This window comes from Phaseolus vulgaris, chromosome 3, assembly GCF_000499845.2.
Source record: "Phaseolus vulgaris cultivar G19833 chromosome 3, P. vulgaris v2.0, whole genome shotgun sequence".
NCBI classification, from domain to species: domain Eukaryota; kingdom Viridiplantae; phylum Streptophyta; class Magnoliopsida; order Fabales; family Fabaceae; genus Phaseolus; species Phaseolus vulgaris.
Window position 1 is genome coordinate 947,250 of NC_023757.2, and position 143,156 is coordinate 1,090,405.

Here is a 143,156-nt window from a genome sequence, read left to right on the forward strand (position 1 = left end):
TGGCAACTGCAATGTTGCTCATTTAGTACTCCTTTTCCTGTCTATAGTTCATGCCAGAATAGAACAAGGGAGAATGCTAAACCACTGTGCTTTTACCATCTTATAATGGCATTCTTATGAAATCCACAACTTTTCTGCTTTCAACATTTAATATGCCTTCATTAATTAATCACCTCTGTGCAAATCCCATTGCTGCTTCAATTTCACCCATTAATTTAAACTTTTCATTCTTCTATACAATCATTTTATTACTGTAACTATTCATCCACTTTCTGCATAATCCATTGCCAATCTTAATGGAAAAATTAAAGAGAAACACATAAAAGAAATAAAATATTTTTTAATTATGAAAAATTGGTTATTTGAATAATGTAATACCCATTATTCAACATGGTCTAAACACATTGGGAAAAAATAGTAAAAATGGTAATATGTTGACAAGTATAAGTACAACTGAAAAAAACATTTTTTTTACTAAAATATGGATATTAAAGTAATTTTGGAATTATATTATATTACATCATATTTATAAAAGTAATGGGTTTGATTAAAAATAATATTTTTTTCAAATAATAATTTTATTTTTTAAATATTTTTACCCATATCTCCACAAAGAACCAAAAACAATTATCTTTCCTCCATCTTCATCCCATCTCTCCACCAATCAAAGGGTAGTGGTACTTCTTTTACAATTATATTACAATTTCTAATATTATTATTTTAATATTTTTATATAGTTTAATATAAATCCATCACATCAAGATACAATTTCAAGAGTTATCAAATTATATTCTTCTTTGTTTTCATGCAAAGAATTGAAATCCCAAAATCATAAAAAAAGAAAAAGCAATGCATTGAAAAGAAACTTTTCCTTGATTTAAAGTGTTGAATGTTTTCACTAAATGTTATTCTGCTTTTGATTTACTCCTTACTCTTTGTCTGATGGTTATCAGTGACAGACAAGACTTCCACCCAACATAGAAAACAATCTTTTCAGGAGCATGATGATGAAGAGGGTGATGTTGGTTTTCACTCTTGCTTAAAATCCATTGGAAAAGAATCTGATTCCCAGTCCAGTTGCAGTAATTTCTCCCTAAAAAGGTCAGCTTAACTTTTACTTTTCAAATAAACAATACAATAACTTTGTACCATTTTTCAATCACAGATCAACAAGTATACAATAAATCTCATTATTTTATACTTATTGTTTAGAAAGTATGCCAAAAATGATGAATGATTAGTCAAGAACACATAACTTTTACCCTACATTAAAACTTTGGCTTCTTTTGCATGTTGAAATAATTTCAAACTTTTGAAAGGACTAAAAAGTGGTACATTATGTAAAGTAACAAAACAAAAAGTGATTGGTCTTTGCTTCTCTCTGACTTTTCTGAGGCAACTTTTACTTTTGAGCAAGAAAAGAAAAGAAAAAATTCTCAATTAACTTTTGGATTCTCTCCTCAGAGCTAGAATCGAGAAGACAAGTTTATTCTCAGGATTCCCACATTGCAGCCAAAGAATATGTGAAGCAGTCCCAAATCCATACACTACTTTTTATGATTACCTGCAGAGCATGGCTGAGCAGAAGGGAATAAAGAAGATTTGTGCTGGTTCAATATTGCAGACTCAACCTCTTTCCACAACCTTTCTTCCCATGCTACCAAGCCAAGAATCAGATTTGCTCCAGGTACTCTTCTTATAGAGACAATCTATCTTTCTTTTTGTACTTCATTTCTTCCTCCTGCAACATTTATTATTGGGGTTCAAGTGGAGTGTGACATTGGTTATGGGCTTTATATTTCACTGTCATGTGATATGGCCCATGAAAAATTCTCAGTAATAGGACCCCCTTACTCTACAAACAAAAAATGAAAATGACAGCCACAGTTCAAATGTGAGTTTCCTCTTTCCCTTGTGGAAAATATAAATTCAAATCATCTTAGGTAATTTCTTTATTTTCTACATATTTAAACATGTTCAACCATCTAAATACTGTAGAGAATTAGTCTTTTATATTTTACTATATGGTCAGAATCGGACTATCCAGTAACATCTTGAAGTTATGTTTCTGTACCGGTCAGAACCGAACAATCCAGTAACATTCTGTATTGGAGTTATCCTTCTGTACCGGTCAGAATCGAATGATCCAGTAACACCCTGTATTGGTGTATTGGAGTTATCCTTCTGTATCGATTGAAGTCGGACGAGACAGTAACACTTGTATTGGAAGTGTCATTACAACTTTGTTAAAGGCCTCATAATTTAGAGAAATTTACTTTTTTTTATCAGCATGACAAAATCTAGTTGCTTGGCTCCTTTAACACTTACTCCAATGTGTTTTTTTCCCTTATCAATGCCCCCTTTGTGCAAAGTATGTGTATATAACCATAAAATGCTGAATCCCTTTTGTTATAAAGTCCATGTGAATAACTTTTTGCAAAATGAAAAAAAAATGGCCTTGTGACTTTCTGATGGGTGCTGCATTCCTTTTTCACAGGTTGCACACTTAAATGATAAACAGCCTTTGAATGAAGCTGAGAACAGTTGCAGGGTACAATCAGAGGATGAAAACATGGGAGGTTGTGAGTTGTCACTGTCCATCTCATTGCCACAACCACATCCTTCTTCACAGAAAAGTAATGCTTCTTCAGTCAGCAGCATCAGTGAGGCCTTTTCATTATGTCCTAAGTTTAACACCACCAACAACAACAACTACATGGGCTGTTCTAGTTCTTCTAATGTTCCAAACACAGTTAATGTGGACCTATCTTTGGCCATTTGAATGTCACAAATGAATAGTGGTTTTAAGGAACATAATTACCTTGCTTTTAGTTTTTCTAGAGGAGTTAAATCCAGTGTTAACATACCAAGAAAATTGCTTCTATCTGTTGGAAGGGTGGTGTCATTCACATTTTCATGAATTAATTCATTTTATTACCCTTAACATCACCTCCTCCTCAATTATTCAGTGACACACAGATTTCTCATATACTCTCTCTTTCCCTGTGCACTATATGTTTTCAATTGATATGTTCTAACATTTTAAATATCAAAACTTAATAGAACAGAGAGATTCTGAAAAAAAAAAACACAGAGGAAGAGGAGAATTTGAGAAGGAATACAAATATTCAGAAGCAACAAGAAAATCAACCCACCTCCATTGGTAACTCTCTTTGCATTCTAGGCAAAATAAAGAGAGACCCTTTTAGGATTTATTGGGTGCGTTTAGAGAAACATGTGACAACTTGCCTTAACTTGCATTAAAAATAATAATAAAAGTATTGGATTTGATTCGTTTTCCTTTTGCCCCCATTTTTTACTATTTAACACCAATGTGAACTTTTCTTTTACTCATTTTTAGAGTTAGATTGGGTTCAAAACTGACACACCTTGTTATAATTTTGGGATTTTCTTAATGCACCCCTACATTTTTCTTCCTGCACCCCACATTTTATAAAATACCAAAATTGCCCTTTAACAGTTTTATGTGATTCATAATAGGGATTCTGTATAAAAAAGTGTTTCTAGAATAGGTGTTACGTAAGTAAAAAGTGTTTTTGGAATAGAAAATCTGAAAGACAAAAATCATTCCAAAATATCTTTTCTGTAATAATATTTTTGGATTTTCAGATTGATAAATCCATAATAAAATGTATTTTGAAAAAAATGTTATGGAAATATTTTGGAAAGAAAAATCTAGAAATATTTTTAAAAGGGATAAAACAGTTTTCTTTCAAAATAATGAGGGATGGAGAAACAAACAACCTATAATTTTTTATTACTTTTTCTTTCTTTGACATTGTCACTAAATACAAATATGGACCTAACACTTTTTAGCCTTCCTAAAATTTATAACAATTGTAAATTAGACAAATTCTTTCTTCACCTTTTGTATCTTCTTCCACTTTTATATTAATTATAAAAAGTAGATTTTAACTTTTTTATACACTGTATTTGATATACATATTTTGTTGTATAATTTTACTTTTATTGTTTTGGTAACTACTTTTATAGATAATGCTTTTCTATTTCTATACTAATATAATTTGGATTTTAGTGTAGACATTTTGTTATACAACTTTACTCTTACTATTTGTAACTTTTTTTTTAATGTTATGATAGTTATTTTCTATTATTTCATAGAAATATAGACACATAAGCGCACTCTAGTGCTTCTATTAACAACCATTCCAATCAATTGAGAAAAAAAAAACATTGTGAATTAGAGTAACTTACCAAACCAAAGAATTCAGAAAAAAAACTAAACACATGAAAGTTTTATCTATAAAAATCAACTTCTCCTCCTACTGAATGCACCTCTCATGCACCTGACACCTCTCATGCACCTAGCATGATTCACATCTACTTAAACTCCACTCATCCACTCACTTACTCACCCACTCACAATAGAAAAAATGAATTCCGATATTAACAAGTTGAAAGAGGAGAGGAGAATCGTAGTTGAGGAGATCAAGCTGGGAAAGCAGAGGGTTCAACAAGCACTGCATGAGTACAATCTTGCAGTGGAGAATGGCTCTCGCAATGTGTCTCTTGCAAAGCAGAATTACTCTCGCGATGAGGTGATTTCCACTCTACTTTCACTTATTTTTTTCATCTGATTATTAATATATGATGGACTTTTTTTTGGCAGAGTAACTCTCAAAACTGTGAAGCATCAGTAAGGAATACAAACGAAGAAAACGCAAGGCTAATGAATATATACAACGAACATCTGGTAAGGCAAGAGATGGAGAAAAAAGCTAGTCAAGAACGTGTGGACATGCTTATAGAAAGGAAGGAAAATCTTGAGCAACAAATCAAACATCTTGAGGACAATAGGAGGTCTTAGTTCATGTTTTCTATTTTATAAAGCCGGAGAGATAGGAGCCTCAGATTATGTTTTCTGTTTGCTTTATGTTTTCTGTCTGCACTTTATTTCTAGATGTGAGATTTGTCAAATGAGAATGAGATGTGAAAGAATATTTTCTGTTTTATTCCATCTGTCTTTCATCTATAGCAATGATACATATATATAACCATAGCATTAGAACCGTACAGAACCGTACAGATTCTTTTTCTAACATAACATCTGTAATTAAGACTAATTATAGACCCATTAATAGTGATTATATTTCTATAATTAAGTCTAATTAAGTCTAATAATGATTTTGTCCGGTAATATCCCTCAAGTTGGAGCATGTAAGTCTTGAATGCCCAACTTGACCAAGATGGCTCCAAACTTTTTAGCACCGAGAGCTTTGGTGAAAAGGTCAGCTAGTTGTGTATGTGTGGGCACATAGGATGGAAGAAGGCGCTTGTGAATGATTTCATCTCGAACAAGGTGGCAGTCAACTTCAATGTGTTTGGTGCGTTCGTGGAAGACCGGGTTTTTAGCAATGTGAAGTGCTGCTATACTAATATAATTTGGATTTTAGTGTAGACATTTTGTTATACAACTTTACTCTTACTATTTGGTAACTTTTTTTTTAATGTTATGATAGTTATTTTCTATTATTTCATAGAAATATAGACACATAAGCGCACTCTAGTGCTTCTATTAACAACCATTCCAATCAATTGAGAAAAAAAAAACATTGTGAATTAGAGTAACTTACCAAACCAAAGAATTCAGAAAAAAAACTAAACACATGAAAGTTTTATCTATAAAAATCAACTTCTCCTCCTACTGAATGCACCTCTCATGCACCTGACACCTCTCATGCACCTAGCATGATTCACATCTACTTAAACTCCACTCATCCACTCACTTACTCACCCACTCACAATAGAAAAAATGAATTCCGATATTAACAAGTTGAAAGAGGAGAGGAGAATCGTAGTTGAGGAGATCAAGCTGGGAAAGCAGAGGGTTCAACAAGCACTGCATGAGTACAATCTTGCAGTGGAGAATGGCTCTCGCAATGTGTCTCTTGCAAAGCAGAATTACTCTCGCGATGAGGTGATTTCCACTCTACTTTCACTTATTTTTTTCATCTGATTATTAATATATGATGGACTTTTTTTTGGCAGAGTAACTCTCAAAACTGTGAAGCATCAGTAAGGAATACAAACGAAGAAAACGCAAGGCTAATGAATATATACAACGAACATCTGGTAAGGCAAGAGATGGAGAAAAAAGCTAGTCAAGAACGTGTGGACATGCTTATAGAAAGGAAGGAAAATCTTGAGCAACAAATCAAACATCTTGAGGACAATAGGAGGTCTTAGTTCATGTTTTCTATTTTATAAAGCCGGAGAGATAGGAGCCTCAGATTATGTTTTCTGTTTGCTTTATGTTTTCTGTCTGCACTTTATTTCTAGATGTGAGATTTGTCAAATGAGAATGAGATGTGAAAGAATATTTTCTGTTTTATTCCATCTGTCTTTCATCTATAGCAATGATACATATATATAACCATAGCATTAGAACCGTACAGAACCGTACAGATTCTTTTTCTAACATAACATCTGTAATTAAGACTAATTATAGACCCATTAATAGTGATTATATTTCTATAATTAAGTCTAATTAAGTCTAATAATGATTTTGTCCGGTAATATCCCTCAAGTTGGAGCATGTAAGTCTTGAATGCCCAACTTGACCAAGATGGCTCCAAACTTTTTAGCACCGAGAGCTTTGGTGAAAAGGTCAGCTAGTTGTGTATGTGTGGGCACATAGGATGGAAGAAGGCGCTTGTGAATGATTTCATCTCGAACAAGGTGGCAGTCAACTTCAATGTGTTTGGTGCGTTCGTGGAAGACCGGGTTTTTAGCAATGTGAAGTGCTGCTATACTAATATAATTTGGATTTTAGTGTAGACATTTTGTTATACAACTTTACTCTTACTATTTGGTAACTTTTTTTTTAATGTTATGATAGTTATTTTCTATTATTTCATAGAAATATAGACACATAAGCGCACTCTAGTGCTTCTATTAACAACCATTCCAATCAATTGAGAAAAAAAAAACATTGTGAATTAGAGTAACTTACCAAACCAAAGAATTCAGAAAAAAAACTAAACACATGAAAGTTTTATCTATAAAAATCAACTTCTCCTCCTACTGAATGCACCTCTCATGCACCTGACACCTCTCATGCACCTAGCATGATTCACATCTACTTAAACTCCACTCATCCACTCACTTACTCACCCACTCACAATAGAAAAAATGAATTCCGATATTAACAAGTTGAAAGAGGAGAGGAGAATCGTAGTTGAGGAGATCAAGCTGGGAAAGCAGAGGGTTCAACAAGCACTGCATGAGTACAATCTTGCAGTGGAGAATGGCTCTCGTTGCAGTGGAGAATGGCTCTCGCAATGTGTCTCTTGCAAAGCAGAATTACTCTCGCGATGAGGTGATTTCCACTCTACTTTCACTTATTTTTTTCATCTGATTATTAATATATGATGGACTTTTTTTTGGCAGAGTAACTCTCAAAACTGTGAAGCATCAGTAAGGAATACAAACGAAGAAAACGCAAGGCTAATGAATATATACAACGAACATCTGGTAAGGCAAGAGATGGAGAAAAAAGCTAGTCAAGAACGTGTGGACATGCTTATAGAAAGGAAGGAAAATCTTGAGCAACAAATCAAACATCTTGAGGACAATAGGAGGTCTTAGTTCATGTTTTCTATTTTATAAAGCCGGAGAGATAGGAGCCTCAGATTATGTTTTCTGTTTGCTTTATGTTTTCTGTCTGCACTTTATTTCTAGATGTGAGATTTGTCAAATGAGAATGAGATGTGAAAGAATATTTTCTGTTTTATTCCATCTGTCTTTCATCTATAGCAATGATACATATATATAACCATAGCATTAGAACCGTACAGAACCGTACAGATTCTTTTTCTAACATAACATCTGTAATTAAGACTAATTATAGACCCATTAATAGTGATTATATTTCTATAATTAAGTCTAATTAAGTCTAATAATGATTTTGTCCGGTAATATCCCTCAAGTTGGAGCATGTAAGTCTTGAATGCCCAACTTGACCAAGATGGCTCCAAACTTTTTAGCACCGAGAGCTTTGGTGAAAAGGTCAGCTAGTTGTGTATGTGTGGGCACATAGGATGGAAGAAGGCGCTTGTGAATGATTTCATCTCGAACAAGGTGGCAGTCAACTTCAATGTGTTTGGTGCGTTCGTGGAAGACCGGGTTTTTAGCAATGTGAAGTGCTGCTATACTAATATAATTTGGATTTTAGTGTAGACATTTTGTTATACAACTTTACTCTTACTATTTGGTAACTTTTTTTTTAATGTTATGATAGTTATTTTCTATTATTTCATAGAAATATAGACACATAAGCGCACTCTAGTGCTTCTATTAACAACCATTCCAATCAATTGAGAAAAAAAAAACATTGTGAATTAGAGTAACTTACCAAACCAAAGAATTCAGAAAAAAAACTAAACACATGAAAGTTTTATCTATAAAAATCAACTTCTCCTCCTACTGAATGCACCTCTCATGCACCTGACACCTCTCATGCACCTAGCATGATTCACATCTACTTAAACTCCACTCATCCACTCACTTACTCACCCACTCACAATAGAAAAAATGAATTCCGATATTAACAAGTTGAAAGAGGAGAGGAGAATCGTAGTTGAGGAGATCAAGCTGGGAAAGCAGAGGGTTCAACAAGCACTGCATGAGTACAATCTTGCAGTGGAGAATGGCTCTCGCAATGTGTCTCTTGCAAAGCAGAATTACTCTCGCGATGAGGTGATTTCCACTCTACTTTCACTTATTTTTTTCATCTGATTATTAATATATGATGGACTTTTTTTTGGCAGAGTAACTCTCAAAACTGTGAAGCATCAGTAAGGAATACAAACGAAGAAAACGCAAGGCTAATGAATATATACAACGAACATCTGGTAAGGCAAGAGATGGAGAAAAAAGCTAGTCAAGAACGTGTGGACATGCTTATAGAAAGGAAGGAAAATCTTGAGCAACAAATCAAACATCTTGAGGACAATAGGAGGTCTTAGTTCATGTTTTCTATTTTATAAAGCCGGAGAGATAGGAGCCTCAGATTATGTTTTCTGTTTGCTTTATGTTTTCTGTCTGCACTTTATTTCTAGATGTGAGATTTGTCAAATGAGAATGAGATGTGAAAGAATATTTTCTGTTTTATTCCATCTGTCTTTCATCTATAGCAATGATACATATATATAACCATAGCATTAGAACCGTACAGAACCGTACAGATTCTTTTTCTAACATAACATCTGTAATTAAGACTAATTATAGACCCATTAATAGTGATTATATTTCTATAATTAAGTCTAATTAAGTCTAATAATGATTTTGTCCGGTAATATCCCTCAAGTTGGAGCATGTAAGTCTTGAATGCCCAACTTGACCAAGATGGCTCCAAACTTTTTAGCACCGAGAGCTTTGGTGAAAAGGTCAGCTAGTTGTGTATGTGTGGGCACATAGGATGGAAGAAGGCGCTTGTGAATGATTTCATCTCGAACAAGGTGGCAGTCAACTTCAATGTGTTTGGTGCGTTCGTGGAAGACCGGGTTTTTAGCAATGTGAAGTGCTGCTATACTAATATAATTTGGATTTTAGTGTAGACATTTTGTTATACAACTTTACTCTTACTATTTGGTAACTTTTTTTTTAATGTTATGATAGTTATTTTCTATTATTTCATAGAAATATAGACACATAAGCGCACTCTAGTGCTTCTATTAACAACCATTCCAATCAATTGAGAAAAAAAAAACATTGTGAATTAGAGTAACTTACCAAACCAAAGAATTCAGAAAAAAAACTAAACACATGAAAGTTTTATCTATAAAAATCAACTTCTCCTCCTACTGAATGCACCTCTCATGCACCTGACACCTCTCATGCACCTAGCATGATTCACATCTACTTAAACTCCACTCATCCACTCACTTACTCACCCACTCACAATAGAAAAAATGAATTCCGATATTAACAAGTTGAAAGAGGAGAGGAGAATCGTAGTTGAGGAGATCAAGCTGGGAAAGCAGAGGGTTCAACAAGCACTGCATGAGTACAATCTTGCAGTGGAGAATGGCTCTCGCAATGTGTCTCTTGCAAAGCAGAATTACTCTCGCGATGAGGTGATTTCCACTCTACTTTCACTTATTTTTTTCATCTGATTATTAATATATGATGGACTTTTTTTTGGCAGAGTAACTCTCAAAACTGTGAAGCATCAGTAAGGAATACAAACGAAGAAAACGCAAGGCTAATGAATATATACAACGAACATCTGGTAAGGCAAGAGATGGAGAAAAAAGCTAGTCAAGAACGTGTGGACATGCTTATAGAAAGGAAGGAAAATCTTGAGCAACAAATCAAACATCTTGAGGACAATAGGAGGTCTTAGTTCATGTTTTCTATTTTATAAAGCCGGAGAGATAGGAGCCTCAGATTATGTTTTCTGTTTGCTTTATGTTTTCTGTCTGCACTTTATTTCTAGATGTGAGATTTGTCAAATGAGAATGAGATGTGAAAGAATATTTTCTGTTTTATTCCATCTGTCTTTCATCTATAGCAATGATACATATATATAACCATAGCATTAGAACCGTACAGAACCGTACAGATTCTTTTTCTAACATAACATCTGTAATTAAGACTAATTATAGACCCATTAATAGTGATTATATTTCTATAATTAAGTCTAATTAAGTCTAATAATGATTTTGTCCGGTAATATCCCTCAAGTTGGAGCATGTAAGTCTTGAATGCCCAACTTGACCAAGATGGCTCCAAACTTTTTAGCACCGAGAGCTTTGGTGAAAAGGTCAGCTAGTTGTGTATGTGTGGGCACATAGGATGGAAGAAGGCGCTTGTGAATGATTTCATCTCGAACAAGGTGGCAGTCAACTTCAATGTGTTTGGTGCGTTCGTGGAAGACCGGGTTTTTAGCAATGTGAAGTGCTGCTATACTAATATAATTTGGATTTTAGTGTAGACATTTTGTTATACAACTTTACTCTTACTATTTGGTAACTTTTTTTTTAATGTTATGATAGTTATTTTCTATTATTTCATAGAAATATAGACACATAAGCGCACTCTAGTGCTTCTATTAACAACCATTCCAATCAATTGAGAAAAAAAAAACATTGTGAATTAGAGTAACTTACCAAACCAAAGAATTCAGAAAAAAAACTAAACACATGAAAGTTTTATCTATAAAAATCAACTTCTCCTCCTACTGAATGCACCTCTCATGCACCTGACACCTCTCATGCACCTAGCATGATTCACATCTACTTAAACTCCACTCATCCACTCACTTACTCACCCACTCACAATAGAAAAAATGAATTCCGATATTAACAAGTTGAAAGAGGAGAGGAGAATCGTAGTTGAGGAGATCAAGCTGGGAAAGCAGAGGGTTCAACAAGCACTGCATGAGTACAATCTTGCAGTGGAGAATGGCTCTCGCAATGTGTCTCTTGCAAAGCAGAATTACTCTCGCGATGAGGTGATTTCCACTCTACTTTCACTTATTTTTTTCATCTGATTATTAATATATGATGGACTTTTTTTTGGCAGAGTAACTCTCAAAACTGTGAAGCATCAGTAAGGAATACAAACGAAGAAAACGCAAGGCTAATGAATATATACAACGAACATCTGGTAAGGCAAGAGATGGAGAAAAAAGCTAGTCAAGAACGTGTGGACATGCTTATAGAAAGGAAGGAAAATCTTGAGCAACAAATCAAACATCTTGAGGACAATAGGAGGTCTTAGTTCATGTTTTCTATTTTATAAAGCCGGAGAGATAGGAGCCTCAGATTATGTTTTCTGTTTGCTTTATGTTTTCTGTCTGCACTTTATTTCTAGATGTGAGATTTGTCAAATGAGAATGAGATGTGAAAGAATATTTTCTGTTTTATTCCATCTGTCTTTCATCTATAGCAATGATACATATATATAACCATAGCATTAGAACCGTACAGAACCGTACAGATTCTTTTTCTAACATAACATCTGTAATTAAGACTAATTATAGACCCATTAATAGTGATTATATTTCTATAATTAAGTCTAATTAAGTCTAATAATGATTTTGTCCGGTAATATCCCTCAAGTTGGAGCATGTAAGTCTTGAATGCCCAACTTGACCAAGATGGCTCCAAACTTTTTAGCACCGAGAGCTTTGGTGAAAAGGTCAGCTAGTTGTGTATGTGTGGGCACATAGGATGGAAGAAGGCGCTTGTGAATGATTTCATCTCGAACAAGGTGGCAGTCAACTTCAATGTGTTTGGTGCGTTCGTGGAAGACCGGGTTTTTAGCAATGTGAAGTGCTGCTATACTAATATAATTTGGATTTTAGTGTAGACATTTTGTTATACAACTTTACTCTTACTATTTGGTAACTTTTTTTTTAATGTTATGATAGTTATTTTCTATTATTTCATAGAAATATAGACACATAAGCGCACTCTAGTGCTTCTATTAACAACCATTCCAATCAATTGAGAAAAAAAAAACATTGTGAATTAGAGTAACTTACCAAACCAAAGAATTCAGAAAAAAAACTAAACACATGAAAGTTTTATCTATAAAAATCAACTTCTCCTCCTACTGAATGCACCTCTCATGCACCTGACACCTCTCATGCACCTAGCATGATTCACATCTACTTAAACTCCACTCATCCACTCACTTACTCACCCACTCACAATAGAAAAAATGAATTCCGATATTAACAAGTTGAAAGAGGAGAGGAGAATCGTAGTTGAGGAGATCAAGCTGGGAAAGCAGAGGGTTCAACAAGCACTGCATGAGTACAATCTTGCAGTGGAGAATGGCTCTCGCAATGTGTCTCTTGCAAAGCAGAATTACTCTCGCGATGAGGTGATTTCCACTCTACTTTCACTTATTTTTTTCATCTGATTATTAATATATGATGGACTTTTTTTTGGCAGAGTAACTCTCAAAACTGTGAAGCATCAGTAAGGAATACAAACGAAGAAAACGCAAGGCTAATGAATATATACAACGAACATCTGGTAAGGCAAGAGATGGAGAAAAAAGCTAGTCAAGAACGTGTGGACATGCTTATAGAAAGGAAGGAAAATCTTGAGCAACAAATCAAACATCTTGAGGACAATAGGAGGTCTTAGTTCATGTTTTCTATTTTATAAAGCCGGAGAGATAGGAGCCTCAGATTATGTTTTCTGTTTGCTTTATGTTTTCTGTCTGCACTTTATTTCTAGATGTGAGATTTGTCAAATGAGAATGAGATGTGAAAGAATATTTTCTGTTTTATTCCATCTGTCTTTCATCTATAGCAATGATACATATATATAACCATAGCATTAGAACCGTACAGAACCGTACAGATTCTTTTTCTAACATAACATCTGTAATTAAGACTAATTATAGACCCATTAATAGTGATTATATTTCTATAATTAAGTCTAATTAAGTCTAATAATGATTTTGTCCGGTAATATCCCTCAAGTTGGAGCATGTAAGTCTTGAATGCCCAACTTGACCAAGATGGCTCCAAACTTTTTAGCACCGAGAGCTTTGGTGAAAAGGTCAGCTAGTTGTGTATGTGTGGGCACATAGGATGGAAGAAGGCGCTTGTGAATGATTTCATCTCGAACAAGGTGGCAGTCAACTTCAATGTGTTTGGTGCGTTCGTGGAAGACCGGGTTTTTAGCAATGTGAAGTGCTGCTTGACTATCACAATAAAGACGAATTGGGTCAGGATGAGGAACATGTAGAGAAGCGAGAAGGTCTTTAATCCACTTTAATTCTCGGGTGGTCTTAGCCATTGATCGATATTCAGCCTCAGCAGAGGAGGCAGAAACCGTTTGTTGTTTCTGGGTTTTCCAAGAGATTGGGGAAGTGCCGAGTTGAATAAACCATCCGGTGAGAGAGTTCCGTGTCAGTGGACAACTTGCCCAATCAGAATCACACCACCCAAAGAGTTGTAAGTTGTTCTCTCGGGGTAGGAGTATTCCTTGTCCAGGATGCCCCTTTAAATATCGAACAACACGAAAAGCAGCTTGCCAATGCTCGGAGCGTGGATTTTGCATAAATTGAGATAAAGCTTGGACACTGTAGGCAAGGTCAGGTCGAGTGAAACACAGATAAATTAACCTCCCAACAAGTCTACGATAAGTAGCCGGGTCAGAAAGAAAAGAACCAGTAGCGGAGCTCAATTTGTGATTTTCTTCACATGGTGTAGTGGCGGGCTTCGCACCCAACAATCCGACTTCAGTAATGATATCTAAGGCATATTTCCTCTGACAAAGGAAGATTCCGTTGGGGAGCGAGCAACTTCAACCCCCAGGAAGTACTTGAGGCGGCCTAAATCTTTCATATGAAAGCATTGATTTAAGTAGCCTTTAAAACATTGGATGACAGTACCATTATTCCCTGCAATCACAAGATCATCAACGTAGACTAGCACAACCAACTGTATGTCATTATTATTGAGAGTAAACAGGGAATGATCCTTCGGGGATTGTTGGAAGCCGTAACGAGTGAGAGAAGAAGATAGTTTAGCAAACCAACACCTGGGGGCCTGTCGGAGGCCATATAGAGACTTTTGAAGCTTGCACACTGCCCCTGGTTGAGATTCTTGGAAGCCAGGAGGGAGTTTCATATAAACCTCATCATCAAGATCACCATGGAGAAACGCATTGTGAACGTCCATCTGATGAAGCTCCCAATCTTTTGCGGCTGCTAATGCTAGAGTTGTGCGAATGGTTACCGTCTTTACGACAGGAGAAAACGTCTCGTTGTAATCCAAACCCTCCACTTGATGATTGCCAAGAATTACCAATCGAGCCTTGAATCTTTCAATTGTTCCATCCGAGTTGTATTTGATTTTGTAGATCCATTTACACCCAAGTGCCTTCTTTCCAGGAGGGAGAGCGGTGAGTTTCCAGGTGTCATTGAGTTCGAGAGCATGAATCTCCTGTGCCATAGCATCACGCCACGGGGGTTCTCGGACCGCTTGAGAAAAGAACAAGGGTTCCTGCTCGGTGTGTAAAGAGGCAAGAAAACTTTGATGATGTTTAGAAAAGGAATCACAATTCACAAAATCATGTATAGGATACGAAACACCTGAGGATTCTGTTGAAGGAGGTGACGGAACAGAGGGGCTTGACGGTATCGTGGTGGCTGCGACAAAATCGCGTAACCGTACGGAAGGCAGCTTCGCGCGATGCCCTCGCCCAAGGGGAACCGCGGCCGTCAGCGGTGGTGAAGAAACCGACGGCGCCGTCTCCGTCGGACGCGGCGGTGGATCCGCGGGTAGCGTCGAGGCTTCTATAAACGGATCGGAGTCGTTGATAGTGTGGTCGAAGTCATCTGTGAGGGTAGCATCCTCCTTGGCTGGGATGGGAGATGCAATGGGTTGGTTGACGATACATTCATCTAGGTTTGAGGAGGCAACTTCATGAAGAAAATGTGGGTCCGTTCCAGTTTCTAAAGAGGTGGCAATAATTGGGTTTTGCAATGGTGGTGCAGTGTCCATCTTTTTGGCTTCAAAATATGGAAATTTATTTTCGAAAAAATGTACATCACGAGAGACAAAGAAAGTTTCTGTTTCCAAATCAAATAATTTCCATCCTTTTTGGCCATATGGATACCCGACAAACACACATTTTCGGCTACGACTATCAAATTTATCCCGCTGTCTATTTTGATTATGAGCATAACATAATGAACCAAATACTCGTAAGTGCGCGTAACTGGGTACACATCCATGGATCACTTCATAAGGGGTTTTTCCTTTTAGAATGGAGGATGGTGTGAGATTGATTAAGTAGCCTGCAGTCAAAACGCATTCCCCCCAAAATTTAATGGGAAGATTGCCTTGAAACCGTAATGACCAAGCAACATTCAGAATATGCCGATGCTTGCGTTCGACGCGTCCATTTTGTTGCGGGGTCCCGACACAGGAAGTTTGGTGAAGGATACCTTGTTGAATGAAATATTGTTTTAGACACATGAATTCGGTTCCATTGTCAGAGCGAACCATTTTAACACATTTGTTGTATTGCCTCTCAACGAGTGTGAAATTTTTTTTCAAAGTCACTGATACCTCTGTTTTTTCTTTTAACAAATAGATCCAAACTGCCCGTGAACAATCATCCACAATTGTCAAAAAATATGAAGCACCACAGGATGAAGGAGTTTTATAAGGACCCCATAAGTCACAATGAATTAAATCAAAAATATTCAAAGCTTGATGCGCACTTAAGAAAAACTTATCTATCGTTTGTTTCGATTTTTCACAAACTTCACAAACTTTATTCAACTCATCACGAGTACATTTCCCACTTATATCAGGAAGCATTTGCACAATCTTAAATGACGGATGTCCTAATCTTTGGTGCCAAAGTGCTAGTTGATTTTCCATCTTGACATGACATGCTTGAGTCTTTCGTACCCCACGATACCAATAAAGCCCATCTTTCCGTTCACTTGCTCCAATCAGCGTCCTCGAAGTGCGGTCCTGTATAATACACAATTTATCAGTGAATGTTACAACACAATTTTCTTCATCCGTCAATTGAGGTACTGAAAGTAAATTGCATTTTAATTTGGGAACATAAAGGACATTTTTCAATTCAAGTCCTTCTTCAAGAGTCACTGTTCCCTGTTCGCAAGCTAGAACACGTTCACCATCGGGTAACCCTACGGGGCACCCTTGTATAGTTTCCTTTTCACTCAAATTTTCCAGTGACCCGGTCATATGGTTTGATGCCCCACTGTCAATAATCCACAAATCCCAAATGCTCTTACCAGTCATTTTCTCTTATTCATTTGATTTTTGTTTGCTGATCATATCAACCAGTACCTTCCATTGTTCATTGGTCAGACCTGCCATCTCAAGTTTCTTGTCGTCATTGTTGGCTTGACTGTTGCTTCCACTAGCGTGTGCCACATTTGCACGTGTCGGGTTACCTTTGTTTCGCATCCCTTGGCGTCCCCTGCCGTTCCATTTGCCTTCACTTTTTGGTATGTCACCCCACCATTCGGGATATCCGATCAATTGGAAGCATCCCTTCATGTCGTGACCATTTTTACCGCAATGACTGCACGTCATTAATTTTTCTACCATATCTCCACGCCCTTTTTCTTTGTAGTTGGCCTGCATCGCGAGACCCACGACCAACCCCCTTTCTTCCGTTGATTTGGCCATCATTCTCACTCTTTCTTCTTGTACCAACATAGCATATACGCGGTTCAGAGACGGCAATGGGTCTGAGGCCAGAATGTTTGATCTTACTGTCCCGTAGCTTGCGTCATCCAACCCCATAAGGAGTTGATGAACCTTCTCTTCCTCCCTTCGTTTTTCCAACTGAGCACCAATCCCACACTTGCATCCACCACACGTACAAGATGAAATTTTGTCACTGTTAGCAAGCTCATCCCAAAGGACCTTCAATTTTCCAAAGTAAGTTGCCACCACCATTCCCTCCTGCTTGCATCTTGACAAGTCTGACCTTAGTTGTTGAATTCTATGTCCATTCACGACCGAGAATCTTTCTTTAATGTCTTCCCACAAGTTATGTGCAGTCTCAGCATATGCTATTGTGGATCGTAAGCTTGGTTCAATGGTGTTTAGAATCTAAGAGACAATCATGGACTGCACGGTCCACCAATCTTCAAGGTCGGGTGCCTCATCCTCTGGTTGGATATGTGTTCCATCAATGAAGCCCCATTTTCTCCGGGCACGAAGCGAGATCTTTACTGCTCTTGTCCATTCGTCGTAATTTTCTCCGCGCAATTGGACTTGCGTGATTATGTTTCCGGGATTGTCACTCGCGTTGAGATCATATGGCGAGTAGGTCTTCTTAGCACCTCCTCCTTCGTGCTCTGCTTTGTTGGCATTATTCTTTTCTGGTGCATCTGCCATGGTTGTGCACCGTTGCCTTTGCTTTGTGTTTGTCGGGTATCAGAGTTTTGTGCTCTGATACCATGAAAGAATATTTTCTGCTTTATTCAATCTGTCTTTCATCTATAGCAATGATACATATATATATATATATATAACCATAGCATTAGAACCGTACAAATTCTTTTTCTAACATAACATCTGTAATTAAGACTAATTATAGACCCATTAATAGTGATTATATTCCTATAATTAAGTCTAATTATAGACTCATTAATAGTGATTATATTCCTGTAATTAAGTCTAATAATGATTTTGTCCGGTAACAATCTGATATTGATTAATTTATGTTTGTTAACTATTTGGTGACTGAAAAAATATTTATAATATGAAGTTGAAGATTCCATAGGAAAATCCTATGGCCTCAACAAATATTTATACTTTTTATTTTAATATTTATAAAAATAAAAATAACTTTGAAGGAAGATAATATTTCATGTTATGCATAAGCAGATAGATTTATTAATTTATCCTCACTTGATTTTAGTGGGAGTAAGTAACAAGTTATAACTACAATTATCTTAAGATAATTATCTAAATTTAGTGGAGGATTTAAAGGTAATCAATCATACATGTAGTTACAAGATGCTTAAGCATACCTAACAATCGCATATTCAAAGTTTCAAATTGTTGAATGCAACAAGTACATCCGTTTTCACTCTACCTGTTTCCACTGATGGCTTCACTCATAACCAGTTCACCAGTTTGGTAGTGAACTAGATAAAAAGTCAAAGAAATAAGGACAACAACATTTGAGTAAAATAAAAATTTATTCTAAATCAAGTTCTAGTCAATTATAATTCATCTTTATTCAATTATCCTCTAACTAAAAGAATATATTTGTGAACAAAAAATAAGAAAAATAATTTAGAAATTAAAACAAGATGATAAAGAAAAGGAAGCTAGAAACCATGAGAAAAAAAAAGTGAGAGAAAGAGAAAAGGAAAAAATAAGAGAGAAATAGCCTATTTTTAGAATTTAATGACCTTTTCTTAAACTTTTTATATTTTTAAGAATTTAAGCATCAACAATTTTTATAGAGTGACTATTTATTCTAGTTTTATAAATATTCTTCAATTTAAATAAATTAAAAAAATTTAACATTGTCAAATAAAGATTGTTCAAATAAACTATTCAAATATGAAAATATTTATCAATCGAAGTATTTGTGATTATATTTTCTGGAGTATTATATTTGGAAAGAAAGTATAGTTTGTATTTAACAAATTTAGAAAGAAAGTTAAAAGGTTTGTTTCAAATAAACATTTAAAATAAATAGAAAATAGAAAATATAGTAAAACTAAATAGTTATTACAAACCATAACTTCTATTTGTATAAAACTTAATTTTTCTGATATTTTCATAACTATCTAACTTAATAAATAATTAAGAGTCAAAGTAGGTAAAGTATGAAAATTAGAAAGTGAATAAAATTCCATAAGACTCACTCTTTATTTATAATAAATATTTGTAGAGTTACGTTACATGCATGTTCATTGAATTCAGCACCAGTTCTCATCTCTCACACTAATCACAAACACTAACCTCACTGCTCACACAACTCAAATCAGATTAATATTTTAAATAAGTTTCGTTTTAAGTAAATTCGGTTTGCTCAGACGACGTCGTTCACCGAAATGACCTCTCTACCGCCACCCAATGCCTCGTGTCACGCTCCCTTCCTACCGGCGACGACTTCCGGCGACGTCTTACCGCCACGCAGGTAACTTCACCGTCCTCATGTTGCCGGAATCCGCCCTCGTTCTCCGCCGGAGCATCGGTGCGGCGCTCTTCTTCCTCCTCGTCTCTTTCTCGTGCCTACTCCTCTTTGGAAATGCCGATTACTCTCGCTTCGCCTCTTCCAATCCCTTGGTTCACGTATCCACTGTTTTTCCGTCCAACGATTCGGTGAGTACCGTTTCGCCACTCTCTCTCGTTGTAATTTCTGTTAGCGTTGATAATTCCGAATTTAGCGTGATTTGGAAAGTGTTTGTGTGTTAGCTATGATCAAGGTTTTGAACTGCGGTGGCGGTTTCATCGCGCTTTTATGCGGACAAAAGAAACATTTGCTTTGGTGACAGAAATTGTTGTTAAAATCTTCGACATGATATTCCTAACTGTGGAAGGTATACTGATTACGATAGTTCTGAGTAAGATTTGAAAGAACGTAAACGGTTGCCATGATTTCGCAATCGCATTTGTCTGTAATTTCCTGTGTTAATGATCTCGACCAAACTGTGAGATCACAACTTAAACCTTGGTTCTGAGCGGAAAATTGTGTTGTTGAATTGTCTGTTTGATTATGTGTATGCCGAGTGTGATGAGAAGTTGAATTAGATTAACGGACTCTGTTAATTGGAACAATACTTTGTATATAGTGAATGAAATTCAGTTCTCGAAAAATGCTGTGTCGATCCTTCTGTGTGTTTGGTTTATTATTCACTTGAGAAAGATTGAAGTGATGACGGAAGAGTAATGGAAGAGGTTGAAATCTTGTTGAATTTCATTTATTATTGTTATGTTTTCTAGGAGTAGTTGAAGGTGGAGGATGGAAACAAAATTTGGAACACTGTCTAATGTGCATAATTAGGTGAACGAAAATACCAGCTCCTGTTAGAATTTGTTATCCTCTTCTTTTTGGACCAGAGGAAATCCTAAATTTTGCCTTCCAAAGCTAAATGTGTTACCACATTGTTCCCCTACAAATTTTGATCGTCAAATTAATTATTCAATGATTTGTTGTCTTTATTTTAGTTCGTCCAAGATTTTGTTACTTCCTTTGTTGGCACATTATTCAAAGATTTAGTAACTGGTTAAATCTCTCAGGGACAATTTTGGCAACAAAATTAAACACAGACTGCTGCTTAGAAAAATATTAAAATCTTCATTGGAATTAAGGAAAACTGGATATTTTTAACTACTTTTAGATACATTAATTTCAAATGGTGAATTCCAATAATGGTTCTAGAAGCATACATGCATTGTTTGTTTAACTATTCTCCTTAATACTTTTACATCCTAGTTGCATCTACACCACTCTAGTAGTTCTGTCAAGTACGATCCAATTGATGCCTTTTCATTTCTTAAATTATGACTGAATATTACTATTTTGGCTGGATCTTTAAAAATATGATAGGCATAGCCTAAATTGGAAGAATTTAATATAATTGTGATCTTGTTTGTGTAATTTATTAATGGAAGGGGCATTCACATTCTTTTTTTTTCTTTCTGAAATGATTCTTTTGCAGGTAAGCAATGAGTATTCACTTGAAAATATTCTGAATGAGGCTTCTATGAAAGACAAAACTGTTATCTTGACCACATTAAATGAAGCCTGGGCAGCACCAAATTCAATCATTGATCTATTCCTTGAGAGTTTTAGAATTGGAGATCGTACTCGCAGGCTTTTGAATCATTTAGTAATTGTTGCATTAGACCCGAAAGCTTTTATACGTTGTCAGGCAATACACCCATTTTGCTATTTGCTTGCTAGTGAAGCTGTTGATTTTCGTGAGGAGGCATTCTTCATGACTCCTCATTATTTGAAGATGATGTGGAGACGAATTGATTTCCTGCGCTCCGTTCTAGAGTTGGGGTACAATTTTGTGTTCACAGTAAGTATCTAATCACTAACTTTCTCATGTTTACTTGGACTAACTTGTGTAATCCTTGAGACCATGGAAATACTTTCACGAATTCTGATGTTAGCAAATCATTTAAATTGCCTTATTTTATATCCAGCAGGTTAGGATAATCTGTATCAGCAAACCGTATCATTCCAGCTATGCATTTTTTTTCTTATTTTGCTTTTATTGATTTCCTTTCAGAGGAGATTTAAATATAACATATCTAAATTTGATACTTATGTCCTCAACCAGGATGCTGATATCATGTGGTTTAGAGACCCGTTTCCTCGGTTTCACAGGGATGCAGATTTCCAGATAGCATGTGATCATTTCACAGGCAGCTTTGATGATGTAGAGAACAGACCCAATGGAGGGTTCAACTTTGTAAAGTCCAATAATAGGTCAATTGAGTTTTACAAGTTCTGGTATTCTTCACAAGAAACCTACCCTGGCTACCATGATCAGGATGTCCTCAATTTTATCAAGGTTGACCCTTTCATTACTGATTTAGGACTGAAGATGAAATTCTTGGATACAGCTAATTTTGGTGGGCTTTGTGAACCAAGTAAAGATTTAAATAAAGTTTGCACGATGCATGCAAATTGTTGCTATGGTATGGATAGTAAACTTCATGATCTTAGAATCATGCTTCAAGATTGGAAATATTATTTGACCTTAGCTCCAAGTTTGAAGAGGTTATCAATTATTTCCTGGAGGGTACCTCAGAAATGCAGGTTGACCACACACTCATGCTTTCTCATTCAATATTTTGATTCTGTTCTTTATTAAACGTTTTTTTTTTCTTTTTTATCCATTTTAGTTGCCATTATTATCTTCTGCTTCTTTCTTTTCAGCCTTGACTCTCTGAATACCGGTTCACCAGAAAAGAGTGCTCAGGAGAATTGAAATTCTCAATCTTAGACATTGAGGTGGAAGTTCAGCTGAAATGCTGCTGGACAAAAGGTTTTGTTTTCATTTTAGTTAGGTCTGCTACTGTAATCAGCCAGAATGGTGCTCTGGCATATACAAATTTGGAGAGAAATTAATTTTGCTTAACCAAGTAAGTACTGAAAAGAATTATCTTGACACTCAATCAAAAGATCAATGTAAAAGATATAGCATTCTGCTCTATTTATTGAATTTTGTTACTCAATTTTGTGCAACACTGTATCGTATTTATTCTTGGTTTCTTTTTGCAGTGCTCAACTCTACTACATCTTGTTTTTCCTCAAGCAACACAGAACACAGTAAATTTCAAATCCAAGTTTCTTTGCTTTGTGTTTGAATCTTCAAAAACACATTTTCAATATCTTCCACAATTTCAATTCAGAAAGCGATTTACAAAACATTTTGAAAATAACTTTCTTAACACATTCTTGTATTTTCTTTCTAGAACATATTCAAAACATTTTTTCTATGAATACAAAATTTAATTCTGGAAAAATATATTCAATGACCTTTTGGAAAATTAATTTTGAAATACATTTTAGGCACTCTTTGGAAATTTACCTTTAGAAAATAATTCACAGATTAAAAGTTTTTTACGTTTGAATCAATGATATATTTCACTTACGATAAGATTCTTGATTTTTTGTGTGTAATTATATACAGGTCATATTAAGAGTTAATTTTAAGAGTTTAATGACAAAACATTATTTATACCTATATTATTAGAAACCGTACTTATATTATTATAAATATTAATACTATCTAATATTTTTTGTTGAATTAGGTTGAGTATCAAATTCAAAATATTATTAACTTATAATATTATTGAGATTATTATTTTGATAGTTGAAATATTTTTATTTTTTTTAGTGAGATTAAAAATTCAATCGGATCAGAATTATTAAACCTGGATAATTAGTTCTTTTTGGAACTCTTATATATTAGTTTTAATAATAAAAAAAACATAGATAACGTATAATGATTATGCATTGTATTAAAGTGTTTTTCATTAAATTATATATCTTTATCCAAAACATGTGCAATATAAATAATACATGATTTCATGTTTTAAATATATGATTAAAGAGTTGATTCTTAATATATATTATTACATATAAAAAAATATTCCACGAGGTTATATTATAAAGACTATTCTCTTGTAAACTTTTTTATTATAAAAATGTAAAAATATAATTTTCAACTTAAAGATACAATTATGGGTTGAAGTATTACGAGAAGGAGGGTGGTAAAGACGAAAACATGCATTAAAATCTGTATATTATAGAAAAAAAAAAGTTATTGTATTATTTTTTTCAGATTAAAAATTCAAACAAAGTATATATACTAATAGAAAAGATTAGATAAGATATAATGAAATCTAAATAATTAATTTTTTTATTATATATATTAAAGGTGTCATTTTAATTATATTTTTACTCTACAATTATTTTCTACCTTCATCTACTAATAAACACAATAACATAATTAGTTCACCAAACACTCTTTAATATTGTGTCTATCTTATTTATGTGATTTCACATATGTTTATGTTGATGATAATGTTAAAGGAATATTCATAATTAAAAACTAAGAAAAAAAATCATTCATATTATGTGTAAGTGTTTTGTGAAGATTTTTTTCAACATTTATGTCTAAATTTGAATACTGATTTAGTCTTTCTTTTCAAAACGAACATTTAACTAGATAGTGTCTAAGTAGTGAATGCTATATATCATACATTTCTAGGGTTGTAATTATTGAAAATACAAGTCTATTTTATACTTTATATTGAATCTTAAATAATCCAGGCCTAAAATAAGTTAATTTAATTAAAGTTTATTCTTTTAGTCACAAAATTCCAGTCCTTGAAAATAAATATATTAGGAATACACCTTTTAGACACCCTTTTTATTACATTCTTTCTTTTTAGTTATTTTTCTAAAAAAATTACATAATAAATAGGGATTCATTAAACAAGAGATATCTCCCACATCCTTTTTATGATTTTTTTAAAATTCAATTAAGAATGTTGCTACTAAAAAAATCCATAAAGTGTATTTCTATTAAGAAAAACAATTAACACTTTTTTGGGTACTCAATTGAAAGAGAAAAAACAAATCACGTATGATATAAAATTTATTTAAGGGTTAACATATTATTAAATATTTAACCATAAAGACATAACTATCTATAATTTATTTTTATCAAATATAATTACAAATTATACTTATATGAACAATAACTCTTAGAGATCGATATTTGAAGTATTGTCCGTTTTAGAGATCGATATTTCATTACGATTTTATTTTTAAAATGTGTATTTAAGTTACTTTTAACTTTAACTCATAAACGATATAACTTTAACTAATAAACGATATGAGACTATATTAACCGAGAGAATACTTACTATACTATAACAATTACATGAGTGCAAATACTCTCACAAATTCGTTTACTGATCCTCGAAGTCTCATCTTCAAATCAATATTTTGTTGTTGAAAATCTGGGAAATTTTGCAGAAAGAAGGCGAATTAAAAACAAGAGTTTATGGAAGATAAAAGAATTTGTGTTATTTTGAAATTGAAAGCAACAGATAAAGAAAAGAAACACGGTTTCTTACTAAGATGATTACTCAATTAAACAATTGGTAAACTAAATTACTGAAATCATTAGATATAAGTCAAGTAAGCATCAGATTCGTTGCTAACACATATTCTATCAATCCTTCATGCTCACTCTACACTCCTTCTCATTGCTATCATATTTTCTCTAAATAGAAATCACAAATGATTCCATTTTCTCGGATATTATTTAAATTTATCTTAATTTTAATATGAAATTTCTACATTTATTGGATATGGATATGAATATGGATAATATTTAATTTTTTAAATTGAGTATGGAAATGAATATGTACATATCCGTCTCATTAAGTCTCTATATTCATTTACGTCCTTCTATTGGTTTTAAATTACTAAAATATTTTTAATTTATTAGATAATCTAAAACAATTATATTCGGATTTTTTGGTTTCATAACTTATTTCTAAGTCACCATTTAATATTTTTATTCTTTTTTACAATTATTCGACTTTTATCCAACATTTATTTTATACTCTCATTTAGTATTTATACGATTATTTTTTTTTTTACATTTGACATTAGAAAAAAAAATGTGTATAATTTTAATCTTAAATACTTGATAATATTATTTTTTTCTTTATTATGATTTTAAATTTTTATAAAAAAATTATTTAATTAATATTTAGAATAGTTCGGAACAATCATGACTTGCCCCAGGTCCAGCATTTGGATCTGAAATAGTACATTGGACCAATTCTAAGCTTATTTTAAATTGTACCCTTTAAATTATTCCAAGGTACATATTATATAGTCATCCTTCCAATATACTTCCCCTGCATTGCACAAGCATACTACCACCAAGCATACTACCACCCTGACCATTGTAATTAGAAGTCAAGTTAGTATTGTCAACAACTACAATAAATAAGACCCTCTTGTGAAAAATCATTGTTTTATCAAATATTTCAGACAAGCCATAGGATCAATACACCAGTCAAAATATGTAAAATATGTTAAATGTTTTATCAATATAATCCATGACCATACCTTTAATTGAGTCATCGTATATATCTCTAAGTGATTTATTCTAGCACTCTTAAATATAACATTGTTCTTTGTTTTCAAATCTCTCCTATTATAGCAACCCACATACATCTCCAAACTTTTTGCATATAGTGATAACTTGGACAACCTAAACTGCAAAAAAATGTGATTTTGAGCAGCAATGATTAACCAAAACCTCATCAATCTTTAAATAGCACATACTCCACATTAACTAGGCTATCCTACAAGTAAAGAACAAATGGCTAGATGTTTCCTTTTCCTTGCCATACATGACACATAATGCATTATCCATGACTACCCTTGCCTAAGTAAATTATCTTTTGTTGCTACTTTATTTTGTAGCATCCCCCAAACTACTAAATGTGTTGAAGGTAAAGCTTTGATCTTCTGAAAATATTCATACATTATCCTGTTCATCACTAAGCATGTTCCTTAATATGATATATGTTGATTTTACTCTGTAGGTAAAAAACTTTCCTTCCTTCCACAACCATGTATCCTCTCCTTGCTTGATTAATCCCTTGTCCTCTAATGGTTGCAATAGCTTAATTACTCGATTCATATCCTAATCAAACAAATTTCTCCTCCACTTCAACTTCCATTTCCACACATTATTGCTCCATCTCCGAGTTTGATTTGGCTTAGCTTCTTTGCAAGTAGATAAAGAATATAATCTTGGAAATTTAACTTTAAGTTCTTCATTGTCTACTCACTTGTCTTTCCAAAATCTTATATTTTTCCCTTCTCCAATCTCTCAAATGATATCATCTTCGAATGTATTCCTCCACTCCTCTAACTCCTAAATCATTTTCAAATCTCTCCACCAAAGAGATTCCTTGTTTATTCTTTGATTCTTTAATTCCCTTTACCCCTCATACTTATACTTTATTATTTCTTTCAATAAACCATCATTTACAGTTTCTAGACACCAAACCCATTTTTCTAATAATGTTATGTTGAATAGTCTTATGTCTATTACCCCTAATCATCTTTCCCCCTTAGATTTACATACATTTTCCCAAGGTATCCATGCTATTTTCCTCACATACGTCTCCCATCCCCATAAAAATTGTCTTTGGATTTTCTTGATTGTTTTCATCACCAAAACAGATATCTTGAAGAAAGATAAATAAAATAATGAGAATGATGTAATCACCGATCTTAGTAAGCAAATCTTGTCTATCATTGATAAATATTTACCTTTCTATCCATCCAATTTTTTCCTAATCTTTCCTATCATCCCTTCCCAGAACATATTCCTTGTATGGTTGTCCCCCATGGCCATTCCCAAATATATGAAAGGGGTTTTTGTAGTGCCACAATTGAGAATGGAAGCATATCAATGTATCATAGTGTTATCTACTCATACCCCTCAAATCTTACTCTTCATATAATTCACTTTTAAACTAGAGGCTAATTCGAAACAACTCATAATAGATTTCAGGAGTAATAAATTTTGAGTATTATCTTTGCAAAAAAATAAAGTTTCATCAGCATATTGGAGAATATTTACCTTAATCTCTCTATCTTCTACTTCAATGTTGTCCAAAAATTTCTTTTCCTCTGCCTATCTTACAACACCCATCATTATAAAATTTAGGAAGGGAACAATGGGTTCATCTTACCTCAACCCCTTCTCTGATTTGAATTCAATGATGAGTTATTATAATTTTTTTATATGGGTCCACGTATTATTGAAGGTGATTAATCTCTCTAGTTTATTCTAGTTAAAAAATTATAACATGTGAGAACTTTAACCACCTTATATTTAGGACTAAATATATAATATAAAATTCAGAAATAGTTGAGTTAGATAATGATCCAATAAGGTAACTTAGTGATATGTATAATAATGATCCAATAGGTAACTTAATATGCACATAATGATGTGGCGAATCTAATACAAGTGTTGCATGAGCAATATAAAAGAATGCTCTAAATTAATCTAATAAAAAAAAATCAATCTACTATATACAATTGACATGTTTGTAACCTGTGAGATAAAGAGAGAAGAATCTAGGTTGAAGTAGAGAAATGAGGTATCTAGACTACTATTGCTCTTTCAAGCTGCATCTTCTTCCCTTTATTAAACAATTAATCTATTGTTCTTCAGCTTTTGAATTTTCTTAATCAGCATAGTAGAAAGCATTTTGTTTCCACAATTCAAACGTTTAAAAAGATTTATCTGGAAGAAACATAATAGGGTTGAGTTAGGTAACAATTTTGGTTCTTATTATTCTTAGGGTGAAGTGTTAATAACTAAATAGAACAAAAAGTGACAGCAAATAGCAAAATGGTGGAAAGGTTTTGGTGCTGAAAGTCTTAAAGATGAAAGATAGGAATACGAATACGTATCTCAATTTTGGGCACTTTTGTTGTTTGGCTTGTGGATTTTGGAAGCCAAAATGGGATAAAGCAAAATTAATGTAGGAATAATGTAAATGGGAATCACTTGCAACACTCAAACAAATAATAATTGGGAATCACTTTCAATGACACATAGTCAAGTGATTGAAAGGGGCATCTAATAATTCTTCAAATATTTATGGAATACAACTCACAAAATTAACTATATTAAACCGTGTTATAGGATGCAAATTAATCACATTGTTTAATTACATTATTAAGCATTAAGAACTATATCTTAAAGTGAACTCAATCTCATAAAATTTGTTTAATAAAATAAAATTTATAGTCATATATATATATATATATATAATATTAGAAAGTGAATTTGAAGTTTAATTCAATTTTATAAAAACTCAATAACGGTCTGATTAACAAGATGTTTTAATACCATGTTAAAGAATGAACTTTAAGTCTAACTCAACCTTATAAAATCAACTTATAAGATGAGATTTACACTTATATACTATGAGATGTCTTTATCTCTTGAAATAATTTTCAATGTATAATTTAAAACATATTTCTAAATAGTTAGAATCTTCAACACATCTTCTCACACCATCAAATATAAAAATAAGAAAGATCGAATAGCAAATAACATGAGAAATCCAAATAATTGTTGGGTATGAAGTTAAGACCAATTGGGTTGGACTGACTAGGCACCATGTTTAGTGAGTGGGCTTAATCATTGTGTCCCTTTTATAATATCTATTTAAAGAGATAATTGTACTTGTAATTGGTATGCAAAAGGATAGAATAAAAACTTAATAGTTGTCCGTGTGGATGTAGATTGCAGTTGGCGACCAAACCACGTTAAATCATGTGAGGTTTATTTTCTGCAGTTGATTCGTAATTATGTGTGTGCGTTTTCCCCATCAATAATTTAATTAAGATAGGTTATTAATAATTTTGATATCATCTTAAGATAATGAAATTTCAATCTAACTTAAACTCTCATAATTAACTTATAAAAGTAAACTTATAAAGTAAAATTCTCACTTTAGCAAAATGCCTAATTTTATCTCAAAATCAAACTACCCCTTGAATTGCTTGAAAGAAAACCTTGACTTTGGAGAAAGGGTATCAATTTTTTTCCTTACATTTCACCAACTTCGTAGAAATCTCAATTTATTGGCCCCACATCGAACAAAAACCCTATGTTCTAATGCTGGCTTCCCAAGAAACACATATATATGAGTTTATTTGCGTAAAATAATTTTACAAAAGCAATTAATCAAAAATCATTATCGATATGATTTATAATTGTTAAAACTATAAAAAAAATTACTTTGTGTGATGGTTTGTGATTAAATTTACATTATCAGTGTAAAGATTATTTTATGTTAAAAACATATTATTAGTTCAAAATTAATTAACAAACTGTGCTTGTTTAGAGAGACACTTAAACTGAACTTCCTCAAAACAGTTATTATTTTATTACGTATGGTGCATTGAAAAGGTGTTTATCATGTTTTAAAGATAATTAGTGTTATTGTTTAAGGATAATTCACAAAATAATAGAGATAGATATGATTCTCAAAATATTTTATAAAAAAAATGGCTTTAAATGAGGAAAGATGTACAATTTATTTATTTTATTTTTTGAATCGATCCAATGTCAGAAAATATACTATGAAAACCTAGTGCTTATTAAATAATAATGATGAATCTTTTATTTTTAATATCATATTTCAATTAAAAAAATCTTTAACGTGATTATTTAATTACACGATGTTAATTAACATTCTTAATAAATATAAACATTAGATAACACTTTTTTATATTTGAATTGAAATGGAATATAAAATAAATTATATAAGTATTTTTTTTTCTTAATTAAGAGTTGAATTCATTCTATCATAGACAAATTCATTTTTATTTTTTTAAAAAAAAAACTAAAAAAAAGACACATACATTACAAGAAAATTATTAAATAGAAATCAATCTTAAAGACCAACAATAATTAGTTATTATATTAAAAAAATTAGATATTATTTTAGAGATTAAAAACTTTATTGATATATAAATTAGTTTCTATTATTAATAAATGATTTCCAAATTAGTATTTAATTAGATACCTAGGTTTTGAATACCAACTTTAGGATCTAAATAATTGGTAGCTAAAACTTAGATAACTAATAGATATCAATTTAAAAATTATTTATCAATAATAAAAATTAATAATTTTTTAATAACTAAAATAATATTTAATTTAATCAATATAAAAGTAAATATTTTTTTTATCTAAGTAATTAATCATTTTATAGTAGTAGTGATAATATTACCAGAGATAAGCATTGGAAATAGAGAGAAGAAAGAGTACAAGTTACAGAGTAGCACAAGGTGGCACAAGCATCATGCACAAACAAAAAGGTTAATAGTGCTTCTTCATATGTCTCACACACATGCAAGATGCTTTGATGCATGGCATCTTCTTAATTTCAACAATTAGCTCTTTAGTTTTCCAAAGACATGAACAGTGCAACCACCTTTTTGCAGACAAATTTATATATATATATATATATATTCTGCAGAAGGTGTGGCCATTTGTTCTACACTAAATTGAAGAGAAGAGGGTTACTATATATTAATCCATAGATAGATGATGATGATGAAGAGTCTAAGGCAAGTGAAGAAAAGCAAAAGCTATAGGTTTGAAAAGTGTTCACCAACAATGGAACACCACCAATTCAAAGCCCCCAGTGAGCAATATTCCACAGGGTTTGTGAGCAAAAGGTCTCCTCCTCCACCTGTGGAGTTTCCAACCTCTCCACAGCTGATATTTGGGGAGGAGATTGTTCACTTCAGCCACCCTCAGCACCCTCTGTCAGTGGTGGATCTCCCTGATCTCTTCAACTGTGTAGGGTGCAAGGAGTATGGGTCTGGGAAGAGGTTTGTTTGCCAACAATGTGACTTTCAGATGCATGATTTCTGTGCCTTGGCTCCTACTGCTCTCAAGGCACATCCCTTTCACTCACAACACTCTCTCTTGTTCCACTCCAAACCAGGTTATCATCTTCTTCATCTCTCTCTCACTCTTCAATCATCATAACCTTGTTCAATCAAATATTATCAACCATGTATATGTATCAGAGATAATGTTACAGAAAGAACTGTGCTGAATATTATATGATTTTAATCTCTAGATATTTCTTTCTTACAATCCATTTAGTAATTGCTTCAAAAAACTGTTTCTTTTGATATATATGGATATTGATAAAGATTCCATTTGAAAACAGAATTTATAAAGTTTGGATAAATTTTTTCATAAAATTTGACATATATGATCACATTAGCAGGTAATAAAGACATCTCAAACAATTGGATGCCTCAAAAGTCCACTCATCATTTAAAAAAATCAAATAAATTTTTCACAACTTAAAATAAATTAACACATATTAAAAATAGACTTTTAATCTAACTCAACCTTATAACACTTTGTGAAATTTGCATCTACTTATAATATACTTATATATTATAAAAAGTTATAATCTATAATCGATATGAGATCCCCAACACACTTTCTTCATGTCGAGGTTACCAACTGGGTGTGACACTATATATTATACATAGTCCGATAACGAGTTGTCTGATAAGGTCAACAAACAATCGTTAGGATAGACTATACATATTAATAAGTAAACTTTAAACTTAACTTAACTTCATAAAATCACCAGCTTAAAAAATAAGATTTATATTTATTTATATACTTATATTTATTTATATACTATGAAATGTTCTAATTATAATTTATAATTTATTGAGATGTTGTAAATTGAATTAAAAATAAGATTTATTTGGAGAAAGTAAGAAAAATAAAATATTTTTATGAATTTGATAATAATTGGTGGAAAAATTGATTGCATGGGTAACGTGTTTCAGTAAAAAGTGGAATGGGAGGGAAAGTGAAGTGCGATGTGTGTGTGAAGCCGACGAAGGGCTTCGCCTTCCTCTGCACCGCCTGCGCCTTCCAGATGCATCCCTGCTGCGCCATGCTCAACACCGAGATCGACTTCCCTTCGCATCCCCACACTCTCAAGATCCTCCCAACAACCTCCTCCGCCGCCGTCGACCCCGCCTCCTTCGTCTGCGCCGAGTGCAAGAAGCGCAAGTCCGGCAAGGTCTACCGCTGCACCGTCTGCGACTACCACCTCCACGCCGCCTGCGCCAAGACCAAGATCAACGGCCTCCTCGCGAACGGCATCAAGCCGCCGCAGAAGCCGAGCGTGCTCGCCGCCGCCGCCCGCGTGGCCTCTCAGGTGGTGATCGAGTTCATCGGAGGACTGGTGGAGGGCATCGGAGAAAGCGTGGGGGACGTGCTTGTGCAGAACATTACGAAGGGAAACGCTGTTTCGCCCGCTAACGCTAGTCCCAAACCACGTTACAAATAATCACTTATTTCCCCTTCAAAAAGTTAGTACATATCATTCCCCTTCAACAACATTTTTCATTTCTTTTCTTATAATTATTTATCTACAAATTTGTTTAAATATCTTTTAAATTTCATCATACAAAACTTTTTTTGTTTAAGAATAACACTTTCGTAACATTCTATCTAAATTTTGCTTCTAGTATATAAGCATGAGTAAAATATACAAATATTTGAAATAGGAATTAATTCGACTTTTTAATCCATTTTATAGCAAAAAGAAATAGCATTAACGTCTTTAAAGAATATGGATAGGTTAACAACTATGTATCAAATTATAATTGAAAAAATATTTTTTTTCAAAATTAATTTTAAAATTGTATTGATCAAATTACAAATGTATTTGTTGAAATAGATATATTTGGTGTATTTTAAATATTTTTCTTATAAAAATGAGTTATATAGGAAAAATGTTATTTTAACATCTTTAAATTAAAATAAATTAGTTTACAACTGTGATTTCATCAATACAATTTTAAAATTATTCTAAATCAATACAATTTTAAAATTATTCTATTTACCGTTAATCTGATGCATAATTATCAATATATCATCACTTTTTCCATATACAGTAGGTTTCACTAACATTAACATCATTTGACATTTCTCTTACATACTGTTTCAGGGATGAATCTTTTTCAAGTTTCCTCTGACACGTTTGGGAAAGAAATAGGCACACAAGAAAATATTTATGCTACAATATTTGTTCTTCTAGAATGTGTCTCCCTCTTAAATGTAAGTGTGGAAAAAAGAGGATATATTCCTAATTTTCTAGATACATTCAATATGTAATAGGAAAAGAAGAATTGTATAGTATTGATTGTTGCAACTAGTGTTTTATATTGTTGATTCTGTGTATATTTTGTGGTTGGTTTGAGGAGGGGAGTTCTAAAAGGTGGCAGGCTAGTGTTTCATATGTAATAGGTTTTTTTTTCTGTAAATTTTGAAGTGATTGTTATATGTGTGTAAATTGTAATATTTCATATATAAATATTGCATTATTTGTCTTTTTTTATTGTATATTTATTATTCATTCTATAACATTAGTGACACTTTTTTTATAAAGGAAAAATCCTTTAAAGAGGTAGTCCTACCTTTACACAGATGATGCTTCACCTACTTAATAGCTTTTCTTAACCCCATCACCAAAATACTTTAATCAATACATAAGAACACAACTCATCACCACTCATTTGAAGAATACATGCTCACATGTCCTTGGACCATTCAGTGGTAGGATTCCCCTTTTGTGCAAATTGACCTTTCATGGAACTCTATATCTTCAAATACCTTCCATGCAAGAGTTGTCACTTTCATTGCAATCAGTTGCATATGACCAACATTCCTACTTCTATATCCACTATCCCTGTGAAGATTTAGATACTAAACTAACTCTATGTGTTATCCATTGTCACTTATTTTGTTGATCTTTTCTATGAACTAGGTCTAGCTAGTTGGTAAACAATTAAGTATTTTAAGCATGTAGATGGATGTTTTGTTTCTTGATTGTGTATAGGAAGAAGATTGGTTATTAAAAGAGGTAAAGCTCACTTTAATGTATTATAAGCATAATAATTAAAAAAACTTCAAAAAAATAATAATTATTATTTCCTATAAGTAAAAAAAAAATACTATAAAAAATATATATCATAGCAATTATAAACTCAAACTTGGATTTGGATTTGGACCCCAAAACAAACCAAACTAACTGTGTAAATGGTTTGAATCGGGTAATCAAATTTATTATTAAAATAAAAAGTTGATAGTAAAGTTTGAAGTGAACCAAATTGACTGTGAAAAAATAAACAGGTTTACGTGATCAGATGAATTAGATTAAGTCATGTTTTCAATTCATTATAATGTTATGCATTCACTCAAAGTTGTATATATTGTACTGAATTGCTTGCTTGAACTTGCACTAGTTTCATAATGAGAGACGCTACAAAAAAAATATCCTACTACAAGTTAAATGTAATAATTCTGCATAATGCAGAGAAGACAACAGCATGAAATCTAATTCAGCTCATTTGGTTACATCAAGTGTACCCATATATCTATATACAAATAGAATGTTACCTAAAAGATAAAACTATTATAAGAGATTTAAACTAATCTTGTCTAAGAAAAAAGATAAAATGAATCTTACTCAGAGATAAATGATGTATCTAATCACTACCAGTAGTCACCACAGGAGCAAATGCCATGCTGAAAATGATGGAACCGGTTTATGTCTCTGATAACAATTTCTCTCTGCACAATTTTTGATATAAACTTTATAACAGTGTGACAATCTACACAAATCCGAAGATTTTTAATGATACGAATAGAAGATGCAGGTGGAGTATGTATCAGTCCAAAAGCCAGTGCCAGTCTTTCACTGTGTGCCCACAAGAGACTTTGCTTTTCATCATCCTCCACATTAAGCAGAACAACACTGCAATCAGGAACATACCCTGCTTCCCTGCTTTTTTTGTTTAACCATTCAAGCATTGCATGTATTAGTTTAATGTCGGGATGAGAGGTGTCTCCTACAGTGAAATAGTGAACTACACCTTGGTTCTCAACCCAGCTTAATCCTGGTTCCTTTTTCACTTTTATCTTTTTCATGTTTTTTCTAACAGAAGCAACTCTGTCCCATCTCCTTTCTGTGGCATACATGTTTGACAGAAGTACATGAGTTGCATCATCATGGGGCTCCATCTCAAGTACGTGCTGTGCACAAACTTTACCTAGGTCAAGATTCTTATGGATAACACAAGCACCAAGTAGTGCACGCCACACCATAACACTAGGCTGAAATGGAATTTCTCCAATGAGGTTAATTGCTTCATCAAATTGGCCTAATCTTCCAAGAAGCCAAACCATGCAAGTATAATGTTCTATGCATGGTTCAATGCCATAGTCCTGTAACATTGACCTAAAATGAGTTCGTCCTTTGTCTAACAACCCTGCATTGCTACATGCAGAAAGAACACCAACAAAAGTGAGTTTATTTGGTTTACAATTGGTCTTTTGCATCATGTCAAATAAGTCTAGAGCCTCCATACTCAAGCCATGCATAGAATATCCACATATTATAGCATTCCATGAAACTTCATTTCGTTTATTCATCTTATCAAATGTTAGCCGAGCATCATCAATTCTACCACATTTAGCATACATGTCTATCAAAGAATTTGCAACTACATTATCATTGTTATACATGGTTTTGATGGTTAAGGAATGAATTTGACGCCCTGGCTCTAATGAAACTAAACTGGCAGAGGCACGCAGAACACTTGAGTAAGTCACTTCTGTTGGCTGTATATCATATCCAAGCATGTTTGAAAATAAATTTAATGCTTTCTCCCCATCCCCTAACTGAACATAACCAACAATTATAGTATTCCAAGTAACCTCGTTTTTCTCTACCGATCCAATGAATAACTTCACCGAGTTTTCAATTTCACCACACTTGGCGTAAACATCCATGAGGGCATTGGACACAAACACATTTGAGTCAATACCAACTTTCAGTACAGAAGAATGAATTTGCCTTCCCAAATTCAATGAAACCAGAGATGCACAAGCTTGCAGCACACTAGCAAAAGTAAAATTATTAGGGACAACAGATGATTGCCTCATTCTACAAAACAACTCCAAAGCCTCTCTACTCTTTTCACTTTGAGCATACCGCGCTATCATGAGACTCCATGGAATAAGATCATCTTTCGGCATTTCTTCGAAAAGTTGCTGTGCCTCGGCAATCTCTCCAGACTTGGCATACAGTTCAAGCAGTGCAGTGCCAACATAAAGATCCCTATCATAACACGCTTTCAAAGCACATCCATGAACGCTTTTCCCAACCTCAAAGGCTTCTAGACCAAGACAGGACTTGAGCGCAGCAGAAATGGAAAAATTGTTTGGTGGGTACCCCATAGTCCTCATCTGGCAGAAAAGTAGCAAGGCATCCTCATTGCAATAGTTCTCAGCATAGCAAGCTACCATTCCAGTCCAAGACACCATGTCCTTACAACAAATGCCATCAAAAACAGCACGTGCAGCATCAACATTTCCACAGACAGAATAGGCACTAAGTAGTGCAGTCCCAACATACGCATCAGAGTGATGACCAAGCTTATAAACATATGCATGCACACTCCAAGATGTATCAGTCAACTCCATTCTCACCAGCAACTTGAGTAGTGTCGTGAAAACAAACTGGTTCACCTCGTATCCTTCTCTGAACAACCTGTGTTCACCAATTGGATTGGATCAACTTCGAGGTGAAAAACCATCACATTCAATCACTTCAGTTTTCTTAATATCTAATTGGTTTAGTTTAAATTTAAATTTGATCCAATTCAATCCATAAAGCCATTTGGATTGCAAATATCAGGGTTTTTTGGGTGAACTAGGGTATCCCTCTGTCCAGAGCCAAGGACTGATACTTGAGATATTAAGACTCATTTAAGGGGTTAACCTCTCCCGACAAATGTTTTTCAATACACACATACCAGAGATCAAACCTGACTATAACTCTTTAAATGTATACTATTAAAATAAACTTATCCAGATTGATAATGATATTTATAGTCACACTCAAATAATTACTAAAAATTATCTATAATTAGATATACATTCATAAATAAATATAAATTGCGACGAAAATTTAAAAATGAAAACATGAATGATATAAACTCAGTAGTGATCCTGTTAGGCAACACAAATAACATAGATGAAAAAACATTTGAAACCCAATGCAGTACAAAAGAAAAGTTTCGGCTCTCGAACACAACACGGAAATACATATAATCTTTAAAATGTGAGACACGAGGACACGTATATATTATATAAATTATTAATTATATAAATTGACAATAAAGATTTATGTACACAAGTATGTTTCAGTTTTTTTTATAGCACAAAGATATTTTTCATGACTGGTTGACAAGAATTTGTTTCTTATCTTTATAATCATAATAAAAATTTATACAATAAATTTGATTTTTAAAAAAAATTAATGTATTTCTTCTTTTTAAAATTGTGTTAGAACCGTGTTAGAATTCTCAAAAATCTTATAAATATTTTTTGAATTGGACACTTACGTGTCTTATTGTGTCTTACAAGTGTTGGTGTCTGATAAGTGTGTCCAACACGGACACGTTATTTAATAGACGTGTCCAAGCCTTATGTCCTTTTTGTTTTATTGGATTGGTTCATGAAGAACCCAACCCAACTAGCAAGTAGCAAACTTCCTAACTTAACTTGTGACTGACTAAATAGGTGGTGGAATTGTGAAGAGGCATACCTGAGAAGCAAGTGAAGGGCGTGATGAAATTGGCCGGAACAGGAGAAGCCATGAGCCAAGGTGACGAAAGAGGCGGTGTTAATGAGGGGCATTTCGTCGAACAGTTTGGAGGCGTCATCGAAGGAGTGGAAGTGGACGTAGGTGTTGAGAAGAACGTTTTGGGCGAAGAGGTCCAAAGGGGCGCCTCGCTTGAGAATGTGGCAGTGGAGGCTCTTCCCTGAGTTGGGGTGGCGATTTCGGATAGCTTGTTGGAGCATGGTGGCGTAGGAATAGGAATCCAACGCATCTTGGTGATGGAAATGAGTGGAACAGAAGCGTCTTACAACCCTCAATAGCTTTGCATCATACACTGATCTGATCATCACAACTCTGTAACTTCTATGCTACCTCACTCCTCACCCTCCATTTCTCTTCTTCTTCACTTCTCGCGCCCAAAACAACCTTTCAATTTAAACCTTTTCATTTTTTACATAATAATGTGATGCTCAAAATAGAAAAATTGTCGTCATAGGTAATGAAATGTATGAAAATGTGAACATAAATAAATAAATAAAATTCTTCTAATAGTAAATAAATTATTATGGTTAAACAAAATATATATATATATATATATATATATATATTTTATTATACCATGAAAATTTGGAGTTCAAATGCCTAGACTATCTAGTGACTTTAAAAAAAAAAAATGTTAAGGTGGGTTAAAAATATTAATTTCGATTAGAAGTTATAAAACGTGAATTAACGCATCTTAATCATTCTGACAGGATAAGGCTCACTACAATAGTATAAATAAGAGAAAATCATCATAGTGAAAGATAATGTTATTTTGAATTCTGAACTTAATCACCAAAATTGACCTCACCTAACTTGAGCGTCGGAGTATCTTTGCAGGTACTCCACCCTCTCGGGCATTCAAAGTGAACAGTCGAAATTAGAAAAAAGATAAGAACAATTCGATAGGGGACATTCAATATTTGATAAGTTGTAAGAGTATATATAGAGAGAAAGAGAAATAGTTTATTTTGTCTTATTATTTTTAAGTTGATTTCTATATATGTTTAAAATTTTCAATTTTATTATTTTTTTAAATGTAACAATTTAATCTCTTATGTTAAATTGATAAAATTATCTTGTAAGAGAATAATGACGTGATAGGTGTATTGTTGAAATGTTATCTAAAATCATATAACACATTATTAATTTATTTGGTATATCCTTTATTTTTGAAGGATGTTTTGCAAATTTGACAAAAAGAACTAAATTTATATATTTTAAAAAAGTATCTAATTGAGAATTTTTAAAATGAACTTTTTTTTTTAATATTTCAACTTAAATTTTATGCAAGTTATCTTTAATACATTTTAATAGATCATATATCATCTAACATATTACAAAGATAGAATAAAAGGTTCTAATACACGATAACAACTTTACTAAATAGAACATATATTCTTGAAAATTGCTCCTTTATTTCTTCATATTCTTTGCATAATCAAAGTTTGCAACTTCATGCAAGTTATGTCTTACTACTGTCATAAGGCTATATATTTTTATTCATTTAAAGTTTAGGTTATTTCTTTCAATTTTTGTGGAGTTTGCAAAATGGTATTTAAAATTACTTTTTTATGTTCCACCATGAAAAAGAAAACTCACAATAATAAGGTTTGATTATTGGAGTATAAGAAAGAGAAGTTGTATATTTAAAAATGTGGACGAGTAGCTATGAAACCCACGTCTCTTAAATGGTGTTTTGTATTCAACATATGTATCGGATATCGACACTCGTCCGATACTTATAGAATACTTATCAGTTTTGTTGAATTTCTAACAATTCTAGCACAGTTATAACACAATTTAAAAAAAATATTTCTAAAAATTCAAATTTATTATACAAAATTTTATTATGATTATAAAAATAAGGAACAAATCATTTGAAACCAACCATAAAAAATATCTTTCTACTATAAAAAAACTGAAACATACTTGTATACATAAATTTTTATTATCAATTTATATAATTCATAGTTATATAATATATAAATCTATATTCCCATATATAATACATTCTAAAGATTATTCTAATACATTCTAAATAAAGATTCTATGTATCTTAATATTCGTGTTATATAAGTGTGTATTCTACATTGACTATTAGTTACAAATACTTAAGTGCTAAAAGACTTTGTTGGTCTGTAAAAAGTATGATTGAAATCATTTCCAAGGCCATTAATAGTTTTGTTCACTGTTTTTGGGTGTAAGACACAGTGCAACTGTGTTGAGAAAAAGCTGTTCACTAATGAACATGCCTGGTTCCACTGTCCAAATTGAAATCAGTTCCCTCTTATGGCATGTTTGGATGTGCATATATCTGCTATCCATGTCTTGACGTGAAATAATGTGAAACATGTGTAGCCTTAACACAACTCAGAAGCAATTCTCTGTTTTTCCCAACGCAGTGTTAGACGACTTTGAATAAATAAGGTCTAAAGTTACTGCGATCCATTCAATTACAACAGAACAAGTCTAAAGTCACCCATGACTCAAATATATAGCACCAAATTAAATGTTCATAACAACCTACTTTAACTAGTAAAACCTATGTATGAAAGTACAACACTGATACAATATACGGTGACTAATATTACACGAACACAAAATACATTTAATCTTAAAAATATAAATAAATATATTATATAATTATAAATTATATAAATTAATACATACACAAATATAATACGATATTACACGAACATAAAATACATATAATCTTTACACGAACATAAAATACATATAATCTTTAAAATGTCTTATTACACGAACATAAAATACATATAATCTTTAAAATATAAAATATGAAAATCTAAATATATATATTATATAATTAAATAAGTTAATAATAAAGATGTATATATATATACTATGTTTTAATTTTTTTTATAGTAAAAATATATTTTTGATGAGGATTTATTTTTTATTTTTGTAATTATAATAAAAATTTATATAATAAATTTAAATTTTAAAAAAATTAATGTATTTTTAAAAAAAAATCGTGTTATAACTATTTTAAAATTATTAGAATTTATCGTACAAATGTCGATTCCAATACGACACATTTAAGAACATTTCAAGAATTCATTATTACGTTAATGAAATCGAACATATTTGATTTCATTGACTTGAATTCATAATTTAAAGTGTATATTGAAACTATTTTAAATAGGTTCCATTTTTCATATTTTATATGTCCAAAAAACGATTCTCTTGCTACAAACTTCCAAAACAGGTTTTCAAGCTCCAAAAATAGCGAAACTAAATGTTATTGTTTGTTTGTTTTAGATTTTACAAAATAATTTATATTAAAATTAATCTTAATAATAAAATTTACAATAAATCACATCCACTTTCCAAAAAATTGGTCAAACAATATGAACACATCACATGGATAGTATAAGGGTTTCACGCGTTTCTCACTTTCCAAGACACGTTACGTAGTACACCGATCCCACTCATGTGGTTGGCCTAAATTCTGCTTGAAACAGTTCCTGAAATCTAATGGACAATTTCATCATCTGTTATGCATAAATCTATGCTTTAGTTAATCTAATCTCACCCAGAACAGAAGTAACGAGTCAGAAAATAAACACTACATGAAAAAAAAACACTCTTCTTGAATGTCTAGAATCCAGGAACAAATAGAAAACGAATCTGAAACGTGAATTAAATTAGATACAAATTGAAATATGTTACACTTTTTAATCATATATGGTCAGCCCTATGATCAGTAACCTTAAATCAAACTTTACAGTATCGAAACTTAGGCATAAGAATAACTTGGACTTGTAATTTTTAAAATAACAGAACAAGTAAAAGGAAAAATAAAAACATGAAACTTTTCGTGGATTACCCTTGGGAAAGAGGTAATGAAGCCCCAAGTATTGACCTCAAACAATAACCAACGTTTACTTACTCACCACAGTTCTCTTTATTCCGAATGCTTAGAGCTTTCATAATTGTGTGTGCTTGTGGCTATATTCACCGTTCCATTCCAACTTTAAATTGGGGTGTCAAGTTTTATCTGGTCAAAAAAGCTGAAGACTTCTCTAACTCTGAATTTCCAACGCCAATGGATGAAACATTCAGGTATAGCTTGTCATATTCTTAAAACTCAGCAGCATTCAAGTCAGAATCTATACACAAGGCAGTCCTAATTTGTTGGTTGATCTGCCAAACACCTTCACAACTCTACATCACCACACGATATGTTTACATTGGGCTCTGGTCACAAAATCCCGCATTTTCCCACAGAAGCAGTTATGTCATGCGAGGGGAAAAAAGTAACAATTGGGTTTCCCACTTGGTTTATTATGCCTTCCATTTCCTTTCTATCCGAATCTCCAAAACCTATAGCATTACATTGTGCCATAATCCAGGGTTTCCCAACTGAAGCGAGCAACTGAGCCTACATATGGGCGTCCACGGAAGAAAACACAAACACATACACAAACTGCAGCAACGGCTAGCATTGAATAAATAAAGGGGCGGTGAAGCATAGCCTGTGAACCTGAAATTCTCCTGTTGTAGCGAATTTCTGCAGTCATACACTTGGCACAAGAACTCTGACCTCGTTTGACTAGGTTACTTTGCTCTTGCTGAAGCTCCAGTCTTAGAGAGGATTGCGCTATCTCCTTCTCAATTGTTACTGAAATTTCTGGCCTTCGTCTAGCAGCACGTTTACGGTCAGCCAGCGCATTATAAGAGTTATTATTCCTCATCATAGCATAGGCATGTGGAGTCTGCCCATTAGCATCCACAAGGATGTCCCAGCATAGCAAGCCAATCTGTAGCAGCATAAGAACACAAGCTAAAAATAATATACAACGAATGGAGTACAGTTGAGTTAAGGGTGAAAATAATGCTGGCGTACAAACAACACGGTAATTCAACTATTCTATTTTATATTTTAATTTTCAATCTGCCATTTGCCCCTGCCCCCTTTCCAAAAAGCAAGAAAAACAACAAACAAATGACCAGGAGAGACACATCAAAGCAAGAGAAATAAGCATTTACTTGAGGTTCAAAATAGAAAATGCCCAGTACCACCTACCATCCAGGAAGAGAGCAGATGATATTTACCCAAAATAACTACTGCAGGAACCTGGGTATCTGTATTACCCAATTATCTTTTTCCCCTTTCAGTCACTTTAGCGAAAACAGATGACGGGTGTCATTTTTTAACAAGGCATAGCAATGGAGTAGGGAGAAAAAATTTACCTCCTGTGGGTCACTTATTAAAGAGTCAACTACACTCTCAGAACCAGACGTGCATGCTGCCAAGTGCAAGGGTGTGATACCAGCAGGACCCTCAAGATTAGGAGGAAATACATATTTTCTGGATGTACTATTTTTGTTCGGTATAGAATAGTGGATGAGCAAATCAACCATGCCTGTGTACTTTCTTTTCACTGCTCTATTTAAGAGTTGGGATGCATTCAACATCTCCACTGGTCCTGTTGACAACCATTCCCCTTGCATGTGTTTATCAACCAGCACATCGAGAAGGGTTTTGACTAACATGCAACAGTTTCTTTCCACAGCAAATGTGAGTATAAATTTGAACCTGTCAAGAGAATAAGATGGAACCTCATGCACATATGAGAATCTTTCTCTTTGGAACAGCCAGCCAAGCTCATTCAAAAAATGCAAAGCCTCCTCCCTTGATCTTGGCCTTCCAAAATGATGTTCATGATCCTCTGAAATAGCATCACACATTTTTTCCTCCTCGTCAAATTCAGACTCAAGTGATCTCAGTTCCTTGCAAATGGTCTCATCAGCTATTATCACTGGAAAACTGTTACCCTTGAAACCATTTTCAATCTGATCATAAAGATAGGTCACACTTCTTATTAGCATACACCACATTCACACATGAAAAATGCTATAGACATGCATGTGTCTGCAAGTGCAGAGTTTGCTAGGGTAATAAAATTCAAGTGCAGAGAACGTAGAAAAATACCTCAATAAAAAAGCGACCTACAACACCAGGTGAAACATCCTGAACTTTAAAACCACTTAACTTTATCTTATCATACATCACACCAGGATATGAAGATCTGATGACTTCTGCTGATGAGTAAGACCCAGTACCCGTACAGTGGATCCTGCAAAAATTAGGGACAAACATTAGGCAAAAAGACCAGAAAGAAGCGTATTACAACATCCAAAAAAAAGGGGGATTTTTTACTGACTTTGTGCCTGGAGTTGACAGGTTTCTACCCTTCAATGAAATAGAGGTTTCCTGTCCACTAACAATTGCCAGAGGGGACACAGATATCAACTCTGGCGACTTCCATGTTCTCCATGGTTTGCATATGCGTACCTTCCCTGGAATTTCAAGATAAAAATGGATCTAATTCAACTCCTTGATAAGAAAATTCCAGCTATATCCAATTTACGGAAGAAAACAACAGTCCCAAGAGCACAGCTCTGAACATAATAATATTCAATATAAAAAAAAAAAGAGCTAAACCATTAGGACTCGTTGTGTTGTGATGCTTACCATCTTTGTGTGAAGCTAATTGACTGCCAGAATGTACTAGAAACCTTCCATTTCTCCAAAAGTCAGAATCTGAGTTTTGAATTAAAGAATGAACATGTTGGAGGAAGTTTTCCTCTAGCTACAAAAACACCCAAGATGCAAGCAATCAGCAAGATAGAATTATAAAAGCAGCAAATGTACATCACAGCAATTCACTTACTTTCTCCCAGGCAGCAGAAGACATTGAAGCATAAAGTGATAGGACCACACAACCAGGCCGTATGTAGCTCTCCATGTCTGATGGCCTATTAGAAAGCCAACTGTAAATCTAGAAAGAGAAAAAAATAGTTATTTACATTATCATATATGCAAATTTGACAGGTAATTCGTTAATAAAAATAACTTTTCCCCATGTCAAATTTTAAAGGAAAGTCCAAACACCTGTGCTCGCAATGTTGCTGGGAAATGGCTAGGATGCCTGTCAAATAGTTTAAACATTATTCTACCAGTGTGATCCTGTCGCAAAACCACAAAATAGATCCAATTCAAGAGTATTATTTACCTAAGCCATCTTAAAGACAATACAGGTAAAACAAAGTACAAATTATGTAAAAGGTTGTAAAATCCCAAACTTACCTGAGCATCTGAATTCAAACTGGGAGGTGAATGATCAGAGCCTGAAGATGTATAGCCAGCTTGAAATGGAACGCTTTGAAGCCAACTAGGTTGTTGGATCCTGTTATTTGACCCTTTAAATAGATCGAGAGAGATATTACAACTATGACTTTGGCTAGTTTCCTTGTTTGAATTAACTCCTCTTCCAGAGGAGATGCTCTCCGGCTTTAGACCTCTAGCACCACCCTGCAAATCAAACTGCATCTCCACAACAGGAGGAGAAGGAGGAGAAGATGATGGTGACCTCTCTTCTGCAGGGTTACTACTGTCAGACGAGAAATACTTTCTTGAAGATGCTAGTTTAGGCAAGCTGTCCTCTTCTGGGGAGGAGCTAAAGAGTTGCAGCGGTAAATTAACTCTAACATCCTCCTGGCAGTCTGAATCTTCAACTGGAGACTGGGAACTGCTACTGCTTCTTTCTCCGCCAACTGAAAAGAAGTGCTGTTGTCTCGTCTGATCAGCACAGCTCCTAGACTTAACACTACCGCCATCACTGCTGCAGCTTCTATTTTGAGAGGGGGACGCATTGGCATCAGGGCCAGACCCAGACAGGGTGGTGGAAAGAACAGCAAGTAAGTCCATAGTTAATGGGGCTGCCGGGGTGTGGTTCAGTTGGTCATGATGATGATAGGAGGATGGTGTCTGCGATTGTACATGATCTTTTTTCCCGTTGACATTACCAGCATCCAGCAACTTGGTTGCAAGATCCGCAGGCAAAGGTATCCTATTGAGAATCTGAACAAGCTGCTCTCTATCCGGAACTTGTGATCTTCTTTCTTCAAATTTTCCTACACGTAACGTGACAATAATCATCACAACCCAAACAAACTTGGTGCAAGCTTATTTTACACTAGACACAAAAGGTTATTTTCCTAAGGGTATGCTGGTTTTTTATTATTTTCCTGATAAACAAGCAATTATTTTCTCAAATTAGTTATTTTTATTTTTTCCATAACTTCTCTCAAAAATTTAAAAATAACTATTATTTTAAAACTATTTTCGCATCAGCTTACTGTAAAAAGAAAGTGGTTGTTTTCTTAACTGATAGAGCCGTGGGGCTTTAAAAATAAAAAAATAATCATAATTTATCTCTGCGAAACTCAAATAAAAACTATTGAACACTTTTTAGATTATCTGCTTTCATTTCGAAAATATAGTTCTTTATTTAGATAATATAAAACTTGTTAGATCCCTCAATTTCCAATCAAATTTGACCTTAGTCCATATGCTTGATGGCCTTTAGACCAAAACAAATAAATTTAGTTTACGTAATCCTAAAAATTACTGAATTAGTTCCTCTTTATGAAACTTAGATCCTAGGGTGAGGACCGAAATCCACCAATTATAGAAAGAAAAAAACCTAAATCACGTTTTTAATGCTTTATAGGATTAACTTTGACTGAACACAAAGCAAATCACACATGATTTCCCATATATTCTAGATAAATCTAAATATTTATGAAATAAATAAATACTCCTTGAACATGTACTTATTATTATTATTATTCGACTTGAGTTGAACTAGAAATAACTTGTTTAAAACAAGAAAAAGTATAAATTAATTAATTAACCAATTAAACAAAAGTTGAATTGAACGATTCTCACCCTGGGAAGCTCCGGCTATTGCAGTCAACAAGTTGAAGATTTCCAAATTCGCTGCAGCGGCGGCGGGGGCCGGCGTGGCGGAAGTAACATCCTCCGGCTGCGTTTTCCTCCGGCGGCGGTTGTGTCCGGCAAGTCTCCGGCGGCAGCTCCGCTTCCCCTCGTCAAACTCGGACAGCGGATGAAACCTACTGCACTGCTGGCAAAACCTTTGCATTTGGTTGGCGAGAAGCGCCTTGGAGGCTTTGCTATGCGCCTCGCACACCTTGTGCCGCCGGTGATAGTCCTTCGCCTTCGACAGATCCTCCCTGCAGTTATCCACCTGACACATCGGATACGTCGCGGCCCCGGGCGACCCCGAGCGCACTCTCTTGTTCCCGCCGACTCTCCCGGCGAGGTTGAGCTGCAGAGGAGCCGCCGCCGCCGCCACGCTCTCCTCCTCGAACACGACGTCATCGGCGGGAGGCTTCCCGGCGAAGCGCACGCTGTCCCAGTCCCACTTCCAACTCTCGCCGGGACTCCCCGCGACGACGCCGTACGGCAGATCGCGCTTCCGCGGCATGAGAATCGGAGGCGCAGCCACCTTCTCCATTTTCCCCGAAAGACAGAGCCAAAAATAGGAAAAGGATCTTCGAATTGGAATTCCACAAAATCAAAGGCTGTTTCCACGGAAGCGATTAACGAAAACGAAAAGCGAGAAAATCCATGAGCGTGGAATTGGAGAAACTCAGATCTGAGAGAGATCGTGTGAATTAATTAATTTATTTAATTTAATTTTGTGGTTTTAGGTTTGTTTGTTGGAAGGATTGTGTTGTGGTTGTTGTTGTTGTGGTGTGAAGGGTGTGTGTTAAAGTGTTTGTTGGGGTGGGAGTGGCAGGGATGGTAAATAGAGAGAGTTTGGAGGGGGGTTTGGGAGAGGAATGAGGTGTAGAAGAATCCAAGAGGTTTCGTTTCCGTACGATTGGAGTGGGTTTGGTTTTACTTTGTTTTTTATTTTTGGTAACAGTGGCACCACTTTTATGAGTGAGGGATATTATGGGAATTCCACTGCTTTTTCTTTCTTTCTTTCCCTTATCCCTATCCCATCATCATCATCCTTCTTATTCTTACGTAATATTATTCAACTATTATTACCTCAATACTCAGTCATTGCCTCCAACATTATTCATCTATAATATAAGCTCCAAACTTTAGGTTAAATTTTTACTTTTTTTTTATAATGATATCAGTATTTATTGGAATATAGGTACTGTTCTTACACAAAGACTCAAATGGATTCGTTTTCGATCCTATAAGTCTTCTATCAATCTTGTTATCGATATCTATTTCGGTGTACAATTTTAAAGAAAGAAGAAGAGATGCGTACAAAAGGTATTTCGATGTTTAAAATAGAGTTTAGTATACATCTATGAGGTTCAGACATGTTTCTTGAATGGTATATTTGTGTCGAACACAAGTATTTTGTAGATAAATTTTTGACAATTCTAACACGATTATAACATGATTTTAAGAAAAAATATAGTAATTTTTTAAAAACTCTAACTTATTGTATAAATTTTTAATATGATTATAAAAATAAGGAACAAATATTTTTGAATCAGTTATGAGAAACATCTTTCTACTACGAGAAAAAAAAACTGAAACATACTTGTGTACATAAATCTGTGTCCTACATTTTAAAGATTATACATATCTCCAAATCGTGTTAGTGTCTATGCTACATAATAAATACATATATTTAATATGATGGTAATTAACATATTTATGGATATAAATTAGAATGATTTTTGTTATTAATGTTATCCTATGTCTTATTGTAAGGAAACATTTAAGCAGTTTAGTTCTATATGTGTTTCAGATCTAACATAGACAAAATATAAAAACATATAATATATAAATGAGTGCAAGCTTTATTATATAATCTAGTTTTATAATATTAAATTAATTTAAAATTCATTTTTAATATGATATCTGAGTAATTTCACAATATATAACTGGATTTATAAGATTTCAATCGAAATATTATAAAATGTAATTTCTTCACAAAATAATATAAGTGCATGGATGAGCACATGATTGATCTTGGAGCATGATGAATCTTCCATCACAACATCAAAAGTGTGTGACAACTATTTGTAACAGTCCCCACCTATAATATTGAAAACATTTTTATTTCGTTTCACATTCATCACATTGCTTTCGGGAGTGAAAGTCAGGGTTACCTTAATTGTGATTAATTTTCATTAAGCTGCTAAACAATGATTAACCTTTAATTGCTCTTTATGTTTGAAATTGAATATGATTCTAAGAAATTTCTTCTGCAGTTAAACTATGAAGAAAAAGCAATGTTTTTTCTCATGAAATGTCACTTATAACAGAAATTGATGTAACAGTACTCAAAAAGATAAATAAAATTATATAAAACTGAAGTTAAAGTATTTCACAAAGTGAAAACTAAAAAGCATAATCAAATTATTGTTGTAAATACATTTTTTTTAGATATAATAAACTAGATAACATTATGTTATCGTATCATAAGTTTAACATGGAGATAATAATATGATAGGATACATATTATGTTTAAATAATATAATATTATTTTTTTGTTAAAATTATGTAATTAAATTTTTTTATCATAAAAACTATAAATACTAAAATTATTTTAAATAATTATCAAATTTAATACTTTTTTTTAGATAAAGTGATTCACAATCATTGAAATAATTCCAAAACATAACATTATATTGAGAACTATAAATTAATATATGAATTTCTTAAAAATCTTCAATCATTGGCACAAGTAAAATGTCTTAAGATAGTTTATCAAACTACCTAAAAATCTTGTAATAAAAACACTTTAAAATGCTTGTAACAAAAAAAAAACCTACAAAATATAAAAAAAATCCATTAAACTATATCTATTTAAAGCAAAATAGTTTATATTTATGTAATTGTTATATTAATGATTTCACAAATTCAACATAATAAACTCCATTTATATAGTATCGTTTGGATCAATTACGCATTTAAGGTATCGTTTTTTTTGAAGTTTTCGAGTTTCGTCACAGTTTGGTCTTCGATGGATTAAAAGAATGTGTATTTAAACTGTTATTGAACTCAACTTCTAAGTGATGTGAGATTATATATTGACCATATCAGAAAAATTTTCATATCTAAAATGATAAAGGATATAATATTCTGAAACCTATATTCTATGAACAGAATATTATTGAATTAAATTCTTGGGGGAAAATCATTTGACAGACAAAAGAAAGTGGAGAATTATAAGATGAATGACCTCTTATATAGTTAGAGGGGTTTATGAGGTGGAAAGTTTTGAAATACTTGAACGAGAGCCATCAAAAGTGTACACGTATTTTTATAGTGTGGCTATGGGGGTGACATTTTCAACCAGTGAAAGTAGAAGCCAAACAGAGGGTGTTTTGATTTGATACGAATCCAATTCTCTGAGACATTTAAGCAAACATGTATTGGGTGTTCTCTCTGTTGCATTTTTGAAACTCATTGTTCAAATTTTTACCTTTATTTTGGGCATCATGATTAACCCAGCATTGATGTGTTTGAAAGATTCCATGGGTGAGATGGAAGTTGGAGTGAAAGCACTATGAGGAAGAGTTTTGGAAAACATAGATGTTTGAAAGTGATGTGGTAGGGTTCTTCTCATGGTGGGTGTCTTGGACTTGGTTACCCACTTCATCAACAAGAACCTTCAAGATGTACTCTAATTGTACCATGTATCCCTTCAAAAGATTTTCTGTTGGAAACTCATTTTCTTATACTATCATTTCATTTACAATGCATACCAATAATTCTTCTAAACAAACCCTATATACTTTCACTATTCAACAACAAATCTATATTTTGTATGACAAATTTCAGACTGAACAAAGATAAAAGAATATTTTATAATATATAAATTAATGTAAATTTAATTTATGAAACCCCGTTTTATAAAATTGAGTTATATTTAAATTAACTTTTTAAAATAGTTTTAGATATTTTATAATATATAAATAAGTGTAAACTTATCTTATGAACCGATTTTATAAGATTGAGTTAAATTTGAATTATCGTCTTAATATTGGTTTTTGGGTCCTTTAAAATCTTTCATAATAAAATTTAATTTTGTATTAATTTTGTAAAGTTGAATAAAATTGAAAGTACTTCTTAATACTACAAATTTTTATCAGAATAAAGTTCCAAAAAAAAACAAACAAATAGATCCATGATGAATCCAAGATCTAATCATTTAGATATTGTTTCACTTTGATAATATTTAAAAAAATTACTTATATTTTGATAAAATTAGATTAATTTTTATCAAATTTTTAGAATATTAGTCTTGATTAAAAAGAGCTTTAAATTATAAATACTCATTAAAACATGAATTTACTTGTTATTGAAATTTTAAAAAGTAAAGAAACCTCGTGTGTGGAAGGCTTTTTTTTACATAAATAATGCAATTTTTCGTTGATTTTACTAAAATTAATAAATTTTAAATTTTTTATGTATACCGATAAATATGTTTAAAAACAGATTTAAAAAAAAGTGGTACTTTAAAATGTATTTTTATTTTTTTTAAGAAAAATAAGGGTTAAATACAAGATTTTAATTTTTATAATTTTTATATTGAAATCGTGTTTTTATATTATTTTAAAAATGGTACCTTGAAGCACGTTTTTTATTTTTTTCATGCTTGCAAAGTTTTTGTTTCTTTTTTCAAAATCATGTTACGAAATAATTTTTCATATTTTTTTTCAAAATGTTTCTTTCAAGTACGTTTTTCCTTTTCAGTATTTTTAAAAAAATATTTTTAATTCAAATAATTTCTTTTTTTGTTTTTAATATCTTGAATGAATATTTTTGTTTTTAAATAAATCTTTTTGGTTTTTCATTGATTTAAAAATATTTTATTCTCTTTTTAAAAAAATATTTTTTGATATATTAGTCTCTATTAAAAAAGGTTTAAATTGAAAACAAAATACTCATTAAAATATGAATTTACTTGTCAATGAAATTTTGAACATTGAAAGACAACACACGTGTAGAGGGCTCAATTAATACAAGGTCTCGTGACTGTTTTGAAAATTCAGGAAAAACAAATCAAACACAGTATAATAAAAAACAAGTTTATTAATTTAGTTTTTATTTATTTTGATTTATCAATATGAAAAAAACTACATCTTATTATTAAATTTTGTGGAATTATTTTATTTTATTGGAATTTTTGCAGGGATTTTGAAGACCATGCACGATCCTCCAAACACGGACAAATGATCACAATATCATCCATTTTTTTCACACCTCTTATGTTCTTTCCAGACTGTAATGTTAGTTTTCTTTCAAATTTTTATTCAAAACCTAAGTTTAAAGAAATTATATTATCTGTTATTATGTGATATTTAGGTAAAATTATCTACAAATCAATAAGGTGGATTAACTTAAAAATTGATTTTATTACAAAAGACTAAATAACGTAATATTTAATAAGGATTAGTATTTAGACATTAATCTAGTTTCAAAAACTTATCAATGTTGTTTTATTTTTTTAAAGAGGACTTATTCAATTTCATTTTTACTTTCTAAATATTTTTTATATATTTCTCTAGCTTTACTAATTTAAGTATTGGATAATACTATGTAAGTGGATCTTTCATTGGTTCTTGATGATCAACAAAGCTTGACAACCATTATGAACAACTTGACCAAAGTTCACTTTTCTCAAAGTCTTTCCAATCCATCTTGGACGGTTTCAATCCAACTTCAATAAAAACATTTAGCACCCACCTGTTAAAATCATTCATAGATTGTAACTCTTATGGTATTCATAAGAAGTTAGACTATTGTGTTAGCTTCATCATATCGTGAGATAATCATATCTTTCCTTGATGCTATCAGAACTCATACAGAAACTATGTTGCAAAGGAATGAAGAAAAGTCTATAATATCATCGTTGATGGAGTATGCCTCGACGGTTTCCATCAATCGTTGGCATGTAGGCCAAGGTCAACAAGATATGGAATTTCTACAGAATCAACCCACCATGATAAAATTCAGGTTCTCCAAGAACAACTTGTCACACTACATCAAGAACAGTCGTTGTTTTAGATCAAACGCTTTGGTCTAAAATAACGCTTTAATTTATAATTGTCGTCACCGTATTTCGATGGATAACATTTGACAGAAAAACGCTGTGAATTTATTGTCGTAAATAGACATTTTTAAACTAGTGTTAGCTATAATTTTTTTTACTATTTATGATTATAACCGTTGTACATTTACCAATTCTAAATATTTTATGTAATGCACACCATCAGTAATTTTATTTACGTTGTAAGTAAAATATTTTGTATTCTAAATATTTTATGTAATGTACACCATTAATAATTTTATTTACGTTGTAAGTAAAATATTTTGTATTATAAGTGTGCATAGCCAAGCCTTTTTTTCAACCTGTGTTTAAGAAATTTTAAATTTTATAACATGTAATTTTCCTAGTCTAGAAAAATCTTACGATGACACGTGTAAGATAACTTGTTAGAAGTTGCAAAAAACTTGTTAGATAACTTCTATAGAGTGATTCTAAGTCAACAAATAAAAGTATGTTTAAATTTATGGCACCTAGAATAACAGGATTCAAAGATGTGAAATTGTTTGGTGAACAAATAAAAAAATTCCTTAAAGTCTTCACAAAGTCCTTTTCAACATGCAGTCACAAAAAAACACTTTTCGATAACTTGTACAAAATTTAATTTATAAATTCACTTAACATCCCAACACTTGTATATGGTTTAGGTCTATATAGTTGTGACAGAAACGAAGGTGTCCATGCCTCAAATATGTTTTGTTTTATAAGTAGGAATTAATCATGTGAATTGAGAATCTCCCTCTGAATATGTTAAGAATATGCTTCTTGAGAATATTCTTCAGACTATGTTTCTTTAGATACAAAGGAGATATTGTAGGTAATCTCATGTCGGTAACTTAGTGGGAAAGAACTGAATGATAAGACCCACTATTTAACCATTATATATATAGACACACAGAGAGAGGGGTTTATAGCAGAGACGTAATAATGGTTGGGTTGATTATAGTTTCTAGAAGAGGTGTCAAGTGGTGATACAATATCACTACATACTCCATATATCAATAGCAGCAATAGCAAAAAACAATAAAAAAACATATAATTTAAATATGTTTTTTGATGTTGTGCAACTAAAAATTGAAATAAATATTTATTAGTATTTTTTTACGTAATAAATAAATTTTCACTATAAATTTGATTATAATATTATAATATATAGTAATGAACTAATCCAAAATATTTTAACATCTTAAATGTATAATGAAAATTTGTTTGATATTTAAAAAAAATAAATTGCAAAAAACTATTCCAACAGTTTTCTACAAATATTTAAAGGATCTAAAATTAGAATTAGAGACAAAAATCAACTTAACATGAAAGATAAAAAAAAAATATTTAATATAACTTAAGGTTAAAGAGGAAATGCTAGAAGTAAGGATATTTGGAGAAAGATCATAACAAGAAAAAGATTTCAGCCTTCAAATCATAATTAAAAAATCTAACCAGTTAAAGAAAACTTTCCTCCTCTCACCCTAATTTTTATATAACTTATTACAAATAATTCTCAAACTACAAGACAGTGCATTATGTGTAAGAATTTCTAAAAGTTTATTCAACTTAATGTAATGCTTTGGCATGCTCCTAAATAGCCCAATTAGAAACATGATGAACTACAACCAATGATTCCCACGCGGGCCAATTTTATTGCAAGCTATGTTGAAGGTACTAAGAATAACCTAGAGTTTTGTCGTACTAAAATACTAGTTGACCCTAAATTTCCCACTTTATATTTTTCAAAACAATAATAGGAGGATGAGTAAGAATGCAGAATGCAGTATACTGTATGGTATTCAAACAAAAAGCACATTCAAGAAAATAGGCACCATGGAGAGAAAGCTAGAAGAATATATTAAAAATAGCATCGAATATATTATATAAATAAAGGGCACAATCACAATAATTTATTATTCTCATAATTGGTGGCAGAAGCTTTCGGCAATCACAACACATCCCAAAGTAAAAAATAAAAATCTCAATAGGAAGAAAATAATGACTATAGGCCAAAACTAGCAGGAAAAAATTGCAAGGGCAAGAAAGAATTGCATCTATATATATATATATGTATGTAATAAAAATGTAAGGGTAACATCCCTGACGCGCACCTAGTGATTGCTTTGGAGTGTCTTCAGAAACCAAAGCCTTGAAGGGAAGATCTCAGAGAGCTGCTATTGCCCACATAAAACAAGGCAACAGCAACCATAACTGCAATTAGAACCCACATCCATGGTTGAATTCGTCTCTTTCCCCGGTTGCGGAGAGCCAGGGGTACAGATTTTGCCTTGGCCTGCTTCGTGAACTGAGATGGTTTCTGCGGCTTTTTTGTTAGCTCAGCTGCTTTCTCACTCTGATCATATTCTTCCACGCTTCTTGTTAGAATTTCCGAGGTAGGAGCAGATTCTTGTTCTATATCCTCTGCAGTGACAGCAGAAGCTGCCTTTCTTCTTTCCTTCTTCCTTGCCCTCTTCTCCCTTTCCTGCTCCAAACACGCATATGGTTATTTAGACGAAGAATTAGAAGAACATGTAAATTGTTAAGGTTGATTTTGGATAATGGAAAGAATTGCAATGAATTAAAATGAATGAGGAGGAATGGAACATAATGGAATAAAACTTTCATCCCACTGTTCAGATATGCAACAAAATTCTGATTCCATCTATATTCCTTTTAAACAGGGTGAAAAACAAAATATGAAAGAAAACAATAGAATAAGGTTCTACTGGTTTCCCTTAGTATTGCATCCAACGTAATACCATCATATTCCGTACTTTTCGAATCTAAATCACAAATGCTATGTTATAAACTTATAGTTACCTTCTCTTTCAGTTCAGCTTCTTTTTGTGCCTTTAAGGCAGCCCTTTGTTGAGCCTTCTCCGCATTACGCTTTTTCCTCTGCTGGGCCTCCTTAGCTTTCTCAATTTCCTCTAGCCTCCGCTTTTCCTTCAAAATTGCCTCCTCTTCTTCCTTCCTTGCCTTTTCAGCCTTCAGTAACAGTTCCTCTTCCTCCTTTGTTCTCACAGGTTCTTCTTTTTTAACTTCTTCATCAGACTCATCACCCCAACGAGCCACAGGCTTCTCTAAGGGAGAAGGTTTGGTAGGATTTTTAGCTTTAGTTGTCTGAATTGTTTCAGTTTTTTGCACCACAACCTTCGAAACAGGTTCATCCTTTGTATTAACAGATTCTGTTGAGGGGGATTTCTTTTCTTGTTCCAGAGTTGATTGGGAGACCACGGAGATATTTTTGGAAGTTCTTACAGTTATGACATTGGGAATTACAGGGGGTTCTTCATCAGGACCAAGTGCTCTGCCATCTAGGGTTTGCAGTCTCCTAAGTGTACTCCTAGTGTTGCATCGGACATAGTCTCTTCTGAAATCGTCACTTTTGTTCCATAGCGCCATAATTCTCTCAACCTAAAGTTCTCAGTGGTGAGCGTTGAATTCAATCTATTTGCCTAATAGAGTACAGAAATGAAAATGATAATCTCTCTATTTGTTTAATGTCTAAAAGGATCACCTGATCAACACAGAAGCATTGTAGCTCCTCTTTTTTCCCTCCTGCTGCTAGTTCCTGGGCTTTATTTGCAGCCTTTCTGTAATCCCAGAAATATTTGCCCTGCAGTACAAGTAAAAAAATAGCGTCAATATTTCTGCTTGGCCTTTGAATTGTTTTTTTTTTTATCTAAGAGAAAAAAACAAAAGGAAAAGGAATGAAGTGGAAGAATAGAAAAACGAAACCTTCTCATGCAATTGTTTTTTCAAAGTCACTGACTTAGCATATGCCTCTTGACGAACTTCATCAGCTGCCTTAAACTGAGCTATCAACTCATTCAGCTTATCATATTCATTGTTATATTTCTTCTTTGCGTCTTTAGTTGCTGCATCTGACTTCAGAACATTATTTCTAAGCACTTCCATTTCCTTCTTCAAAAGCTGTAAATGCTGAAAATAGTGAAATATCTATCACACATTAGAAATATAACAAAGATATTATAAATCTCCAAAAACCATATTTGATACCGATTGTACTCGGCAAATGCAATCAGGTACTAATTCAGGAAATATAACAAAGAGAAGCTTGAATATAGTACCTTAGAGTGCTCTTCGATATTTCCTTCCTTGTGGTCTAGAGATTGTTGTGATTGATCCTGCTTTCTGATATTAGAAGACAGCTCCTCTCGATTCTGCTTCAATTGTTTGATCTGGCGTATCAATTGCTTTTCTTCATTTAAAGGCAAAGTTTCATGCTGGATCATGTGTTCCATGTTTCTTATCTGTCAATAAATTAGAAAAGTAAACACAACAAAACAGGCAGAAGAATCAAATCCTTATAAATATCTCCAGAAGAAAATTAAAAGCATACCTTGCCATCTATATCCCCAACAGAAATTGCATTGTTTAATCTGTTCATTGTGGATTGAACCGAATCCATTTCCTGGCGTTTGGATTTGAGCAAGTCCCGAGCAGCTCTGCTGGCTGCTATTGCAGCCTTAACTTCTTGGTCGCAATCCTTACAACGGGCCTGCTCATAGCAGCATTTAAAAAAATTACAAAGATTGGTCTCAAACTTGTACAAAACATAAGTTTCTTTTATGCTGCCTTCAAAATAATATTTACCTTTATAGTCTGGCTTTCAGCTCGAATAGAATCTCGAATTTTAGTCTTCTCTTCTACTTGGTGAAGAGTTTTTGCTATCTGCTCTTTAATGTTTTCATCGTCATCATATCTGGGAACCCTGATCAAATAGTAGAATGGCTTTTTCACTATCTCTGCACCCACATTCTGTACATCCACAGCATCCAAGGCAGGTCTTGTGTCTTCATCTTCTTGATTGCTACCTTCACCTTCAACTGCAGGTTGAGCTTCACTCTCCACTGCCCCCTTTGAATGTTCATCTTCACTCTTTAACGGGTATCTTTTAATCTCAGATACAACAGAAGATTCAGTTTCACTCTTCAATGCACCAGTTGAAGGTTCAGCTTCACTATTCACTGCATTGTTTTTCATCTCACGCAAATCAATAGAAGATTCACTTTCACTGTCGACTACACCATTTGAAGGTTTAGCTTCACTCTCAACTACACCATTTGACGCTTTAGCTTGACTCTCAACTACACCATTTGAAGGTTCAGCATCACTCCTTACTTCACCATTTGAAGGTTCAGCTTCACTCCCTACTTCACCATTTGAAGGTTCAGCTTCACTCTCAACTACACCATTTGAAGGTTCAGCTTCACTCCCTACTTCACCATTTGAAGGTTCCGCTTCACTCTCAACTACACCATTTGAAGGTTCCGCTTCGCTCTCAACTACATCATTGAAAGGTTTAGCTTCATCCTCCACTTCACCATTTGAAGGATCAGCTTCACTCTCAACTACACCTTCTGAAGGTTTAGTTTCTCTCTCCACTGACCCATTTGAAGGTTCAGCTTCTCTATGAACTGTACCGTTTGAAGGTTCAGCTTCAGTCTCAACTACACCATCCGAAGGTTCAGCTTTAGTCTCCACTGTACCGTTTGAAGGTTCAGCTTCATTCCCAACTACTCCATCTGAAGGTTCAGCTCCTCTCTCCACTGCACCGTTTGAGGGTTCAACTTCTCTCTCTACTGCACCATTTGAAGGTTCAGCTTCTCTCTCCTCTGCACCCTTTGAAGGTTCAGCTTCTCTCTCAACTACACCATCTGAAGGTTCAGCTTCTCTCTCCACTGCACCATTTGAAGGTTCTGCTTCACTCTCCATTGCACCATCTGAAGGTTCAGCTTCCCTCTCCACTTCCCTATCTGAAGGTTCAGCTTCACTCTCAACTAAACCATTTGATGTTTCAGCTTCACTTTCCATTGCATCATTTGAAGGTTCAGCTTCCCTCTCAACTGCACCATTTGAAGGTTCAGTTTCACTCTCAAATGCGCCACTTGAAGGTTCAACTTCACCATTTGAAGGTTCAACTACAGTCTCAACTGCACCATTTGATGGCTCAGCTTCATTCACAGCTGAAGGTTCAACTGCACCATTTGATTCAGCTTCACTCACAACTTCGCCATTTGAAGGTTCAGCTTCAACCTCAACTGCTCCATTCGAAGGTTCATCTACAACCTCAACTGTACCATTCGATGGTCCAGCTACAATCTCAACTGCACCATTTAATTGCTTGACTTCACTCACAACTGCACCATCTGAAGATTCAACTACATTCTGAAGTGCAGCATTTGATGGCTCAGCTTCACTTTCAACTGCACCAAGTTTGGTTCCACTCTCCACCACACCATTTGAAGATTCAACTTCCCTATCAACTGCACTATTTGAAGGTTCAGCCTCAATCTCCTCTGTACTGTTTTCCATCTCAGACACAGCTGAGGGTTTACTTTCACTCTGCACTGCACCATTTGAAATTCCAGCTTCACTATCTACTGCAGCATTTTTCATCTCTTGTACATGAACATTAAGTTCACCATCACAATCAACCGCATTGCTTTTAGTCTCACAAACATTAACAGAAGGTTCAGCTGTGCTCTCCACTGCAACATCAGATACAACATCACCATCTCCATTCACATCTGTTCTGTTTAAGGCTGTCGTACTTTCTCCTTTATGAACTAGTTCACTTCCTTCTTCCTGCTCAGACCTCTCCGACTTGTTGCCTGATTCACCTTCAACAACAATCTCTTTCTCCTCAGTGCATTCACTGGGCTCCTGCTCTGACTCTGCCAAACCAGAAGCAGACTCCACCTGCCCAGTCTCTGAACTATTTTGAGCATATTCAGGTTCACATTCCTTCACATCTGTAGTACCTGAGACGCCACTAACATCAACTGGAACCCCATTTCTCTCAGTGACTTCTTCCACATCATGATTTTCATTAGGTACAATGTCCTTCTCATATGAGACATCTGCACTGACGACATTTTCGATTTCCCCACTTTTATCCACATCTTTATCAGAGATAGACTCACTTCTACTCTGCACATTAGAAGACAACAGATTAAGAAAACAAACAGACTAAAATTAACCATACTATCGCCTGAATCATTTACTTTAGAAAATTGGTCCTTGAAATTAAAAAAAAAATAATACATGCATTGTTTCAATCTCAAAATTGACAAAAAAACATGGGTAATTTTAATCCTTATTTACAAAATTTTAACAACTAAAATGACTTCGACTGGTCAACTTAAGGACTTCAACAATCTCCCACACTACTTTAAGACTAGGGACTGAAACTAATTCAAGCACAAAAAATATATTTTTGTAATTTAAGATAATAATTTCAATGACTATAAACACAATTAAGCTAGAAAAAAAATACTTCAATTTAAAAAATTCAGAGAACTATTGCACTGTTGATCGCTTCGTACCTGCACGTCATCTCCACCGTTCTCAGCAGTAGCAGTCACTTCTTCTTCAGCTCCGTCCACCACCGTCACATAATTGTGAACCTCAACACATTCGAAGTCACGATCACTTTGACTCACGTCAGTATCTCCTTCCACAGCATTCACAACGACACCGTTTTCATCTCCAGAAACCTCACCACGATCCAAAAGTTCGCATTCCTCAACTCCATTCACGTTCACATTCGCATCACCGCAAATCTCGCCCTCTGCAGGGACACTGTTTTGAACATCCGATGCACCGACAACAACATACTCCTCGTGATCCGCAACCAGCTCATAAGCAGCAGCAGCAGCAGCACGAGCCTCGTTCTCCACGACACCGTTCCGAACGGATCCCGCGCCGCCTTCACTGTCCACGCATTTTAATTCACCGTCCGTTTCAGAACCTTCCTCCGCCGTACCGTTAGCCTCTGCATCCGTACAATTTTTCACCGCCACTTCCTCATGACCGGCGGCGGCGGCGAGATCCAAATCGCCATCGGCAGTGTGCACAACTACATTGGCTTTGACTCCGCCGTGATCGTCACCGGAATTGCCTTCTTCGCCGCGCACATTCACCACCTGCTCCTCCGTCATTGTGCTCCCTGCAACATTAACATCAAAATCAAAATTCAAATCATCAGAAACAGTCACACCCTCGAAATTGCGCAGAAACAGACAGATCCAATGCGGATCAAATCGCAATGGCGGAATCAAATTGACTCACGGAGATGCAGAGACGGATCAGGCGTGAGCGAACAGATCGAAAGTGCAGATCAGAGAATCGAAGCGAATGAGTAACGTAACGGAACGAAACACTAACGCTTCGCTTTCTGTGGTAATAGGAACAGATGCAGATGCAGATACAAACGCCGATACGATATATAGCCGACACAGAAGAGAAAATAAAAAAAAAAGTGAGAGAAAGGTACTGTGAGTCTTCCACTTGGTTTTTAAATGATTTAGTTCATGGATTTGTCTTTACCCACCAAATTTGAATTTATTTTGGATTTTCGGAATTTAGATTACATGCATCTTTGCTTTTATCAAATCAAAACTAATTATGATACCATAGCTATCTACTCTATCTTCTACTTATACTTATACTGTCTTTTACTACAATTTAATATCAGTATAAATACAACATTCTATCAGTATAAATACAGTTAATGTGTATAATCACTATCATTAAGCAAATCTTATTCTTACTTTTTAAATAAGTCCATAATCAAAATTATTAAATATATATTATTAACGCGTTTCTTTATCTTATCTTCTTTAATATACTTTTAATACATCATTTTATTGCATTAGATGAATGTATATTTTTACATAAATAAAATATAAATTATGCAATAAATAGTAAATAAATATCTTTAAGTGTGTGAAGTAAATTTTAGTTTTACATTCATTAATTGAATTCTGATTCAGAATTATTCTTACAACCTTTTAACTTCGTAATTAATTAAAAAACAATTTTGGAAGATCTTATAATTATTATATCATTATTATAAATTCATTAAATATACTGTTTATAACTATTTATATACTATATATAAATAATGCTGATTATGGACATTGTTGGATACAATGTAAAATTTAGGTTTCAATTTATAAAAAAGTTGTAAGATAGTTATAAAATCAAGAAAAGCTTACCACATGTACTATTTTTTTATTATTTGTATTTTCAAAGTATTTAAATTTAATTTAAACAGAAAAGTAAATTGCAAAGGGTAAAGTACTTAAAAAATCAAATATATAAATAAAATAATCAAATTTGTTGCTTGTTATCGTTGTTTTCTCGTTTTCCTACAAAATTATAACCGTTTTCTTTTTTTAATTATTTCTCTTTATTTTCTAACAATTGGTTTTAGTCTTCTATTTTTTTTAATAATTTTAGTTTTAAATTTTCAAAAATTTGATTCAATTTTCAAGTTTGCATGATTTATTCTTATTTTGATTAATTAAATTAATTTTTATAATATTTTGAATGAACATTATTAGACCAACATAAAATAAATAGCATATATAAGCAAATAAATATTTAGTCAAAATCATAATTCATCATAACAAAAAATCAACACCAACTTTAGATAAGGAAATAATGAAAGATTAAAATTATAATTTTTTTTTCTTTCTGAAACATACAACGATAATTGAATTATACGTCATATAAAAAATGCAGAAAAAATAACTGTACTGTATTAATATGATAACTGTATTTATAATAAGTAAATATTAATTAGTACTCTTAAAAAATACAAAAAAAATGTTTATTAATATTTATTTATTATAATAATTTTGACATCATGGCATCACGTCTACTTTTTTTTCCTATTTTTCTATCACATTATTTTTGAACCACAAAAATTATTTCTACTTTTAAAAAAAAGTGTATATAAGTTGACTTTCTCATACCCATGTGACGACTAAAAATAGAATATGCTAATTAACTTTAACTTCTCTAGAAGAATTTCAGAAACTGAGTTATTTATGAGCATTAATAATTTATGTGCAAAAATAAACTTTTGCATTAATTCTTCTCTCTCTTTTTCTACCTACAGTTAAAGTCAAACCATTTCCTTCTATAACTAATTTTTTTTAACTAATCAAATATTAATTTCATTTGTAACATTGTAATTATTGTTAACTCAAAGCTTTCACATAATATAAAAATACAAAAATGTCTAGTTATTAAGTGAATTCACCAAAGTCAAAAGTTAAGTATTTTTCATAATATAAAATAAACAACTTCAACTAATAAAAACCTAAAATTTATTAACCAAAATATACATTTAAATATATTAAATGATAAATATAATTTCATATGAATATTTTAGTTTTTCAGACATAATATCAGTTGTGACTATTAGGTTATAATTTATTTTGCTTTTTTTCTAAAAATAAAACGATAATTTCCAGCAAAAAGGTGAGAATTCAGTTTTTTAATTAAAATAAAACATATTTAAAATATCATATTATTCTTATTAATCTATTAAATGTGTAACAAATTAAAAACCTTGGTAAATTTAACATGTTATTCTGTAAGAAACAATACAATGTTGTTAAATTACTTTCATTATATAATTTTAAAGAGTTTTTACTAGTAAGTTGTGTAATTAAAATATATTCGTTCACTACATCAATAAACATTCCTGTTAGAAAATCATTAATAATATTAATAATAAAAATTACTTTAAATAATAATAATTTTTAATCTCTAAAATAATATCTAATTTAATTAATTTAGTGATTAATTATTTTTTATCTCTAAAATTAGTTTTTATTTAATAATTTTTTTATATATACTCAATACAAATATTAAGCATCAAAACATTGGTGACATAAGTAATAGTCATTTGTGTCTTTTAACTAAGTAGTTTATGACATTCATATTTTTAGAAAATTATTCAATCATGTAATCAATTAAAAACATATTAATCTATCCTAAAAATTCTCATACTAGAAGAATAAAAGTCTTTGGCTCAGATTCGATTATTTTATTAATTTTATAATCAATTATCATAAGCAGATTAATAAATTATGTTAAAGAAATATAATTCATCATAGGAAGGTTTTCCTAGTATCATTTGTACAAAAAAATGATTAATTTATTTTTGATGAACTTTAAAATCCTATAAAAAAAGTATAATTAAGTATTATAATTCACTAAATTTTCAAAGAATATATAGATAAATATATTTTAAAAATAAAAAAGTAAGAATTACATATTACAAGAAATCAAAGTTACTCAAGATTCTCTCTTTCATTAAGACCTTTTGAGTATTTGATAAAAAAACTTGACTTTTTGGAATAAGTTGCACCAACCACTTTAATGGGAGAAAATTTTCTTTCTTGTACAAAACAATTACACTCAAGTGCTATCTTTCTAACTTATCTCATCATTCATTGACTTGTTTTTCACACCTAGTTTTGGTAAGTTGGTGTAATAAGTTTCTACACATAATAAAGTTTCAAGAAAATTCTTATTCTAATGTGTCATATTGTTTTATAGTAGAGTTGATGTAATTATATTAAATTATCAAGAATATTAAAACAATTCATCACAAGTTAATTGGATTGAATTAGATGTAGATTAAAGAGTCATCAAAACTTACTCTTTTTTTTTTATTGCTCCTATATCTTATCTTCCATTTCTTTATCTTTCTAGATATACTACATCTTAAAAACATAATATTAAGTGATTCAAAATATAATTCTTTTATTTTGTTTTTAGAGTTTTTTTTTTTACCAATTCATCCTTCTTGTTCAAGACCTTTATTTTTCCATTATGTGCATTGAAGCTTCCAAGACACACATAATTCATATAAATATCATAATTAAAAAGAAAAATATTAAAAACAACTTATAAAGAAGACTTATATGTGTTTTCAATTTAAAATCAACATATGACACAAAAAATAATATTTTATTAATAAAAACAACCTCACCCTCATTTTCTATCTATTATGTATAAATGACACAATATAAAAAAAAAATGTTACACATACATTTTTCTTGTAGTTCATTAAATAAAAATTAATTTTAGAGAAAAAATAATTAATTACTATTTTAACTAAATTATATATTTTTTAGTGATCACAAAAATTATTAGTATCTAAAGTAGTTTTTTTTATTGAAAAATAGTTTCTAATCAATATCTAATTAACTACTAAAATTTTAGCTACTAATGATTTAGATTCTAAAGTTGGAAACTAATTAGATATTAATTTAGAAACTATTTATCGATAATAGAAAATAATTTATATATCAATAATTTTTTTAATCTCTAAAATAATATCTAATTTAGTATTTAACTGTTTTTTTTTCTCTAATATTAATTTTTATTTAATTGTTTTTTTTGTGTTGAGATATATTTTGTATAAAGAAACTTTAGATATAAATATTAGAAGGAAATGTCATCACAAGGCTACTTTTTCCTATCCATATTTCTTGAAATTGAATGTCCCATTTTTTTGGTGAAAGAGCAAAAGGGGCAATGGGAGAGAAGCTAAAGGTGGTTGAAAAAGAACATACCATTTTACTTGTATTTCCTTACAAGCACATTCTCTTTACTAATATATCACTCTTTTTTATCCTCACTCCACCTTGGCCCATAACTCTTTCAACACACATTTAGCTTGCTTACTAATGCTAATCAATTCATGTTGTTCCTCTCTTCTCTTCTTTCTACCGACAAGCTCAAGCCTCGTGCCTTGTTTTAATAATACCAAAATCAAAACCTAATATCCAAAACTCACATATATATACCATGCATGTGCTTGGATCCCACTATGCACCTTAGACGTGTGCAACTTTTGAAGAATTATTAGTTGCTTTTTTATATGCATTTTAATGTGATGATTTCTTAGATGTGAAATGATCATGATCCCAAATACCATTTTGACTAAAAACTGGCTCTAAGAACTTTGATAGGGTAGATGATGATTTCTTTTGATGTGTCTTAGGATTCCTTTCAATTAAGGATTAGTTTGATGGTTTGTAGAGTTTGAAGAATGTTTATAGGTCAGGTGTTGAACAGGTTCACATTAATCACTTTCTGTATAAAGATTGAGATACCCTAGAGTGTTTGTATAAGAGTTGTGACACCCTTGAAACATCTCGTTTTATTTTATTTATTCTTTACTGATAAAAAAATATCCCAAATACTAATTTAGTTTAAAATAAATGGAAACATATATAAGAGAACAAAATGTCAATAAACCTATACAAAATATTAAAACACCACCTTCAATTCAAAATCAATAAATAAATTTGTAACATTTATTGTTGATTTTATTTATTTTTGTTCAATATTAAACTTCCCATTCGAAGTTAGATTGAGTGTTCCAATGTGCATGTGTAGAGTGCGATATGATGAACACATTGATGTCACCAAAGTGAATTTGGTTGACAAAAGATCAATAACATGCGTCAAATGACTTTGCTTAGGTTACATTATCTTTTATATCAAATCTACAATCTTATAAAACCTATTTTGTTATTTTCAGAAGTTTTATTATTGAATAATATTTTAAATATGAATAGATAATATATTATATTATATATAAAAAATTATATAAAGTGTTGGAGATTTTACGTCGTTTAAATATAAGATCAGTTAATAGTACATAAGTGGATGCAAACTTCACACATATTGATTTTGTAAAGTTAGTTAGGCTTAAAGTTTATTTTTTAAGATGGTATCATATTAATTTAAAGTATATCCTAACGAGAGTTTATTGGATCTATCGTGTCACCCGCTATCGGACAACTCATAAATACATAATCTCACATACGAGTTGACCCATTGACTATTGGACCACTTATAAGTATATAGTCTCACATATGAATTGACCTCTCAACGTGAGATGTGTATGTTGAAGAACCCACATTAACTAAAGATAATGTCAGTTCATAGTATATAAATGAGTGCAAATATGCTGATTTTGTATTATTGAATTACATTTTAAGTCCACTTTTTAAGATAAAGTTACCTAAAAAATTATTTTGAAAAATATTTCTTATTTGTTTCTTTTGTTTTTTTAATATAATAATTTTACCAAATAATTAACCTTTAAGCTTAAATTATAAATATATAATATGAAGATAAATAAAAACTATTATAGAAATATATAATGACTTTATCCTATTTATAATATATATATATATATATATATTGTATAATAATATAAAGCGGGTTGAATTACCATAGAACTATTTATAGCCTAATAGGACAATAAACCTTTTAAATAACATATTAAAAAATAAACTTAAAACGAATAAACATATTAAAATAAATACACACTATATATTTGTTTTCTTTTTAACGTATATTATTTTATTGATAAACAGTAATACCATTTTATTTTATTTTTATCTTTTTTTTAATCATTTGGTGGTGTAATATCCCACTTGAATAAAGCTAAACTATCAATTAAACATGGATAATATATATACATATATCTATATACATATATCTATATATATATATAATTATTGGTTTTACAAAATCCAGAACTTGTCAAATATATTATATATATTCTAAAATATAAAAATAATAAAGTCTAAAAAAGTAAATATAAACAATTCTATTACAACTCTTTAAAAGACTATTCTCTATTTTCATGTCAAAATATAATTATTTTAGTTTAAAGCAATGCACACTAAACTTACAGAAGATAATTAATTATTTATATATATATATATATATATATATATATATATATAAACATAAAAATTATATAATAGATCGAAAGGAAAAAATTTCAAATCAACATCTCAATTAACCACTATTAATTTTAACCTCATCAAATCTTCACTTTCATATTTCACCTTCACAAAGCATCATAATTACATTTAAATATAAAACCAACATCTTATTCATGATCAAAATTACATAGTTATCACATTAATTACCCACAATTTAAATTTCAGAGATAACTCATGCATAAGGTTGTAAACACACTACAAATAACATTTTATTAGTTTTTCACTATTTGATACTTTCATGTTTATGATTTGGATTATCAGTGATAACTCAATACTCACACAAGACAAAGTTACAAGTTATAATATTTTTTTACCAATCCAAGATCAATCTTAGTGGTTCAAACTTTTAGTATTAGTTGAGGTTTAGAATAACATTAATCTTTATTTGAAAAAAATAAAAATGATTATTTATTTTTTCAAATTATCAGAAATAATGAAGTAATGGATATGTGGGGACAGACTTTTTGGAAATCCCTCACTCTAAATTTAAAATATTATGAAAAAAAATGATAAAATCTTTATAAGAAGAGCATATTCTCTCTTAAGAAAAATGATAAAATAAAATATAAAAAGAAGAAACAGGAGAAAACCTCCTTAAGAAGATAAAGAAAAAAAAAAGAGCAATAAAGGCACCACAATTAGTAAATAACTTCAAGTACACTCTGAATTATTGAACTTTTAATTATATTATAAATGTAAACGATCTCTCAAAAACCATTTCAGTTTAAATTTACCAAATTTTCTTCATCTAAATTAAATATTACATCGATTTCTGTGAGTTTTATTCCTGACTACTCATTATATCTTATATAATATATATTATCTTGAAAAGTGTAAAAATCATTTTTCTAATATTCATCCGTCATGTTGGGATTTAATTTAAAAAATTATAAATTAAAAAAATTGGTATTATCCGTTATTGTAAAACCCCAAAAATATTATACACTTTCAAGATAATATATATAAAAAGTCTTAGTATTATATTATTATATAATTTAACAATTGGATGGGATTATAAGTTTAGTGGTAACATAGAAAAGTATTAAAATGTCATTTTCGTGGATAGACTTGTAAAATATTTTATCTTATCATAGTGACTTTAAAAATATGAACCCTTGGAGGAATGAATAATTTAGTTATTGATTGATGAAAGCTGAACGAATGATTCTTTATGAGTAGGTTTTCAGATGCAGAAAATATGGAGAATGGAAAGTTTCCTTGAATGAAGCCATGATTGAAGAAAGAGAAGAGGAGAAGAAGGGTAAGTTGAAGAAGCAAACAAAATAGGGGATGACCTAGCTTTTTTGGACACTTGTTTGATCAAGGGATACTTGTTCACAAATAGGTATACCCTTATAAAAACTTATATTCTTGTTGCTATGTTACTCATTCTTTTTGTTCATTTTGTTACCATTCTTCTTCTATATCATATTACATTCAATCACAATATACCTATTATATGCTTCCCTTGGTGCAACAACAAAACCAAAAATAAAATCACTTTCTTAATAAACTAAAACCAATTTATACAAATAAAAAGTATAGATAATTTTTTTTTAATTTTTGAAATAAATCATAAAGTGATACTTAAAGTTAACTCTTTGTACTTATTTGAAAAAATGTCTTATTTAATAAAATAAGTATGTTTTTAGGTTTTTGTGTACGTTCTGTTTTGGGTATGAAAGATATCTTTTTTTTTATTGTGTGTGGTTGTTATATGTGTTGAGATCTCGATCTTCGGTCGAGAATGTTGGACGGATACATGCAAAAGATCTTCCAACGGTCAAGTCAGTTTTTTATCTTGAATGGTTTAGTGTAATTAATGCTCAATAGATACGCACCTTGATATGATGTGAGTCAGCCTAATTATATAGATGAGTTGGACCTTCACGCTTAGGGCTTGTATTAGCACGGTTTTCTCGGTTAATCTTATGACATCAAGTATTATTTAGTCTCTAATCCTTCTTTTAATCTTGTGGTAATGAGGTTTACCTGTGACTAAGGGATCTCGAACCTAGATGATACTCTGTGTATAATTAATTTGTTTATTTTAAAAATGATGGGTTACTACTTTCTTAAATAAGTGACTATTTAAAAAAAAAGTTTATTTCAATTTAATCAAACTAGTTATACCAATTTGACTTTTCTTAAACAAATGGTTGTATTGAAATCTTCTAGATTGAGATTTGAGAAGGGAGATTCTATTATGAAAATGAATGATCTAAAATGTCTACACACATGAAAGAAATAGATGGTATATTAAAGAACACAAAAACTAGAATCCACCTAAGCTAGGGTTCCAAAAGTGTGGAATTGAGAAGGTGATTGAGTGCTATAGATCTAAGCATAAAAGAAGAAGAAAGCTAATAGTGAGTCCAACACGTAATCCATATTTGGTTAAGGGGTAGTGGTGCAATAAGTAAGCATGATGAATGTTAAAATATAAGTTTCAAAATGTGATGTTTGTCTTTTCCATCAAAGTGGTGGCAAAACCACATCATGTGCCACTCCTACAACTCATTCTACTCTGTTTTTGGTTGTCATGCAATTGGACCCATGTGATGTGACAAACAAAAGGGAACAAAATTTACATGTTTTCTTAGGTTATTTAATTAATCATAATGACCAATTAATTAAATTATTATCTTATTGTATCTTAAATGAATGAGTAGATCTCATATTTACTTTATATTTTTTTAATAATATCTATTTTATATAATTCTATATAATTGTTGTTGTTAATTTATTTAAAATGTCAAATTTTATATGAATATTTAATATGTGAGTTTTTATAGGAAAAAAAAAAACAAAAATTAGTGGGATCTATAATACAAATGGATGAAATCATAGAAATCAAACATGCCCATAATTTGACTAAGACTTACATGTATTCCAAAAATCCATGAACAAAAATGGTGAAAAAGGATTAGAAATAATCAAAGTTGTAATTTAATCTAATATTAATGATTTTGGTTGTGTAATATTTAAAAATAAATTAAGTTTAACTAGAGAGCCTTATAAATGTTTTTTTTTTAGATAGGTAAAAGGTATTTATTTTATAATAATTATTCTAAAATGATTAAAAAAAATCATTAAAAATAAATCTATTTTTTAAGATAAGAAAAGGCAATAGTATTGATTTTCACATACCTTGTAAAAAAGAATAATAATTTACTATTTTTCTTTGAAATTGTTTATACTTGATTGAGAAAGTAAATTATTTTTTGTTAATAACATGTAAAAGTTAGTGTGGTAGGAATTAATTATATATTAAATTACAATTATGTGACAAAAGTCAAACTCTTTTAATAACATCTTACATCACTGACACACAATTTATACACATGTAGGGGTTGGTGTGCAGAGGATCCTATTAGGAATGGGCCCTCTCTTTACAAAATTGGCCCACAACTTAAATGGGACTATGAAGTTTGGTATCAGACTTTTGCTTCTTGCACCCAATAAATCTAATTTGTACTTTATTATTATGCAAAATAATAAAAAATGTTCTCTTTAAAATCTCTAATATTTAAGTAAGAGTTGAGGTTGCAAGTCAAAATGTATTTTAGATTTAGTATTTTAAAATATTTTTTCAGATTTATATTTTTGAAATATTTTTCTGGATTAAATTTTTTATAACAGTTTTTTAGAATAATCTTTTTAAAATTTTTGTTTTCCATAATCCCTGAAATATGTTTTTAAATTTTATTTTTAGAATTCTTTTTCTAGATGTATTATTTATTTTTGGAATAAGATTTTGGTTTTTTAATTTTATTGCAAAATTTATTTTTCTAATCTTTCAATTATGGATTTCCAATTCCAAAATAAAGAATAATTATTAGAAATTTAGTGAGTACATGTTAGATTTATTGGGTGGAGAATACAGTTGGCGTAGTGTAAGTTGAATAAATTTGAATCAAATATACATAATTAATATATATATATATATATATTGATAAATAAAATAAAAAAGGTACTTGGATGATAATATAAAGTAGTTGAGTGTTGAGGTTCATAATGGGTCCATCCACATAATAATTTCTTTTATAGTAGAATATAAAATTTATTATTATAATAATTATTTAAATAAAATTAATTATTAAATTATATTTTTTTTTATAATTTTATTATAGATAGCTTTTTTATTCTTTATTGTGTATAGTTATTTAAGTTACTTAAAAGGGTAGAATGTTATAATTTGTGTACACAACTAAAAATAATTAAAAGAGAGAATCTCGTTTATTACGAGATTAACTAATTAACGATGTTTTAATATTGATCTTCCCACTTGTTGGGATTGATTATTGATTAGGAAAGAACTTAATGAATTGTGACACAAAAAAAATTAATACTAATAATGATAGTAATTGTCCTTATAAACTTAAAATATTAACAATCAATGTTTAATATATTTATGTATAATGATATATTAAGTATTGTTATTATTCATATATACTAATGATTAAATATTATTATCATTATATAAATATAGTATTAAGTATTAGCAAAAAATAATCAAATAATATTTATTAAACATGTTATTTATTTAGTTTTTATTATATTTCTTTTTGAATAATTTTGTTGTTTCCTTCTTTTATATTTATTTCTTTCTATTTTCATTTTTCTGAGTAAATTTGAATTAGTCTACTAGTCTTTGCTCAATAGAAAGAACAAAATACGGTAATTAGAAGAACTTAAATAAATACACTTTCTGATTCTTACAGTTTTACAAAAGGTATAATTTAGTTTTTTTTTATAAAATTTTAATTATAGATTTAATTATTTAATTTTAAAAAAATGAATTAAAGGTTTAAAAAACAAAACAAAAATCTATTAGAAGAAGACTTAATTGTAATTTTAGTCTTTATGTTTAATTAAAATCTATACTTCTCTTTTCAAAAGTTTTAGTCTCGTAATTTTGGATCCTTAATATTAATTATATTTAATATTATTTTTTTACACCAGTTATATCAATTAATAGTTTCCTTTTTCCAGTATTGATAAAAAATACTTAAAAATGACAGTAAAAACAGTTAGGAATTTAAAACTAATTTTTTTATAAAGATTAAAAATAAAAGACTAAAATCTTATTTAAACCTTAAATAATAGTTTCACATGGTGACAATTTATATATATATATATATATTTTTTTTTTAAATTTATTGAAACGTTTTTTTTTTTTTTTGTAATGAACCTAACTTCAAAGTAGATAAGATCGATATTAATTATGCTGTCTCATCTAACTTGAGTTCGAAACAAATAAATAATTAAAAAATAAAAAAGATTTTTTTCTTACAAAAATACTAAAACTAGAACTAATGCATAATTTATAAAATGTAGAACAAATTATTATCAACACACAAAAAGAAAAAGCAGTTTTATGTGTCCTTCAAGATTCAATAAGAACGAGACCTAACGGCTAGTTGGTGAGAACGAGCATTTGTAATAATCATTTATATTTTCAAAATTTGAACCACAAAACGCAACACCTTCATCTTCTTCCCCTTTTCCCATTCAGAGAGCGAAGAGAATCGTTTCAGTGCAGCAGCAGCAGCAGCAACAATGGCGGAAGGTGAGATCCACAGCACAGTAATCGATCCAGAGAGCGAGTTTCTGGCGTCGAAGAGAACCAACGGTCACGAGTGGGAGATCTTCAAGGAGAACGTGAGGCCGTTGAAGCGTGGCCGCAACGTTAACCTCCTCAACCACGCCCTCAACTCCCACTCCCACGCTCACCTCAAGAAATCCCTCCTCCAACACCGAAGGTTCACTCTCTCTCTCTCTCTCTCTCTCGCTCTCTCTTCTTCGTTCTCTTTCTGATCTCTTCTTCATCTCACTTCGTGTTCCTTCCAACAGAAACCTCATCGAAGCCATCGAAGAATACCAGGGCGACGACCCTCTCCTCCCCTGGCTACAGTCAGTATCTGCATCCCTCTTCGTTTTCTGTTAACCTTTTTTTTTTTGCTACCACAAAAAAATTTGTTAATTATCAGTTAAATCATCTTATTTTTTAATAATAATAATGTAATTAGCATCATGGTTTAGTCGTGTTGATTGAAAAAGGAAAAAAAAAAGAGTTTGTTTTCTAGTAAATAATTCTGTGTGTCATTATAGCTAAGTTTTTATGGTGTTTATGGTTGAAATTTCATTTTTATCGTTATACACACTAAAATTAATCGTTCCACATGTCATAAGTAAATTCCCCTACATTAACCCCAAAGTATGTATTTGACACCTCAAATACTCTTGTTTTTGTCAAACAATTTCAGTTTAAATAATATGATGATGGAAAGCAAATAAACCAGTTAGTGTAAAAGTACTATTAAAACTAAAGAGAAGCTAAAAGATAAGGGTTCATGTTCTTCAAGAATGATTGATAGGCTTTGATTTACTCCTAATACCGTATTAAGAGATTATAATACCACCTTCAACCCATCGGTGCATCATAGGTAAAGAGACATACATTTATATAAACTAAAATACACAGGCAATTAAATGAGGATCCTTCAAGTGTTGTTATCTAATTTTGGAAAGTTAAAATATAAACGAGATAATATTCTAATTATATCTTATAAGATTTTTTCACCACTTAATCTTCTTTATTGGTTTTCTGCCCCATTGGATCGTATGATCTGTAGAGTAATTTGTTGATACAATTAGTTAAGAAATTAAGATGTATTAAATTAATAATTAATAATCATAATTAAGAAGAGGACAAAGTTTTTATTGGAGCTATTTTAATGTTGAAGGTGTATCAAGTGGGTTCAGGAGGCGTTTCCTCCCGGTGGAGACAGTTCGGGGCTGGTGGTGATTTATGAGCAGTGTGTGCGTGCCTTTTGGCATTCAGAGCGCTATAAGGATGATCTGCGCTACCTCAAAGTGTGGCTTGAATATGTGGGTGTTCTTGTGACAGTCTTGTGTGTATTAATGTGGTGATTACTGGAATTATTTGTGACAATTTAAGAAATGTTGCAGGCAGATAATTGCTTTGATGCAGACGTTATTTATGCTTTTCTAGAGGCAAATGGAATTGGAAAAACTCATTCCAATTTCTACATTTCTTATGCTTTGCACTTGGAGTCTAAGAACAAGTTTAAAGCTGCCAACCAGATATTCGAGCTTGGCATATCCAGGTAAGGACCCCTAATCTCTTGAAGCCTTTTCTCGTTTGATAATAGTTAGTTATATTGTGCATAATTTGGATAACAAATTAAAAAGTATTTTTGGAAGGGGACTAACTATAACTCAAACATGCTAAAAACAGTTGCGTAACTCCTAGTGCCTGTCTTCATTTCAAACCAATTTAGAAATGTTGGTGCATTTCCGTCCCTTATTACGCCTTGGGTTTTGGACTTTGTGGTTCACGGTGTTTTTTTTGGTATCAGCATCACATACTTCTTTGATGCCGTATTTTTCTATGAACATTTTTTTGAGTTGCAAACCTGCAAATGAATGCTGTACCTCATTTGATTGCTCCATTTTGCAGGAATGCTCAACCAGATGATAAATTGAAGGCTGCTTATAGAAAATTTCTTGCACACTCGCTGGCAAGGCCAACAACAACTAAAGATGTATGTGGTGTTCCAATTGAGTGCTTCTTTGAAGCTGTTATAGTTGTAAAATGATCTTTTGATCTATCTACTATATTCTTCTGTTGTCCAGGATTCAGTAGAAAAACTGGCACCCTCACGTAGCTTTGGAACTGTTCTTGGCAATCGAGAAAATCGTGAGTCCTTTACTTGGGGCACAATCATTTGTCTCAAAATCATGAATTTTGAATTCTGAACATCTTTCCCTGTGGTTGCAGGTTCTGCCCTGTCCACAACTTCTGATCTTTCTGCCAAGAATGATAGGAATGATAGGTAATATGATTGTTTCTTTGGCTTTATTTGGTTGGAGTTTGCTATGTGATGGTTATTTTTCAAATTTGCACATTACAGTTTTCTCTTGTAGAGAAATATATGAACTTTTAACCCAAAAGTACGCAACATTTCCTCCCTAGGCATTTCTAATGTGAAGGGTTTCTCAGCTCCTATGAGTTTTTATTTAGAATTCTTGATGAATGTCCATCATATTGTTCTCTCTTCATGTAGGACTCGAGCAACTCCATTTTCCATTTATAAAGATTCAGCTGCAACTGGTGAAACTGATCCTCATCAGCCAGACCAATCGCACTCTTGGCGCACACTTGGAGCTCGAGCTGACAGAAATAAGGAAAACAACGCAATTCCTGGCAAGTGGAAATCCTTCAAGGTACTAAATTTTCAACATTTTGCCTGCATTTCTTGGTTGCTCATAATAATCTTACAAAACTCTACTTAATTTTGGGTGTGTTTCTACTTTCATTTAATGCCCAAGTTATTGAATGATTTCAGATTCCACAGCGACTTGGGGCAAGATCTGGAGGGGCTGCTCCAGGTGCCTTTATCCCAGTGTTTGTTGATGAAGAATGTCAAGAGTAAGTGGAATTTGCACAAATTCAGTTTGGCTTTAGGGTTTAGGGACATTATTCTTTAATTTTCATATTAGCTGTAGTACACAACTTGTCCTTTGAGTTATGACCGAAATGGGATAGTCACGAAAGAAGTTATCTGACAATTACAGCAAATGAAGGGTAAATGTGCAAGATCCCTAAAGATTTTGCTTAAAGATGGGGTTAAAAAATACATTATTCCTTAATTTTTCATATTAGCAGTACACGACTTGTCCTTTGAGTTATGACCGAAATGAGATAAGTCACAAAAGAAGTTGTCTAAAAATTAAAGCAAATGAAGGGTAAAATGTGCAAGATCTCTCAAGATTTGGTCAAAATGTAGGGATTAAAATCAATCTTTACCAAAACATTGGGACATGAAACATATTTTATCAGCAAGAGATTATGTTATTCTGTGAAAATGAAGGTTTATGTGGTCTACATTGATTTGACAGTTCACAAAGTAAGAAAGAAGAGGGTCGCAAGTGCCCAAGTTTGAAAATTAGGCAGGAGGATGACAAGGAATTGAAAAGGTAATTTCACGTGGCAATATTTGGTACAGATGATTGAGCAGGGTCCTGATGAAATCAACTGACACATGCATATATTGTTGTTCCTTTCAGGGAAACAGAGCTGCTAAGGAAGAATCCACTACGCAACTTCCCTCAGAACAGCCTCCCCCGATAATTCATTCAACCTCTATGAATGCCATCATTTCTTCAATAAATTCTGGCTCAGCTTTCCCCTAGAAGGGCTTGGTCCACCATTTGCTTTTAAGTTGGTACTGGTGTTTCTGGTTAAAAACGATGTACGAATTGTTTGGACTGAGAATTTAAGAAATTTTTAATGTGTGCGAGCATTACTTCAAATCAATTCAGCAGTTCATTTGCTTTGTAAAATTAGTATATTTTTCACAAAAAAGGAAATAACTTTTAAGTTCAGTGTGAAGATTTCATGTTCTACCTTGTGTGTCTGGGGTTCGGGTGTTTTGTAGTTCATTTGCTTTGTAAATTTAGTATATTTTTCACAAAAAAGGAAATAACTTTTAAGTTCAGTGTGAAGATTTCATGTTCTACCTTGTGTGTCTGTGCTTCGGGTATTTATTGCTAAAATCCTAAAATTTTAAACACTAAACTAAATTGTTATTAAAAAAAGTGCGGAAAAATAATTATCATTAGAACGTGAATTTCACAAAATTGGTTTATAAGATGATTGCCCCTCTAATTGATATAAGATTTCTGTCACACTCTTTTTATGTCGAGATATATACATTTTGCGTATGAGTCTAAATATTTGTGTGTAATCCAAGAATAGTCTGGGAGTGAATGATACGATAGATCCATCAAATTTTGTTATACTAATTTTATATAAAAATTCTCTCCACTTATATACTGTAAATTAATTTAATATCTGGTTAACGCGAGATTTTTAACAATTGTAAAAAATAATAGAAATTCAAATATCAAATAATAAAAATTATTCTTTATTTTTTAATCACAATAAAAAATTATATAACAAATTTAATTTTATAAAATTAATATATTTCTTATTTTTAAAATTGTGTTAGTACTATATTAAAATTATTAAAAATTTAATAAATATTTTATGAATAGAATACTTTATCTATAAATATCGTAAAAATATCGGTGTACTTGAAAATACACTTAACTAAAATTTAAGATAAAAAAAAGAAAAAAAAGAAAGAAAGAGAAAGTGTATTGCTTTGTTTTAGTTAAACCATGAGCATACATTGATTGAGGAAGGGAAGAGACAGTTATAAACATAAACAGAAAGAGAGAGAGAAAGTGTGTGAGCAATTGCAAACCATTAATAGTTGGGTTCCATTAGAGTTTCTCAAACCCTAACCCAAACCAAATTCAATTGGCAGATTCCAAATCAACAAAATCAAAGCAATCAATCAGCAAAATCGAAGGAACCGATTCCTGATCGGAGCATGGCGGAGCATCTGGCATCGATCTTCGGGACGGAGAAGGACCGCGTCAACTGTCCCTTCTACTTCAAGATCGGCTCCTGCCGCCACGGCGACCGGTGCTCGCGGTTGCACAACCGGCCAAGCATCTCGCCCACGCTGCTGCTGTCGAACATGTACCAGCGCCCCGACATGATCACGCCCGGCGTGGATCCGCAGGGGCAGCCCCTGGACCCGCGCAAGATCCAGCAGCACTTCGAGGACTTCTACGAGGACATCTTCACGGAGCTCGCAAAGTTCGGTGAGATCGAGAGCCTCAATGTCTGCGACAATCTCGCCGACCACATGATCGGCAACGTCAAGGCCCTTCACGCGCTCCACGGACGGTTCTACAACGCCCGCCCCATCATCGCTGATTTCTCTCCCGTCACCGACTTCCGCGAGGCCACGTGTCGGCAGTTTGAGGAGAACAGCTGTAACCGCGGCGGGTATTGCAACTTCATGCACGTCAAGCTCATCGGAAGAGACCTCCGTCGGAGGCTCTTCGGCCGCAATCACCGCGGCGGTGGAGGCTACTACCACATCAACCAGAGCCGGAGCCGCAGTCGCAGTCGCAGCAGGAGTCCAAGGCACCGCCGGGAGAGACGGGAGAGGGACTCCCACAGCGGCGGGAGGCGGGATTATAGAGAGAGGGACGGCGGTGGACGGCGGAGGCACGCCGAGAGTCCCGCCAGGGAAGGTAGCGAGGAGCGCCGCGCGAGGATCGAGCAGTGGAATCGGGAGAGGGAGGTGAAGGAGTGACTTTATCGATTCTGGTTTGCGGAGAATAAACCATCAATTTCGTTCTCAGAGTATTTACCCTGTCTCCTGAGTTGTTCCTATAGTAATGAAATTATTTAAGTGATCTGTGAAGTATTGAATATCTGCTGCATTAGTGTGTGTTTGGATAAATGTTTGAAAAGTACTTTTGAGTGTTAAACATATTTTGTTTCTTTTAGTTTGATAGTACTTCTAAAATGGGACTAATGGTAATCTAAACATGCTTTGCTATTAGTCGGATTTAAAAGATTTTCTATCGTCATGATTTCTGGTACTTTCTAATAGTTTTTTATTGTAGTTTAGGGACTCTTTAGGATGAAATTGATGGTTTACTCGCATGTGATTGTGTGCTGTTGCGGCAGCGCGAATAATGACCCCTCTCACTGTTGTGTTGTTACGGTAATTGATCTCTCTTTCTCTTGTGGTGTTTTGGTCGACAGAGATAAGAATGGAACCTCATAGTTTCCTGAGATTGTAGGATTTAATTAGTTTGGGGCTATGACGTACTGTATTTATTGTGCTGTTTCAGTTTTTGAATGTACGACGACTTTAATTATATTGAATAAGCTAGCTTGTGAGTGTTTCTGCTGAATAATATTGATATGGGTTTGGTTTAACGTTTATGATAGTTACTTTTGGTGATGGGGGGAGGGAATGGCGTTAACAGTTTGAAGAACCAGAGGGGAACTAGGAGCCTTAAAGCTGAAATTTGTAATGTTCTTTTTATTTATTGTGCCACATATTGTCATTTTCAGTCACAAATGCGAAGTGGGTAGTTCTTTTCTGGTGTGGTGGTGATCTCATACTTTCTCAAGGGACAATTTTTTTTTCCAGCTCATTGAATGTTTTGATTGTAGAAGTAATTGAAGGTATCCTGGTGGTAGAGTCAACTCTGTTGATTGGTTAAGTATTTTTTATAATCTAGATATAAGTTAGAGCTTTTGTTAGAGACCTCTACGGATTGTTTTTAGTTTGGTTTATTTCTGCTCGAGTTATGAATCAAAGGGTTTCAATTCTTCTGATTGATAAGTTTTGAGTAGAGTTGTGACCCTTACTACATTGGCTTTTACTTTTGTTGTTGCCCTTGTTATGCCGGATGGAAGCTAAGTAGGATGGAGGGTATCCATGTGTTTTGATGGCAAGTTAGGGCAAGCTTTGCGTCTGTGGGCTATTGGGAAATTATCATTGTAATAAATAATTGTATCACTTCCGGGATATGATGGTAAATTAGGACATCCTGTAGACTTGAATTTAAGTTGGTATTTGGTTTGCTGTTATGCAGTCAGAACATTTGGCCATTTTGAAGTGTGGCTATGACTTTACATTTGGGGCTGGGTGGTATTGTTTGTTTTCTGTTTGCCCTTGCTTTTTTTCAATAAGGACATGTTGATTATTCTGCCATATCTCAAATTTCTACCACATATCCAAGTGAGCAAGAGATCAATGATTGGTTTTTGTACTTCTCTGTTAATGCATCTTCTTCCTTGGTTGGTTATTCTTCCAGATTGTTTGTAGATTCAATTTGTTTTCATGCTTAAGAGGAGTTTAACCGAGGGCTCAAAACCAAAACATTCTCATTATCCTGTGATGGTGTGATCGGTGATGCTCTGCTCTCTTTCTGAATCTACACGTCTTCTTCTCCTCTTCCTCCCCAGTTCTCGCGTTTTCTCTTTCCTGTTCCTTTAACATTTTTTTTTTCCTGTCCATTTTATAAAATGATAACTTTAGTTATTTATTTTGAACGGTATTTTCTATAACCCTGTAAACCACCAATGAGTTGCATTGCAACCCGGTGTGCTAGTGGTAGCTATATGTTAAATATTCTGTGTTAACATGTGATCGATGAATGTTGTGAAGACATTGAAGCATGAAAATATTAAATGAAAAGTAAGCATGTAATATATTTGGAACTTAAAAGAAAACACTGCCATTAATTTAATTTTTCCTTTTTTATTCTTAAATTGTCTTTGGTGCTTTTTAGCCAAACATGTTTTTAATAGTTATTTGCTTGTGTGTGTTTTTGTTATTGTCTGAATTTTATCTCTTTCTGTTTGACTGAAGGATATTAAGATGTTTACAAGCATGCTTTTTGCCATGTAGGCTAGGTGCAATAGGGGGATTGGTTGTGCAGCGGATGTTCTTGAGATGTAGGGATTGCAATTCAAAGACTAACGAAGTTGGGGTTTGAATTGCCTCTTGTAAGACTGCACGTTTCTATTATTAGTATTTAAACATTTGCATGTGAGATTATTGGAGTCCTTTTCTTCGCATGCCATTTTTGGCTGGTCCACCTGTGAATTTATAACGTCCTTTCTTTCTTGTCTTTACAGCACTATAGGTATATAAAAGCATGTTTCGGAGAAATGTTTTTGATGAATCCAAGGGCTAAATACTGTACAAAAATGAGACCACTAAGATGGGCAACTTCTGCTTTGTTATCCTGGGATTTTTGCCACTTAGGCTATGGTGGTATTTGAGCTCTCCAAACCTAGGTTAGCATCAAGGCTTAGCGGATGTTTTGGTTTAACTTATTTAGGATAAACGGTCGCTCATTTCTTATGGTTCCTTGAGAGAGATTTTGCTTGCTAAATAAGCTATATTTCTCTAAATTTAAGTAGAACCAAGCCATCAATTTGTGCTAACTCCAATTGCTTTAGGTTATGTTTGGGAGTTTGGATTTGGAAAGGAAGGGAGGGGAGGAAATTTTTTTATTTATAATTTGATAATTTTTTACAAATAAAATGATAGATTTGTATAAATTTAACCTTTACATCTTTGATATAAATTTATATAAACTTGACCTATATATTTCCCCCCCTCACTGTTCTCCTTCAAAAGAAACACCCAGAGGATAATTTAGCTAGGCACCACTAGGCAGTGTGACTCAGGTTTTCTATGGGGTTTTCCAACGAAAGTTCTTATTATAAGAAAAAGAAGTTGTTCTTCCCGCATCAGTTAGGAAGGAACAGGAATTATCATCATCTGATATCATATAAAGTGCAAGCAGTCTAGGTTTCTGAAACCAGGATGAGGCCGGACAGATGTACAGAGCAGTATGTTCCCATTTTTGGTCAGACTACCTACCTTACCTCCTGTAACAGTTGAATTTTCTATCATATTACCATGTTTGAGTTGTTCATTTCTTAGAGGGGAGAAGGGTCGTTGACTATGGTATGTTTGGTTGAGAGAAAGAAAATAGTGACAGGGATATTTTTTCTGTTTGATTACAGCTTAAGTGGAAGGAGAAGAATAACTTGATTTCTAATATTAATTAAGTTTCAAAATTTTCCTTTCTTTCACTTTCCTTTTAAATCAATTTTCACACCACTCTCGATTCCTTTTTACTGTACTAAGCAGATCCTTGTGTGGTCTCTTTGATATGATAAAGAAAATTAAGGGAAAGGGAACCTTGTTTTGTTTTTCGAATTTTAGCTATCAGAAATAATATTTTCTCCCTCATTTTTTGTCACTTTAACTCATACGTGTTTTTTTATATTTTATTTTCTTTCTCTTTTTTGTCCTTACTTCCGAACACACCATTAGTATCAAATCTGAATAATATGATTATCGTCCATCAAATTTAGCTTCAATTGATTGAGTTCTGTTGTAAGCTGATTGACAAATAGAATTTAGGACCATACTGCCAAAGACAGTTTGAATAAACAACCAGCATAACTGGTTTTCCCTGCCTCTTCACTTCAGATTTCCCCAAACGCTGACATGGTGAATTCAGAAAGAGAATAACTGATCTTTTCACTTTTTAGCGTTTTAGGTAGACATGAATTTTTTCATTACCTTTTATAGTGTGATGTCTCTGGTATAAAATCTTGTTACTAAGTATGCATTGATGTTAATGAAATTTAACATGTTTTGCGCAAGATATAGGAATTCGAACAATTGGTGTTGATATTAATGCACTGTCTGCTGTTTGTGTTCAATTACCTGTTAGTGTGCTCTTATTTTTATATACTCTGTCAAAGATGGAACTTTGTTGGTTGATTATGGATCTGGGCTAATATATTTTTGCAAAATTTCTAAGCTTCCTAGAAAGGAGTGAAGTGGGGTGTGTGTGATAATAGAATGACTTATATTCAGTTTTAGTGTTCATGCTTTCGTGAATGTATGGCTTTGCTATGCTATAAAAATGTATCAGTATATTTCGTCTTTCAGTTTTCAAAATTAAGTAGTTTGATCTAATTATAATTTATCATCTAATTGTTTAGAGAGAATATAAATACAATTTTTCAGTTTTTCAAAATTAAGTAATTTGATCTAATTATAATTGTTCATCTAATTGTTGAGAGTATATGTATGATGTTAAAGTTTATTATCAAACATTGTGATTAACATTCTACAATTGGCATTTTTCTATTGCAACATAAATGAACCAAAATTATTTAATTTTCGATCCTTGTGGCATTAAACTTATAATTATATTTTCATTGGCATTAAAGTTGTATATTCATAAAACTATGAGGATTAAAAATAGATGAAAGTATACAGTTGTTCACAAAGTGCAGAAAGTAAAATGTGTTTGTGGTTACATGAAATGCTGATTCCAAACAGTTTTCCAAAATGGTTGGATGCCTTAATATATATTTTAGAAATGATTTTGACAAAATAAACGTTGTTATTGACAAAATCTTAACATGTACATCATGGAACTAGATGATATACACCATTGAAACACTGCATAGACCTCTGGATTCTATGCAAAGAACATATATCAATATTTCATCTGTGTAAAGACAGGATTTGTATTATTGTGAGTTGCATCAAATATTTCATGACTTATAAAACATGAACAAGACATATAAATATGATTTATAGATATATATGTAAATTATATTTTAAAGAAGATTTTAATTTATTATTTGAAAAAGTTAAATTCAATGTAGGATTTTGGTGAATACTCACTAACACTAACATATCCTCTCTTCATCACATATGAAGAAAGTTACTCTATAATGAAGCTTCAACATCATCCTTTCTCAAGGAACATGTGACAAAACAAATGAAGAAAATGCACTTACAGTATAAAACAATTTCATAGTATCATGCGAGCACAGATACCTATGAAAGATCAAATTGTTGAGTTTTAATAATAAAAAAACCCAAATCAATATTAATACCAAATAATTAAGCAATGATGACGTACTTAAATCTTGATTCCACAAGAAAACGTAAAAAATAGCCAACCACGCTCATTCAACTCTACGTGTAAAAGTCAACCTCCAACCCAATGCAGACAAAGAAAGTGGGTGAACTCTTAAATCATCAAAATCAATTCATGAATTCAAAATTCAACCAACGAAGCTACTCCGAAACCGATAGATTTCAAATATTTAAATACTTTAATTTTAATTAATCTCATTCCAACTTATTTTATTCTACATCAAATATTTTAATTGTCATCAAATTTTTAAAAATATTAATCAACTCGAAGTCAAGGTGGACCTATACTTTATAAATCAAAACATGGAAATTTTCAAAAAAAAATGTAGATGATTCTTTTTTAATTTTAAGTAATCTAATTAATCTAACAAAATTATAAAATTTAACTTTTTTCAAAAAAATTTATTTAAACAACATATTTTGTCATAAATGATTGTAGTTTTCTAAAAAAATAATTGACCTACTAAAATGTTCTATCCAAACGCAAGATAAGGAATTGAATAATCCATGGAAAGAACATATAAATTGTTATGGTATTATAGTCAAGTACGTTTCGACTATTCAATTTATTGAAAATTTTGGTAGAAAAAAGTATGTGCCACTTGCCAAATATAAAAGTAAAAAAAAAAGATTCTTTCTCAACTCCTAAAAACAATAAAATAATATTTTACAATAAAAAATAAAATAAATATAATTAAAATGAAGCATCCTAACACTCAAGTCTTATTTTTAATTGAATCATACATTTACATTTCACAACCCACAATTTTTTATATAATAACTTTCAATTCTATTATTTAATATTTTTTCATATATTTTAATTCCAAACTTTTTACATTAAAAATTATATACAACATCAAAAATTATAAATCATCATCTTCTTTTTAATTCTCACTCGAGTGGTGATATATTGACACTATAAACAATAATAAACATGCAATTGAAAAAATAAATAAATTAATATTTTAATTATATTTAATTTAAAATATTGTTATATTTTTATAATGGTTTGTCAAAGTATATGTATCTCCAACACCTCCCCTCACGTCGAGAGATAGGTCAAACACAAACACTCGCTAGGATAGGTTCGAAATGGCTCTGATACCATATTACGAAAGTGGACTTTAAGCCTAACTCAACCCCATAAAACCGGCTCATAGGGTTGAGGTTTGCACCCACATATATACTATGAAAAGTTCCTTGTCTCTAGTCGATGTGGGATCTCCAACGCAAACAAAGAATAATATACCTTTGACACTGTTTAAGTAATATAATAATAATTTTAAATTAAAAATAAAAATGAATAAAATATTATTTTATTAAGATATAAAGTGTACGTTTTCAGTGTTAATATATTAGCATTCATTTTACTTTGTTAACAAAATCTTTTCCTTCTCACTCTCTAACACCTTCAGTTATCCCTGTCTATGCAAGAAGCAACATTCAGTACACCTTACAATTTGTTTCCATCTCCATGGATTTTCAGATCTTTGACATGTTAGGTCCTATCTTCCTTTTCCTCCTCATGATGGTGGCACTGAAGTTAGGGAGGAATCTCACCAAAACCAAGCCATCTCCAAACATGCCTCCAGGACCATGGAAGCTACCTATCATAGGAAGCATACCCCATCTTCTTACACCAACACCACACATCAAACTAAGAGACTTGGCCAAAAAACATGGACCCTTGATGCATCTCCAACTTGGAGAGGTCTTCACTGTAGTTGTTTCCTCAGCAGAATGTGCCAAAGAGGTCATGAAAACTCATGATCTTGTCTTTGCATCAAGGCCTCTCATTCTTGCTTCAAGAATAATAGGATATGATGCCACAAACATATCCTTTTCCCCTTATGGAAATTATTGGAGACAGCTAAGGAAAATTTGCACTGCTGAACTTTTCACCCCAAAACGTCTCAGTTCATTCAAGCCCATAAGAGAAGAAGAGCTCTCAAGTCTCATCAAAATGATTGCTTCACAAAATGGATCCTCTTTCAATCTTTCTGAGGCACTGCTCACATCAAACTATGCAATAATTTCTAGAGCAGCGTTTGGCAAGACATGCAAAGAGCAAGAAGAGTATATATCAGTGCAAAAGGAAGTGCTGAAGGCTGCAGGAGGATTTGACATTGGAGACTTGTTTCCTTCTGCCACATGGCTTCAAAACTTCACTGGTTTGAGGCCTACCCTTGAGAGATTGCACCGAAAAAGTGATCAAATACTTGAAAACATCATCAGGGAGCATAAAGATGCAAAGTCAAAAGCCAAAGAAGGCATAGTTGAAGCAGAGGATCTTGTAGATGTTCTTCTGACATTTCAGGATGATCGTGGTGGTGAAAATCAGGATATTTGCTTAACTGATGACAACATCAAGGCTATAATTGATGTAAGGATTGTGAAAAGTTTTTCTGAGCACAAACTTTTTTTCTTACTTTTCTGTAGTGTAGAGTTTTTAGATGAATTGATGTTTAATACTCACATGTATGAAAACTTTTTCTAGAATATCTTTGCTGCTGGAGGTGAGACATCAGCAACTACCATAGATTGGACAATGGCAGAGATGATGAGGAATCCAAGGGTGATGAAGAAAGCACAAGGTGAAGTGAGAGAGGTGTTCAGCATGAATGGAAGGGTTGATGAAAGTTGCATCAATGAAATGAAATATTTGAAGTTAGTCATCAAAGAGACCCTGAGGATGCACCCACCAGCTCCTCTTTTACTTCCAAGAGAATGTGGAGAAGCATGTGAGATTGATGGGTATCATATACCAGTCAAAAGCAAAGTAATTGTGAATGCTTGGGCAATTGGGAGAGATCCAAAGTCTTGGAATGACCCAGAGAGGTTTTATCCTGAGAGATTCATTGATAGTGGTGTTGACTTCAGAGGGAATAATTTTGAGTTGATTCCATTTGGTGCTGGAAGAAGAATCTGCCCAGGAATCACATTTGGTTTGATGAATGTTGAACTCACACTTGCATTGTTGTTGTATCACTTTGATTGGAAGCTTCCCAATGGAATGAAAGGTGAGGAATTGGACATGACTGAGCAATTTGCCTTAACTGTCAGAAGAAAAGATGGCCTGTGTTTGATTCCCTCCATTGCAGAACAATGCTCATAAACCAAAGTTATAGTGGAAAGAAATAGATGAAATATATTTATGAGATATCTTACAAATGTGATTACAGTTTCTATTTATAGACTGTTTTACAACCTAATTAAAGAAAGAAATAATAGGCAATGAAAGCCAGAAATAATGAGTGTTTAAAGCTGTACAAATCAAATAAAATCAAATCACTAACAAATATGTCCTAATAAATATAAAATGGAATCTGCACTTAATTATAACATAATTCTGCAACAGTTATGTATATCTTTGGTTTGTTGGGTTCACTCCTTAAATAAGTGTTCACCATATTTATCTTTTGTTGATGTAAGTAGAGCTGAAAAGTTTTTAATAATGTGTCTCATGATCATGATGGTGGCAAAAGTAATTATGGAATACTTGTAATATTGAATTATATGCAAATAAATTTTCATTTGAATGACTTGAAATTTCCCTCTTTTCATTGACTGAGACAAAGTGTGTTTGAGTGTTTCTGTTACCTACGTTTAGGATTGTGTTGTTTCAAGCTATTGATGAAAGTGTGCTTGAAACAATTTTGGAAATGGGACATCCAAGGAGAAAGAAAACCGTTTTGGGTGGGCTTGCTAAAAAAAAGAACTGTATTTTGAGGTTCTTAGAGTTGTGTACCCAAAGTAGGGGATACAGGAATCAAGTACAAGTCTTCTTTTCTTCTAATAGTAACTCTAAATTGCTCAGTGTTGTCCAATTCCTCACATCTCATTCCATTGGGAAGCTTCCCAATCAAAATTGTACAACAAAAATGCAAGTGCCAACTCAACATTTGCCAAACCAAATGTGATACCTGGGCATATTCTTCTTCCAGCTCCAAATGGAATGTACTCAAAATTGCACCCTTTGTAGTCAATTGAGCTATCAATGAATCTCTCCGGATAAAATCTCTCTGGGTCACTCCAATAGTTTGGATCTCTTCCAATAGCCCATGCATTCACAATTATCAAACTTTTGGCTGCTATATCATACCCACCAATCTCACATCTCTCTCCACATTCTCTTGGAAGTAAAAGAGGACCTGGAGGGTGCAATCTTAGGATCTCCTTCACTACTGATTTCAAATATTTGAGTTCATTGATGCAAGTGTCATCAACCTTTCCTTTCATGTTCACTACCTTTCTCACTTCAGCTTGTGCCTTCTTCATCACTCTTGGATCCTTTACCATCTCAGCCATTGCCCAATCTATAGTAATTGCTGATGGCTCACCTCCTGCACTAAAGATTTCCTGAAAAGTATTTATAAAGTGATGTTAATAAGCTGAATCAAGGATGGAAAAAAGAGAGACATTTACTCTATAATAGTACTGTTCTACGATTAGGAATTAAGTTTAAGGATTCATCCAAGTTGCACTGCTATAAGAGTATGATCATGTTTGTAAAATGAATTTGCAAGATGTTAATATCCTCTCACCTGGATTGTAGCCTTGATATTGTCATCAGTTAAACAAATATTGTCGTTTCTGTCATTACCATCCTGAAGTTTTAGTAGAATATCTACCAAATCTTCACTTTCTGCACTTTGGCCTTCTTTGCCATTTGACCTTGTCTCTTTATGTTCAATGATGATGTTTTCTAGAATCCGATCAATTTGTTGATGTAACCTCTCAAGCTTAGGCCTAAAACCAGTGACATGTTGAAGCCATCTACCAGAAGGAAATAAATCGCCAAGTACTACAAGTCCTTCTTTCACTAGTGATATGAATTCTTCTTGGTCCTTGCATTTGTTGCCAAATGCAGCTCTTGAAACAATGGAATATATTGATGAGAGTACCACTTCAGTGAGGTTAACGGGTGATTCTTTCTTGGAATCAATCATTTTAATGAGATTGATGAACTCTTCTTCTCTTATTGGTTGGAATGAATTGACTCTGGTTTTGCCTAAAAGCTCCATTGTGCACATCTTTCGTATAACTTTCCAGTAGTTTCCATAAGGTGCAGAAGCAATACCTGAGGAGTCATAGGACAATATATCTGAAGTTACACTCTGGGGCCTTGATGCAAAGATAGCATCATGAGTTTTCATTATCTCCCTAGCATACTTGGGTGAGGAAACAACAATTACTGTCACCTCTCCAAGTTGCAGACGCATCAAAGGTCCATACATTTTAGCCAGGTCTCTCAACTTTTGATGTGGTGCAGAAGTAAGAAGATGGTGTATATTACCTATAATTGGTAACTTCCATGGCCCTGGAGGCATGTTATTTGGAGTTGAGTTTGCTTTGTAATGATTAAACACTATTTTTAGCAGCAAAATCATGAGGACAGAAAAAGTGATAAGGGTTAATATATCAGGCGTTTGAAATGTCATGGAGATGAAATAGCCAAAAACAAACATTTTTTTTCTTGATAAGGATCAAGAACAATGGAATGAGACCAGGGATTTAGGTTTCTAGGGAAACTATTTCTTGGTATTTATGCTAGTTTTTGCTACTGCACCATCTTCCAGTTAAATCTTAAATAGTTTGGTAGAGTTAGATATCTTTCAATGTCCAGTTGTAGCATGGTAAATGTTCTTGTCTTTTTCAAGGATATTTAAGATTTTTTAGATTGGTAAAAAATAAATAAATAAAATAGAGATATTTTAGAAATATCTCAACCTTTATATAAATATCTTATGTTTGGACCAGTTTCTTTTTCTGCTTTTTGTAAGCCTCTGAGTAGATATGTTAAGCATATATTCATGTTTGTTTTTGTTCTTACGTGTCTATAGTCTCTATATAGTCTCTTTCTGTGTAGGTTTGCAACTGGTTTAAGCTGAAAGTTTTGGTTTGGTGACATCTAATCATTCTTTTTGTACATATATGCTTAGATATTCCTTAAATATTCCACTTAGTTTAATTCATTTGTTCTCATCAAAAAGAAAAATTGGTTATATTTAAGATTTTTTAGTATTTATTTAATATCACACTATCTGTAAAAAAATTATACTTTAATTAATTTTATTTATTTAGTTATTGATAGAAATAAAACCTAAATCTTAAATTAATGAATCTGAATATCATCAAGATATTTAATTAAAAAATTTATGTTTGTGTTAAATGTCAACAACTTAGAACCATGATTCAAAGTTATCCAGAATTCTAATGGTTGTGCTGAAGATAAAGTCAAAAGCAACCTACATATACATATTAAATAGGTGGGTCATATCATTAAACTATCATGGTGTGTTTGTTTCTAGGTGTGGCAACGGACGAAGGGGCGAGCGGGAATGACTTTTGTTTGGATCAGGGTACGTGAGGGCGTGGATGCGGACGAGCGAGCGAGTTTAATAATTTTTTCAGTTCTCGCAAAATTGAGAAGATTTGCGCTGATTGTAGAGGCACTAATAGACGTTTACGTTGCTACCCTTCCATCAATTATAATATTAAACAATGTGAGTTTTCAGTTTCTTTATTACAGTGTCTGGTGCAACAGTTTCCTTATTCTTTCCGAATTTTTGGAAGTGCAGAATCGATTTTCGTCTCTTTGTAAATTAGTGCAGAATCGATTTTCGTCTCTTTGTAAATTAGTGCAGAATCGATTTTCGATTTTTCCAAATGGTGCAAAATCGATTTTCCTATCCTTGTAAATTGGTGCAAAATCGATTTTCAATTTTTCAAAATGGTGCAGAATCGATTTTTCGATTTTTCCAAATGGCGCAGAATCGATTTTCGATTTTTCCAAATAGTGCAGAATCGATTTTGTGGCTTTTAAAGATAAGAGAGAATCGATTTTGTGACTTTTAATGGTAGGAGGAGAATCAATTTTGTGGCTTTTAAAGATAAAACGAGAATCGATTCTATGCCTTTTAAATGTAGAAGGAGAATCAATTCTTCCTGTGTGAGAAAAGTGTTGGAATTGATTCTGTTTTTTTTTTCCAGATTGCATCTTTAAGCAGTGGTTCTTTTGGTCGGTTCTATTCATCACAAACTTTCTTCTTTTTTTCTCTAGTTTTTTTTTTCTTGTTATCCAGTCTGTTCGTATTCTTCTTCTCTTCTCCGGTGCCTTCATCCTTCACATAAATTTTTAATATTTTTTTTTCTATTTAAAATTTTGTTTATTAAATGTGGTTACTATTTTTTTATTATGTTTACTGTTTTTTATTTCTAATAAATGTAATTATATTCTTTTATACATGTTTATTGTTTACAGTTTTTATTTTTCTAAATGTATTTACTTTTCTTCGTTATTTCATTATTATGTGTTGGTTTTACCCTTTTTATTATTATGTTTATTGTTTAGTTTTTATTTTATAACTTTAATATTTTTATTTTTTACATTATTATGTGTTTAATGTCATTTTTTATTAATATGTTTTATGTATTTATTTTTTTTAATTTTATTAATACTATTTTAAATTGTTATAAATACATTGTGTTTATTGTTATTAATTTTTATAAATTTATTTATATTTTCTTATTATATTTTTTACTGTTTTTATACTTTTATTATTCTGTATTTGTTGTTTAGTTTTTCATTCTATGTTTTATTGTTTTTAATTTATTTTTATATATATATATATATTATGTTTTTATATCTTTTTCATTTAGAAGATATTGTTTAATTTTTTTTATATGTTTACTTTTTTAATCTTAATAATTGTATTTACATTTGTTTTGTTATACTTGTACTCTGTTGTTTATTTTTTTTATGTATTTATTGTTTTTAATTTTTATAAATATATTTATACTTTTATTATATTTATATTTATACTTTTAATATTTATAAATTTATTTGAATTTAACACAAAATTATTATTTTTTACAAAATAAGAGTAATTATGAATATTATATATTGAAAAAAATAATTAACTCAACTTAAAAAAATATATCATAACTCATTATTAAAATATTTTTTATTGACAAGGATAAATTTGTAAATTATATTTTATATTTTTAAAATAATTTTTAAATTATCTTCTAACTATCACATCACTCACAAATTTCAATAAACAATCCTCACAAATCCACTCTACCATCCCTCAATCCAAACAACCTCACACATCTTCACACATCTCCTCTAATCCTCTCTAATCTACTCTCTTCCCTCCCCACAAATTCCCACCCCAATCCAAACAGGGCCTTAGAGATATGTATGAAAAAAGAAACAATCCATGGGATCTTTACTATGAAGTTTGCAACGGCAAAAACCACTGGAAAGCAAACAAAATCCTCATTTTCATCAGGACTTTTAGAAAACCTTGCTACTTACTTCTGTCACCATGGATTATGAATTACCTCAGATATTAGCCCTTGCAATACCCTTTTTCCTCTTCATGATTTTTGCACTCAAAATAGGGACCAATCTCAAGAAAACTGAGTCATCTCAAAAAACACTCCCAGGACCATGGAAGCTACCTATCATAGGTAACATACACAATCTTCTTACATCTACACCACACACAAAATTGAAAGACTTGGCCAAAATATATGGTCCCTTGATGCATCTTCAACTTGGGGAGGTCTTCACCATCATTGTTTCCTCACCAGAATATGCCAAGGAGATCATGAAAACCCATGATCTCATCTTTGCATCAAGGCCTAAAGTTCTTGCTTCAGATATATTGTGCTATAAATCCACTGATATTGTTTTTTCTCCTTATGGAAACTATTGGAGACAGCTAAGAAAAATATGCACAATGGAGCTTTTCACCCTGAAACGTGTCAACTCATTCAGACCAATAAGAGAAGAAGAGCTCACTGATCTCTGTAAGATGATTGATTCACATCAAGGGTCTCCCTTCAACCTCACTGAAGCAGTTCTTTCATCAATATATAACATCATTTCAAGAGCTGCATTTGGCATGAAATGCAAAGACCAAGAAGAGTTCATATCAGTGGTGAAAGAAGGAGCACTAGCTGTAGCAGGTTTGAACATAGGAGATTTGTTTCCTTCTTCCAAATGCCTTCAACTTGTTACTGGTTTGAAGCCTAAGCTTGAGAGGCTGCATGGACAAATTGATCGGATTCTGGGAGACATCATCAATGAACACCAACAGACAAATCCCAAAGCCACAGAAGGTTTGGTAGATGTTCTCCTAAAATTCCAGGATGGTAATGAGAGAAACCATGATATTTGTTTAACTATTGACAATATCAAGGCTATAATCCTGGTAAGGATAATGACATCTTTTAAATTCATTTTTTTGTTGAAATCCACGTGGGTGGATGCAAAACTAATCTTATAAGTTGATTTTATGAGGTTGGTGAGGTTGAGTTAGGTTTAAGAAGATAATAGGTAATAATACTTACACACGAATGTTTCACAAATGAGCTCTTCAAAATCATGCAGCATGTGTCCAATTTCTATTTCTATGTTGTATTATTAGATACCTTCTGCATATACATTTTCCATTCAACTTCTTCAAAACTGGTGAGTACATTTTAGAGGGTCAGTGAAAAGTTATAACTATTAATTGAACATCCCTTGTTGAAATATTTTAACAGTTGCAAGGTTTGCTTGTGTATGTAAATTTTAAACAATCTAAACAAATGATTTTCCATGCACTTTACACTCTATTATACACTCCACACTTTATAAAGGTAAAACCCCTAACTGATATCATGGCATTAGCTAAAGCTCAGTGATAATTATTTTGCAGGATATCTTTTCTGCTGGAGGAGATACAGCAGCTTCTACCATAAATTGGGCAATAGCAGAGATGATAAGAGATCCAAGAGTAATGAAGAAAGCACAAGATGAGGTGAGAGAGGTATTCAATATGAAAGGAAGGATTGATGAAATATGCATAGATGAACTCAAATACTTGAAATCAGTTGTGAAAGAGACCTTAAGGTTACACCCACCAGCTCCTCTTTTACTTCCAAGAGAAAGTGGACAGGCATGTGAGATTGAAGGGTATCATATACCAGCAAAAAGTAAGGTAATTGTGAATGCTTGGGCAATTGGAAGAGATCCAAACTATTGGAGTGAAGCAGAGAGGTTTAATCCAGAGAGATTCATTGATAGCTTAATTGATTACAAAGGAAGTAGTTTTGAGTACCTTCCTTTTGGTGCTGGAAGAAGAATATGTCCAGGTATCACATTTGGTTTGATAAATATTGAGCTGGCACTTGCATATTTGTTGTATCACTTTGATTGGAAGCTTCCAAGTGAAATGAAAAGTGAGGACTTAGACATGACTGAGGATTTTGGAGTGACTGTTAGAAGAAAAAGTGACCTATACTTGATACCAGTCACTTCTAGTCCTTTCCATGCAAGAAAGTTATGAACTTTAGCTTTATATCATTACCCTTTTACTTCAGAAAATTGTTGAGCTCATTAGATCTGAAGATTTTGCAATGTATCCAAAATATGTGACAATTATGTTAAGAAGCAGCATTCAAACAAGGGAGGTTTGACTGCAATGCTACTAATCGCTATGCTGCACTAAGAGCTGAAATGGAGAACCAACTATTTTACTTCCAAGAAAATGTGGACAGAATATGTGAGATCAATGGATATCATATACTAGTAGAAAGTAAGGTAATGGTGAATGCTTGGGCAATATTGAGATGACCCTTGCCTTTTTGTTGTATCACTTTGATTGGAAGCTTCCACGGGGAATGAAAAATGAGGATTTGGACTTAACTGAACAATTTGGAGCAACTGTTAGAAGAAAAGAAGACCTATACTTGATAACAGTCACTTATCATCCTTTCCTGGTAAGATAAACCATTTATTACCCCATGACTATTGAAAGGAACTTTGTATTTTGTTGATTTTAGTTTAACTGAAGATTTTATGATGCTTCTTCCATGATGTTTCCATAGTTATTATCATTGGTGGTCTATATTGTGGTTTATTTAGGTATTAAGAGATGTTAATTTTAATCTAATTTAACCTTATAATAAACTGGATGTGGGAATTCTAACATATTTCTTCGTGTCGAGACCTGTCAACTCGTGTGTAAGACTATATATTATAGATATGATAAGACTAACAAACTCTAGTTATAATAGACTTTAATACCATATTAAAAAATTGAGTGTAAGTCTAATTATACTTTATAAAACTGATTTATAAAGTGAGGTTTGTATCCACTTATATACTATAAAATGTTTTTATTTCTAATCGGCGTGAGATATCCAACAATATACGAAATCTTGATTTAGAATAGGAGATTAACAGAAAAGTTGTGCAATGTTATTGTGCAGGGAAATGGTGCAGACTGCAGAGAGTAGGGAAAACTCAGTCATAGAACAAAAAATCCCTAAAGTTGATTGCACATATTTAATCTTATGCAGAAACAGCTTAACTTTCAACAAATCAAATATTAAGATATTTATAATTATGAATAATAATTATGAATAATTATGAATATAATATTAAGATACTAAGTTTCATGGCAAGAAAAAGAGATATTTCTTATTATGTATATTTACATCATTCCTTTTATAGGAAATATATACAAGTATGGAGACTTCTCTCTCCAGATTACAAGCTAATTAGGTAGGATCCACTAATCATAAAATTCTTTAAATTAATTGCATATAATTGCATACAATATCGTAAAATATCGTACCTCCATACTATGTGTTTTGTTTCAAATAAATATTGAATGATGCTTTTATTTGAGGATATAGATAGTATATATATATGTGTAAACCAATTTATTTATAATTAGTAAATTATAGGAAAAAATGTTTTACAGTCAAAATAAATAATATTATATACGAAGTGTCAAGAGAAATTAATTTTAATATGCATCACACAGATAAAGTATAGTTACCATCCAAGAAATCAAATTAAAGAAACCTTTTATATTAATCTATAAAAGTAGTACACAAGTGGTATGAGAAAAATTAAATAATGCAAATCCTCTTGGTCATGATGTAGAAAGTCTTGTGAAAATATTTTTTTTAAAACTGAAATGACATGACACATAGGCTCTTGTACTATAATGAAAGTTTGAATAATAGTTTTGTACTAAATATCTAATACAAAATCAAACTATTGTTGTTCTTACTAAGGTTATAATATAACATATATACATAACAGAGTCCATAAGAGAATAACAGAGTTCATAATAGAGTCCATAAAAAAAATTGTCCAAACAGAAAACATAAAAGAGTAACTATGAACACGAGAATATCTCTCTATCTTTTTTCTAGCATCTCAATCCGCTCATCTTATAAGCTAATTAATTAGGGATTCACTAATCATGAAATTTTGTCATTATTAACTTAATTACATATAATTGCGTACAACATAGTATAAATTCGGTATAATTTGATAAAAAAAACCTAAAATTTCACCAAACCAAACCACGTGCAAAAATTTCAGGTTAGGAGACTATAGGCACATAAAAACCAAAAGAAACATGACTACGTAACATATCTACTTAGCTGCTCAAAGCCTAGAAAACAGAAAATAAATTGGATCCAAAACCTTAAATATAATTCATAGTCTGATATCAAACCAATGCAAGCACATGCGATTTTTTTTTAATTATGTATATGTTACTTTCATTTTTTAAAGTATTTTTAGAAAAGAGATTCTCCAAATATCCGTTTTTATTATAAAATACTTATAAAAAAATATAAATATTCAAATTATAAGCCATTTTTTATTCTTTTCATAAGCCTTGACGTGTAATGTCTTTAAATAAAATACCTCTATTTAAAAAAATACAAAAAAACGGGGCTGGGAGGAGGGCATGGGGAATATCTCTATGCATTTGTGCTAGCGTCTCCAACCACTTTCGGAGTCTTTACATCGTCTCATCGATGGTCTCCACCTATAATTACGTACAATAATGGCGTACAATAATTGCATACAAGAAGCATTACATCGAAGTTATCCCAATGACCATGATATTCCTTCTAAAAGATTTTATATCAAATATTATAATACACACAAAGAAATATTTATACACCACTTCATGCACTTTTCATCATTAATGGTGGTCCAGGATACATAAGCTTTTCGTGAATTGGTGTTGTAGGGTGGATGTCATTTTCGTTAATCTGTTATGCAGGGTGCACACGCAACTGTTGCCATTGCCATTTTCGTTAATTTGTTTGCACATGCACTGTTGCTGCAAGCACATGTGATTTTTTTTTTAATTATGTATATGTTACTTTCATTTTTTAAAGTATTTTTAGAAAAGAGATTCTCCAAATATCCGTTTTTATTATAAAATACTTATAAAAAAATATAAATATTCAAATTATAAGCCATTTTTTATTCTTTTCATAAGCCTTAACGTGTAATGTCTTTAAATAAAATACCTGTATTTAAAAAAATACAAAAAAACTACTAGGGGCTGGGAGGAGGGCATGGGGAATATCTCTATGCATTTTTGCTAGCGTCTCCAACCGCTCTCGGAGCCTCTGCATCGTCATATCGATGGTCTCCACCTATAATTACGTACAATAATGGCGTACAATAATTGCATACCAGAAGCATTGCATCGAAGTTATCCCAATGACCATGATATTCCTTCTAAAAGATTTTATATCAAACATTATAATACACACAAAGAAGTATTTGAACTTTGAACATTGTTAAAGAGAATCAGATTTTCTTATTTAATCCTGGAAACTAAATTAGGGTTAAAACTAAATTTCGCTCGGACAATTTATTAAGAAAATAATGGTTATTAAATTATACACAATTATTGACAATTATTGTACGTAATTATTGTACATATCTTCCATCGTCTCATGAGTCGGCCAACTGCTCTGAGTGCATAGCCACCTGCTCTGAGTGCATGGCCTCTTGCTCTAAGTTTTAGACCTTATCCTCTAAGTGACTGGCCTTTCTCATTTGCATCTCGGTCAGTTGCTCAAGGATCATGCTGCTCTCCTCTTCTATCTTCTACCGCATAATAGTTATTAAATTATACATAATTATTGACAATTATTGTACGTAATTATTGTACATATCTTCCATCGTCTCATGAGTCGGCCAACCAATATATTTATACACCACTTCATGCAGTTTTCATCGATGCATAAGCTTTTCGTGAATTGGTGTTGCAGGGTGGATGTCATTTTCGTTAATCTGTTATGCAGGGTGCACACGCAACTGTTGCCATTGCCATTTTCGTTAATTTGTTACGCAGGGTGCACATGCACTGTTGCTGCAAGCACATGCGATTTTTTTTTTTAATTATGTATATGTTACTTTCATTTTCTAAAGTATTTTTAGAAAAGAGATTCTCCAAATATCCGTTTTTATTATAAAATACTTATAAAAAAAATATAAATATTCAAATTATAAGCATTTTTTATTCTTTTCATAAGCCTTAATGTGTAATGTTTTTAAATAAAATACCTCTATTTAAAAAAATACAAAAAAACTACTAGGGGCTGGGAGGAGGGCATGGGGAATATCTCTATGCATTTTTGCTAGCGTCTCCAACCGCTCTCGGAGCCTCTGCATCGTCATATCGATGGTCTCCACCTATAATTACGTACAATAATGGCGTAGAATAATTGCATACAAGAAGCATTACATCGAAGTTATCCCAATGACCATGATATTCCTTCTAAAAGATTTCATATCAAACATTATAATACACACAAAGAAGTATTTGAACTTTGAACATTGTTAAAGAGAATCAGATTTTCTTATTTAATTCTAGAAACTAAATTAGGGTTAAAACTATATATGTTATATTATAACCTTAGTAGGAACAACAATAGTTTGATTTTGTATTAGATATTTAGTACAAAACTATTATTCAAACTTTCATTATTTTCTAGACTTTATCAAGAGCCTATATGTCATGTCATTTCAGTTTTAATAAAAATATTTTCACAAGGCTTTCTACATCATGACCAAGAGGATTTGCATTATTTAATTTTTCTCATACCACTTGTGTACCACTTTTATATTAATACTTTTATAGATTAATATAAAAGGTTTCTTTAATTTGATTTCTTGGATGGTAACTATACTCTATTTGTGTGATGCATATTAAAATTAATTTCTCTTGACACCTCGTATATAATATTATTTATTTTGACTGTAAAACATTTTTTCCTATAATTTACTAATTATAAATAAATTGGTTTACACATATATACTATCTATATCCTCAAATAAAAGCATCATTCAATATTTATTTGAAACAAAACACATAGTATGGAGGTACGATATTTTACGATATTGTATACAATTAATTTAAAGAATTCCATGATTAGTGGATCCTACCTAATTAGCTTGTAATCTGGAGAGAGAAGTCTCCATACTTGTATATATTTCCTATAAAAGGAGTGATGTAAATACACATAATAAGAAATATCTCTTTTTCTTGCCATCTTCTTATATATCATTTTCTTATATGGATAATGGCAAAAACTAAGGGATTATACCATTAGTGAAACTTAGAAACGAAGAAGTGGCAATGCCTTTGTCCATATCATTATTATTCATAATTATAAATATCTTAATATTTGATTTGTTGAAAGTTAAGTTGTTTCTGCATGAGATTAAATATGTGCAATCAACTTTAGGGATTTTTTGTTCTATGACTGAGTTTTCCCTACTCTCTGCAGTCTGCACCATTTCCCTGCACAATAACATTGCACAACTTTTCTGTTAATCTCCTATTCTAAATCAAGATTTCGTATATTGTTGGATATCTCACGCCGATTAGAAATAAAAACATTTTATAGTATATAAGTGGATACAAACCTCACTTTATAAATCAGTTTTATAAAGTATAATTAGACTTACACTCAATTTTTTAATATGGTATTAAAGTCTATTATAACTAGAGTTTGTTAGTCTTATCATATCTATAATATATAGTCTTACACACGAGTTGACAGGTCTCGACACGAAGAAATATGTTAGAATTCCCACATCCAGTTTATTATAAGGTTAAATTAGATTAAAATTAACATCTCTTAATACCTAAATAAACCACAATATAGACCACCAATGATAATAACTATGGAAACATCATGGAAGAAGCATCATAAAATCTTCAGTTAAACTAAAATCAACAAAATACAAAGTTCCTTTCAATAGTCATGGGGTAATAAATGGTTTATCTTACCAGGAAAGGATGATAAGTGACTGTTATCAAGTATAGGTCTTCTTTTCTTCTAACAGTTGCTCCAAATTGTTCAGTTAAGTCCAAATCCTCATTTTTCATTCCCCGTGGAAGCTTCCAATCAAAGTGATACAACAAAAAGGCAAGGGTCATCTCAATATTGCCCAAGCATTCACCATTACCTTACTTTCTACTAGTATATGATATCCATTGATCTCACATATTCTGTCCACATTTTCTTGGAAGTAAAATAGTTGGTTCTCCATTTCAGCTCTTAGTGCAGCATAGCGATTAGTAGCATTGCAGTCAAACCTCCCTTGTTTGAATGCTGCTTCTTAACATAATTGTCACATATTTTGGATACATTGCAAAATCTTCAGATCTAATGAGCTCAACAATTTTCTGAAGTAAAAGGGTAATGATATAAAGCTAAAGTTCATAACTTTCTTGCATGGAAAGGACTAGAAGTGACTGGTATCAAGTATAGGTCACTTTTTCTTCTAACAGTCACTCCAAAATCCTCAGTCATGTCTAAGTCCTCACTTTTCATTTCACTTGGAAGCTTCCAATCAAAGTGATACAACAAATATGCAAGTGCCAGCTCAATATTTATCAAACCAAATGTGATACCTGGACATATTCTTCTTCCAGCACCAAAAGGAAGGTACTCAAAACTACTTCCTTTGTAATCAATTAAGCTATCAATGAATCTCTCTGGATTAAACCTCTCTGCTTCACTCCAATAGTTTGGATCTCTTCCAATTGCCCAAGCATTCACAATTACCTTACTTTTTGCTGGTATATGATACCCTTCAATCTCACATGCCTGTCCACTTTCTCTTGGAAGTAAAAGAGGAGCTGGTGGGTGTAACCTTAAGGTCTCTTTCACAACTGATTTCAAGTATTTGAGTTCATCTATGCATATTTCATCAATCCTTCCTTTCATATTGAATACCTCTCTCACCTCATCTTGTGCTTTCTTCATTACTCTTGGATCTCTTATCATCTCTGCTATTGCCCAATTTATGGTAGAAGCTGCTGTATCTCCTCCAGCAGAAAAGATATCCTGCAAAATAATTATCACTGAGCTTTAGCTAATGCCATGATATCAGTTAGGGGTTTTACCTTTATAAAGTGTGGAGTGTATAATAGAGTGTAAAGTGCATGGAAAATCATTTGTTTAGATTGTTTAAAATTTACATACACAAGCAAACCTTGCAACTGTTAAAATATTTCAACAAGGGATGTTCAATTAATAGTTATAACTTTTCACTGACCCTCTAAAATGTACTCACCAGTTTTGAAGAAGTTGAATGGAAAATGTATATGCAGAAGGTATCTAATAATACAACATAGAAATAGAAATTGGACACATGCTGCATGATTTTGAAGAGCTCATTTGTGAAACATTCGTGTGTAAGTATTATTACCTATTATCTTCTTAAACCTAACTCAACCTCACCAACCTCATAAAATCAACTTATAAGATTAGTTTTGCATCCACCCACGTGGATTTCAACAAAAAAATGAATTTAAAAGATGTCATTATCCTTACCAGGATTATAGCCTTGATATTGTCAATAGTTAAACAAATATCATGGTTTCTCTCATTACCATCCTGGAATTTTAGACTTAGACATGACTGAGGATTTTGGAGTGACTGTTAGAAGAAAAAGTGACCTATTCTTGATACCAGTCACTTCTAGTCCTTTCCATGCAAGAAAGTTATGAACTTTAGCTTCATATCATTACCCTTTTACTTCAGAAAATTGTTGAGTTCATTAGATCTGAAAATTTTGCAATGTATCCAAAATCTGTGACAATTATGTTAAGAAGTAGCATGGTTTGGCTGCAATGCTACTAATAGCTATGCTGCACTAAGAGCTGAAATGGGAACCAACTATTTTACTTCCAAGAAAATGTGGACAAACATGTGAGATCATTGGATGTCATATACCAGTAGAAAGTAAGGTAATGGTCAATGCTTGGGCCCTTGCATTTTTGTTGTATCACTTTGATTGGAAGCTTCCACAGAGAATGAAAAATGAGGACTTGGACTTAACTGAACAATTTGGAGCAACTGTTGATGCCAGTCACTTATCATCCTTTCCTGGTAAGATAAACCATGTATTACCCCATGACTATTGAAAGGAACTTTGTATTTTGTTGATTTTAGTTTAACTGAAGATTTTATAATGCTTCTTCTATTATGTTTCCATAGTTATTATCATTGGTGGTCTATATTGGTGGTTTGTTTAAGCAGTGGAGTGAATTTTAAGCTTAATTTAATTTTATAAGATTGGATGTGAGATTTTCAACATATTTTCTCATACTGAAACTTGTCAACTCGTGTGTGAGATTATATATTATAGATAGTGTGATAGTAGACTGGGTAGTCTGATAAGGTTAACAAACTCTCATTATAATAGACTTTAAATGACTCTAATACAGTGATATAAATTATGAAATGTTTTTATTTTTAATCGACTTGAATATCCAACCATATATGAAATTGTTTTAGAATAGGAGGTTAACAGAAAAGTTGTCCAATGTTATTGTGCAGGAAAATGGTGCAGACTGCAGAGAATAGGGAAAACTCAGTCATAGAACAAAAAGTCCCTAAAGTTGATTGCACATATTTAATCTCATGCAGAAAGTTTATGTTCTGTAATAAATTTATCATGTAAAATATATCTTAACTTTCATCTTCAGATGCCTCAATCGCACTAATCCAATGGATTTTTTTGCTTTATTTCGAATACACAGAAATAATGATTTTGGGCTTGATTTTAAACATATTTCATTATTGGAAGCTTGATAGGAACTAGGAATGAAATTGAAATACTGGAAATACCAAGTATATAAAAAAAAAACGAGTATTTTTTTAAAATTATAATATTATTTTACATTATTTTTTTTTCTTCTAAAACTCTATAATTGTTGATCATATGAAAATTATATTTGTTTATAAACCGTTTATGCAAAGAGAATAAACACAAAATTATTTACATGTACATTATGTGAAAATTGAACAACACCCATTCCTATAGTTACTATCTCAGTACTAAGTGCATACAAAATCAAGAATCATTTCTTCATAAGTTTAAGGAATTTAATTATAATTTTCAAAATATAAAAGAAAAACTCATTTAAACCTCTTAGAATCATGTGCATATCTGAACGTTAATACCAAGGCATTTCAATGTTTTGGACATGTTCTATCAGTGCATCCAAAACGACAAAACATTATGATATGCCTTCAAAACAAAACGACAAAACATTCTGATATGCCTTCAAAACAAAACGACAACAGCATTTCCACATTGTCACATTTAAAAAACATAATTGTCTTTCTAATTTTTAGCGAATAACATCAAACAATTTAGTGTTTGGTTTTGTAACCAATGTTTTCCATCAACATTATCTAAGAAAAAGCATTGAGAAGAAGAAACAAAGACTACCAAATCCTCATCTTCTGTCACCATGGATTCTCAACTGCTTAACATGTTAGCCCTCATCATATTCTTCATCCTCTTCATCATTTTGGCACTCAAAATAGGAACCAATCACAAGAAAACTGAGTCATCTCAAAAAATACTCCCAGGACCATGGAAGCTACCCATCATAGGAAACATACACAATCTTCTTACATCCACACCACACACAAAATTAAGAGACTTGGCCAAAATATATGGTCCCTTCATGCATCTCCAACTTGGGGAGGTCTTCACAATCATTGTTTCCTCACCAGAATATGCCAAGGAGATCATGAAAACCCATGATCTCAACTTTGCATCAAGGCCTAAAATTCTAGCTTCTGATATATTATCTTATGAATCCACAAACATAGTTTTTGCATCCTATGGAAACTATTGGAGACAGCTACGAAAAATATGCACAGTGGAGCTTTTCACCCACAAAAGGGTCAGCTCATTCCAGCCAGTAAGAGAAGAAGAACTCGCCCATCTTGTCAGAATGATTGATTCACATGAAGGGTCTCCCTTCAATCTCACTCAAGCAGTACTTTCATCGGTGTATAACCTCATGGCAAGAGCTGCGTTTGGCAAGAAATGCAAGGACCAAGAGGAATTCATATCAGTGGTAAAAGAAGGAGTGAAAATTGGATCAGGTTTTAACATTGGAGATCTCTTTCCTTCAGCTAAATGGCTTCAAACTGTTACTGGTTTGAGGCCTAAGCTTGAGAGAATGCATCGAAAAATTGATAGGATATTAGAAGACATCATCAGTGAACACAAAGGGGCAAAGTCCAAAGGCAGAGGAGGTGAAGCAGAGGAAGATTTGGTAGATGTTCTTCTAAAATTCCAAGATGGAAATGACAGTAACCAGGATATTTGCTTAACTGTTGACAATATCAAGGCTATAATCCTGGTGAGGATAATCTTCAATTCTTGATATATTTAACAAACTCATAGTTTGTTTCACAGGTTTACATAGTTTATCACAATCTAAACCGTTGTTTTTGGATTTTTAAGTGTTTACTCTGTACTTAAAGTACACTTTTAGCATTCAAAAAGTGAAATCCATGGTAATTGTACTTTACAGGACATTTTTGGTGCTGGAGGAGAGACATCTGCAACTACCATTAATTGGGCAATGGCAGAGATGATAAGGGATCCAAGAGTAATGAAGAAAGCACAAGATGAGGTGAGAGAGGTATTCAATATGAAAGGAAGAGTTGATAAAATTTGCATGGATGAACTCAAATATTTGAAATTAGTTGTGAAAGAGACCCTGAGGTTACACCCACCAGCTCCTCTTTTACTTCCAAGAGAATGTAGAGAAGCATGTGAGATTAAAGGGTATCATATTCCAGCCAAAAGCAAGGTAATTGTGAATGCTTGGGCAATTGGAAGAGATCCCAACTGTTGGAGTGAAGCAGAGAGGTTTTATCCAGAGAGATTCATTGATAGCTCTGTTGACTACAAAGGGAATAATTTTGAGTACATTCCATTTGGTGCTGGAAGAAGAATATGCCCAGGCAGCACATTTGGTTTGATAAGTGTTGAGCTCACACTTGCATTTTTGTTGTATCACTTTGATTGGAAGCTTCCAATTGGAATGAAAAATGAGGATTTGGACATGACTGAGCAATTTGGAGTGACTGTTGGAAGAAAAGATGACCTATACTTGATACCTGTCACTTCTCCACCTTTTCTGCTAAGATAAACCGCACCAGAAATGATTATAACCTTTGAATTTGTAATTATCCAATACCCATTTCCTAGTGAAAGAAACTTTGTTTCTTTGGTGATTTTTGTAGAACTGAACATTATTTGGTGCATCAAAAGTCAGTGACAGTTATGGTATGAACCTCCTTTCATAGCTAAGGAAATGAATAACTAGTGAGAGTTGATTGAAATTTGTGTTGGCTTGAATGGTTCTTTTTGTTACTTAGTACTTGTTTCTCCTCTCCTCTCCAGTGTCTCCCCTTCATATCTCATGACTCTCTTATTTTGTGACTCTCTATGCTAGCTAGGTAGTGGATTCTTATTTGTGATACGGGATTGGTTTCTACTTGGTTTCTCTAACTCCCTTTTGTTGTGGCCAATGCAAACTGATGATGGAAAAAAATTGAGAATTAGTAACCTAATCTTTGAACTAATAGAAATATTTGATGTATGCTTAACTTCAAATTTAATGTGAAAATTGGTTTAGAATAAAATCTATGTTCAAAAGTTTCTAGACTGTCTTAGAGATTGTAAACTGTCTAGAGGCTTTAGCCTGTCACTAGTGATTCAAGACTATCTATCTAAATCAGAGTTTCTGTTCAAATTGTTTATCTTTTTTTGTATAACTTCCGAACATCGGTTGGCGTTTTGCGCTCTCTAACGGTATAACTATGCATGTGACTTGTATTTGTATTTGCATTTTTTGTTGGGAGTTAGTTAGACAAACTTTTTTTTGTTTATATAAGATCTTGTACCGAACCATTTTTTCTTAATTTTGAGTTGAGAATTCACTTGTAAGACAGAAACTTTATGGTGTAATCTCTGATTTTAATCATAGTGAGTTTTTGTTTGTAGACATTGACTAAGCTTCAATAGAATCACGTTAAATTTTCTTTGTGTGATTCTTCATCTTCTCTGTTTTTTTGTTTACTTTCTCAAATTATTGTGGTTTTATCATTGTTTTGCATTTTTGTGTGTATTAGACGTTTGTGTGTACAATCCAAAATGTGTAAAAAATAAATAAATAAAAACTAGATTGTGCAATCCATAATCTTTTCAAATTACCCAATCCAAAATACAACAATATAGAATCTTAAACGTAAAAAAAAATACATTTTACAAACTTAATAACAAGGCAACGAGTAATGACTCCTCAATGCGAATATGATTTCTAACGAGTGCAAAACTACTCCACAACACAAAAATGAATATCAAAACAAGTAAGGAAGTGTGCTTAAGGGTGATTCTGGTTTATAAAAAGAAGAAGATGAAAATACAATAGTTTATTTTTCTAATTAAGGATATAATGATCTTTTCACTACCATGAAGGTGTACTAGGAAACCACAAGGGTGAAGGAAGAATTTGCCATAAACTAATGCCCTATTTGAGCCAACAGCAAGGTCACTGAGGAATTGCGTCAAGCTCTTCACGAGCAAAGAGGACGCACAATCGTTTAAGAAGTTGCGCCGTCCTCGCCACCGCGTGTTTTTCCGATGCCGTTTGCTCAGGCGATCACGGACACGCCGATCCCTACGAGCGTGGTACCTATGAAAGCTTCTTTCACCGGCGTGGAGGATCCTGAGGCACATCTCACTGCGTTCCACACGCAGATGATGCTGTCGGGAGGCTTAGATGCAGTCTATTGCAAGATGTTTATGAGCACGAGGGAGATCGACCATCTCCAGGAAGAGGTGGTTGAAATAGATCGTCTACATTCAGAAGAAGGCTGATGGACCAAGGAAAAAATGGACCTTTTACAAATCCACCAGTTGGAGAGGGACGTAAAGATGCATGTGGAGGAGATACGAGAACTGAAGGGAAAGATTGCTCGTCAGGAAGTTGAGTGGGCGAGTAGTTCTGAAGCTATGAAAAATGACATAGCCAACTCCTATGTTGTTGGTTTTGAAGTCGCGATGGAGCAGACGTGCGTTATTCATCCTGGAATAGACTTTTCCGAGGTGAACCCTTGCCATGCCATGGTGGATGGTAAACTCGTGAAGGACTTGTGAAGACATGGTGGCTTATTTTATGTTTTTCTTAAACCTTTCCTAGCTTGTTGGGACTTATTTTATTTCTATTTCTGGTTTTGTAAGTTTATTTTCTGAACTTTACTTAAGTGTTTTTTACCTGGATTATGAATCTTGGAACTGTGATTTGATGAACCTATCCTCGACATTGAGTAAAAATCCTATTTCATAAGAAAATGCGTAATGAAGAAAATACGTCTTACCTTTAAGTTAGTCGGGTTTAAATACAAGCACAATGCCCTTGTCATCCACCGATCGGTCGAGTATCGTATTGTTTTTTTTTATCAGCAAAGAATAAAATTAAATTAAAGGGGATACAAGTGGGGTATCCCAACCCATTAACACAAATCAGACCACATTAAGATCTTACCACAACAAGAATTGATATCTAAAAAGAAGCATTTATACGAAGACAATAAATATTTTTTGCTGTATGGGCTAGACGCCCTGTACCAGCAATCACTCTGTCAGTATTGTGCTACAATAAGCTCTGCAGCATCAATACCCTCGCAACACACCAAGAAAAAAGGTACCTTCTGCATCTCATAAGCTTTGAACAACGTCTTCATATACTTCAGATTTAGCTTTGGCTGCACCCAAAAATACCTTGATTCCCTGGTAATTCCTCTGAAGAATTACTCCTGTCCATATGTCAAGCAGCATGTCCACCACTTATTTCCCCCCATGTCCGTCCCAGCTCCAGGAAGTCCAGCAGTTCAATTTTTAAACAAATAATCAAACAGTAAAAAAATATTTTTTTAAATTACTAATAGAAGTTTTATTATTTTATTTCTTCCAATATTCACTTATAGTGAAAGAGAAAGTTTTCCATTTCTGTTACTCATACTCTATTGCTGCGTTGAATGACCAGACGAAGATCTAATGAGTGGGAGCTGAAATTTAATACATATGTAGGAATAAAATTTATAAATAATATTTTTTTCGACGATTATTTTAACTATAAAATCAATTCAATCATAATAAGTTATATTATTTATTAGATTACTTTTTAAGACAATAGTAACTAACAATTCATCTAAAAAATTTGGAAAATAGAAGAAGAGAATATATATTAGAAAGATTGTAACTAGAAAATAAAATGTTAAATATTTAATTTGTTTTTCTAATATTTATATAATGCATAAGACGTAATACACTTCAGATTAAAAATACGGTGAAATTCATAATGATAAAAAACAAAGATGATACAAAGATGAAATAATTTAATAAAGTTAAATAATGTTATTTATATATTTAAATTTTTAAATAAAAATAATTAAATACAAATATATATATATATATATATATATATTCTATCTTTAGGCCCATTGTTTATTTTGGTCCTGGCCCATTAGAAGTTGAAAGTTGAAGATATTATTTGGTTCATTTTATATATATATATATATATATATATATTGTATATTTAGGCCCATTGTTTGTTTTGGTCCTGGCCATTGGCCCATTAGAAGTTGAAAGTTGAAGATATTATTTGGTTCATCTTTCAGGACACTGAAGAGGAAATCTGTGTATCATCCTTTTAAGAAATTATTATTATTGTTATTGGTGATGACTTTGTGTGATTATTGAAGTCATAATAAGGGAACAAACCTATGCTTTTTCTTTTCTCTTTTATTTATTATTGCCTTGGATAATGACAATTAGCCTTTACCTCCTAATTCTTCTGGTATTTTTGTAATTCAAGAATTACACATTGGATTGGTATTATATATGTAGTTTACTTCTAATTTGTGGAGGTACTTTTGAGGATAAATTTTCTCTACGTAAAAAATTGGATATTTATTGATTCTACAATTCATTTATTGTCTTTTTTGTTTGAATTGTGGTAAGGTATAATTTACTTTTAGCTCTATAACTATTAAGTTCTTTTATTTGAACCAATTGTGCTACCACTTGGTTAAGTTTATACTAACAAATAATTGATCGGGTAAATATTATACTGTTTGCCAACTCAGCATTGTGAATGAAGTGATGAATTAATAATTACTCACACTGAATACACCTCTCACGCTGAATGCACCTAACACCTATTCACACTTATGCACCTATTCTTATTCACAATCAATTAATTAGTGCATCCCTAACTAATTAGCTTATAATTTAGAAAAAAAAAGTCTTCCTACACATATATTTCTTATACATGGAGTGATTATATATGGAGCATTAGTGGAACTTAGAAACCAACAAGTGGTAATGAAAGAGGAAAAGGCAAAAGCCTCTTGAAGGGGAGAGGGAGATGCTCCAAGAGCAATATTTCGAGTCCTAGTTACTTTTTTTTCTGTTTAGTTTTTTATTGGTATGAATGGTATATTATAACATTTTTATACACATGGAGTAAGATTACTCTTTTGTTCCACTAATTAAATTAATTGCGTATAATTTTGTACAATAATTACGTACAATGTATAATTGCATATAATTTGATAACCATTATTTCCTTAATAGTCTGTCTGAGCGAAATTTAGTTTTAACCCTTAATTTAGTTTCCAGGATTAAATAAGAAAATCTGATTCTCTTTAACAAGTTTGTAGTGTTCAAATTTAAATATTCTTTTATATAATGTTTGGTATAAAAAATTTTAGAAGGTCTGATGTATCCATTAACAGACAAAGATAAGGAATATGATGGTCATTAAGATAACTTCGAAGTAATGCTTCTTGTATCCAATTATTGTACATCATTATTGTACGCAAACAATTATAGGATGGAGACGATCAATGAGACGATGCAGAGGCTCCGAGAGCGGTTGGAGACGCTAGCACAAATGCAAAGAGATATTCCTCCAAGCCCTCCTTCCAGCCCCTAATAGTTTCTTTTATGTTTTCTGTTCCTAGTTTCTTTTCTGTTTTATGGACTTTATATGTTATGTTATGGAAAAAATTGTTTTGTTCAATCTATTAGTGACTTGGGTTTAGTCTTTTTATAGCTCCTAAAATGTACATGAACTCAGAGACAATCATCTTTAATTATTCTTTCTCATTTTTCATTCTCAAGTTCTATAAAATAATGGTTAATTTGGACTTAAGTTGTTAGTTATTCCATGTTTCGCACATGTACATGATCAGGTTAGTTTGGATCAAGATGGTTGCAAGAACAATTTCCAAGCATCTTGAAAATTAGAAGGATGAATTTGCATAACGTTGAACTGGGAATACCTGTAAAAATTTCTTTTTAGGTAAGGACAAAAAAAATTAACTCTTTTCAATTATGAAAAAAGAGAATGTTAAGATGTAGTTTAGTGATAATTATTATTTTAAAAATTGTATTTAATTTAATTAAATAGTTATGAATAAGTAGCTTTTATAAGTTTTGAAATTAAGAGTGATATCTTTTGAACAAAATATACTTTAAACTTTCATTTTTCAACCATGAACTATGAACTATGAACTACACTTAAAATCTTTTTTAAACAAAAAGTTGTGTTTAAAATTGAAGGTAAGGACAACTTTCAACCATTCTCATAACACATTTTATAATATTACAAGTTATGCATCAACAATATTTAAGAAATATGGTGATTTTAGAAATAAAAAACTATCATAGATCAAGATTATTAATCCTTTTCAAGTGATAAAAAGTTTGTTTAATAATAATAAGATGTGCATTCTTTTGGTCATATTGAAAAGAACATACACTAAACATTATATCTATCCTAGATACTATGAAATTAGAGTAAAACTTGTATCTTTTTGTTATAATTTTATGAAAATAACAAAATAACAATTTTAAAGTTAAATTCAATGCGTCTTATTCACACTCAATGCACCTATTAATTATATGCAATTTGTACGATGTTGTACACAATTATATGTAATTAATTTAATAATGATAGAATCTCATTATTAGTGGATTCATAGCGAGTGATTATTCATGAAACATTAGTGGAACTTAGAAACTAAGAAATTAAGAAGTGTCAATGAAAGAGAAAAAGGCAAAAGCTCTTTAAGGGGAGAGGGAGTCGCTCCGAGAGCAGATGGAGAGATGCTAGAAAAAGACTGGAATCCCGAGCTCCTAATTTGTTTTATGTTTTCTGTTCCGACAAACTCTGTTTTTATTTTTCTGTTTTGGACTCTGATATGCATTGTTTAAGGCTACTGATTTAACCAATTAATTATCAATCATAAATTTTAATTAAGCCAAGATTTAATTTTGATAATGAAACAAGACCTTTATTTGTCTTTTCTACCTCACCAAGACCTTTAATGAAACATCATCTTATAAATCCCCATTCAGAAAAGCAGTTTTTACATTCATATGATGCAACTCAAGATCATAATGAGCTACTAATGCCATGATAATTCTAAAGGAATCTTTCTTAGAAACAGGTGAAAATGTCTCCTTATAATCAATGCCATCCTTTTGAGTAAAACCTTTGGCAACAAGTCGGGCCTTGTAACGTTCGATATTGCCATGAGAGTCACGTTTAGTCTTAAAGACCCATTTACACCCGACTCTCTTGCATCCTTCTGGCAATTCTATAAGGTCCCATACATCATTCTGTGCCATTGATTTAAGCTCATCTTTCATGGCATCTAACCACTTATCAGAATTATCATCATTAATGGCGTCTGAAAATGAAACTGGATCATTATCAATACTTAAGTCATTTTCTGACTCTTGTAGATAAACCACATAATCATTCGAAACAACAGACTTTCTTTCTCTTTGAGATCTTCTTAATACTATTTCTTGTGGTTGTTCTACTACAGGTTCATTGTTTTCTTCATGATCATTAATTTGTTGTTCTTCTTCATCGTTGAGTGACTCAACTACATTAGGAACAACAATACTTGAAGTAAAGGTACTAGTTAAAGGAACTTGTACTCTAACTTCCTTAATCTCCACATTTTGTGAAGTATCACTCCCACTGGTTTCACCATTTTCAATGAACCGTGCATTTCCAGATTCAACAATTCGTGTGTTATGGGTAGGACAGTAAAACATATACCCTTTCGACTTTGCTGGATAACCAATGAAATATCCACTGATTGTTCTTGCATCCAATTTCTTCTCTTGCGGATTGTATATTCTGACTTCTGCCTGACATCCCCAAACATGCAAGTGTCTCAAACTGGGTTTCCTTCCTGTCCATAATTCAAAAGGTGTCTTTTGAACTGCCTTACTAGGAACCCTGTTCAATAGATACATGGCAGTTTTTAAAGCATACATCCACAATGAAACAGGTATAGTTGACTCACTTAACATGCTCCTAACCATATCCATTAAGGTTCGATTACGCCTTTCTGAAATACCATTTTGTTGTGGTGTACCTGGCATTGTGTATTGAGCACAAATACCACGTCTCTCAAGGAACTTAGCAAACAGACCAGGGTGTTGTCCACTTTCATCATACTTTCCATAATACTCACCACCTCTATCTGACCTGACAATTTTCACCTTTCTATCTAATTGCCTTTCCACTTCATTTATATAAACTTCCAAGGCATTCACCGCTTGCGATTTTTCATGCAGTAAATAGACATAACCATAACGTGAAAAATCATCAATGAAGGTGATAAAATACCTTTCTTTATTGAAAGAACTTGCATCAAAAGGTCCACATATATCAGTGTGTATAATTTCAAGAAGCTGAGTACTTCTTGTGGCTCCCTTCTTTGTGTGTTTTGTTTGTTTGCCTTTAATACAATCCACACATACATTCAGATCAGTAAAATCCAAACTTGGAAGTATTTCATACTTTACCAATCTCTCCATTCTTTCCTTGGAAATATGTCCCAAACATTTGTGCCATAAGAAAGCAGAACATTCATTCACCAAACTTCATTTAATGCCAACATCATGATGCGAGGTCATAAGAGTTTCAGCATATAGATTATCGAGATTCAATCTATACAATCCATCATAAAGAGTACCAGATCCAATCAAATGGGTACGCTGATATAAACTGAAACATCCATTCCCAAATTTAAAAGAGTATCCGGCAACATCAAGTTTAGACAATGATACTAAATTCCTAGATATACTAGGTACGTAAAAAGTATCCATCAGGTCTAAATAAAATCCAGTGTCGAGGATTGAACGATAAGTCCCGACTGCTTCCACTGGAACCTTCTCTCTATTTCCCATGAAGACAAACTTTTCATTTGGTTTTATGGTTCGGGTTGAAAGGAATCCTTGCATCATGTTAGAAACATGAGTTGTGCATCCAGAATCAATCCACCAAGAATTATGTGGAACTTCAGTTAAGTTTGATTTAAAACATACATAATAAGCACTAAAGACTGGAACATACGTAACCTGCGAACGTAAGGCTACAGGAATAGATACTTCAATCACACATGCTTAACATTAATACTTCGAGTCATAAACTAAACATACTATACAGATTCAGAGAACATTATATGTATACTAATGTTCTCCTTTGGGAGATCCATTAATACACAAAACATAATGATGCTAATAGTATTAACTTTATTTGGCAAGATGTATGCATTAACTAGAAACACTTGTTATCTTTGGATATACAAGCAAAACTAATAACACACACTCACTACCAACAATCATATCCATTAATTATAAGGACAACTAATCAACCTTTGGGTGATCCATAATGCCCTATAATAATGAATTTCCATTTACCCATATACTTCATAATTTAGCATCCATTCTATAGGTAATTGGAATAAAATTTATCAGTAGTCTGGAATTAAATAAAACTTAAAGATTTGATCACTTTGGTGATTAACAAATCTATCATACAAATAATTCCAGAAATTATATCATTAATTGAAATAAAATTCATCCATAATTTGGAATTAAATAAAACTTAAAGATTTGATCACTTTGGTGATTACAAATCTATCATACAAATAATTCCATAAATAATATCATTAATAGAAATAAAATTTCATCATCCATAATTTGGAATTAAATAAAACTTAAAGATTTGATCACTCTGGTGATTACAAATCCATCATACAAGTAATTCCAAAATTTCAATTTAAAATTAAATACATAAAGCGAAAATATAATTTTTCATTCCTCACTTTCAATCAATTAATTAAACTTTAATTTAAATGCAAATTAAATTACATTACGACATAATAAAATTTCATTAAAACTTTAATTAAACTTTAATTTAATGAACATAATCATTAAAACTTTAATTTAATGCAAATTAAATTACATTAAAAAAATAATAAAAAAATAATACATAAACAGAAAAAATTAATTTTTTCACTACTCGCTTTTAATTAATTAATTAAACTTTAATTTAAATGTAAATTGCATTACATTATGACATAATAAAATTTCATTAAAATTACATTACAAATATAATAAATAAATAAAAAATTTGACGTAAAGTTGAATTAAAAAAAGTTGGGACCAAAATGCTACCCCACATTATTTTATACATTATTCACAATAAAATGCATGCAGCCAATGACGTAAGGTGCAGGAATTACCAAAATGCTACCCCACATGAATTAACATAAATTATTAATTAAATTCAATAGGTGCAGGAATGAATTTAAGCTTTAATCTAAGGTGCAGGAAACACATCATGCAATTGAAGGCAAGGTTTTTGCATTAGCGTAAAGGTTCACTTTCACTTTCACATTTATCGCAAAACCTTTTGAATCCAAAAGCATTTTACACTGTTAATGACGTGGATCCATAAACCCTAATTTTAAAATTAGGGTTCTTTAATTGGGGTTAATTAAAATTAGGGTTCTTTAATTTTGATGGTTTAAGACAATTAGGGAACTATCATAGAGGAATGAAAACCTTAATTTATAAACCCTAATTTTAAATTAGGGTTCTTAAATTGGGAATAATTTTTAAAATTAGGGTTCTTCAAATTTTGGAAAAACATTAATGGAGAATCACAAAAAATGAGCAACAAGGCTCTGATACCACATGTAAGTCAAAACATGAATGAACGTAAATTGAACACATACAATAATGATTCTCACACAATCATATAATCAAGAAGGAATAGGCACTTACCTTGATCCATGAGTGATCCTAATTGAGCAGTTGCTTTATCTCTTTTATCCCAATCTATCTCTTGCAATTTCGTTCTTGTCTCACACTTTCGTGATGGACAACTATTATTTGCAGAGACAGAACCCTATAGCCTTTAGTACCCAATCTCCATCAGATGTGGGTTTTCATTAGGTATATCATCAGATATATATTTCTCACATTAACCAATGGGCCTTTATTCTATTATTATTATTAAATCATATTTGGGCCCAAAGCCCAAACTCTAAGTCATGTGAGTCACTTTATAGAAATTAATTTACATAATTTCTTACATATTTATTCATAACGCTCAAACTAAAAAAATCAGATGAAACTTTTATAATATGAATTTACCAAAAAAAAAGTTATTATTTATATGTTTTAATAACAATTATTTTAAAAATTACTGAATGATAAGTTTATGAATAGATCTGACTTACACTAGGTTTTGTCAGATACTAAGAAGGTTAAGTAAAAAAAATGACTATTTTATTAATTTAGCACAAGATTGAATGCATATATTGAGAAATGTACATTTTGTAACATCTTTAATATATCACATAGGAATTTATTGAAAGTTATAAAATTGGATTGGATGGATTTTTACTGTTTATTTAATGAAATCTATTGAACATTTTTATAATATTTAATAAATTTAATAAATAATAAAAAGATATACCAAAAGGATAAGTTTTAAAAATATATTAGGAAATGAACCTTCTCATAAATGAGATGAGTAATATCATCAATGTAATTATTTTAGAAGTGGGTGTCTTTAGATTGCTAAATATTGATTTTTTTTATAAAAAAAGAATAAATAAATAAATATGAATCACTTAAGGGTGATTCAACTCGTATACATATCAACTACTCGGTTCAACAGAGAGACCCAATAACCTTGCTAGAACTTATCAACTCAAAATTAACAAAGACACCAAAAAACCTATTAGGTGTATTATTAGACTTGTTCTTACCAAAAATGAACTCGGAGAGTACAACTCGGTAAGGACCGTGGGTTCCTCAGGAAACGAGCTTTTCGTTGGTCTCCGATGAGAGAAGGAGGTCTATTTGCAAAGACTTTCCAATGCTTAAATTAGTAGGAACACAAAGATGATGATAAATTCATAACAAAGAGCTAAAAGTAAGAGCATAGAATAGAGTTTATATTTTAAATCATATTTTAAAATAAATTTTTTTATTTTAGATTGTGTTAAAATAGAAAATAAAAATATATTTTAGGTTATATAATTTATAATATATTTTTTATATTTAAAAAAATATAATTTAAAATATATTTTGAACTGTATATACAAAATACAAAAATTTAGGAAATAAGAGTTATTAAGCGTTTTTAGTTTGAATTAGTTCTAAATTGAATTGTGTGTGATGAAAATATTCTGAATATAAAATGAAAAATTAATATTTTTTTATTTTGAATGGATTTTACAATTTAAAATAAAATATTTAAAATATTTGTATTAAAATCAGTTCCAAATAGATTTTTTTTATAAAAAACATTTAGAATATTTGCATTGAGATGGGTTCGAATAGAACCTTGTGTAATGCATAGAGAGAAGTTGAAGAATGAGAAGAAGAAATAAATGGAAGAAGAGAAAAAAATTGAAGAAGAGGTCAATCCTCAACGAGAAGATGAAGAATCTTGAAAAGGAATGATAATTATCATAATTAATATCTTAGTTTCATTTTTTTTTTATGAAAATGTAAATGTGTTTTGTCTTCTGAAATATGGGATTTTTGGTTATCTATATTGTCACAAATTATTTTTCCTATTATAGATATAAGAGTATTTTTTAGATAAAATATTAAAGTATTATTTATTGTCTTTCTTATACTTTTCTTCTAATAATTTTTATTTTATAATATTATTAAGTTATAAATAATTGCAGTTTCTTATTAAATCATTTTATTAATATTTTATATTGGTTTGAAAAATAAATATTACTTATTAATAATTCTTCGTAGTCAAATTATACTTGTGAACTAACAACAAATTTTTTTTTTTAACAAATATTTTATCTTTTACACCAATTGCTTTTATATTTTCTTTGTTTTCTTTTGCCATTGTAAATTGGGTCAAATGCACATACAAGCTATACGAGCTATGAAAAATCTTAGGTAAGTAAATTAAATATAAAATTTTACCATAATTTAAGATTATAAACTCTGTCAATATACAATATTTTTCTTCTTCTATTTTTTTAAATACATTCAAACAAAGTATTTTTTTCAATGATGTATTTGTTTCTAAAAAATAATTTGATGAGTAGCAACCTTTTTTCCATAAAAAATTAATAATATAACTTATTCAAATTAATTTATTTTTAAAGTATATAATCAATAAGAATCTTAGTCAAAAATATATAATTAACAGATACTACTTTTTATCATAAATTATTAATAACATTATCCTCATCTATAATTTTAGATATTTAATAATGTAATATTTATTGTATGTTTTTTAAATCATTTCGAAAATTACAAATATTTTATATTAATATTAATATAATATTTTTTCATTATTATTATTATTATAGTAAGTTTTCGAATACTTGAAAATAAATGTCAAAATAAAAAAGAGACCAAAATAAAATGGGAGTTTGAGAAAGAGAAAACATTGGAAACATATATAAAATAAAGTTTGTTGTTCTAGATGCTTTGACCATTGAAATCATTTGAAAATGAGAGATTCAACACATTTTGCTATCAAACACACAAAATTTTCATTCCCTGGTTTGACAAAGAAGAACATGAATTTGTTGTCCTCTTTCGAGAAAATGCATAAAGTGGTCAAAAAAAGCACGTTTGGATTTTACCATCGACTAGAAACTCAAACATATAACTTTAATTATTGAAGTTGTAAAGTAACAGTTTAATTGAAACCTAACATGAAAGAAAATTATAAAATATGTAGTTTAAATTAGTAGGTAAATAATGTAAGTAATTTATTGGTGGGAAAAATCATTTTAACATGTAAAGTTGTAAAATTGATTTTTTCTTCTTCTCTAATTTTGGTTTTGTTTTTGTGATATCAAATTTTGTTTTTATATCGAATCCTGATTTGATAATTAAATGAGTGATGTTTAGATTTAATTTATATAACCGATTTAAAGTATTAATTGAATCATTAAATTGTTCAAACTTAAAGATACGTGGTATTCAGATTGCTTAATTATTAAATATTTGATTAATCTATTTTGATGTTTTCAATTTTCAATTTTGATTTTTGATATCATTTTTCAATTTTTGTTTTATGTTTTTCAATTCTTAACTCCAATTAATTTGTACATGAACTGTAATAAAGATTGAATACAACTAGAATATGATTCTTCTAAGAATCGATTTAGGTTAAACTTTATATTGCAAAATTTAATGAACATTAGTCTCTTTAATTTCATGAAAGTGATAATCAATTGGGTTATGATGAAAATGTGTTTGGTTATACATTCTATGATCTTAAGGTGAATAAGTTTGTGAAAAGTTTTGATGTGAAATTTATGGAAGACTAAATCATTGATGAAGTAGAAAAATTTACAGGAATAGGGATGATGTTTGATGAAAAGATTTTAAAACACAAAACATGGTTTAAATAATACTATTTACAAAAATTATTATAAAAAACACAATTTGTTTTCATTGGTTAAAATATTTGAATTAAAAGTGAATAAAATATGAAAAATAAAAAGTATACTAAAATATACCAAAATAATAAAAAACAATAATAGTTAAACAGTGAAATATAGAATATAAAAAAAAATCTAACAAAAGAATCATAGGAGAAGAAATTTGGTGGTAAAAGTAAACACCAAATTTTACCCATTATTCCTTCTTAAGATAAGGAATCTGAATCCAAACATAGATTGCATAATGTAACCTTTTCAGATCTAAATGTCTATTCTTTTTCATCAAAACTTTTCAAAACTATAAAGTAAATTTGGTTTCTCTCTCTACTTTTTCTTCTACATGAAAAATGACAAAAGAACAACCCAGTGGGAATCAAAGTTAAGAATAAAAAACCTCAAAATTTAGAATAAAAAAATAAATAGATTATACTGAATTTCCTAAATTAGAGCTTTCGTGTTTATTTGTCTGCATTTTTACATAAAAAATAAAATATAATAGTTTTGTAAATATAAAATTTTAAAAGTTGTGTGATTATTTTAATAGTTTTGATTACATATTTATTATCAAATAATGATATTGTTTGAGTTTAATAAATACAAAACTATAGAATTGAAAATAATTTATAGAAAGTGAATGCAGATTGATCTCGCAACATCTAAATATTTATTGATATTTGTATTTGTTATACTAACGTTTCTTCAGTTCAAAGACTTTCTTTTATTATTTTTTTCTGAAAATTTGAAGTTGGAAAATATATTTTTTATTTTTAATTTTAGAAATGTCTTTTGAATGATTCTGGTAATTTTGTTTCCCAAAATTATTTCAATAGAATTCATAAGAATCTAACATGTTTGAGTTCTATGCTATTTTATCAAATCATTTAATATGGTCATTCAAACATTTTAGTACAAAAAAAAAAGTTATATATAAATATAAACACCACGAGGAATATTCTTAACCAATAACATAAATTTTAATCGTTTTTACAATTTTCAAGATTCATTTTCAGGATTTTGCATGCAAAGAAATTTGTTTTGAACCAAACATTTGCTAATTGTTTTAAAACAATTATTTTGTGTATTTGTATTTGGAAACTTATCTTTAACATTAAAAAACATAGAGATTAGTTATAATACAAAAAGTAGTGTTGGTTTAATATTTTTTACAGAAAAAAAAGTTGGGGTGAAGATAAACATATCAGAAAGATGTTATGTGATCTCACCAAACTTGATTATAGTAATTTATTGAAAAAAAGAAGAAGAAAAGGAGAATTAGGAGAATATTCGAAGAGCTACATGGTAAAAAAGACCCGAATTCTGTGGGCTTGGTTGGTCAGTTCTTGTTGGATAGAGGAGTCATTTGTTTTGAAGAATCGAAGAAAAAAAAAACGAGTTTGGTAAGGGAAACTTAAAAGGGTACCCTACCTTCACCCAACTTTCATCACTCAACAACTACACCAAACAACAATAGTTACACTCAGACAGTAGCTAAAAACAACAACAACAACGTTGTTGTAGTGTCTTTGTTTCTTAGCTCACTTGTGTTCTCTCTGTTGAGGCATCAAAGAGGTTGAATCCATGGATTCTGATTATGGTATTCCCAGGGAGCTTTCAGATCTTCAAAAGATTCGGTCTTTGTATCAGCCGGAGCTTCCCCCTTGCCTGCAGGTGCTGGCTGGTTTCAGATCTTGTGGATTTCAGTGGTTGTGGGAGCAGTGGGGGTTGCCAAGTTTTGATTTTGATTTTTCATTTGGGTGATGACCCTTTTGGCTTTTTGGTGCAGGGAACCACTGTGAGGGTTGAATTTGGTGATGCCACCACCTCTGCTGACCCCACTGACGCCCTCACCATCAGCAGGGCTTTTCCTAACACCTATGGACACCCTTTGGCTCACTTTCTCAGGGCTACTGCCAAAGTCCCTGATGCTCAGATTATAACTGAGTTCCCTCCTATCAGGTCTGTTTCTGCTTATCATGTTTCTGTTTCCTGGGCATTGTTCTGAATCTGTTTTGTTATGAATCTCATAATACTGATTGTGTTGTTGTAGGGTGGGAATTGTCTTTTGTGGGAGACAATCTCCTGGAGGACACAATGTTATCTGGGGTCTCCACAATGCTCTCAAAACTCACAATTCCAACAGTGTTTTGCTTGGATTTCTTGGTAATTGAATTTAATTTGATCGATGGATCTTGAGCTTTTCTTTTTAATGAAAAAGTTGCAATCGGGTGTCTAGTTTACTTTGAATATTCCTTTATCTCATGCCATGTATCACACACAACACAAGTGTTTACATTAACCTTGAAATACTGCTGTTTCTTGGACAAATGAATAACTAGGTCTGCATTTCCTTACTCTTCCATCTGCAGGTGGTTCAGAAGGTCTGTTTGCCCAGAAAACTCTCGAGATTACTGACAGTGTTCTTTCCTCATACAAAAACCAAGGTTGGTTGTGGCAAGTCAATTTTTCGATGATAGTCATTAGTTAGTCAATTGTGTTGTTAACTCCTTATTGTTTAATTGTGGCAAGTGAAGTTGTTGATAATAGCCATTTAGTTTGTTGTTGTTAACTTCTTCTCTTCTTTCTTTTTTTTTTTGTTAACAAAAATTTAATTGTTGAGAGTGGGATTTGAACCCACGACCTTTCGGACCAGAACCTTAATCTGGCGCCTTAGACCAACTCGGCCATCTCAACTTGATGTGTTATTAACTTCTTGTCGTCTCATACTATGGTTGTTGTTTTTCAGGTGGTTATGATTTACTTGGCAGGACAAAAGATCAAATTAGGACCACTGAACAGGTTAATGCTGCGCTTGCTACATGCAACAATTTGAAACTCGACGGCCTTGTCATCATCGGAGGTATGCTTAAGCATTTGGACCTGCATGTATCATTGATTACCATTACATCCTCAGGAGAGGTTTCTAAATGCTGAAATCCATTATCGTTCAGGGGTGACATCAAACACAGATGCTGCACAACTCGCAGAAACTTTTGCTGTAGCCAACTGCCCTACAAAGGTATTTTTATTGGTTGTTTTGGATTTTGTTCATTTTCTCTTGTCCACATGGATTCAAAAGAGTAATCTTTACTGAAGCTTTATATTTGGTATTGCTTTTTATATATTCATAATCAATTAATATTTAATTTGTTTAACATTGAGCTGTTCTTTACATCATTTAATTTCGTGTCAATTTCCAATTTATCGATTAGCTGAATTCTGCAGGTGGTTGGTGTACCTGTGACTCTTAATGGAGATCTTAAAAACCAGTTTGTTGAAACCAATGTTGGTTTTGATACAATTTGTAAGGTATTTTTCTTGTATTTCTAATATAAATATTATTTTTGCATTGAAATGTGACGAAGAACAGTATACTTACTGTTCTAAATACTTTGTATAGAAAACACGATTTTATATAACTGGTAATGTTGACATTGTATATCATCTATCATAAAAAACTGATAATGGCCTAATTATTTTCCTAATGACATGGCAGTGTGTTAGGATTTTTCCCCTCTCTTCGGGGAACTTTGTTTGATAAAATGATTGCATTGCATATACTATGAAATAATGAGCAATTGAAGTACCAGTAAAATTTTACTTTCTGTTTATTCAGGTGAATTCTCAGCTCATCAGCAATGTCTGCACTGATGCACTCTCTGCAGAGAAGGTAATGAATCTAATTTATCTTGCTTTTCTTTGATTACATTGTGTGTGTATAAATTTGTATGATGTAAGCATTACTATTTTCATTAGTTTCTTTTCGAGTACCTCACTAAGTGAGTTTTCTTTTCCAGTATTATTATTTTATCCGTCTTATGGGACGCAAGGCATCACACGTTGCTTTGGAATGCACTCTCCAGTCCCATCCAAACATGGTGCATATTACTGTCTCTCATCGTTTATGCTTATTGTGTTATAGTTCCATGTTGACAGTTATTTTTACACATTTTATGCAGGTAATTCTTGGTGAGGAGGTTGCTGCTTCAAAGCTGACCCTTTTTGAAATAACAAAACAGATTACTGATGCAGTTCAGACTAGGGCGGAGCAAGGTTTGAACAATCTGAATTGCTTCTCTATATATGTGTGTATTGAGATCTAATGTCACATTCCTTTGTTTTTCTCAGACAAATACCATGGAGTAATCCTCCTTCCAGAAGGGCTGATAGAGAGCATTCCTGAGGTGTATGCGCTCTTGAAGGTAAAAACACCTCTTTCTCGATAGTCAAGCTCCACCTAAGCGCAAAGCAGAATGATATCTATCAAGTCTACATTGTAGACTGTTGAAGCATCAGAAAATGACAGTTTCTGTCATTGCTTTTATATATTAGCTTTGCAATTTTCCTCTCAGGTGGTATCTAATCTGTTCCTTCCAATACCTTTTTGTACCTCAGGAAATTCATGGCTTACTCAGACAAGGTGTTGTTGTTGACAAGATATCTTCTCAGCTTTCACCATGGGCATCTGCTCTATTTGAATTTTTGCCACCCTTTATTAGGAGACAGGTAAACTCATTTATCATGCTGAACACCGGCGCAACTTGTGTCAATTTAGTTCTAAAGAGTGTGATAGAAAATCTGACTTTGGTCTTTAATGCTGCAGTTGCTCCTTTACCCTGAATCCGATGACTCAGCACAGTTATCACAGGTAATAATCAAAGAATATACTTTGCTCTTTATATGAATTGATAGGGAATTTCAGATTCCATCATTCATGTCTCTGTTTTTTCTTCTTTGTAATGATTTGCAGATTGAGACTGAGAAATTACTAGCATATCTTGTGGAAGAAGAGATCAACAAGCGCCTGGTATGGTCACTCAATCTCTGTTTCATTCTCTCTCCAATGCCCCTTTTGCTGGACTCATTGGCATTTTTTGCACTTCTAATGATTATTATCATGAGTTTATTTGTTTGTGATGCATAGTATGATTTAGATAGGCAATCCGGTCTATCGTTCATATGCTCCGTCAGAATCTACCACGGATCTATTTTTTTTATTCCTTTTCTATTCCTGATTATTTATGAAATAAGAACATTTTCTGATACATCAAATGGTGGGTCATTTTTGCAATATACTAATTTTGTTTGAAAATCATCATGATGGGTCAGCTATGTGTCAGTTATTTATGAATGCTATAATCTTGAGCCATTACTTTATATGATTACTATCCTGATTAGTGTCATTTTGTTGATGGTCTGAAAAGCATTCTAGAGCTAGCTTTAAAATGTTTTCTTGTTCCTTTTGACAGAAAGAAGGCACATACAAGGGAAAGAAGTTCAATTCCATTTGCCACTTTTTTGGTTATCAAGCTCGTGGATCTCTACCTTCAAAATTTGACTGTGATTACGCATATGTATGTTGATTCAGTAATCTTCCTTTGTTTATTAGCTCTTATAGTCAATATCTTCTGTAAGTGTTTCCCACTATTGTTAATAACCTTTGATATCATTGCAGGTCCTTGGACACATCTGCTACCATATACTGGCCGCAGGTCTTAATGGATACATGGCAACTCTAACTAACCTCAAGAATCCTGTAAACAAGTGGCGATGTGGAGCTGCTCCAATCGCAGTATGTCATTCTTACCATTATTTTTCTTGTATTATGATAGCTTTGTATATATCTCTTTGCTTTCCATGGTAGAGACTTATCTATTTTGCTTCTGGTGAACTTTAGTCTATGATGACTGTGAAGAGATGGTCGCCAAATCCAGGAGCCACATCAATTGGAAAACCTGCTATTCATCCAGCTACCGTGGACTTGAGAGGCAAAGCTTATGAGTAAGTTTTCTTGTCACGTTGTGTGATGCATGTGTGCATATACCTTTATATGGAATACAAGACTTCTGCTAGAGATTTTATTTGCAAAAATCAGTAAAGTTATGTACTTGATTTAACAATTCTCAACACCCTGAGGTGGATTATTTGGTTTGGTAGTAGTAGTAACTACCACTTGTTTTCTTTCACCTCAGCTTGCTTGGTAGTGTTTCTATTAAGGGCATTCTCTGATGCATGATATTTCTTGATTGCAGGCTGTTGAGAAAAAATGCAGAAAGCTTTCTCATGGACGATATTTACAGAAATCCAGGTCCACTTCAATTTGATGGTCCTGGTGCAGATTCCAAGGTCATAACCCTTTCTGTTGAAGACCAGGACTACATGGGCCGCATTAAGAAGCTTCAGGAGTACCTTGAACAGGTCTTGCCAATTAAACTCTTTCATCATAAGACAAAATTTTACACCAAAAAATCTCTATGATCATTGCTACCATTTTATGGAATGAGGAAGTTAACTCTTGATCCACATGTTTTGTTGGTACGAGGCATAACATTGTTAAGAGAGTTTAATTTGTATGCTGCATCACTCTAAAAACTCAGACTATCGACCAGTCAGAAAACATCATATGACATTATGGTAGTATCATGAACTATGAGGTTCAAACACACCTTTTAAATTGTGGGTAGCACAATTCCAACAAAATTTTAAAAAGAACAACTACATTAATTTTCTAAAAACTCAAATTTATTGTATGAGTTTTTGTAATGATTATAAAAATAAGGAACAAATCTTTTAGAACCTGCCATAACAAACATCATTTTGTCAAATAACCGAGACATACAAATCCTCATTGTAAGTATCACTGTCTATGCTACATAGATCATGAAAGATAAAACTATTTTCTCATTCTGATGAAAATTTCAGGTTCGAACTATTGTAAAGCCAGGATGCCCTCAGGAGGTTTTGAAGGCGGCTCTGAGTGTGATGGCTTCAGTGACTGAAGTTCTGGCAGCCATGTCAACCACTTCTTCTAACAGCCTGTCAGCCCTTTGAGAGTTGCAGATGGAAGTTGTATTCTTTTCCAAAATTTTCAGGCCTAAGGTTTTAGTTTCTACATTTTATAGACATGGAAGTAGTTTTTGATTGGAAATAAGAGTTAGATCCGACATGGTGCATGTCAAGGTGAGATTATACTGTAGTCAAAGTTTTGGCTGTGTTCCCCCAACTGGGTCATTTTTTTTTGCTTTTTCAAGACACAGAGAGTTCATTCCATGTGACAATGTTTGATAATTTAGCTTGGTGCTTGAGGTTGTTACTGTTATCATCATCATCATCATTCATTGTTCTTCCTGGGACATCTCTTTTTTGATATTCCAAACTTTTGTACCTCAGTCAAATTTCCTAGCCCTTTAAATTCTCGCATTCAGAAATAGCACGTGATTTATGACACGTGGCATGCAGAACTTTGCATCTGCCACAAACACGTGGAAAATGCTGTGCTTTTTTTCAACAGGAATTGATACCATTAATGTTGACCAACTTTCCTAATACTTATGCAACTTTCAACTTTCTACCATAGAAGAAGATTAAGAACACAAGTTTAAATTACCTTATATACTTTTCTTTTGATAAATTATGAGAGGGTTACAGAAAAGTTTTTCAATATTAAAATGTTTACATAATTGTAATTTTTGTTCCCAAATTTACAGTTTTGGTTTCTTATAAAAGGGAATTTTTATTATTGGGTGTATGTATTTCTATTTTATTTTTAATTATATTTTAAAGCTAAAAAATAGAAAACAAAAAGACATGATCTAAATAGTAAACGTAATTGCACCCGTATCTTAATAACATAACATATTATAAATTATTCACATATTTATAAAAGAAAATCAGAAATATCATGCAATTTCTTATAAATTTGCCCAGTAGTTATGTCTAAGATGACAAAATAACTACGTAAAATTGAGTAAAATTATAAAAAATAAAAATAAAAATAAGGAATAAAAAGTATATTTGCATTAAATAAAGTTATTAAAATGAAAAAGAAATAGTTGCAGGAACAGAGTAACAATTGGTGCTCTCACTGATAGTATCTCTGATCTCCGGTTCGCATTCAGTTCTCTACGGTTCCTTCGATTTCATTAACCCGAAAACAATACAATGTACTTGAAAGATTGTTATTCCCTCTTACTAAAACATCGCAAACCGTCAATCCCCTTCGTGCTCCCCACGCGCCACCTCGAACCACCACCCTCCTCCTCCATCCCCGATCCCCACGTCGTCCAAGCGCTTCGCCGCGAGCCCGACGTCACGCGCGCGCTCCAATACTTCCAACACGTGGTCACTTCCACGGCCTTCAAACACACACCCGTAACCTACCACATCATGATCGAGAAGCTCGGAAGAAGCAACGTCGAAATCGACAGCATTCACTATCTCCTTCAGCAGATGAAAATCGAAGGCGTTCCCTGTTCCGAGGACTTGTTCATATGCGTTTTGAACTCTTACAAGCGAGCCGGGTTGGGAGAGCGGGCTTTGAAGTTGTTCTACAGGATCAAGGAGTTTGGGTGTAAGCCCACTGTGAAAATTTACAACCACTTGCTCGATGCGCTTGTTGGTGAAGCGGAAAACAGGTTTCAGGCCATTGGGGCTGTTTATGAGAACATGAAGGGTGAAGGGTTGGAGCCTAATGTGTTCACTTACAATATTCTTTTGAAGGCACTGTGTAAAAATGGGAAGGTGGATAGTGCCTGCAAGCTGCTTGAGGAAATGTCCAAGAGAGGGTGTGTCCCGGATAAGGTCAGTTACACGACGCTTGTGGCGGGGATGTGTAGTGATGGTCGGGTGGATGAGGCGAGAGAGGTGGTCAAGAGATTTGGGGTTGAGAGTGTGGTGTCAGTTTGCAATGCTTTGGTTTGTGGATTGTGCAAGGAGGGGAGAATTGGGGAGGTGTTTGGTTTGGTAAGTGAGATGGTGGAGAAGGGGGTTGATCCTGATGTTGTGACTTATTCTAGTGTTATTAGTTGGCTTTCGGATGTTGGGGAGGTTGAGTTGTCGCTAGCGGTTTTGGGTCAGATGGTGAGGAGAGGTTGCCGTGCGAATGTTCACACGTTTAGTTCTTTGATGAAAGGGCATTTCTTTGGAGGGAGAGTGGGGGAGGCGGTTGGGTTGTGGAGGTTTATGGTTTTGGAGGGGGTTCGGCCGAATGTTGTTGCATACAACACGCTGTTGTATGGCCTGTGCTGCAATGGGAATGTGGATGAGGCTGTGGTGGTTTGTGATCGGATGGAGAAGGATTGGTTTTGCAGGCCGAATGTGACCACATATAGTACACTTGTTCATGGGTTTGCGAAGGCTGGCGATTTGCAGGGCGCTTCTGAAATGTGGAATAGAATGGTAAATTGTGGGGTTCGACCTAATGTGGTGGTGTACACCTCCATGGTGGATGTTCTGTGTAAGAATTCTATGTTTGACCAGGCTTATCGGCTTATTGACAATATGGTTGCTGATGGTTGTTCTCCGACTGTTGTTACATTCAACACGTTTATCAAGGGCTTGTGTCGTGGTGGGAGAGTGCAATGGGCTTTGCGTGTGGTTGATCAGATGCAGAGTTATGGGTGTTTTCCTGATATAAGATCCTATAACGAATTGTTGGATGGGCTGTTTAGTGCGAATGGTTTTAGAGAAGCTTGCGAGCTTATTACAGATTTGGAAGAGAGGAAGGTGGAGCTAAATTCTGTCACTTACAACACTTTTATGTATGGATTTTCTAGTCATGGAATGCAGGAATCTGTTTTCCAGGTTTTGGGGAGAATGTTGGTAACTGGCGTGAAGCCAGATGCTATTACGGTTAATATAGTTATTTATGCATACTCCAAGCTGGGTAAGGTTAGAACTGCCATCCAGCTTTTGGATAGAATAACAGCGGGAAAGGAATTCTGTTCCGACATAATAGCACACACTAGCCTTTTGTGGGGCATATGCAATTGGTTAGGCATTGAAGAGGCAGTTGTGTATCTAAATAAAATGATAAATAGAGGAATATCTCCCAACATTGTCACTTGGAATGTGTTGGTACGAGGCTTCTTTAACAAATTGGGTCATATTGGACCAATCCGCATCTTGGATGATATCTTGGGAAATGGATAAAATATATATGATTTTTCAGCTTCTTCTGAGGTAAAATATTGGCCTTCAGATATTTTCAACCATATGCAACAGATGACCATGTCACTGTACGGTGTACACCTAGTTTAGAGCAGGAGCAAGTGGGTAGAATGAATGTGATAGGAAAGAACACTTGGTGAGATATCTTATGTTTGGATCCCAGAAACTGGTTCTGAATTTTGAGGGATAGAGACAACAAAAAACAGAGAAAGGAATGGAAAACGAAAGTTTAGACAGTATCCATTAAATTATAGATAAAGAACCGAAGGAGAAGTTTCTCCTTACAGGGGGGTTTCCTCTTTCTACAGCAGAGTTGAAGCTCAGTTTTCCAATTTATGATAATTCTGAGATTTCTCCCTCTTCTGCCTTCTCCTCTTTAAACTAATTCTGAAAGATGAGGAATCCAGTGTGGATAGGCTAGTTCACTAGTTATCAGTGAAGCCATCAGTGAAAACAGGTGGAGTGAAAACGGATGCACTTGTTGCATTCAACAATTTGAAACTATGCTTATGCATCTTGGAACTACACGTATGTGTTTATTGTGTATGACACTACTATTAGTTGGAAGGCTGGTTCATAAAAGGTAATGACAACAACTAAAATTGAGTACATTACCACGACAAAAGTGATGAAGGAAACCTTATGGGTGAAAGGTCTAGGTCGAAGAGCTACGGGTGTAAAACCAGGTTGTCACAGTCTATTGCGATAAAAACATCTTTATCAGTTTCAAGAACCAATATCACAACATCTTGATACAGAATTTCAAGAACCAAATCTACCATATGAAAGAACGAAACACATTGATATGAAGTAAGTGTAGCTTATTTAGATTAGTCTCAAACAAGGTGAAGATTTGTTGAAAATTGGTTATGTAAAATTTAATCATCCATCTAAAGTCTAATAATAGTATCCTGTGTGATGGAGTGGGTTTTGAAGACTTATGTGGGAGTGAAAGAGTATATTGTATCACCAACTATTTGTTTTTTCTTGTGATAAAAGGGAAACAGAAAGATGTTCAATTTTTAATAAAACAATATTACGACTACATGATAGAAAAAATATATGATTCAAAATCACACACCATGCTTAGGTTGAAATAGCTGTCTCAAATTAGACTACCATTAAAAAAGGCATACAAATATCTATCAGCTTGCATAACAAGAAATTTATACATAACTAATTTCAAGAATAATAATACTCATTTCATCCTTAACAGTAACTTTCATTCTTATATCCCTTATTTCAAAAATTCTTATTTTAATTTAAAAATTATACTTAGAATTAGTTTATATCGTAAAGACAGAGATATATTGAGGTACTTCTGGAAAATAAAAATCGTACATAATAAGAACATTGGATAAAATTTTAAAAAGAAATCATATTGTAAATAACTCCTCGGAGAAATTGGTTTTTGACCAAATCTAATTTTAGCCTTTCTCCTTTGACTGTTTCTTCCTGCACCTCCATATCTTCTTATGCCACCTCCATACACAATATGAAAATACATTTTTATCCTTCTTGTGCCACCCCATAGAATAACTTCCGGATTATGTAATCCGAAAACGCATTTGAAAAAAGACTTCCGAATTATGTAATCCAGAAAGTAATTATGCATCTCAAAAAAGGCTTCCGGATTATATAATCCGGAAGCTAATTACAAATTTGAAAAATGATTTCCGGATTATGTAATCCGGAATACTACAGAGGAACATTTTTGGAAATACGAAAATCTATGGAGGTGAGCGAAGAAGGTATGGAGGTGCAGGAAGAAGCAGCCTCCTCCTTTAGGATTGCAAACTCTAATTGGTTTTGGACCAAATCTAATTTTAACCTTCTTCCTTAAGGGTTGCAAATTCTAATTTGTTTTTGTCATTAAGAACTTGAACCTACTATAGGTACTGAGTTGGTGAAAGTATTTGCAACTTGGTTTTTTGTTTTAGTAAATAAGAGTAACAACTTCTTTTCTCTCCACTTTTGTTAAGAAAAAATAGTTAACATCGAAATACTTATTTTCATAAAAAAATAGGATTATGAGATAAAACTATTGTAACTTTGGTTATCAATAATTTGTATTAGGAAAGGTGATTATCATAATAGTTTAAAACTGTATGTTTGGTTTGGTTAATAAGAAATACTGATTATATAAGGATTGAGATCTTGAAGTGTCTCATTTTATTTAACTTATTTATTGTTAAAAAAAATTTGTATATATTTTTATAAAACCTTTTGAAGAAGAAAGATTTAAAAGTCTAGGAATTCTTCTTGGTATGTATGACCTTTATGAAGAATTTTCTTTTTTTTGCATATTATACGGTCTAGGATTTATGTGCATTAGCCTCTCTAGGAGTTGCGTAAATTAGATGGTCTAAAATGTTGATGCATTAGACGGTTTGGGAAATCCCGGTTTTCTCTACATGCATTCATTGCTCTATAAAACAAGATCAGAGCTGCGATTTTGTTATAGACGTTGTTTATCACACCTCCTAAATATATCTGGTTAACCCTAAATCGTTTTCACCATCACACTGAGCTTAATTGCGGCTCTTCATCTTCTTCCAAAACCCTAACCCTTTTCAGAGATGGAAGTTCCAACCTTTTTCACTGGCACTGTTCAAGGGATGAGTCCTCAGGATGCTACACTGCACGTTGAACATCAGCTTGCTCTGCAGGAACTCGATGAGAGAGGTTTGGAGGTGAGTGTTGATCTTGAACGATGTGGGATTAGGGGTTTCTTTCTTGAACCTCAAACTATACACCCAGAGTTGATCAGAAAGTTCTGGAAGAATGCCAAATTGGTGAAGACCAACACTATAGTGTCTACAGTGCTGGGTAGAGAAGCCATTGTAAACCAGGTTGCTATCTCTGAAGCCATCAACTGTGATAGGGTTTCAAACTGCTTTTACATCGATTGGGAAGAAATCTACAGTGAGTCTGCCACCGTTGAACAGGTGCTCTATGGTGAGAAGTTTTCCGAAAACCTTGTTTCTCAGAAGGTGGATTACAAGATGCTGTGTGTAAAAGGGAAGATTTGGCAACAGCTCTGCAACAAAAGTTTGCTTCCCAAACATGGGTCGAAAAACCATGTAACAGAGTATGGAAAGTTTGTTATATATCATCTTCTTGCTGGAATCCCCTTCAACCTTCCACACTTGCTGTTTTTGAACCTTCTGAGAATGCTGAAGAAGGTGGGAGAAGGGATGGTGAATATCCCCTACACAGCCTTGGTGAATCGCCTCCTCTGGCATCAGGGTATCTATAAGAAGTTTTACAAGGTGGATCACCTTCGCCGGGAGCTGATCGCCAAAGCTGGGTGCATTGTGAAGCAACCCATCTTCTCTGTGGTGAACCTTCGCCAGATGCAGATGGGCCTCGCTTTGGAACTTCAGAAGGTTCCAGACCTTCCTGTAGACGCTCTCATTGCTTATAGGTTGGATAATCTTAAGCCTCCTCATTTGGGTCCTTTTGAAAGTTTTAAACATCTTGAAGGGAAGCTTCAAAAGTTTGTTTCTGAAGAGAATGTGAAGGAGAGGGACAGGGCAGGTAGTTCCTCTGCTGCTACTTCTCCTTCTGGGTCGTCTATGAGTAGTGGACCATCAGACGGTGTTGCTTCTGCTAAACCAGTTAGGAAAGGAAAGGTGAAGCGAATCCCTAAGAAGAAAAGGATGAATCCTATCTTGAAGAGGAAGAGGACTGCAGCGTCTACTGCTTCTGACACCAAAGACGATGACAGTACGGACTTAGAGGAGCTTGTCTTTGTTTCGCTAAAGAAAAGAAGAAAAACTCAACCCAAGGCGTGTACACCAGTCCTAGAGGTAACACCCCTAGACGTTATAACCCCTGCTTCCCCCGAACCGTCTACACCCGAACACCTATCCCCTATCCAAAACCAACCTTCACCACATAAACAACCACTTGAAGTTCCTGAGCAAGAGTCTTCAGAACCTGAAGAGTTATCTCAGCACATGGAGGAGTTGTTGCTTTCGCTTAGTCGTTCTTCACCTGCCAGAATTGTTCAAGACGCTCCAGATGGCATGTTCAACACCGTTCAGCAGATGATACAACAAGCTTTGCGATCTGAACGAGATGCTGCCCAACAACGTCTAACAGAGATGGAAGAAAGAATGCAAAGAGAAAGAGAAGCTCACCAACAGCGTCTGAGAGAGATAGAGGAAAGACAAATTCAGAGGCTTGAACAAATTGCTGCATCTTTTGTCACCCAGATACAGAACTCGTTTGCAGAAATTCTGAATCAGTTAAGAGCTCCGTTAGTACCCCCTGCACAGCAGCCACCTCAATCCCCTCCGCAGCAATGATGAAAACTTTCCTTGAACCCTTATCAAAAGGGGGGAGAAATTGTTTTAGTTGTTCATGTGTTTAGTTTTTTTTCTGAATTCTTTGGTTTGGTAAGTTACTCTAATTCAGAAAGATGAAGAATCCAGTCTGGATAGCCTAGTTCACTACCAAACTGGTGAACTGGTTATCAGTGAAGCCATCAGTGGAAACAGGTGGAGTGAAAACAGATGCACTTGTTGCATTCAACAATTTGAAACTTGAATATGCGATTGTTATCATTGGAGGTATGCTTAAGCGTCTTGGAACTACATGTATGATTGATTACCTTTAAATCCTCCACTAACTTCAGATAATTATCTTAAGATAATTGTAGTTATAACTTGTTACTTACTCCCACTAAAATCAAGTGAGGATAAATTAATAAATCTATCTGCTTATGTATAACATGAAATATTATCTTCCTTCAAAGTTATTTTTATTTTTATAAATATTAAAAATAAAAAGTATAAATATGCATAAACCAGATGAATAGATCTGATCCACTTAAGTCTGGCTCAGCTCAGACTCTAGAAGGACAGAACAGAAGACACAAATGAGCAAACTTTGCATGAATGATCTCAACATAATTAAACAGATGAAACGGCATGGTGTAAAGGGTAGTTAGGAGTAGTTATTATCAGTCACAGTCTGTTTGTCAGTTAGTTATTAAAGTTACTGTATATAAATAACTCTACATTTTTATTCTGATTACTGTGAGTATGATATATCGATTTCGAATTTCATTGAATCTCTTCAATTCTCTCTGAATCTACAGCAAGCAATGAATCCAGTCTCGTAAGTCAGTATAAGAATTCCGTTCAAGAATTTTCTTTAACACTTTCTTTCAATCAAATAAATTTCCTGTGATGAGATAAATTAATCTTATTGTGAATTTGTCTCTGTTTCTTTCTGAAAGCAGATGACACATTGAAAACCTTTTTCTTAAAAGTTTGTATTTGTATTTCAAATGATGTGTTTCATGGCAGACACATTGTGAAGAACAACATAAAAAAATGAAATAGGCCCAAAAGTCTTGCTGAGTGTCATGAGATTAACAATGAAAACTATGACATAGAGGTTCATTATTTAAACTCCATCATCATCTATTTGCTGAATTATTTATGGGAATGAATCTGAGTATTTGAGTGAAATCTTGATGTTGCTGAAATGTTGTTGTTGTTATTGCTATTATTATTGTACTAATTTGAGTGAGATTTCTTGAGGCCATAGGAGAAGCATGGAGCAGAATCAAATTCAATAGCAGATGTATTGCAGATGAAGCCCAGCTCATGTTAAGGAAGGAACCATCTTACAACTTAATCATCACAATGTCTTGTTTCATTTTTCTCTTAGATATGAAATGTAAATGTAAGGTTACCAAAAATAGGGAATGTTATAATTGTAAGAAAGACAAAAACAAGAAAAGGAATGTAGTTTCTATTATCGAAAACTGAATTAGAAAAGCTACTCTTACAAGAAGAGTAGCAAACATATATGGGAAGAAATGTGTTATCATCCCCCTTAGATTGAAAGTGGTATTATTGACTCCTTAAGTTTATGTCTAAATCTATTGAAAGAAGTGGTAAAGATAGGTTTGGTTAATATGTCTACTACTTGAAATTATCGAGGGAAATGAACGAGTCTTGTTCTGCTTGAACATGATTTCTATCAAAATGAAGAAATGTTTGATTTGGAAATGCATAACGGATTGACTGAGAGGACAAAAACACCCAAGTTGTCTGAATAGATAGTTGCAAAAAACTTCTCTTGCTATATAGTCTGCCTCCTTTGATCCTATTATATGCCTAACAAATACTTTTATAAATTCTACATGAAATAGAACAAAATAGTAACAGAAAGAAAGAGGAAATCCTTGGAAGGAGAATCTTCTCCTTTTTGTTTCTTTATCTATAACTTTTTAAGAAATATACATTAGTTTGTTGATTCTTAGGTTAATACATTCTGCTTAAGGGGGAGAAAAACCTTGTTAAATTGATGTATTTTGATCTTCATTTTGACTCATTATTTTCACTTGTTTAAGCTCAGTCTTTATTTTTTTTAACCTGACAACAAAAATCACTTATAAAACATTATCCAAAGTTTAATATAAAAGCCTTGATTTAGAATGTAAAAAGGTTATCATTAGTTGAGGAAACATCCTTATTGTGATTTTCCAGGAGTGCAAATAAGTTCAGTAATCTATTTTCCATAAAGAGGGCACCATGAAAAAAGAAAAGAAAAAGGAAGTGCAGTAGTAAGAAGGAGTAGTGCACATATCAATAGCTAAAAATCTCTTTGACCAACTTAATTGACTGGACCCAAGTTTAGCTTAGTATAGCTTTTATGGTTCTAAATTGCGGTTGTAATTTTGATATGGGATTGCAGTCATTGCATTGTGAAATTATTTTATGTACGCACTAATAATAAAGTATAATAATTTAAATTGATAAATGAGTTGGTTATGAGAAAGTATGGGTTGAAACTTTTGTGATAAATGTCTATGGTGAGATTTTGAGTCTGGTTGATCGACTATGTAATGAATTATTTGATAGTTCATCTGATAAATATTTTAATGCTCTTTTTAATGTGGTTATACTCATATTTGTTTATGTTCTAGAACTTATCTTGATTTTTTATTTTTACAATTGTGATTTACATGGATGAACAAATATGATTGTGTCATTTTTCGTTTAATTTAAATCACTAGTCATATTAGCCTACCTTCATGATAATCCCTTATTAGCCTCTTGAGCCTATAACATTTTTCTTGTTTTTAATCCTCATTATAAGTTTAAAATAGAAAAACCATGTTTATCTCCCTACCTTAGAAGATAAAGGTCCTTTGAAATTATTTTGGGGATAGATTCTTAAAAATTGTGGGGTGTATCTTATTTTCATAGTTTACCTCCTTAGTATCGAAAAAGATAAAGAGAAAAAGGAACAAAACAACAAAAAGAAAAGAAAAGAAAATAAAGAACATAAGATTGAACTGTCTAACACATTGGGAACATTGTCTATTCCATGAGAAAAGCAACAAAAAAATGATATCTTGAAATAAAGAGAGAAGTTTAATTGTCATGATACTTACACTTATTTCTTAGTTTTCTTCAATTTCTTCGTTGTAATTCTTTCATTTAGCTTTGTATGGAAGACTAAACTCCTTTGAGTTAATTCTCTTGTAATTTCACAATGAACTATGAGATTTTGTGCAATTAAAGTTTTGTTCTTCAATATCTTATTATATATGCTAAATATCTCCTTTACTAAGTTTAATTGCGATTTTGAGAATTGTTTTTGAACGCATGTTGGTCATTCAATAATGTCAAACGATAAGTTGCATGTCACTATTATATGATGAATTTTCCCATTAACAATAGAAATAACAAATGGTTGCATGTCACTATTATATGTTGTCATTAATAAGGGCAAGAAATGAGTACAATGTTGACCTTGAGCATCAATTAATCTATTACAGTAGAAAATAAACATTCATTACACATCCTTTGGTCTGTGCTAATAATTATCATGCTTCATGATCACCTTTGTTTATGTCTTCAGACTCTAATTAGGTTTTTTTTCACCAAACTAGTGCATTTTTTTCTTTCATAAATTACAATTTTAAGTAAAAGATTTTTTTTTACGAAGATGAGTAAGTTGTACTTTATGATACAACTTTAGAGAGAAACATTTGAAGTAATATCTATGAAGTATGACTTCCACTCTAAAATCGTATACATAAAGTACGACTTACTCATTTTTGTAAAAGAATTCTTTTTACCCAAAACCATGATTTCTAAATAAAAACACACTACTTTGTTGAAAAAAGTCACTTATTAATGTTGTTATACAAGAAGAAGTAGTATGAGAGAAGAGAAAATAATGCAGGAACAAGAAACACCATCCTCTTGGGCATTATGTAGAAAGCCGGATCAGAGGTTTCTTCAATGATTGGCTCCAATTTTGAAAAACGATAAGAACACTTTTGTGGAGTTATGAGAAGAGCAGGAGCAATCTCTCCTGAGTACTTTCGAATGCCTCTCACTTCCTTCAGCATATCCTTCAATATTAAGCAAACCCTTCACTTTTCCTTGACCTTTTTCTTTGATCAAAGAAACTCAACCTTAGCAAAATGATGAATCGGTTAGGGTTTGCCTTTTGGATGCTGCAACAATATTATGCATATATATATATATATATATATATATATATATATATATAAACATAAACGTTGGAGGAGTCAACCAACGAAATTCTTGGGTGGCCAATACCTGTTTTGAATGCATTATTGGTGGAAGTTTATTAGTGACAACTTATTAGTTAATGTTTGAAAAAGTCTTTGCTTGGAATGACGACGGATTTAGGATTTAGGGCAACACAAGCAGTTTGTGAAAAATATAGTTTTAGATGATGAGTGTGTAATTACTATAATAAAAATTAAAACAAAAACATAAAGGTTTTATTTTAACATATATACTCAATTTGAAACTATTTTCCTCTTGATATGACTGTTGCATTGAATAATTCTTCTTTGCGTGCTTTTAATCTTTGTGTACTTGTTGCATTTTCATTCATCAAAGTTGAAAATTAAAAAAATTCATAACTTTTTTATCTATACAAAATGAAAAAAATAAAAAGAACATTCTCTAATCTTATTACAAAGTAGTTATAAATAGAAACACACTCCAAAATAGATAAATATGTCTTGCTATATAAGGAGTTACTTGACCGATCTGAATTTAAGAAGCAAATGAATCCTAAAACCATGGAGGTTGTTGTGCTAGTAACATATGATTGGCTTCAAGGAGAAAAAAAGAACAAAAATGTACCCTTATAAATATGAACCCTGTCAAAGCAAAAGAGGAACCATAAACTGTTTTAACAACAAACTTTTATCCAAAATAAACTTTACAACCATGACAATTGAAACAGAAATAGAGTATGTTGAAAGTCAGCTTAGAATCGGGCACCATATCAAAGATACCTTTGAAGAAATGCAACAGCAAAATCGGAAACTATGGCAGCACTGGGATCAACTACTGCAGCACTGTGAGCAACTACCGCAACAACGGAATCAACGACAGCACGCAAAAGCCAAGCAGCTAAGAAAGCAAATATTGCAGGATATGACTGCAATTACACAGCTTAATCAATCTATTTCTTCAATGAGACATACCCTAAGGGTTCTTTACAATAAAATGCATATTCATTCTTCAACAAAAGTAAATTCTTCAACAAAAGTAAGTTTAAGAACTCATCCCTACAACAATTTTCTTCTGTGGATCATCATTTTTTTCAATCAAGAACATTGTTTTCTTCTTTTGTTTCTTGGTAGGAAGATTCTGAAGAGCATGATAAAAAGGATAAAATTCTTGATGGTGAAAATTCCACCGATGAAGGGAAGACCTTGGAGGTCCATCATTTATACTCCACTTTTTGTCAATAAAGAAAGATATATTATGTGCATGTGAATATATGTTATGGTGTTTTCAATAAGAATAGATTCTTTGGTGTGATGAAACAACTTGATTGTGACTGTGTCTTTCTGAAGTTGTTTTCTTATGGTTTATATTTGATATGGTGTTTTTGTGAACAACAGAAAGAAATGGAAGAGGTGGTAGAAAGAAATTTGGAAATTCAAGAGCTGGTAAAAGAACATTTGAAAAGGGATGATGAAAAAGAGGACGCGCTCAAAAAGAGTGAAAATAAAATAGAAGCCTTAAATAAAAGGGAAGCCCTTTTGAAAAGTAGATTGGAAGCCTTAGATAAAATGCAAATGGAAGCCGGTTTGTTTAGCCGATATTGAAGAGAGAAATAATATATTGACAACCAGCTTCACTATACAATCTCTAATTGATAATATAAAAAAAGAGTATTTTTGTCATTTCATACAAAAATTAAAGTTTTAGGCAAATAAATATGATTGTATACTAGAGTAAGGTTGTCAATGTATCATTTTTCTATTGAAGAACACTGACTCATGTCAAGGAAGGAACCATCTCATCACAATATCTTATTTCATTTTTTTTTTAAATATAAAATATTGTAAATTTACTTTGTTACCAAGAGAGCTTAGACATTTATAAATAAGTGAACTAAAGCAGTTCCAATGAGATTCCATTGTTTTTTTATTGCTTTTTATAAGTTCTAAAAACAAGTTTTAAATAACCTAGCACTTTAGATTTTTTTGTGATAAGTGGATTAGTCTATAGCAATGTGACCTCAAATGTGCTTTAGAAAAGAAAACTAAAGAATATAGTTTATTGTTGTGTATGCAATGGTTAAAAGTGATGATGTTTCAGTTACCATTCTAACTTACTAGAATTTTGTTTTATTTTTCTCATTTAATATATAAAAACGATTACTATTATCACTTTTAGCAATATCATCTTCATTATTACTATTATCACTACTTATTATTACCACAATCATTAGTTTCATTACCATTATTTTCACTATATTGATTTTTATTACAATTTACACTATGTATTAAATATTATTAATATTTATCATGTTTATATTTTATCATATTCTTGTCCAACTTAATATTCAATTATATTATCATGAGAATTAAATAAGCTTATAATGTTTTCACAATGTTAAAAACTTCTAACGTTTCACAAGAAAGAAAAATAATCAAGTAAAGAGCTCCACAATTTTAAAAAATTATCCCGAACGAAATTAGATAATGTAAATAAAAGAGTTTAGCTATTATTTTAGGTTAAATAGTCATTTTTAATGAGTCAATAGAATCATTTGTATATCCATGTGCCTAGCATATATTAATTTTATTAATAAGTTAAAGTTAAGTTTGAATGATGATATACCATTTATTATTCATCTCATATATCATTATTATTTTATAGTTAATATGTTGGATAAAACTATATTAACTTATTTTAAAAAAATATGGAATCAAAATTTAAACACTGACATAAAATTGAAAATAATAATAATAATAATTATGAAATAGAAAAGTTATTTAAATTTTATTTTATTTATGAGCAAAATATGATAAAAAGATGTTGTATACTATAAAAAAAATTATTAAATAAAAAATATTTTTAAAGATAAAAAATAATTATTTATTATATTAATTAATTAAAATTATTTTAGAAATTAAAAAAATTATTAATATTTAAATTAGTTTCTTAAATTACTATCTAGTTAATTATAAATATTTTAACTATTAATTATTTAGATTTTAAAGTTAGTATCCAAAATTTAGTAATTAATTGGATTTCAATTTAAAAATTATTTATTAATAATAAAAATTAAATTTTGTATTAATAATTTTTAGTTTTTAAAATAGTATTCAATTTAATTAATATAGTATTTTTTTTTTTATAATTAATTTTTATTTAATAATTTTTTAATATATCTTAATACACTATAATTATTGCAAAAAAAAAAATACACGGGTAACCTTGTGATAAATTATAATAATTAAAATTTACAAAAAGATATAAATCAATAACCCTGTCCTATTTTATTTCATATGTGTCGGTTATAATAAAATATGATAAACAAAGGAAAAAATACTAGAAATTAATGAAGCATTTTAATGGTGAATTATTGAGAAGCCAAATATATTATTAAAATTTGATTTTATGAGATCATAGGATTCCTGCAACATGTGAAGGATATTATTATTAAAAGGACGATTGCATATATTTTAAATATTAATTAATCATATTCCAGCTGTTTCTTCAACCTGTGGATTCTTACTTTTTATTACAACTACTACATACAAACAAAAAGCACCAAGTTTATGTATTATATATAAAAAAAACTATTACTATTTTAATTAAATATTTTCTAATCAAATAACAATTTTTTATTCTGTTTTAAATATTTTCTAATTAAAGAACTATTTTTGTATTACCAAATGAAGTTATTAAAAAAAAAATGAATAATGAGAGAGATAGTAATCTATGATTCCATCTTTCAAAAGCAATGCCATGATGTCAGTCAACGTCAAAGGTCAAGTCTGGACACAATTTCTTTCACCATTCTCACTTTTTCTTACTTTTTTTTTTATCTTTTACTTTACTTATTCATCTCCATTTTAAAGTGCTTCAGTATAATTTAATTTAATTTAATATTTATTTATTGAGTTTAATAGTGTCTTCTGATTCATTATAAAAAATGAAAATTAGAAAAATTATACACATTAAACATATTGTATATATATTAATGCTCTTTATCTATGTATTCCTTAGAGGATCCTTAAGAAATAATTCATTTATGAATTTGTAAACTATTTTTTGAAAATACTAGGTTTTCATGTCATATTTAAAGCTTCTATCAACTTTTTGTTCTAGTAATAAATTTACTAAAAACTTCATATTTTATATAAAAAAAAGGAAATTAGTTTTTATTTATTTATAAGAATAAAAACAATTCTTGTATAACATAATAAAAAAAACATGTTAGTACAAACTGAAATTAGAATGTCAGATGAAGACATTTTTACATCTTCTCATCATTACATCAAATTTTTGTTTAAATGCATATTTAATGAAAATATTCATATGATATGAATATATGAAAGTCATCAAAATGAATTAACAAAGAATGTTTTTGTTCTAAATTTTAAATTTTTTATTTATTTCTGAGTACCCAATTATTCAATATAATCTAAACCACTGTTAATTGAATTGGAAAATGTGTTTGATGAACCCAAAGCCAACCCCACCACCCATGAACTTCCTATTTTCCAAAAGAAATAGTTTATTTATGAATTATTACATTTCCTCATTAGGCACCAAAAACAGACAAACCAGTTTTTGTGTCTGGACTCTCACTTCACTACAATACATGCACACCCTTCACTTCTGTCAGAACCAAGACAATGTGTGAGTTTCAGGCACAAACATTGTTCCATTCTCTCCCCCTTTCTCTTTTTCTGTCTCAGACAACCAATGGCTCTTTCAAACTTTCAACTTGAAGAACTCTTTCACTTCATCCTCTCATCTTTCACCTACCCTTTGCTACGTAAAAGGTTTGTTTGTGCCTCTCTTCTTTCCATGTTCTTGCATTGCTCCACTTTGTTCTCTCACTCCTTCCTTGTTTAAAAAGCTGGTTTTTTATTTTTATTTTTATTTTTTCCCCTTTTGTTTTGTGGAAGATCAGCTACTTCATAGTTCATACCCTAGTCTATTTTCACTTTTATTTTTTACTTGGTTTTGGAATCTGATCTGTGCCCTGCTGTTTTTCTTTTATATTTTGCTAATTTTTTCTCCCATCACTTTCATGTAACTGAAGTTGACCTCAGATGCCAGTTAGATCTTCAGTTATGTTATTAATATCCCAAGATGTAAATTGTACTCATCATTTTGCTCCTATTTTTTCTGCTTGGAAGTTGGGACTTTAACATGTTATGATTTATGAATCCATTTGGCTTCATTTAAAACCCAAAAAATGGTTATTGGCATTTTGTTGTGGAATCTGGGATGGCTTAACGAGGTTGTTCATTTGTATCTGTTACATTACATTAGTTGTCAGATTGGAGTTGATTTTAAAATTACTTCTTTTTCCATGTTGTATTTGTTCCAAATTCACTTTATGTACTATGAAAACGCTCAAA

The 143,156-nt window shown here is 32.2% G+C and overlaps 17 protein-coding genes, 1 non-coding gene and 1 pseudogene across 32 annotated transcripts in view; 13 read left to right on the forward strand and 6 right to left on the reverse strand.

Annotated features, from left to right (window-relative positions):
* Window positions 1-2,944, forward strand: part of LOC137805727 (putative Myb family transcription factor At1g14600) — a 5,358-nt gene extending 2,414 nt beyond the window's left edge. The window contains exons 5-7 of the mRNA XM_068605660.1: window positions 954-1,101; window positions 1,465-1,687; window positions 2,498-2,944. Coding sequence (XP_068461761.1) covers window positions 954-1,101; window positions 1,465-1,687; window positions 2,498-2,782 — 656 coding nt within the window. The 3' untranslated portion in view covers window positions 2,783-2,944. The remainder of the gene's footprint in view (window positions 1-953; window positions 1,102-1,464; window positions 1,688-2,497) is intronic.
* A 16,488-nt stretch (window positions 2,945-19,432) lies between these two features.
* Window positions 19,433-23,017, forward strand: LOC137806079 (uncharacterized protein At4g15970-like). 2 transcript variants are annotated; one of them, XR_011080301.1, is made up of 5 exons: window positions 19,435-19,855; window positions 21,196-21,561; window positions 21,826-22,307; window positions 22,428-22,633; window positions 22,773-23,017. XR_011080301.1 is itself a non-coding variant. In XM_068606013.1 (4 exons), exons 1-4 carry the CDS (start codon window positions 19,607-19,609, stop codon window positions 22,477-22,479), a joined length of 1,149 nt encoding a protein of 382 aa, XP_068462114.1. In that variant the 5' UTR covers window positions 19,433-19,606; the 3' UTR covers window positions 22,480-22,752. The 2 variants fall into 2 exon arrangements, 1 of the variants encoding a protein (XP_068462114.1); XM_068606013.1 differs by lacking the exon at window positions 22,773-23,017 and having other exon boundaries at window positions 19,433-19,855; window positions 22,428-22,752.
* A 7,908-nt stretch (window positions 23,018-30,925) lies between these two features.
* LOC137806082 (protein VACUOLELESS GAMETOPHYTES) lies at window positions 30,926-34,023 on the forward strand. Of its 2 annotated transcripts, none has more exons than XM_068606017.1 (3): window positions 30,926-31,582; window positions 32,457-32,987; window positions 33,629-34,023. In XM_068606017.1, exons 1-2 carry the CDS (start codon window positions 31,177-31,179, stop codon window positions 32,963-32,965), a joined length of 915 nt encoding a protein of 304 aa, XP_068462118.1. In that variant the 5' UTR covers window positions 30,926-31,176; the 3' UTR covers window positions 32,966-32,987; window positions 33,629-34,023. The 2 variants fall into 2 exon arrangements, with proteins under 2 accessions (XP_068462118.1, XP_068462119.1); XM_068606018.1 differs by having other exon boundaries at window positions 30,929-31,582; window positions 32,457-32,991.
* A 933-nt stretch (window positions 34,024-34,956) lies between these two features.
* Window positions 34,957-38,768, reverse strand: LOC137806081 (putative pentatricopeptide repeat-containing protein At5g13230, mitochondrial). Its single transcript, XM_068606016.1, has 2 exons — window positions 38,294-38,768; window positions 34,957-37,234 (listed from the first exon to the last, which is right to left on the reverse strand). Exons 1-2 carry the CDS (start codon window positions 38,653-38,655, stop codon window positions 35,176-35,178), a joined length of 2,421 nt encoding a protein of 806 aa, XP_068462117.1. The 5' UTR covers window positions 38,656-38,768; the 3' UTR covers window positions 34,957-35,175.
* Window positions 38,769-41,989: 3,221 nt separating this feature from the next.
* On the reverse strand, window positions 41,990-48,157 carry LOC137806084 (squamosa promoter-binding-like protein 14). The gene is made up of 9 exons (XM_068606020.1): window positions 47,112-48,157; window positions 45,468-46,294; window positions 45,273-45,347; window positions 45,052-45,159; window positions 44,853-44,970; window positions 44,542-44,677; window positions 44,310-44,454; window positions 43,568-44,170; window positions 41,990-43,134 (listed from the first exon to the last, which is right to left on the reverse strand). Exons 1-9 carry the CDS (start codon window positions 47,698-47,700, stop codon window positions 42,706-42,708), a joined length of 3,030 nt encoding a protein of 1,009 aa, XP_068462121.1. The 5' UTR covers window positions 47,701-48,157; the 3' UTR covers window positions 41,990-42,705.
* A 6,964-nt stretch (window positions 48,158-55,121) lies between these two features.
* On the reverse strand, window positions 55,122-61,671 carry LOC137806083 (uncharacterized). The gene is made up of 9 exons (XM_068606019.1): window positions 61,366-61,671; window positions 60,621-61,243; window positions 57,886-60,225; window positions 57,632-57,790; window positions 57,360-57,542; window positions 57,007-57,210; window positions 56,786-56,884; window positions 56,086-56,682; window positions 55,122-55,747 (listed from the first exon to the last, which is right to left on the reverse strand). Exons 2-9 carry the CDS (start codon window positions 61,233-61,235, stop codon window positions 55,400-55,402), a joined length of 4,545 nt encoding a protein of 1,514 aa, XP_068462120.1. The 5' UTR covers window positions 61,236-61,243; window positions 61,366-61,671; the 3' UTR covers window positions 55,122-55,399.
* An 11,672-nt stretch (window positions 61,672-73,343) lies between these two features.
* Window positions 73,344-77,444, forward strand: LOC137806085 (mitotic spindle checkpoint protein BUBR1). Of its 2 annotated transcripts, none has more exons than XM_068606022.1 (11): window positions 73,344-73,675; window positions 73,767-73,826; window positions 74,660-74,804; window positions 74,886-75,043; window positions 75,397-75,481; window positions 75,573-75,636; window positions 75,718-75,760; window positions 76,001-76,163; window positions 76,286-76,368; window positions 76,839-76,916; window positions 77,007-77,444. In XM_068606022.1, exons 1-11 carry the CDS (start codon window positions 73,473-73,475, stop codon window positions 77,068-77,070), a joined length of 1,146 nt encoding a protein of 381 aa, XP_068462123.1. In that variant the 5' UTR covers window positions 73,344-73,472; the 3' UTR covers window positions 77,071-77,444. The 2 variants fall into 2 exon arrangements, with proteins under 2 accessions (XP_068462123.1, XP_068462122.1); XM_068606021.1 differs by having other exon boundaries at window positions 73,345-73,675; window positions 75,718-75,772; window positions 76,004-76,163.
* Window positions 77,445-78,151: 707 nt separating this feature from the next.
* LOC137806086 (splicing factor U2af small subunit B-like) lies at window positions 78,152-82,416 on the forward strand. Of its 9 annotated transcripts, none has more exons than XM_068606026.1 (5): window positions 78,152-79,164; window positions 79,431-79,531; window positions 80,637-80,731; window positions 81,233-81,330; window positions 81,463-81,774. In XM_068606026.1, exon 1 carries the CDS (start codon window positions 78,338-78,340, stop codon window positions 79,112-79,114), a length of 777 nt encoding a protein of 258 aa, XP_068462127.1. In that variant the 5' UTR covers window positions 78,152-78,337; the 3' UTR covers window positions 79,115-79,164; window positions 79,431-79,531; window positions 80,637-80,731; window positions 81,233-81,330; window positions 81,463-81,774. The 9 variants fall into 9 exon arrangements, with proteins under 9 accessions (XP_068462127.1, XP_068462128.1, XP_068462125.1 ...); XM_068606027.1 differs by having other exon boundaries at window positions 79,436-79,531; XM_068606024.1 differs by lacking the exon at window positions 80,637-80,731 and having other exon boundaries at window positions 81,463-82,416.
* Window positions 82,417-85,678: 3,262 nt separating this feature from the next.
* On the forward strand, window positions 85,679-87,469 carry LOC137806088 (cytochrome P450 71D11-like). Its single transcript, XM_068606033.1, has 2 exons — window positions 85,679-86,690; window positions 86,805-87,469. Exons 1-2 carry the CDS (start codon window positions 85,782-85,784, stop codon window positions 87,420-87,422), a joined length of 1,527 nt encoding a protein of 508 aa, XP_068462134.1. The 5' UTR covers window positions 85,679-85,781; the 3' UTR covers window positions 87,423-87,469.
* Window positions 87,470-87,901: 432 nt separating this feature from the next.
* Window positions 87,902-89,833, reverse strand: LOC137806087 (cytochrome P450 71D11-like; annotated as a pseudogene).
* A 2,514-nt stretch (window positions 89,834-92,347) lies between these two features.
* On the forward strand, window positions 92,348-95,177 carry LOC137806089 (cytochrome P450 71D11-like). Its single transcript, XM_068606034.1, has 2 exons — window positions 92,348-93,531; window positions 94,021-95,177. Exons 1-2 carry the CDS (start codon window positions 92,641-92,643, stop codon window positions 94,648-94,650), a joined length of 1,521 nt encoding a protein of 506 aa, XP_068462135.1. The 5' UTR covers window positions 92,348-92,640; the 3' UTR covers window positions 94,651-95,177.
* Window positions 95,178-100,337: 5,160 nt separating this feature from the next.
* LOC137806090 (cytochrome P450 71D9-like) lies at window positions 100,338-102,034 on the reverse strand. The gene is made up of 2 exons (XM_068606035.1): window positions 101,984-102,034; window positions 100,338-101,494 (listed from the first exon to the last, which is right to left on the reverse strand). The coding sequence occupies exon 2, from the start codon at window positions 101,432-101,434 to the stop codon at window positions 100,865-100,867; it is 570 nt and encodes a 189-aa protein (XP_068462136.1). The 5' UTR covers window positions 101,435-101,494; window positions 101,984-102,034; the 3' UTR covers window positions 100,338-100,864.
* A 1,760-nt stretch (window positions 102,035-103,794) lies between these two features.
* LOC137806091 (cytochrome P450 71D11-like) lies at window positions 103,795-105,808 on the forward strand. Its single transcript, XM_068606036.1, has 2 exons — window positions 103,795-104,817; window positions 104,992-105,808. Exons 1-2 carry the CDS (start codon window positions 103,912-103,914, stop codon window positions 105,613-105,615), a joined length of 1,530 nt encoding a protein of 509 aa, XP_068462137.1. The 5' UTR covers window positions 103,795-103,911; the 3' UTR covers window positions 105,616-105,808.
* Window positions 105,809-120,584: 14,776 nt separating this feature from the next.
* On the forward strand, window positions 120,585-126,395 carry LOC137806093 (pyrophosphate--fructose 6-phosphate 1-phosphotransferase subunit alpha). The gene is made up of 19 exons (XM_068606038.1): window positions 120,585-120,961; window positions 121,077-121,249; window positions 121,341-121,453; window positions 121,660-121,734; window positions 122,037-122,150; window positions 122,242-122,309; window positions 122,516-122,599; window positions 122,907-122,960; window positions 123,088-123,168; window positions 123,250-123,343; window positions 123,419-123,492; window positions 123,686-123,796; window positions 123,894-123,938; window positions 124,041-124,097; window positions 124,540-124,644; window positions 124,746-124,862; window positions 124,968-125,071; window positions 125,323-125,488; window positions 125,993-126,395. Exons 1-19 carry the CDS (start codon window positions 120,872-120,874, stop codon window positions 126,119-126,121), a joined length of 1,854 nt encoding a protein of 617 aa, XP_068462139.1. The 5' UTR covers window positions 120,585-120,871; the 3' UTR covers window positions 126,122-126,395.
* On the reverse strand, window positions 121,904-121,984 carry TRNAL-AAG (transfer RNA leucine (anticodon AAG)). The gene has a single exon. It is a non-coding gene; the product is annotated as a tRNA-Leu (tRNA).
* A 697-nt stretch (window positions 126,396-127,092) lies between the features above and the next one.
* Window positions 127,093-130,283, forward strand: LOC137806092 (pentatricopeptide repeat-containing protein At3g48810). Its single transcript, XM_068606037.1, has one exon. It carries the CDS (start codon window positions 127,232-127,234, stop codon window positions 129,218-129,220), a length of 1,989 nt encoding a protein of 662 aa, XP_068462138.1. The 5' UTR covers window positions 127,093-127,231; the 3' UTR covers window positions 129,221-130,283.
* A 1,271-nt stretch (window positions 130,284-131,554) lies between these two features.
* On the forward strand, window positions 131,555-135,180 carry LOC137806094 (uncharacterized). 2 transcript variants are annotated; one of them, XM_068606039.1, is made up of 2 exons: window positions 131,555-133,815; window positions 134,794-135,180. In XM_068606039.1, the coding sequence occupies exon 1, from the start codon at window positions 131,818-131,820 to the stop codon at window positions 133,549-133,551; it is 1,734 nt and encodes a 577-aa protein (XP_068462140.1). In that variant the 5' UTR covers window positions 131,555-131,817; the 3' UTR covers window positions 133,552-133,815; window positions 134,794-135,180. The 2 variants fall into 2 exon arrangements, with proteins under 2 accessions (XP_068462140.1, XP_068462141.1); XM_068606040.1 differs by having other exon boundaries at window positions 134,801-135,180.
* Window positions 135,181-138,388: 3,208 nt separating this feature from the next.
* On the forward strand, window positions 138,389-139,679 carry LOC137805728 (uncharacterized). Its single transcript, XM_068605661.1, has 3 exons — window positions 138,389-138,789; window positions 138,903-138,980; window positions 139,167-139,679. Exons 1-3 carry the CDS (start codon window positions 138,391-138,393, stop codon window positions 139,371-139,373), a joined length of 684 nt encoding a protein of 227 aa, XP_068461762.1. The 5' UTR covers window positions 138,389-138,390; the 3' UTR covers window positions 139,374-139,679.
* Window positions 139,680-142,337: 2,658 nt separating this feature from the next.
* LOC137806095 (deSI-like protein At4g17486) overlaps window positions 142,338-143,156 on the forward strand; it is a 5,871-nt gene continuing 5,052 nt past the window's right edge. For all 3 annotated transcript variants that reach the window (XM_068606042.1, XM_068606043.1, XM_068606041.1), the window contains exon 1: window positions 142,338-142,571. The gene's annotated coding sequence lies outside the window, so the exon portion shown is untranslated. The remainder of the gene's footprint in view (window positions 142,572-143,156) is intronic.

Bases quoted from the DNA above. Each gene is read 5' to 3' on its own strand.
- LOC137806079 (XM_068606013.1), top strand. From the start codon at position 19,607: ATGCCTCGTGTCACGCTCCCTTCCTACCGGCGACGACTTCCGGCGACG. The intron at 19,856-21,195 runs GTGAGTACCGTT...ATTCTTTTGCAG, and splicing joins TTTTTCCGTCCAACGATTCG to GTAAGCAATGAGTATTCACT. The intron at 21,562-21,825 runs GTAAGTATCTAA...GTCCTCAACCAG, and splicing joins GGTACAATTTTGTGTTCACA to GATGCTGATATCATGTGGTT.
- LOC137806082 (XM_068606017.1), top strand. From the start codon at position 31,177: ATGATGATGATGAAGAGTCTAAGGCAAGTGAAGAAAAGCAAAAGCTAT. The intron at 31,583-32,456 runs GTTATCATCTTC...AACGTGTTTCAG, and splicing joins CTTGTTCCACTCCAAACCAG to TAAAAAGTGGAATGGGAGGG.
- LOC137806081 (XM_068606016.1), bottom strand. From the start codon at position 38,655: ATGATCAGATCAGTGTATGATGCAAAGCTATTGAGGGTTGTAAGACGC. The intron at 37,235-38,293 runs GTATGCCTCTTC...TGGTGAACACAG, and splicing joins GCCCTTCACTTGCTTCTCAG to GTTGTTCAGAGAAGGATACG.
- LOC137806084 (XM_068606020.1), bottom strand. From the start codon at position 47,700: ATGGAGAAGGTGGCTGCGCCTCCGATTCTCATGCCGCGGAAGCGCGAT. The intron at 45,160-45,272 runs GTGTTTGGACTT...TTCTCTTTCTAG, and splicing joins CAGCAACATTGCGAGCACAG to ATTTACAGTTGGCTTTCTAA. The intron at 44,678-44,852 runs GTAAGCATCACA...TTGAAATTCCAG, and splicing joins ATTAGCTTCACACAAAGATG to GGAAGGTACGCATATGCAAA.
- LOC137806083 (XM_068606019.1), bottom strand. From the start codon at position 61,235: ATGACGGAGGAGCAGGTGGTGAATGTGCGCGGCGAAGAAGGCAATTCC. The intron at 60,226-60,620 runs GTACGAAGCGAT...TCTAATGTGCAG, and splicing joins ACGGTGGAGATGACGTGCAG to AGTAGAAGTGAGTCTATCTC. The intron at 57,791-57,885 runs GTAAATATTATT...TGCTATGAGCAG, and splicing joins CTGAAAGCCAGACTATAAAG to GCCCGTTGTAAGGATTGCGA.
- LOC137806085 (XM_068606021.1), top strand. From the start codon at position 73,473: ATGGCGGAAGGTGAGATCCACAGCACAGTAATCGATCCAGAGAGCGAG. The intron at 73,827-74,659 runs GTCAGTATCTGC...TTAATGTTGAAG, and splicing joins CCTCTCCTCCCCTGGCTACA to GTGTATCAAGTGGGTTCAGG. The intron at 76,164-76,285 runs GTACTAAATTTT...GAATGATTTCAG, and splicing joins GCAAGTGGAAATCCTTCAAG to ATTCCACAGCGACTTGGGGC.
- LOC137806086 (XM_068606024.1), top strand. From the start codon at position 78,338: ATGGCGGAGCATCTGGCATCGATCTTCGGGACGGAGAAGGACCGCGTC.
- LOC137806088 (XM_068606033.1), top strand. From the start codon at position 85,782: ATGGATTTTCAGATCTTTGACATGTTAGGTCCTATCTTCCTTTTCCTC. The intron at 86,691-86,804 runs GTAAGGATTGTG...AACTTTTTCTAG, and splicing joins ACATCAAGGCTATAATTGAT to AATATCTTTGCTGCTGGAGG.
- LOC137806089 (XM_068606034.1), top strand. From the start codon at position 92,641: ATGGATTATGAATTACCTCAGATATTAGCCCTTGCAATACCCTTTTTC. The intron at 93,532-94,020 runs GTAAGGATAATG...ATTATTTTGCAG, and splicing joins ATATCAAGGCTATAATCCTG to GATATCTTTTCTGCTGGAGG.
- LOC137806090 (XM_068606035.1), bottom strand. From the start codon at position 101,434: ATGATAAGAGATCCAAGAGTAATGAAGAAAGCACAAGATGAGGTGAGA.
- LOC137806091 (XM_068606036.1), top strand. From the start codon at position 103,912: ATGGATTCTCAACTGCTTAACATGTTAGCCCTCATCATATTCTTCATC. The intron at 104,818-104,991 runs GTGAGGATAATC...TGTACTTTACAG, and splicing joins ATATCAAGGCTATAATCCTG to GACATTTTTGGTGCTGGAGG.
- LOC137806093 (XM_068606038.1), top strand. From the start codon at position 120,872: ATGGATTCTGATTATGGTATTCCCAGGGAGCTTTCAGATCTTCAAAAG. The intron at 123,797-123,893 runs GTAAACTCATTT...TTAATGCTGCAG, and splicing joins CACCCTTTATTAGGAGACAG to TTGCTCCTTTACCCTGAATC. The intron at 125,489-125,992 runs GTCTTGCCAATT...TGAAAATTTCAG, and splicing joins TTCAGGAGTACCTTGAACAG to GTTCGAACTATTGTAAAGCC.
- LOC137806092 (XM_068606037.1), top strand. From the start codon at position 127,232: ATGTACTTGAAAGATTGTTATTCCCTCTTACTAAAACATCGCAAACCG.
- LOC137806094 (XM_068606039.1), top strand. From the start codon at position 131,818: ATGGAAGTTCCAACCTTTTTCACTGGCACTGTTCAAGGGATGAGTCCT.
- LOC137805728 (XM_068605661.1), top strand. From the start codon at position 138,391: ATGTACCCTTATAAATATGAACCCTGTCAAAGCAAAAGAGGAACCATA. The intron at 138,790-138,902 runs GTAAATTCTTCA...GTTTCTTGGTAG, and splicing joins ATATTCATTCTTCAACAAAA to GAAGATTCTGAAGAGCATGA. The intron at 138,981-139,166 runs GTCCATCATTTA...TGTGAACAACAG, and splicing joins ATGAAGGGAAGACCTTGGAG to AAAGAAATGGAAGAGGTGGT.